This window comes from Triturus cristatus, chromosome 3_2, assembly GCF_964204655.1.
Source record: "Triturus cristatus chromosome 3_2, aTriCri1.1, whole genome shotgun sequence".
Classification (NCBI taxonomy): domain Eukaryota; kingdom Metazoa; phylum Chordata; class Amphibia; order Caudata; family Salamandridae; genus Triturus; species Triturus cristatus.
The window spans coordinates 422371326-422515504 of NC_140584.1; positions in this window are offsets into that span (position 1 = coordinate 422371326).

The window sequence follows — 144179 nt, forward strand, 5'->3', positions numbered from 1 at the left end:
TAAGTTTTATCATTGTTTTAAATATCGATTTTTGTGTAGTTTAGAAATATCGATTTTGTAAATATCGAGGTAAAAAATATCATTATCAATAATATCGACTTTTTTGTTTTTGTTTAATGTTTAATTTTTTTACATATATATTACTTTATTAAGTTAAAATTTATATTTTTTATGTATTTTCACTTATTGTTAGGAGCAGGATGTTGGGTTTATAGGAGATAAGGGTGGGGAGTAATTTAAAAATATTTATTTACAGTATTCATTCATTTTTACATGTTATGTAGAATTTTAGGAGCGGGATGTTGGGTTTATAGGCGATAAGGGTGGGGAGCAGTGTTCCCTCTAATTGTTTACCTATGTGTGCGGCAGTGTAAGGTCTTTGTGTGCTGCAGCATGGCTATGTGTGCCAGGAACCAGACCTCGCGTGTGTGCAGCGCCAAATATCGCTCCAAACTTTTGCTTAAAAAACTGAAAAGATGGTGCATTTCCACACATACAGTGCCACGTTAAGGGGCTTAAGGCAGATTTGCAATTTGGATACACACGCCATGACATGAATTGGTTACACAGGCAAGTACACTCAGGTTTAGAAAAGCACAAGAGTCCAACTATGGTACCATCATAAGATTTTACTTAAGATTCTTAACTGGAGCACTGTTCATTGGGTGGGTAAATGTTGAGAGCCTATTCAAGATTACACATACACAATAAGTTACAAAATTACATAACATATTTACAATTTGATGTGCAAGCTACTGAGTAATGTCGGGCTATCCCGTCAGAGATAGTTTGTGAAATGTGTGACATCCAGACAAACATGGACTGTGGGAGAGGGCCGTTCACACAAATCAAGTGCCATCACTAGATGGGTGACATGGTTGCTTCTCATCTTTTGATACTTGCAGTTTATAAGTTTAAATCCTAATATAGAACAGTGAGCTATTAACTATCAAAGAGCTGCATGCAAACTGTAAGGTATAGATTAGTACATTATACATTTACCCCCCAGTCTTTCATTATTCTTATGTTGCAAAAAGGTTTCACTTAGGTAGAAATCAGATCTTATCAGTAAAGCCATGGTGTTACGTTTTAAATTCTCAGTGTGTGCTTCTTCAGACCAAGAACTTTTAAACTATACTGTCTACCAGTATGGATGACTTGTGCATACTACAAATTGTATTCCTCTGTCTGATGTAACATTTCCTATACATTGAGTTATGCACTATGGGGGATATTCTCAAGAACGTGTGATAACCATCGCAATAGTTTAATAAAGCAACTTTGCATATCGCAGTCTATCGCTGGAAAATAACGCTGTGATAACGTACTATTCTCAACACGGGGATACCATGCGATAGTCTCACGATAACGTGTCAAATGACCGCGTTAAAATTAACTCGATGGCTAAAAAATGAGACACACGAAAGCCAAAAAAGCGGCGATGTACCAAATAGCGATACAAACGACAGCGATAACCAGCAACAGGCCTGCAATTCCCACACGTCATGTGGGAAAATGCACTATAAAATCAGAGAAAAAAAAATCATTAAAAAGTTTAACTGCGAAGCACAATGGAGGTAGCTGGGGCAAGTACAGAGGACAACCAGAACCCCACAAGCCCCACGGAGGATCATCCTGGGACCTCGGGGTCAGGGAAGGGCAAGGAGAAGAAGAAGAGCAAGACGCGCTTCAGTCCGCAGTAAAACAGGATCCTGGTAACGGAGGTGATAGAACACCATCAACTACTGTTCGTCACCTCCACTGTGTCATTCGCAACTAAAAATGGAATATGGCAGGCCATCGTGGACAAGGTGAATGCAGTCAGAGTGCTGAAGAGGACAATGGAACAGGTCAAGGGGCGTTGGAATGATATCAAGCGCAAAACCAAGGAGAAACTCGCCAAGAACCAGAAGGCAGCAATGCAGACTGGAAGTGGGAGTCCAGCGCCACAGGAGGAGCTCGATGAGATGGAGGAAATGGTGTTCACAGTCATCAGTGAGGAGACGGTGGCAGGAGTTGGGGGACCGGACACTTCTCAACATGACCTCACACAAAAGCAACAGGGACAGGGTAATGACCAGGGACTAGGGGGACGGGGGAGATGGGCACAATGGCACACATGCACAATTAAGTAGAGCACACTGCACACACACAATGACTCTGGATCATGTCCCTGATCCCCTTGGCACACTGCAGCACACATTCAAACAGCAAGTAGGCCTCAGTCGACTATGTACCCAGAAGAAGCCCTTCCCACACAACGCCAATCTCACAACCATGTGCCAAACAAAGCAAAGTGGCGTGTCTGTGGGCCACACTGACAATGCAAGTGACACTGCATGACAAATAGCATGGCTGCAGTCAATATATCATGACATGTTGCACGCCACCAAACTGAGGTGGATGAGCATAAACCACATCCATAAAGGAGCAGGTCACACTCTGACGCATCCACATGCACAAACAACCCCTGACGTCAACCACATATCTGCGAACAAACCATGCCCCAGAGTCCCAACTCAGACCAAGAGCCCAATTTACCCAAGTACGCCACATCTTAGCACTGTATAAGCACAGAATTTAAAGGCACACCGCCTGCAAGGGACAAGGGGCAGCAAAATCAGAGCTGCAGGGGCGACTCTCCCACAATGCAGCACACACACATAAGAAGCAGAGCACATCAACATTGACAACAATGTGCTACAAACTGCAACACATTCACAACAGAACACAGGACACAACTGGTGCTGCTTGTGTGTAGAAGCTGGCTAATCATATTTTTCATAGCAGGGAAATGTGAGATGATAATGTACAAGTACAAACACAAAATCGACACTGTCCCGCATCAATTAGGCAGCAGCTCCTCCCAAACAGTCACAATGTATATTGTCATGCCATCTGTCTATAAACTTGTACAATGTGTCAACATACATGTGAACACAATGTCAAACTGCATCTCCCCTTCACATTGCAGAGGGAAATACAACACCTCCTGCAGAGCAGACCCAACATCTCTCCACTGATGACGAAGAGGACCAGGACACCTTCAACCCCGATGCCCTCCAAGAGCTCATTGACATCCTCCGCACCCCATATCCAGGAGCAGGGTAACCCAGCTGCATCCAGGAGACCCCACCCCCTGCACAGACCACACAGCAGGAAGCACCTACCACCACGGCTGCCTCCCATGACCCCCACAAACAACCCACGGCATTCCAACGCCATGTGATGGGGTGCCAGGAGAAGATGGCTGAACAGGTGCGGGTGATGTTCGACCTCATGGCAGCAAAACTAGATGACATACGTGGGTGTCAAAGTTACATCAGGGACCCCTTACACTGCCTAACGGACACCTAAAGTCCGCTCCATGCTCTCCAATGATTCGTGGCTGACATCGCTGGAGTCCTGACTCGGAGACAAGAACAACTGTCTAGTCAGAGTGGCTCCAGCGATGTCATCCGGGAGTTGGGACTAATGCGGAGGATAATGGAGAACAATGAGCGGATGCAGGCGAAAAGAATGGCTGCCATGGATGCACACCAGCGAGATGTAGCTGGGTTCTTCCGTGCCCTACAGACCCTCATCATGGCATTGCTGCCACAAGGCCAGGCGCAGATGAATGCTGCTGCTACCACTCCATCCACATCTTCGCCTCCTGATGTGTCAGTGCCTCACAGTGCGACAGACATTCCACCTCCGGCCACTGATGTGTCAGTGCCTCACAGTGTGGCAGACATTCCACCCACGGTCCCCTGATGTGTCAGTGCCACACAGTACGTCCGACAAAACACCACCACCCACATGTGAGGCACATCACACATTAGAGGACGAAGATGTGGATGAATCTGCCTCAGTGGTGAGAAGGACGCAGTAGCATTCATCTCCGCCATATGGCCTGTTTCTGCTTGGTTCTGCCCTCTGCATCTTCACCTTCCACTGTCCCCTGATACACTCTGCGACACTCACCATGGACCTCGACATGGACTGCCATATTCTGTTTGGTTACCAATGACACAGCAATCAGACTGCGGACTGAACTCTTCCTCTTCCGATGAACTTGTCATTCCCTAAAGGACTCTGCCTGGCCCTCCACGGGGCGACAATGTAAATTGGGGTTTGCATGTCCCTGTACTGCTCCAGCTACAACACTCCACTGAATGTGCATTAAACATTCAAATTCACACATGGATGAATGTAGGGTCAGTGATTCACCCTTACGTCCATGTTGATCATGTTGTATGACTTGCATCACAGGGTGCAACATTACCGATTGTGGTCCGGGTGGTGCCGACACTACAACAGATATATGTTTCAAGGAACAAGGGAACCCCAATATTGAGACCAGGGGTGACTAAGTATTTTGAAAAGACACAGGTGTGGTGGAGGCCACTGAGGTCCTTGTGTAGCCTAGGCTACTAAAGTATTTTAAGAACAGCGTTTAGTCAAGTAAAAACAATTTAAGGAAGTCCAGGTGGGACTTGGTATACAATATATGCTGAGACACAAGGTTGGGTATGACATCACATTTATTAACAGCATAAATGGAGTATTATAGTATATTTCTAGTAATAGTTCCGGTGCTCACACAAAAAGTAAAAGTGCGTGACGTGAGGGGTGCTTGTGACAGTAAAATTTACTTCGCATTGACAACAACAGTATAAAAAACTCCAAATTATTTAATTGCAGTAGTGAGTTTTTGATCCCGCTTCCTTCTCCTGTGGCCCCCCGCGTCATCCTCAGGATTAATTCCCGTGACCGCCTATCGACCCAATAAATACGAGTCTCCTGTGATTGTACTCTTGCTCCAGAGTGAATAAGATGTTCTATTCCAGCTCCCATGCTCACTTGGATTCTACCTGCTCACACTTGTACCGTCCTGATGATGATCTCACATTCATGAGATCAAAACGCCGTCGACCTTACAACCAAAAACTCCACTTCTGCAATTAAAAAATCTGGAGTTTTTTTATTTTTTTTTTAAATGATTTTTATTAACGATTTTCACAAAATTATATAATATTTACATAAACCCCCCCACCCTCCCCTTGCACCAAGGTGTTACTTCACAACATACCCATCCACAAGAGCGAAGAAAAACAATTCGGTATATCTGCCAGATAATACATCATATTTCATCAAAATCTGTCAAATTACAATGAATATTCTCCCAAATAAGACCATATTGAAGACCAAGCATTTTAGGTGTGCTCTAATTGCCAATGCAAGAGTGGACCCCAGATCTGCATCCCTATTCTCATTTTTCTCCTCCCTTTAGTTTTATATATGGCTACTTCCAGGGTACAAATTGCTAGGAATCTAGTTCTCCATTGTGCAAAAGCCGGTGAAGTAGCATCCAGCCACGCTGAAGCTATACAGAGTCGGAGGACAGCCATGGCTACAAAAATAAGGCCCTGCATATGATTAGGTCTTTGATTATTAGAAACTCCTAACACAATTTCCTCCCGAGTAATAAATATATTACCTTGGAGAATTTATGAAAGAAAGTCAGAAATTTCTTTAATCAAACCTGATAGTTTGTCGCATGAGGCAAACATATGAATCATGTCGGCAGCTCCCATCGAGCAACGTGGACAGGTTGTTCCCTTACCTACTGTCCATTTAGCAATCTTATATGGTGTATAATAAAGGGAAAAAAAAGTTTTATAGAGATTTATAGACATTAAACACATTTGTGATAATTCATATGCTCGCAAAGGAATATTCGGTTGGATTGCAAGAGAGGTCTGCCACTGCATTAGATGTTTTTCCAAGTCATCAGGGAGCTTATCCCTAAGAAGTTCATAAATTATCCTTATTTTAGGGGTATCTGGTCTACATATAGTATCTAATACGATATTATTTTGAAATTTGTCACATCCCCCTGTTTTTTTTGGCAAAAAATCCCTGATCTGTAGATATTTAAAAAACTCCCTATGGTTCATGGAATATTCAGACTGGAGGTCGGAAAAAGATTTTAGGCCTGTAGAGTTATAAAAACAACCTAATTGGTGGATGTCATTCTCGATCCATCTCGACATACAAGTGTCGTGGAATAGTGCGGGTAGCTCACAATTAAGTTTAATTGGGGTATAGCATGAAAAACGGCCCAGTCCTAGCAGTTTTCTTACATTAATCCAAACTTTATATATATTGGAGATGGTCTTGAGTTTTACTTTCTTAAAATAGTTGTCGTTCATGTGTCGCCAAAGACAACCCTCACAGCCTGCCCCTAGGATCAATTCTTGTGGAGTAATCCTATCGGAGTTATGGCCCTCTTCTAATGATAAAAGCACGATACTATATCTTATTACCGTAGCCCAATAGTATAACTTAAAATTTGGCATTCCCAGTCCGCCTCTTTCTTTTGGCAGCATAAGCCATTTAAGAGCTCGGCGAGATCTCTTATAAACCCAAATAAATCTGGAAAAGATGTTCTCTATGTTTTTAAACTGTTGGGGAGTGAACTACAGGCATATTGTGCGAAAGAGATACAGGAATCTAGGTAAAAATAGCATTTTGATAACGTTGCATCTCCCACCAATAGTAAGATGTAGGTTGTCAAGTCGAGTTAGTTCTTTCTTGGTATGTTTAATTAGTGGGTCTAAGTTTAAGCTCACTATATTATCTATGTTTGCAGTTATATCAACTCCTAGATAGATAGCATGTTCCGTTACTCTATAGTCATCCATCTTGAGCTTGTCATTAATCACTATCTGTGTTTTAGTTGAGTTCAACTTATATCCAGAGATCTTACCAAAGCTATTCGCTTCCTCCTCAATCGCTGCCATTGCTTGGATAGGATTACAGGTGACTATGGCTATATCGTCGGCGTACGCTAGAATTTTTGTACCAATATTAAATGCCTTTATCGGAGTCACTAATGGATGATTTTCTAATTTCCGTATGAATGCATCTATATAAACTGCAACTAGCAGGGGAGAACATGGGCACCCCTGTCTCGTTCCCCTAGTAATCTTAAATCTCTCTGAGAGTGTCCCATTGATCATGACACTGGCTCCTGGGTCTACATATAGTCCTTGCATGGCTTTAATAAATTGTGATGTAAGTCCACACCTAGCCATCATTTCCCAGAGGAACCTCCAGGAGACCCTATCAAAGGCTTTTTCTGCATCTAATAGTATTAAAGCCATAGGGTCTCCTGTTTTCCCTGCGAAGTCAAAAAGCGATATCACCCGTTGAACATGGTCCGATATTGATCTCCCTGGGATAAACCCGTGTTGACGAGAAGACACTATATTATGGATAATAGGGGCTAATCGGGCGGCCAGTACTTTTGAGTAAATTTTCGAGTCGCCGTTTATTAGTGTGTTCGGTCTATAGGAACCCATTTCCATGGGGTCTTTATTTTTTTGGGGAAAAACCATAATTTTCGCTGTAGACCATGAGGGAGGTGACTTACCGCCACTAAAAATGGAACTAAACAATTCAAGCATAATTATTCTGAGCTGTATTGCAAATTTTGCATAAAATTCTGAAGGGATTCCATCCATCCCAGCGGCTTTTCCATTAGCTAATGATTTCAGTGCCATCTGAATTTCCTCCCACGTAGGGGATCTATTTAGATTAGCCTGTTCCTCCTCTTTAAGGCAAAATCCTTCATATTGCTCCAAATATTCATCCATGTTCTCCAGTGCTCTATTAGGCTCTTTATATAAATCTTCATAGAATCTCTCAAACGCTCTTCTAATCTCAGAGGCTTCCGTTCTTACCCCTCCATCTAAGTCTTTAATACTCTTTACTGTATAATTATCTGTTCTTCTCTTGTGTGAACAGCTAGGTGGTGTCCGACTTGTTCGCTAAGTTCATAATTTTTTTTTTTATAGATCGTAGCTTTACTAATAGCTTTCTCAACAAACACTTCCAATATCCGATTTCTTGCCACAGCCACCCGTTCTAATTCATCAGTTACCTGGCCATTTAGTGCTGCTTTAGCTAATTCCGCCTCTGTCATACTCAGGTTCTGTTGTAATCTATTCAGTTGAGCCTTTCCTTCTCGGTTGGACCTAAGAGAGAACTGGAGAATTTCTCCTCTAATCCCAGCTTTCAATGCGTCCCACACTATCTCTATCGGAGCACTACCGATATTTACTTCCAAGAAAGCCAAGATCCAATCCCTCATATGGTTATTATAGCCCTCGTTCTTTAGAAAAGCCCTTTCAAACGTCCAACTACTCCGTGTGGGGGTGCTTCTATTACATACCAGATTAAGTGCTAACGGGTTGTGATCAGAGAGTATCCTAGGTAGTTTATTGATTGTGCACCTATTCTGCAGGGAATTAGAGATGAGGAAATAGTCAAGGCGTGCATGGCGTGAGTGGGGGAAGGAATAAAAGGTATATCCATGATCACCTGGGTGATTCATATGCCAAGTATCAATCAACCCATGCAGTGAACACAACTCCTTTAATGCCCTGAAGACCCTAGGTTTTCTCCCTTGATAGATAAATGTCGGATTTGTTGACCATTGCTCCGGAAGGTTTAAATTAAAATCACCACAAATAATTAAGGGCAATGGCCAATGTACCAATTCGTTAGTAATGTAGTTCAGGGCTTCAGGGTCATCACCTACATTGCCATATACAGTACAGATAGTCATCTTATTTTCCCCATTATTATATAAACATTCCACAATGGCCCATCTACCATATTTGTCGGAAATTGTCTTTGTAAATTGAAGATCTCCCCCTTTAGCTAAAATTGCAACCCCTTTAGTTCTAGTAGGTTGTGTAGAAGCGATTATCAGTTTATATCCTAGCGTTTTTAAGATATATAGTTGTCCACCTTCAATGTGGGTTTCTTGTAGGCATATAATATTTGGTTCCATTGTTTGTAAGCCGATAGCAACTTTTTGTCTTTTTTTTAGATCGTTTAGGCCGCATATATTCAACGAAATAATTCTTATCCTATTCATTAAAGATATATTTCCGTAATCCTGTAGATATGCCCTCTTGTTTACCATATAGCTTGGTCTCTATTTTTTCCCCTGGTTGTGGAGCATTACATTCTACTCTTGGTTCGGCCTTGGTCCACATACCCCCCTCCCCAAAACCCCTCGTCTCCCATGGTCCCCACCCTCCTCCCCCCCCTTACCACCCAATGAGGCGTCCTGGGTCAGCATGTACCCAAGTGTGTGCGTCAGCTAGCTCAGCGCGCATCAACACCCTCTGTGTGCCGGCCCGGTGAGATTGGTATAAGCCTTATAGTCAAGTTTCCAGGTTTTGACTGTAGTTTTCTTTGTTGATAAAAAAAAAAAAAGAAAAAAAAAAGGTTTGAGACTATATGTCTTTATTTCCTTTTCCTGTTTTAGTTACTTCTTTTAAGTAGACCTCTGCTTGAATTTCGCTTATGAAGCTTCTCGTTATGCCATTATAAATTATTTTCAGCCGTGCCGGATTTTGCAGAAAAGCAGTTGCCCCAGATTGTTCAAAAGGGGTGATTAATTGTCACAGCCTCAATCTTCGCTCGACGGTCGCGTGAGCATAGTCTGGTCTAGTAAAGAATGAGAAGCCCTTGTATTCTCTTTTTTTTGTAGGTCTTGCCGTAAAAGAAAATTGGAGTTTTTTTATACTGTTGTTGTCAATGCGATGTAAGTTTTACTGTCACGAGCACCCCTCACTTCACGCACTTTCACTTTTTGTGTGAGCACCGGAACTATTACTAGAAATATACTATGATACTCCATTTATGCTGTTAATAAATGTGATGTCATACCCAACTTTGTGTCCCAACATATATTGCATAACAAGTCCCGCCTGGACTTCCTCAAATTGTTTTTACTTGACTAAACGCTGTTCCTAAAATACTTTAGTAGCCTACGCTACATAAGGACCTCAGTGGTCTCCACCAGACCTGTGTCTTTTCAAATGACACTACAACAGAGACATATGCATTAGTTACTTCCTTGTCCAAGCCAGAACAGAACAATGCCCTGAGCCCCGGGGTCATTGTTCACACCCCTACACTGGACTGGCATTCACCTGGCCAGACCACTCCGCTTACGTTTACAGGGGGGGACGACAACGCTACATGCCCCAGGTCTTCCCTGGATTGATCTGCTGATCACAGGTCTAGTTGTCAGCATGCCACAGCCACTCCCTCACGGCTGGTTTACACCCACACCACACCCATCCAGCACAAGCATCACAGGACATGAGACCCTGCCAATAAAAAGTGCTGGGCGCACGTGCTCGACGCCATTTCCACTCTCTATCTGGGTGTATCCGTGTGGTCATTATTAATGCATGAGGGCCTAGGGCCCTACCACATCACATTCCCCACTGCCGGAGGTAACATGATGGCGTCCGCACCACGATACTCAATCATAAAGGGTCCATGACTTGCGTTGCACAGAGTTGTTGGCACCGGATACACTGCGTCCGGCACGGGCCTCCCACCACGGGACGGTGACTTTCGGTGCACTGAGGTAGGGGCACCTTAAGTGCTGAGCGGGTGTGCAGCCTGCGATGATGTGCCGTCCTGCCGGTCCGGTCTGGTAACGATTTGTGTGAGCCCTGCTGGACTGCAGTGTAGGCCTAAGCCAGAGGGCAGCACGGGCCTACCACCATGTGGCGTTACCTCGCGGTTCACAGAATTAGTGGCACATAAAGAGCTGAGAGGGTGTGCAGCCTGCACTGATGCCGTGTGCACTGATATGATCTCTGTCATTGCGAAATCAAGACCCAGAATCAAGTGTGTGACCTGGTGGACCGCGGTGCAGGGCTGCATGATGTGGAGGCTGGCAAGGTCGCAGGCCCCGGGCTTGGAGCTTGCACCGGCATGTGGTGGGCCCTCTTGGAAACACGCCGGTGGCGGAAGGTGAGCAGTGAGGCCTGTGTGCACAGGGGCGGGCAAACACCGCAGGGCGGCGGGAGGGGCTGGGGTCCAGCATCCCGTGTGCGCAGGGGTGGGCAAGCAAAGATGCGTGTATTCAATGATATAAACTCTGCCATTCATTAATCTGGACTCTGTTTTAGATATGGGACCTTGTGGACTGTAGTGTATACTGGCATGTGGTTGGAGACACACCGGTGGCAGCAGGTGAGCAGTGAGACCTGGGTCTGCAGTGTTGGCACTCTCTCGCTCTCTCTCTCTCTCTTCCTTTCACTGTCTCTCCCTTTCCCTCTCTCTCTCTTCCTTTCACTGTCTCTCTGTCTTTCTGTCTCTCTCTCTCTCTCTCTCTCTCTTTCTCTTTCTTTCTCACTCCCTCTCTTTCTCTCTCTCTCTCTCTCTCTCTCTCTGTCCTTTGATGAGCGCATAACACACCTTCTTATCTTGAAATTTGTCTTGCAGGCTGTGACTTACAGATTGTCCAGAGAAGATCCGCCATGACTGTTCCATATAGTTGTTCTGAGTTTAATTTGAATAAAATAATTTGTTTGGAAAATCAAAGATGAATGAATGATTCTCCGTTTTCTGACCACACATGAATGTTAATTGTTGTAAATGTGCGAGGTCAGGCGAATTGTTTGGTTCATGATTTCGTGAAGTTGATCTAAAATATCTTTGTCGGGGGGGGGGGTTGCGCACGGGGTTTTGTGGCCCTCTTAGGTCTCCAGGCTGCATGATCAGTTTCTCCATGGCATCTGTTGGCCTTCAGATGCGGCTGTGGGCTGGGCTCCCTTTCATACTGCTTAACACCAGTAAAAGGCAGGTGTTAAATCCCTGCAGTTAACGCGCCTTATCGTATGTTTTGTGACCTTATCGCCAATCTGGCTGGTCGTTGAGAATGTTGGGAAGTGGTGTTGTTGCAGCATTTTGCACAGGAACGCCTTCTCTGCATCTCATTAGCGTTAGTTGCTGGTGTAATCTGTGGTGATGTTTTGTGCAGATGCTACCGCAGGATAAGTGGTGATATCGGCTGTTAGCATCGGATTGTGAATGGTGCGAAAAATATATCGCTACTTTTTGCTGGGCTAAAGTTGCGATAACTCGCCGATAAGTCCTTGAGAATATGCCCCTATGATTCATTGTCTCTGTCTAATGTGTATGTGATGTAAAGTGCTTAACACCTTACACTGTATGATTGGCGCTATTAAACAAAATAAATATGAAAGAGAGGGGTTATGGACTTGAGGGGCACTGTTAAAGGTTGGTAATAAGAGTATCCGTGGCGGAGGTGGTCATTGGTCATTGCCCTGTTATATAAATTGCTATGTGCTATACTAACCTATGATTGTTTTGTGCATTTCTTTAGTCCTAAAACCTGCTGGGACAAACAAGCGGTTTGTGGTGAGGGCTTTGGAACTCTCATTTTTGCTGAGAGTGAAGGCACTCTTCACTCCAGCTGTTTTTGGTGGGTGGTAAGTCAGGTTGCAGAGGACAAACGGGCCTTGAGTTGGTTTCTGAAAGCTTGCAGACTAGATTGGTTACGGATCTCTTTGGGTAGGTGAGTAACACATGCCTCAACAGCCCACTGCCTCAGTGGACCTCACTCAGTAGTACTTCCACAAGGAACCAACTTCTGGTTAGAATATATTGTCATTAAAAGTGAGGGCCTGGACACTGGAAATAAACCAGAAATACACTGCAATTAAAAAGTCAGAACCCAGACCCTAGAAATAAGCCAGAAATCCACGGCCATTAAAAGAGAGGGCCACTGGAAATAAGCCGGAAATACACTTCCATTAAAAAGTCAGAACCCAGACACTGGAAATAAGCTGAAATCCAGTGTCATTAATGGTGAGGACCCAGAAACTGGAAATAATCTAGAAATGATTTGCCAGTAAAAGTGAGGGCCTCATACCCTGGAAATAAGCCAGTAATACACTGTCATTAAAAATTAGGACCCAGAAACTGGAAACAAGCTAGTAACCCAATGTCTTGCTTCACCTATCAGATAATACAGCTCCCAAACGATGGCTCAATGCTCGGCGAAGCAAAATACTTAAACACAAAACAAACAACACCTTTAGAAAAGGGTTTTATTTTAGAAAATGCAAGGACTCTCTCTCTCTTTTAGAATAAGGCTTGGGGTTTTATTTTACACAATGGTCTCTAACAAAAAGGCTTTCCCAGATGCCAAATGCAGAACATTCAAATGTATATATATATGGAGATATATATGTTTATATGCAAGCAATAATAACCCACTTGATAGATGCAGCAGTTAAATGCATGAATAATACCATGAATAAACAAGCAGCAAATAATATGAGATAATACTCAAGCAAATATACTAGGACTTCCTGCAAGAGATCAGAAAGATATATATACATCAAATGATTACATTGGATGTGCACCTTGACTCACTCACACATCACAAAGAAAAAACTTCAAATGATCAAAGCCACTGGCCAAACATCACAATGGCAATCATCAAAGCTAAAGCACCTCAAATGACCACAGCCACTGGAACCACGCATCACAATTGCACTAATCAAAGCACAATACTTCACCTGGTGCAAACACTGTATCTTAGCCCACTCTGAGGGAATTAAACAGCCGTGGTTAAGAGCCTCAGCAACCAGGGTCCCGCTCCGATGTAGATGCGTCCGTCCCAGTTCGGATTCCAAAATCCCGGTTTCTAAGTCAACAACCCTCAGCTTTATAATCTCAAAAACACACTAGAAGATTCGAGAGAAACCTCCCCCCCTGAGCCAAAGGAATCTTACCAGAACTGGCCTGCCTCCAAGCAAGCATTCCAATGGGAGGAAGGAGTTCTCACGTTCACCTCTCCAATCTCCCGTGTTCCAGCCTTTATCTTGACGAAGCTCACAAAGCCTTTCAGAGTACATTCAACAATCTCTCCCAAAAACAATCCTTGAACGAGATTAACCCAAACAACTTGCAAGCACTGCTGTGCACACAGAAAAGTTGAAGCAGGGCAGAGTCAGAAAGCAGGGTGACATGAGGCCATGTCAAAACCAATAGTAGGAACTTCATTATACTCATCAATGTATAACACAATGCACATTTGTGCACTGCTGCTTATAGATTCACATTCTTCATCTCTCAATGTCCTATAGCATCACATACCTTATCTCTCAATGTACAACACCGAGCACATTTGTGCATCACTGCACTTTGAGACCAAAAAGTACATTCCACACCTCTCTCTCCCACTCATGCTTTCAAATGCACATCCCACACGTTCTGTTCTTGGCAAGGCTATCCATCTCCTTGACAGCTCCCACTGAAAGATTGCAAGAGTACAAAAAGAAACTTTTATGAGAAACAAAGCATATGTAGGACATCGTACATTCAGGCTAGGATAAAATAACACATTAAAGTCAATTAAAATAATTGTAGTCAAAGGTCATCACAGGGTGTCAGAACACAAGAGTGCCTCTAGCACTACACCCAGTGCCATTAACAGTGAGGGCCACTGGAAATAAGCCAGAAATACACTGCTAGAAATGGCGAGGAGGCAGAAACTGGAAATAAGCAAGATATACACCGCCATTAAAAGTGAGGATCTGTTACACTGGAAACAAGCCAGAGGTACAAGCTCAATATAAGTGAGGACTCAGGCACTGGAATTGAGCCAGAAATCCACTGCCATTAACAGTGAGGATCCAGACACTTGAAATAAGCCGGAAATATACTGCCATTAAAAGTGAGGGCCCAGATACTGGAACCGCCATTAAATGTGAGGACCCAGACACAGGAACTGCCATTAAAAGTGAGGGCCCGAAACCATGGGCCTAAGCCAGATATTCACTGCCATCAAAAGTGAAGTTTCCATATATAGAAATTAATCATAAATACACTTACATTAACACAGAGGGGGCTTATTTGCACCTATGTTAATGGCGGAGCAAATATGATGCAGCTTCTGGGAACCTCATGGGCCAATCAACATATTTCTGCCTTGAAAGTGTCTCCCATGTTGAATGTGGCAGGGTTCCCGAGAGACCGCGCCAGGGCAGTTCATCTGGAGAGGAGGCTCGTGAAGATGGCTATAAGGTTGGAGCAACGGTTGACTTTTCAGCCGCGGCAGGAATTTCTAGCCCTAGCGCATCGAATGCCTGAGTTCTGAGAGTGTTCATGTGCTTAATGTAAACAACACTTTAAAAAAGAAAAATACCTACCCCACCGCTACAGCTGTTTGGCTTGGATTTAGCAGGCCCTCTGATTCATGGAAATATATTAATGTGTTCCAGAGCCCCCAACTTTTCTACCATTCTCCATTTTTCCGAAAATAAAAATAATGTTATGTTCTGTTTAATACAGCAATTTCTGCCTTAAATACTGCCATTTTAAAAATCAGGTGCGATTATAAGTGATGAAATACGGTATAGTCACTGTGTTGCCAACTGTAGATCCAGACGACCTGGATTCCAATCAAGCATTTCTCAATCAATCACACTGTGTGATCTTGAGCCTCTTTTCCACTGTCTCGGTCCTTATATAAAGTGTGAAACACATAGAAGGAGGTTAAATAACGGTATGAGCACTGCTTAATTTGTGCCGGTGTTTTCAGGTGATGGGTATCGGCATTCACTTTTGGGGACCGGCACTTATTTTTCTACATCAGACCCTGACCCAGATCAAGAGAAAGAAAGCTAGAAAAGTGGGAATTAATGAGGAAGAGAGAGACAGAGAAAGAGTGAGAAAGCAGGGACAAAAAAGAATGTGGGAAAATGAAGTAAGGAGGAAGGAGTGTATGGTAGTGGAGGAAAGAAGCATGATATGGAGTGGAAGCTGGACTAGACAGCCCTACTTCTGCAGCACATTGGCAGGCTCACAATGAACACTTTTATTTTACAAATTGCCCACTAATGTATGATGCAATATATAAACAGCTGGATATTACAAGTCAGCAGTGTTCAGTTACTTGACCTTGGAAGGATGACAGGTGGCATTGGGTGTTGTTCGCACGGCAGCGTGCACGTCACGGACCCCGGAGTCCGCCACGATTGTTTGACTCGTACTTTCCTTGCTTTTAATGCGGACGAGTCGCACACCTAGGTACGAAGCCTATTTTTGTATTTTAAGCCTTTTTACAAGAACATTGAACTTGAAAATAATACTGTGGTCATTTCTAATCGTTATTCTGGTCTTGTGCTAAGCCTTATATGAAGAAACCTATTTTTGATATAACCTTGACTGGTGTCCATTTGTGGTGTGTCATTGTATTACTGTATATGTTCTCAAATGCTTAACCTATGACGTCCTGAGAATAGTCTTGACTGCTTGCGCCACGCTACCTAAAGGGTGAGCTGGGGTTATTTGAAAGGGTGATCCCCTTATCCTGACTTAGAAGTAAGAGTCCCTGCTTGTCACAAGTGCATTCCTGTGCCAACCAGAGATTCCCAATTCTAACATTGGTGGCAGCGGTGGGATTTGAATTTGCATTTGTGATTCATGTACAGTGATTGTGTGAACACCACGTAGTGAGTTCAGACCGATAACGCAGCCACACAGTATTCATTTTTGTTTTTGCTGAAGAATCTCCACTTTAAGAAACCATGCCTAGCTCAGTCAATGGAGGCAGACCGGCGTCTATATTCTCTGGGGTTGATGACATCTATTGGGAGGAGAGGGCACTGCTGGGGTGCACAAGTAAAGTTTTGAAAGGATACCTCTCCAAGTACAGAATTAACCAAACTGGATTGAAAACAAGGATCAGTATACAAAGGCGCTGAGGGCCTGGTACGAATCCAAGTTCCCAGAGAATGTGCTGGAGGTGATCCCCCCAGAAGGTGCTCCTGAGCCTGGCAGAGGCCTGTCGCCAGAGGAGATGGCCGACAGGATTGCTGCAAGAGCACATGAAGTGGGGATGGCAAAGCTTCGAATGGAACTGGAAAGACAAAGGCTGGCCATGGAGCGTGAAGTAAGAATGAGGGAGTTGGATCTCGAGGCCAAGAGTTTAGACAACTCTCCCTCTGGTGGCAGCAGTATTGAATTTTCTAGTGCTGAGAGAGTAGTACGCACACCCAGAGATGTTGCGCCTGACTTGAAGGAGGGGGTTAACATACACCAGGAGGTTCAAGTGCATGAGGTAGCGTCAGTAGTGCGCAGTATCCCTGACCCTGAAGGGAATAGGGTAACTGGCATAGGGGTTCATGATCCTAGTAGTGGGAGGGACACTCTACTGACTCTAGATGAGGGGTGCAGGGAGAGGGGTTCCCCCAAAGTTGAAGTCCTGGTAGGTGAGTGTGAAGACCGCCCAGAAGAGTGTGGGTTGTGTGATAGAGACAGTCAGATACTGTCTTGCCAGTCTCAAGAGATTGGTGTGGAGTATGTGTGCGAGGCACTGGATGGTCAGGTGAAGGATAGTTTGGTTAACCCTGCTAGGGGGCTATGTGATCCAATTGTGGGAGAGCATATTTTAAGTCCCTGTTTTCCAGAGCTATGCCAACACCTGTTGGAGAGTGAGTTCTCTGACCGCAGGGAGCTCACATTGGAGGCAGACCTTTTGATGGATTCCAGAGGGTCTGGAGAGGCATTGGGGAGTGACCCCGTGGGGAGTGGCTCAGGTATCTTCCAACCCAGAGTGGTAGAAGTCATGCAGAGTAACCCAGCTAGGTCCCATGGTAAGGGTGTAGGGGCTCACGTCCGGTCTCAGTGGAGAAGGAGTGAGTGTGGGGCTGCGTGCCCCCAGGTGCCCGAAACCCAGTCTCCGAGCTTGGATGGTTCTTTAAGGGAACACCAGGCGGCGAGCCTAGGCTGTCCTGATGGGCCACCCGTTGAGGGGGATCCCCTAGTGTCTGAGGAGCTGAGAGTGTCTGTAATCGGACCTCCGTCAGTTCTGGTGTCTGGCAGTACCGCTCCAGTTGGGAGGGTGCAGAAGTCCAGATTGAGGGGTGAGAGGGGGAAAGAGTCCCCAGTGGAAAAACCAGTGGGTCAGGGGCCAGCCAGAAGGGCTGCGTCCCCAGTGAATGACCAGGGTGACACCACTTCTGTCCTGGGGGATCTTCGCGCACTGTCAGGTGGACAGGGGTCGGGAGATCAGCGCCAGGCAGACTGTCACAGGACACTTGAGTTATGTGTCACCCTCAGGGGGGGCATGCGTGCTCCCTGGGAAGTCCTGGTGCACCAGGCAAGCGTTCAACTGCATGGGTTGGTCCCAGGGTTGGGAAGCCAGGTTCAGGTGTTATCTGACCTGGAGGGTGGGACAACTGTAATCAGTGTCCTGACCCAGGTTGCTTCTAGGGGTACCACTCCAGTTGGGAGTGTGCGGTACTCTGTAAGGGGGTGCAGAGGGAGGGAGTCCTCGCCTCTGACCCCGGCTCAACTAAGGGGTTTAGACCCTAGGTTGGAGGGCCAGGTTCAGGGTGTTCCCCCTGACCTGGACGCCCAGTTGCAGGATAGAACCCCTGAACTGGTGGGCGAATTGCGCAGGACACCCGCCCCAGGTGCCCTGGCAATTCTGGAAGGGGGTACCACTCCAGGTGGGAGGGTATAGAGCCCCAAGAGGGAGGACCGGGTGTGGGAGAGGCCACCCCAGTCTTTAGTCCAGCCGCCGGGTACAGTCCTGGGGCTGGTGGGGCAGTGCCAGGATGTCATACCTGACCTGACAGGGGGGAGAATGGACAAAGGGTGCCAAGCACCTGGGGCTACTGCCCCCCGCTCCCTGGCGCCATAGAGGTTTGAGAGCCCTGAGAGGCGTACGGCCTGGGTCTCATCCCTGACTACTGTCAGTGGCCACAGTAGCATTTTGCTGTCTGTCTGTTGGGACACACCTGTGGGCAAGTTAAGGTTAGGTGCTGCACAGGTGGTGTCCACAGGTGAGGAGAAGGGTTCCCCAGGGATTGGCTTGGTGGGCACTGAGAGTATGGACAGAGGGATTCCAATAGGTTCAGATTGGCGTAGAACTGGAGTCTGCCCCTGCAGTTGCAGGCCAGGTCCTTGTTCTATCGCCCCAAGCAGGGTAGACCATCACGGTGGTGATTGGTCTACCCTGCGTTTTGGCTGGAAGGGGGTTTTGTTGGACTTGGCCCTTCTTGCAGGGTCATCCGTAAACTTTTTGACTTCCTCCTGTATTTTTTCTGACCTGGTGTTCGCTGTTTTATAACTCTGGGCACCTTACCACTGCTGACCAGTGCTAAGGTGCATATGCTCTCACTATGGTAAAATGTATTATGTGAATTGACTTCCATGTTTGGCTTATTTGGTTTACTATCAGTCCCTAGTAGAGTGCACCAGGGGTGCCAAGGGCTTGTATATCCAAATGCTGCTAGTGGGCTTGCAGCACTGGTTGTGCCACCCACCGAAGCAGCCTGGTAAAATGTGCCTAAGGTCTGCCATTGCAGGACCTGCATGCAGTCCGGTACTGTCATGCTGACTGGGCAAGTGTCCCCACTTGCCAGTCCCTAAACCTTCCCTTGCCTTCATATTAGTCACCCCTATGGTAGGCCCTAGGGCAGGGTGCATTGTAAGGATAAGGTAGGACATGCCCTGAGGTGTGTGGCATGTCCTAATAGTGAATTACAGCCATTTTCGTTTTTCACTATTGTAAGGCTACCTGCTCTCCATAGGCCAGAATGGGCTGCTGGAATTACTACACGCTGTAATCCCAGTGTACTCAGAGAGCATGGTAGAAAGTCAAGTTTAGTATGCCTGAACTCAGAATAATAAAATACTTCTTTTAGTAAAGTTTATTTTAATATCCTGTGTTTGTAAATACTACTTTTAGAAAGTTAGTATTTACTGACCTAGCCATTTCAGTCCGCCTCTGCTGTGTGTGTGTGTTCTGCCTAGTAACAGTAAAGGAGCAGGGCTGGGGAATTCCAGGAGACAGGCTGGCTGCCAGGTGGTGGGTAGAGAGATTACACCAGGATGGGTGGGAGGAGTACACCTTTGACTCTGAATAGACCTGTGCTCTGCCACCACAATGCCAGCTCCGCCCCCTGTGGTGCGGCTGATGTCTGTGCCCTGCTGCTGAAAGGAAAGAGCAGAGTCACCACAACAAAGTGCTCCAAAACTGGACTGAGCCAGGCCCAGGCCCCTTGGCGACAAAAAACAAAAGAATTGCTGTATAAAAGAAGGAGCCCTGCTCCTAAGAAATCAGATCCTGATTGAACCACAAAGAAACTCTGCCTGACTAGAAGGACCTAGAAGAAGCTGAAGGAGGAGTAACTTTCCCTGACCTGGGGGATTGGCCTGCAGTGGGTGCCTTGCTGAGAAAGGAGAGGAAAAGACTAAGAGAGAATTTGCACTTTGTTTCAACAATCTCCAAGGGCTTGGAAGAAGAGCTTGCCCCCTGAACTGAGTCCCAGGACCATTGGACTCATCTGCCTTCCAAAACTGAGTTGCCTGGACAATTCTTGCTTGTGTCCCGCTGGATTTGGCCCCAGTACGACTCGTACTCCATCCGCCGCGAAGCCGTGTCTTTGCCGCCCGGCACCGTGCGTCTACGCTGATCCAAAAGCGTTAGTACGCGCCGTATCCCTCCCGGCCGCATCGCACCTAACCTTCCCTGCCGGTTCGAGTCGTACAGCCCTGGCTGCCGAACCCTGTACGCTGAACACAAGCTTCGCTGTCCCGCAGGTACGGTCCGCACGCTGCTAACATACTGCACTGTGCCGTGCTCAGAGCCGAGACGCCGCATCGCACCGATCCTCCCCGTATGCTGTACAGCGCCGAGAAGTGTCGCCGCCTATCTGCACCGAAGGTACGGCTCAAACGCCGAACTCCACGGACTTTGCAAGCTGATCCGGGCCATCCGCACGTATCCCTGAAGGTCCCGTACCAACGCCGCGTCCCAACGCCGCGACCCGACCAGCGTCTAAATACGCTGCCGAACTACGACCCGGACCCATCAACTTGTCCCGCACTGTCCGTCGCGGACCCCACGAACTTAAGGTACTTTGTTCTGTTCGCACCGCAGCGTGCACGTCACGGACCCCGGAGTCCGCCACGATTGTTTGACTCGTACTTTCCTTGTTTTTAATGCGGACGAGTCGCACACCCAGGTATGAACCGTACAAAGCCTGAAAAGAAGCAGAATTGACTAATAGAAGCCTATTTTTGTATTTTAAGCCTTTTTACAAGAACATTGAACTTTAAAATAATACTGTGGTCATTTCTAATCGTTATTCTGGTCTTGTGCTAAGCCTTACATAAATAAACCTATTTTTGATATAACCTTGACTGGTGTCCATTTGTGGTGTGTCATTGTATTTCTGTATGTGTTCACAAATGCTTAACCTATGACGCCCTGAGAATAGTCTTGACTGCTTGCGCCACGCTACCTAAAGGGTGAGCAGGGGTTATTTGAAAGGGTGATCTCCTTATCCTGACTTAGAAGTAAGAGTCCCTGCTTGTCACAAGTGCATACCTGTGCCAACCAGAGATTCCCAATTCTAACAGGTGTATTGGAATAAAATCCTGTGAGTAGTAGGGAAGCCACAGACCTCAGCAGGCACACTCAGCAGAATATTTGTGAGAGCCCCCTTACCCAGGGTACATATCCAGGAAGTGACGCTGCCTTGTAAGCTGATAAGAGTCTAACATGCACCTCAAGGATAAAGGGTAGCAGTGCCCTAACGTGACTAGAAGCAACAGTGGAGGTGGATTGTTATGTGGTTAAAAGCCATCAGCTCTGTCGAGTATGAACCGTCAATTAGTAATTCTTTGACCACAGCATTTTCCGCATCATTTTAGATTTACCGAAGACTATTCTACCAGAGCCCCACGAGATATGTTGTGGTAGGCTTCATGCCTGTTCCAGATCCTTCCAGGTGATCCAAGGTATAGATGTGTGCAAAGTGGATACAGTAGGCAAGAACCTGCGGTGGTGTAATGGTTTGACCCACCACCCCATCGCCCCACCCCCTTCCCATGCTTCCTAGTTTCCTATCTGCCAAAGTACCGAGCTCTAGAAACTGGCAAAACTCCAGTTGTAAAGCCCATAGACTGAGGCAGGTATCAAAGACCTTTCTCACCGGTTACCAGGAAGAAGACAAGCAGGGCACCGTGCCTCTGGACACAACAACATCTTACAAGAACATATTGAAGACACAAGCCTGTAAAGTGAACCACTGAAGCGACGAGGGGGCAGTGGGCACTGTTTCTCAATGCCAAGTGCAGAGTGCCAGCTATCTTCTGATGAGTGCTAGTGGAGGAAAGTAAGACTTGGTAATTCACCTGAGTGACCCCTCTCGCAGGCTGCTGCTGCCTCCCCTCCCCCGGAGCTGTGTTTATTTTCAGAGCATGCGGTGCCCAGATAGCGGCCTTATCCCCCAGGCCAGCCTTCCGTGATGTCAGCGGGAACTTCCAAGTAGCACCTGGACAGGCCGGGGTGATCGTGTGCGCCTTGAGGCCTTCGCACAGCCGCAAGGTGCACCGCATGTCTGTCAGAAAAGCTCTTCCCAACACTGCGAGTCCCCTCAGTGTGCTGCAGCAGGATGTGGGTTTTCATCCCTCCTCCCCCTCGCAGTCTGGCAGGGGGATTGGGGAAATGAGGCAAATTGAAAGGACATGCTGGGCTGTCTTCACTTGGCTGTCGGCAGATTGTGTGCTTTTGTTTCGTGTATTCATGTTAATCGCAGCTCCTAAAGGCGCTGCAATTAACATGAATACTTAAACAAAAGCACACAGTCTGTCTCGCAGCCGTGCTCTACATTCAAAAGAAGAAAGCTAGTGCCCTCCATAATCCCACAGGCTGCCGCTAGACTTACCTTTCGCTCCCCGCAACCAGGAAACACCCGTTTTTTTGCCGCTTAATTTTTTAAAAGCAGCAGAGCGAATGCTGTGGCGGGATGTGCTGTGTGTGTACATGCGTTCATCTTTTTGAGAACAGTGGTGGGGAGTGATTTAAAAATGTTGTTTGAAGTAATTGTCTTATATATATATATATTTTTGAAAAGTAATTTTTTTAAATAAACTATAAATGTAATTTAAAAAAAATTCAAAATGATTTTTATTTTTTACGGTTTAATTATATATTTTTATGAAAGATATAAAATTATTTAAATTATTTTTTATTAAAAAGAAATACTTGATTAAAAATAGAAATTTAAAAATATATGTTTATTTTTATGTATATTTTATTTGTTATGTTTTTTTAGTCAAATATTTAAAATATTAATAACGTTTTTAACACATTCATTTTATTAAAATTATACATATTTAAATATTTCAAAAAACATTTGGGAAATTTGGAATTAAATATTTATAATTTCTTTGGATAGAAATTAAAAAAAAGAAATTTATTAAAACTTTTGAAAGATTTTGATTTATAATATGTAGTTCCTTTATATTTTTTTTGTTATTTTTTTAATGTTTTTACCAATATTTTAAAAGTGATTGTATTAAATTTTACATTTTACAAAATGTTGTATATATTTTTATAAATGTATGATTTTAACATAGTTTTGGAAATTGGTAATTTTAATAAATAATTTTTACTTTACCTAGCACTTTTCTTGAGTTTATTTGTGTTGGAGATTGTATAGTAATTTAAATTTATTTATTACCCAGCACTTTCTCTGAGTTTAGTTGTTTTGACATTGGAATAGTACATTTTTATGGTTTATTATCCAGCACATTACCTGGGTTTAGTTGGTTTGGATTTGGAATAGTATAGTTGTATGGTTTATTATCCAGCACTTTCCCTGAGTTTAGTTGTTTTGGAGTTGGAATAGCTTTTTTATGGTTTATTATCCAGCACTTTCCCTGCGTTTAGTTTGTTTGGAGTTGGAATAGTAATTTTCTATGGTTTATTAGTCAGCACTTTCCCTGAATTTAGTTCAATTCAATTCAATATCAACTTTATTCGGTAGTTTTTGAAAAAACACCATAAAAGTTCAAATAGTATAAAAACACAGTTACAATTATATAAAAGAAGAAGTTAAAAAGATTATTAAAATGTACATTTTTGGGCACCGCCAGCAATACATGGAAGTGCATCACAATTTCATTAGGGCAAATTTTTCCAACATGTGCAAAGACGTACAGTTTTTCTGTTATCTCGGTCCCTTCGTTAATATGTATAAGCGATGTTGTTCGAAGTTATAAATTTGTGCGGTGGCGTATACAAAATTTAAGGTAAGATACAATCGCTTTCGCATAGTTTTCGTTTTCCAGAAATTGTAGTGCCAAATACGCTGGGCGACATTGACGGAAACCCCAGAACTTCAAGATGGGAAGTATCCAGCGCTTCCGGGGCTCGCTATAGAATTTGCAGAATAACATTGTGTGTATCGTTGATTGTGGCGATACCAAATCACAAGGGCACGTAGAGATGGTAGAAGTCCTGACATTTTGCTCAGGAAATAGAACTAGTAGATGGAACAAATCAAGTCTGAAGCGGGTAAGCAGCATTCTTTCAAACTGTGTTATTTTAAAATTTAGATAAGGTTCAGCAGAAAACGCAGTCTGGACTAGCAGGGAATGTTGGACTGATGGCTTGTGGACCTCGGATAATAAACGTAGCTGACGAAAATGAGTTAAACACTCCCTTTTTAAGGTCTTTTTAGGGATTTCCTCTATCAGCGATGGATGGTCAAAGTATTTCCTATATCCAAGATCTGTCAATAACGCTTTGACGTACGACAGCCATTTGATTTTCTTAGCGTGGTCTAGCGTTAAAATATCTTGTATAATTGTCCTTGTCAAGTGGCATTGCTCGGTAACCCATATTCTGCGCCACAGCATTATTGGTTGTAGTTTTATAATGTCAGTGATGTAATCAATGCCCAGCTCAGAGTGGCAGGCATAGGTGGAGCAGGTTTTGGGCACCGCCAGCAAATATCTAAGGAAAGAGTTCTCTATTGTTTGTATTGAGTCCACGTTTTTAAAACCCCAAATCCCCGCCCCATATGTTGCAGTGCTTACACATTTTGCGTTATATATTTGGACTAGTTCTTTAATTTGTCTCTGCCCCAATCTCTGCGAGAAGGTTTTTAATGATGATGTCTCTCGGAGGAAAATCAATTTTCTTGTATTAATGGCTGGAGTCCATTTGAATTTTTCGTCAATGACAATCCCTAAATAGGGATAGGTTTTAGTCCTATCCAGGTGTTCGCCCTGTGCCGTTAACTTCCTATGTTTTGCGTTTCTTTGCTCCCCTGAGTGCATTGTGTACGTTTTTTTTGCGTTTAGTTTCAGGTTTAAACTTGCCATAAAATCACAGTATCTGTTCAGGGCCATTTGTAATTCGTTTGATGTTCTTGCTAGGATAACAGCATCGTCGGCATATAGAAGTGCTGGTATCTGCCGACGAACTGTTGCCGGGAGGTCCTTACTGCCTTGTAGCATAGCAGCCTCTAGGCCATTCGTGTATAGGGTGAATAAGAAGGGGGCCAATACGCACCCCTGCCTGACCCCCTTTTCCACTCTGAAGAAGTTAGTGAGCTCGCCCTTTGTCCCAAATCTTACCCTGCCAGTGGTGCCTGTATATAGTTCGCGTAAGAAATCCACAATTGGCGTAGGAACGCCCATTTTCAAGATTGTATTCCACAGCATTGAGTGTGACACGCAGTCAAATGCTGCGGAAAGATCGACATAGGCCATGTGGAATGAGGACCCTTTGGCGTCCAGGTATTTGCTCGCCAGTAAGGACAGATTTAGTGCCTGGTCAGTTGTTCCTAGTCCCTCCCGAAAGCCATATTGTAGATCAGAAATAATTTTGTGTTCTAGGGCCCACTCCTGGAGGCGGTCAAGTAATATTCGTCCTGCCATTTTGCCTAGGGAGTCCAGGAGGGAGATCGGCCTATAGCATGTTGGACTATTTCGATCTCCTTTTTTGAAGATAGGTACCAAGGTTGATGTTTTCCAGGATTCCAGGATACCTACTTCAGTGGTGGCATTCAAGACGTTAGTTAGTAGCGGGGTCCAAAGATCTGGAAGGTGTTTAAAAACGTCAACCGGAACGCCGTCCGGGCCTGGTGCTTTGGCTGCTTTTGAAGATTTTAAAGCTTTTTGGACCTCTTCATGGGAGAAGTGAAGATTTAACGGGTACACAACTTGTGGCAGAGGTTCAGGCTGATCTGTGTCTTCGGTCGGGTCTATGGCAAAGACTTTAGTAAAATGGTTCACCCATTCGTGTTGGCTTATAGATACATCAATTGATGGAAGGTTGGATTTCTCTGTTAGGAGTGGGGAACGAACTATCTGCCAGAACAAAGCACTATCGTTAAGTTCCGAGCTTTGGATCAGTTTTGACCATAGTTCAGCTTTTACTTCCTTTTTCCTGTTTTTTAGGGCGGCTGTATACTCTTTTCTAAGCCTGATGATTTCGACTCTGTCCTTATGTTTACTGTTCAGAGCTTCCTTTAGGCGTGTAGATGCTTTAGTACATGCTGTATCAAACCACCCTTTCTTCAGTTGGGGCCTTTGTTTGTGCTTTTTAATCAATTCTTTTTGTATGGCTGTTGTAATTGATAGAAATCTTACTATAATTTCACTAGGGTGGGTGGTGGAATCCAAGCAGTTAATAATATCCGTTTGGTTATTTGTGACAATTTTTTTTGTTGTGGCTTCTTTATCAATATTACCCCACTTCAATGTAAAGCCATTCAAAGAGCCTAGCTCTAGATCGCTTTGATTTAGAGCGGTCAGAATGTCATGTGGCTTATTCTTTGTTCTTTCAGCGAGGACCATGATAATGGGGAAATGGTCACTTAAGGGGTTGTTAAAAACCTTAAAATCTTCTACGATGGATCCTATGGGTGATGAGATCAGTATAAAATCAATTATACTTGTTAAACCTCTTCCGTTGAATGTGGGCTGAAATTGAACAGGTGGATTCTTTGTTTCATTAGCAAAGTTTAGTTCTAGTTCAGCCATAAGTTCATTCATTTTTTCCCCCCCATTAGAGTGTGTAAAATGCGTGAGGATTGTATCGGACTCATCACTAATACCGCATTTATTATTGTCACTATTACTGCATAGATGTAGGTTGAAATCTCCGCCCCAAATTGTTGTGCATGCCTTTTTAATGTGAATAGTTCGTTGCTTTTGTATTATAGCGGAGATCTCTGGAAGTAGCGTGTTCATAGCAGAGTTGGAGAGGTTATTATAAAAGTTTATAATAAGGTAAAGTCTTTGTTTGGTGACCTTAACTGCTATGATCTGAAAATTTGTATCTAATCTTATGGGAATTATCTCATCCACGGAAAGGGTGTTTTTGAAATATATAACTAAGCCTCCGCTATTTCTGCCAGAAGTTGATTTCGTCGCAGGTGACCAAAAAGTTTTAAAGCCTAGTATATGTATAGGTCTTATGGCCCACGTCTCCTGAAGACAGATACAACCGCTCAAATTGATCTGGCTTAGGAAGGCGGGGTCGATTTTCTTTGCGGAGAGACCTGCGATATTCCAGTAGGTAAAATGAAACTGCAAAGTATCTAAGATAGAGTCAACTGGATTGCCTGCTTTAGCCCTCCGTTCGATGATTTCCTGATTAGTTTGGGTCGGTGTTGCAATTGTAACAACTTCATAATTGATTTTTATGCACTCAGGTTTAATGAGTGGAAGAGGCAAATGCGTAGGCATTATTGCAGAGGTGGGATATGAGTTAGATGATGAGGTTGGGTTCGTTATGGATGATTGTGAGAATTCCCCGATATTGTAAGGGTTGAAAAGTCAATCGTTAAAATCTAAACCAGAAAAGGCATTAAATCTGTTATATATTGGGATGTTAAAGGAAGTAGCTAGCGGGGGAACTGGTTGCCTCCATCGATTATCTCCATTCTCTTGATGGGTAGTATCAGAGAGATAAGGATGGATAGGTGGGGGTATGGACGTTTGGCTCTGATGCCACTGGACCGAGCCTGTTGGGTATAGAAACTTAGAGTTCTGATGAGGGATGGAAGGGTAAGAGGTAATAGGATAAGGTCTTTCTAAAAAAGAATTAGTAGGGGCAGACGAGATGTTGGTGGTTGTATTTAGTAAATGCCTGTAGAAATAACCTAATGGGAGAAGGGTTGTGTTGAATTCCCAAGTAGAGGGTGGTGGTGCTTTGGCTAGTGTCTTTTCGGCCCACTGGGGGTTTCTGAAAGTAATAACTACACAATCCCCCTCGAATTTTTTCCGTAAGGGGCCTATCCAACCTACTCTTTGCGTGTGAGAAATTTCCCCTACACATTCTATTGGGAAGTTACAATTCAGGCTTAACCAATGAAGTATCTTATTTTTCAGGGATGTTGTTGTTTCACTCTGTTCTTGCTTAAGTGTTGGAACATTTACCAATACAAGGTCGTAGGCTCCGCATTCAGGTGGAAGGGTAATGCGTGCCGGTATCTGTCTAGATTTATATGGTTGTTCGTATGGTATCTTTGGTTGCTGGGATTTTGCATTAAGCTGATTTAATTGTGTAGGTTTCTGCGCTGGTTTCTGTGAACCTTTCTGAGATGGTATAGAGGTGCTTACCGTTTGTAAGTTGGCTGTTTGAGTGTTTAAATTGGTGATAGATGATGTTATATTGGGCGTGGGAGATTTGCTTTCAGCAATTATACTGTTACTGTGAGAATTTTGTTTCGGGAGGGTTATTAACGTCGATATGGGTTTCTTGACTGTGACTGTCTTAGAATGGGTGGAAGTCATGGGTGGCAGAGGAGCTAAGGTGGTAATGGGTGGCATAAGGTGACTAGTATTGCTGATTAATCTTGCCATCTGTTTTTCGATATTATTTAAAGTTTGCTCTATTGGTGTTAGTTGAGTTTTTATAAGGTCCTTAATGACATCTAGTACTTGTGAGTTAAGCTCAAGATAGTTCGAGTTGGTAGCGCCATACCCCCTGTGATCGTCAGGCGGTACGGTTGCAACAGAGGGGTCGTCCGCATTTCCCGATGGTGAATGGCTTGTGTTATTCCGGTTATTATTACGGGTCGTCTTTTTGGACCTCAGGCGCCTTGGTGTATTTTTTTGCTTGATCTTGTTCTTGACTACTAGTCTTGTGCTATCTTCATTAGGAAAAGGACCCTCCCTTATCTCCTTATCAGTTGTTGATGGAGGAGGTACTATTAGAAGTGAGGGCTGGGTTAAGAATTGTGTCCCTATCGCAGTTGGTAGTTGACTTTGGGTGATTTGGGTGGGGCTAATCATCAAAGTTGGTGTTTTTTCGAGATCGTCCAAGATATCTTCTTCAAGTGATAAATGGGTGACAGATAGATCAACGCTTGTTGGTATGGTATGAAGTTCAGCACGGATTTCGCGCAGTAATGGGACAATTATTTCCTGCTGAGTGGGTGTTTTAGCTAGGGCCAAAAGGCCCATTGAAGATCTACGTGCTGCTGCGAGGTCCTGGGAGACGCGTCTCTCTAAGAGGACTATCCCCTGATTGATCGCGTCATTAGCTTTACTAATGAATTGATCGATCGGCCCGATTACGGGACCCGCTCCTTGTGCTGTTTTATTCCTCATTGCCCTGGTTGTCATGGTGGCAGCTATAAATATAGTTATTATAATGTTACCGGGGCCACGCTGCTGGATGAAAAAAGATGGATTTAGTGGGGATGACAATGGATTAGCCCAGACCAGACTTGCCCAGGCTTGAACAGGCCCGCCCTTGGCCCTGGCGTCGACCCGCGATGCACGTTGGCAGCCTTGCTTAAAACAGTAAGTGGTGAAAGGGGGCAGGGCACTGGGAGGGGGCGCGGCCCACACGGGAAGAGAAAACAGCTGATGGTACTTTCGCTGTGGCTCGCAGTCCCGGGGCCGCGCCTCGCGCCTCCTCTGCGGCCGCGCTGCTTGAACTCCTTCCTCCTTGGGCAGGTAAACAGTTTTGTTGGTAGGCTACTCCTGTAGCGAGTTGTGGGCAAAGTCCTGAACAAATACACAGACCTCTATGCAACAGCAGTCAAAGATTGCACGAATGACAATAGACTGGGAACTGTAACAGCAACAACTTACTTTTGGAACGTAGTATCAAGGGGGGAGCCCAGCCCGGCCTGGTCGGCCCCGGACGGCCACAGACGGCCCGCCCTCTGCCCGGGCTCAGCCCGGCGACGTCCGCGCGCGTCCCGCGACACGAAGGAAGCGGCGGATTTTGAAGCGCCTCCTGGCGCGGGAAAGGTTGTGGGCGGGTCTCTGGGTGCACAGGCTGCTGGGCAACGTAGTTTGACCCCACTCGGCGGCCGCTGTTGTTACTGGCGGCGGCGGGGGCCAAGGGGTGCAGCAGGACAGGATCCACGAAGCACAGGGCACACAATGCGGCCAATGTCGGTGATACGCCCACGGATTAACAACAAACAACCCTGAATTTAGTTGTTTTGGAGCTGGAATAGTACATTTTTATGGTTTATTATCCAGCACTTTGTCTGAGTTTAGTTGGTTTGGAGTTGGAATAGTAATTTTTTATGTTTTATTATATAGCATTTTTTCTGAGTTTCTGTGTAAATTTCAAATAAAATAGGAGACGTATGTGAGATTTTATTGATAATGTTTTTATTCACAAAATTATATTTATTTCAGTTGTTCACAATTAAATTTTTATTTATATTTATTTTACAATTTTTTAAAATAATAAAAAACAAGATTAACACATTTTGATTTTAACCAGAATGCATTGTAAAGAATATAACATTTTAACATACATTTTTAATGTACATTTACAACATTTGCAATTTATTTTTAAATACATATTTTTTTATAAACAGTTTTGAAGTATGGTACATTTTTATGGAAGCATAGTTATACAGTAGTAAAGTGAGTATATTTTTAGTAGTTTCATTACAGACTTTTTGATTTTTCTTATTTTTTATTTATTTCCAAGAAAAGTAAACATTTTAGTACATTTTTAAATATTTTTTCAATCCAGTTATATAATTTTATTTTTGTAATGAAATTATGTAATATGTATTTTACATTGTTCTACTTTGTACTTTTTGTAATTATTTAGGGCCCGATTCAGTTCTGGGCCGGGAAGCATCCCGACCGAATCGGATTGGGAATGCTATCCGTGCGACTCAACCGTGAGCCCTCCAAGCGACGGAGTACGATGCATCCCATGTTGAACACAACCGACTCGTACAGAACGCTATAATTCCTAACGAAGCATCCGTAAACCGCACCAATGCGACTGACTCATTTGCAAACGCTCAAGAATAGCATGCCGGTCACAAATCCGCCTCCTATCAACACGCTAGCAGATAATGTTGCATGAGACTCGGTTACGGAACCGTGTCGGTCTGTGTATTAAATGTCAAGGGGGGATAAGTCAAAAACAGTCAAAACAACCATTAGCTACTGCAAAAAAAAAAAACACCCCCACAAATCCACTTATACACACAACTGCTAATAGGTCCAAGGAGCTACCACCACACATTCCCTGTTCTCTGACTCGCTGCCTCACACACTCACACACCACACACCTTACACAGATTTCATTTCATACAAAACCTCATAAACACACACCTTTTTTCTTATTCACACCCACACTCACACTCACCCTCACCTTCACATTCACGCTCACCATGGCCAAAAGGAAGCAGCTGCGTTTTACAGATAAGGAGTTGGAAGTGCTTGTAGATGAGATTGTTAGAGTAGAGCCACAGTTATTTGGGAACCTAGTTCAACAGATCCCCCCTTTCCCAGAGAAATCAGTTGTCAGAGAGGATAGTTAACAAGGTGAATGCTCAAGCACCTTGCCTGAGCACAATGGATGATATCAGGACCAGGTACTATGATGTACCTAAAAGGGTCAAGAAGCTGATGGCCAGGGAACAATCAAAAGCCAGCAGACTGGCGGTGGCCCTCCTGCACAACCTGACCACTTCACCTCCTGGGAGGAGAAGGTGCGTGACATCCTTCCGCCGGAGGGCATCTATGGAATACCAGGATCACAAGAGTCTGGTGAGTACACAATCCACATTTCAATAAAGTCATTAATCACACCCCTAGATACATCACTGTAAAAGATACAGTTAAACAAAGGACAGTATAAATATATAAAATGTCCTAGATTTTAAGACCATGTGATGTGTATGTCAGATTGTTAACAAAAATACCTCAAATTATATTGAAAGTGCACTAACCTATAACCATGTACATACTTCTCACAAACTCACAGCAAGGCCTTCTGCTCAAAACAACTTGCACCAGCGTCAGACATCTTGGCCTGGTACTTTTCCACTCCAGTGGCGGTGCATCCATTGGGGCGTTGCCCCCCCTCCCACGCCCACAGCTCCCTCGGCATCTCTGAACTTAAGTAAACTCAGTTTACTTAAGTTAAGAGACGCCGAGGGAGAACTGACAGTCATGTCAGTCAGCATGACGTCAGACCGGCAACCCCCATCAGGGTCTGAAGGGGTGGGCGGTCCGGCGTCATGTTGACTGACATGCATTGTCAGACCAGGGGCAGCAGGCAGCAGCACAAGTGCGCATCACTGGTGAAGGTTGGCAAATTTTTCCGCTGTGCCCAGTCATGCGCACTAGTGTCTGCTCTGGATGGCGCATGCCCATTAGGAGAGCGAGGGTTGAGCAAAGGCTTAAACCTCAGTCTCCTAATGGGCAGGCGGGCAGCTAGCAACCCTGCTAAGCCAATCCTGGCGCTGCTGGAGCAGCACCAGTATTGGCTGAGAGGGGTTGTGACGTGGCTGTTCCTGTTCAGACTGAAGACAGAGCGCCAACGTGGGACCCCGGCCAGGTAAGTTTTATTTAAAACTCCCCCGGCCCCCACCCGACCCCCCCGCGAGTATTGCTGCCGCGACTGCTAATCTGGCTAAACTCCCTGGCATCAGGGTTCATCAGCAATACACATCATGCTGGATTGCAGAAGACACTATCGCTAAGGGCCAGGCAGATTCCCTTTTATGATACAGGTTGCCCAAAGTAACTAAATTCATGCAGGAGATGTATTTTTTGTTTAACTTCCTCATTAAGAGCTCTTGCGTCTCTCAGCGCGAGCAAGGAAGAGACCCGTGTGATGGCCCTTGAATGTAACCGGTAATGCGCCTCTTTGCCGGTCCCAGAAACACTGCCCAGAAGCACAAAGTATCCAATAAGTAGCACCGATGAATGTGATTCTGCAAAGATAAATGGTTAGTCCACTTGGAAAATCATGTGACGATTTCCAATGTCTGAATCACATTAAGCATCCCACCCCCCACTTTGTGTGTGTCCAGGTGGGAAGTGCATGCACTGCACAGCATATGTAAACCCGCAGTGGTTCTTATTTGCATGAGGTGTAAGAGGGGCCAGGTGTAGGGTTGGCTGTATTGATTCACAGAATTTAGAGCCAAGACTGCACAAAAAACACACTAAAAAGCTTATTTTTTGTCTTTCACTTTTTTTGGTGCCATCTACCATTATCTGCCCAGCTTTAAGCGCGCAAATCCTAGTTGAGTATGATGGAGCCCCCCACCCGACCCCGTCCACAGCACCCATCTCGGCAGGGACATGCACACTGAGACAATGTGATGGCTTTAGCAGGCCAGTGAAGAGATGCTGAATCTTAAAGTGGGCGCTAAAACGCCTGCATACGGAACCTATTAATAAACTGCCGATGTCTGAATGTGTTAAAAAACCGCCCTTTTCGCGTCTATTTGAAGGCGCCACATTTATTCCGTATTACAAAGGTAGCCATCATCAAGATCCCCTCCACCGTCCCTGCTTAAATTGGTGGAGGGGCCGTGATTTCTACGCTCAGCTCTCCCAGGCCCACCCAACTAAGAGAGCTTTGTTTTAGCCCCAGGATCGCTGTTCATTTCTACCTTTAAGCAAACACGCTCCTGATCACGTTGGTCGAGATGTCTTATAAACCAAGTGTTTGCTCTATTCTGGATATTTGTGCTGCATTTTGTGCATATTCAGGGGCCGATTCCGATTCCGGCAGCAAAACGAACCGACCGCCTCGGACTCGGACCGGATACCGACCGACACGGACCAGCGCCATACGACCCATGCAGTACGATGCAACGCATGTGAATTACAACCGACACGTACGGAACACAAGCCGTACAACCGAGCCGTAGGAAAAATAGTGAACCGGCCGGAAAACCGACACGATTTTCACCGACCGACACGAACCCGGAATTAACCCGACGACCCGTACCAGCGATGCCCGATCCGCGCAGTACGATTCAATGCGTGTAAAACCAGACCGACTCGCACGGAGACTAAGCCGCACAACTGACAAGCACAGACAACCGGGCCCACAAGGAATAGAGATGCGTATGAAACACAGAAGAAAGGCAGCGTGAATGAGGCGGAGAAGCCCGCACGAGACAACATCAACGTCCGTATCCGTCAGATGAACATCTCCTTCATGCCTACAAAACCCAAAGGAAAAAAAAGACAAAAAAAGGACCAAACAAGCAATGACAAAGCCAATAAATATCAAATAAAAAAACCTGGGACAAACACACACCCACAACTCCAACTATATAAAGCACTACAATCACTACCATCATCCCTTGCAAACAGGAGACACAGCCAGCAGCAAACACCAGTACATAGCAACCACAGACACGCTCACAACTCACCCATCACACAATTCACACACCATCAGCACCTCATCCAAAAGCACACACATACAGCCAGCAAAACTGATACCAACCCACCCTCACTTGCACCCTCACACACACATCCCTCACCACCACCACCCATCACCATGCCCCCAAAGAAGAATCCAAAGTTCACAGATAGTGAGTTAGAAGTGCTGGTAGATGAGATCATCAGAGTAGAGCCACATTTGTTTGGTACATTGGTCCAAAGGACCCCATGTCACAGAAAACCAAGATGTGGGCGGGGATTGTGGACAAGGTGAACGCTCAAGCACCAGCAAGGCGCACAAAGGACGATATTCAGAACAGGTGGTATGACGTGCGCAGGAGAGTCAACAAACTCATCGAAAAAGATCACGCCGAGTCAGTGCACCGGCGGAGGCCCTCCTGCCAAACCAGTCTACTTCAGGACCTGGGAGGAGAAGGTGCGGGACATCCTACCACCAGAGAGCATCCATGGGCTAACAGACATACCAGAGCCTGGTGAGTACACAAACAACATACCCAAGATTGTGTGGCAAGGGGACAGTGAAACCATGCACCGCAAGCAAAGCTACAGTAACCACTAGAGAATCAGCCCAAGATGTGTATGCCAGTCAGACAAACACAATACCTGCCATCTCATAGTGACTTGGAACTGTGTCATGACATGCACCAACCTACAAACAAATAGAGAAAGGCAGTGGCACAAAGCCAAATAAACACTGCCAGACAGTTTGCCACCACAAACACACTACCTCACAGTGCAGCTGAATGACAGGAAGGAATAGTGGGGATCCAGGTGAAGTGAGTGTATCCAAAAGCATGATGGGGCCTGTAGTCACAGATAATGCTCCCCCTCCTGATTGGCCCATCAAGACCTCTCTGAAACATGCCCACATCACAGGGAGTGGAAAATGACTGACAAGATGGCTGACACTTGGTCCTGTTGTGGGGAGCACTAGGCCCTACTAGGGCATGTGCGCACATCAGAAGCAGGCCACCACTGACTGACATCCTGAAAGACAACTTGCACGCCCTACAATGGAAGCACGTTTCATGGTGGGATGTCTGGCCGGGTGGGAAGGAGGACTGACAGCTCTGACCATACTTACCAGCATGTGGAGACACCCCCCCCCCCCTCAACACAAACTCCACACAACTCACCGGGTAGAATGCATTGACCCACACCTCTGTGAAATATCAGCAAAAGATACCCTGTACTGGGTGCTGCTGTGTGAAGCACAGGGGCTCTCTTTGGACTTGTAGCCAAACAAACACCAGAATTTCACAGTCAGCCATCTTGCCATTGCCGTCACACCCCCTCACAGGGAAGCAGAGTCAAGAGGGAGGAAGTATGGGCATGCTGGGAAGGGGGGTATAGCCAAGAGTATGATGGGAGTCACAGTCACAGACAATCTACACCCACCCACATGGCCCAGTAAGCATACACTGAACCATGCTCGCCTCACAGGGAGTGGGAAGGGACTGACAAAATGTCTGACACTGGGCTCTGTTGTGGGGAGCACAAGGCCCTGCTGGGAAATGGGCACCAACAAACACCAGGACTTCACAGTCAGCCATATTGCCATTGCTGTCACACCCCCTCACAGGGAAGCAGAGTCAAGAGGGAGGAAGTATGGGCATGCTGGGAAGGGGGGTGTAGCCAAGAGTATGATGGGAGTCGCAGTCTCAGACAATCTACACCCACCCACATGGCCCAGTAAGCATACACTGAACCATGCTTGCCTCACAGGGAGTGGGAAGGGACTGTCAAGATGTCTGACACTGGGCTCTGTTGTGGGGAGCACAAGGCCATGCTGGGACATGGGCAACAACAATATCAAACTCTGTCCGTTACAAGCTGGGAAAAAGCAGTGTACAGGAAGGCATCTGTTTTTGCAGTAGAAAATGTCATGTTTGTGAACCATCGATGCATGTAGAAACATAACTCACATCATGTGTATCTTCCAAACATAGGTGGTGCTGGGGACCCAGCACCAAATGAAGAGGATCCCCCTGCCCAGACTCTGGTGGACACTGAGCTCTCTGGTTTGACTCTGTCTCTGTCCGCTTCGGATGACGACGCCCAACCTGGCCCCTCCGGTGTGAGTCATCATGCAGCACCAGCAGCATTAACATTTGCACCCCCTGTACCCACGCCTCCAGCATCTGGAAACCGACAGGGCACCCCCGCCAACACGGATAGACCAAGGCCACTGAACACCCACAGCACAGGGACACAGGACCCCCCCGAAGCTACAGGCAACACCACCAGCAACACCACCCAAGGGGTCCCAGTGTCACCTGTGTGTCCCGTCGCTGGTCCTGACCGTGTGGATGAGGTGCTGGGAGGGGTGGGAGGCAGAGGGCGCGCCTTGCAGAGGGGTCTGGACTGCATGATGACCCCCAACTGGCACGCATCATAGATGCATACCAGGATAACACCGGAGGATGTGAGCAGGTAGTGGGGATCCTCAAGGACATGCAACAGGAGCAGGCTGCCCACCATGACCGCATGGAGGCCAAGTGGGATGCCCTTACTGCGGTGCATCGGGACATACTCCAATCCCTCCGCCAGAGCAACACCAACCTGTCCACACCTCCCTGTGTGGTCACAACATCTGTTGCAACACCATCTGCCAGCACCACAGGGAGGGAGGAGGACTCTGGCGGAGAGTCGCCTGCAACGCAGAGGCCTGCACCTGAGGATCCCCCCCAGGAATAAGAGGGGCCTCTAAACCTGTTCTGGACAATGTTCTTTGTGTGCAACTGTTCACCTTGTCCAATCGCACACAACTCGCCCACGTGACTTGGGGGGTTCATGTTGGGCCAATGTAGCCGATGACTGTGGACTTTACTCTGGACATTTCATCTACCAGCACTTCCAACTCTAATGTGAACTTTGGATTACAAAACCAATGTACAGCACCCACCACCTTGTGCACTTTCCTCACACATGTTCGAAAATAAACTCACCAGTACACCATACTTGACACTGTTGTGATTCCAAATTGTCATGTCATGGAGATGTCGATCTGCTACACAACGTAGTGCATGCCAAATACTGCAACAATGTGACCAACGTTAGGTGAGTCATGGTGATGTGACACATGTGAGGGAGACACACCACTATGGCACCACAACACGTACTCACCATGGCCATGTCACTCATCACACACAATGATGTTGACTTGAAACACATAGGCATGCACAACCACAACACCTATCCACAGTCAGTGGTAACAAGTCCACAGGTGAGGTAAGCAAATGTCAGTCAGATGTGGGAAGACTGACAACGCACCTAAAAAGGCATAGCACAGGTTCATTACACATCAGCAACATGTTTATTTAAAAATAGTTGTAAGGCAATTGTACGTTACGGTGGACACACGGTCACAGAGTGTCTGAGAATTGTAGTCCAGGGGTGTGTGGCACATCACTTGATGTCAATTGACTACTCCCTCACTGGTGTTGGATTCTGGGTGTTGGGGGTCAGTGTTGAACATCCAACAGGCAAATTAGCCTGTGAAGAACAGACACAAGACACAGTCAAAAGCACAGCAGAACAGGAGAGAAATGCAAGACACATGCACAAAACATGTCGCAAGAAACCTACACAAAAACAAGTTAGCAGTACTACCCTATTGTGGAGTACACACCACCTGAATGGACACATCACTGCACGCATTCAGTCAAGTGGCACACAGACACACTCAGACAGCAACAGAGCAGCCACAACACATTCCAGGCTAACTCCATACATTGACATAACAACTCTGGAAACTCATATTCAGGTGAAGAAGTTGTTGATGAGCTGTGAGCGGACGTCACACTCATCCAAATCATCACTGGCATCTTGGCCCAGGCCGGGATCCTCCACAGGTTCCAGAGGTTGGTCATCGTCATCCTGGATGAGAGGCACCTTCTTCCGCACTGCCATGTTGTGTAGCATGCAGCATACAAGGATTATTTTGCACACCTTTGCAGGCTCATATGGGAGGGCCCCTCCAGTATTGTCCAGGCAGCGAAAGCGGCTTTTCAGGAGGCCGAATGTCCGCTCAATCACCCTCCTGCTCCGACCATATGCCTCATTGTAGCGCATCTCGGCTGGTGTCACAGGGTTCCGGAGGGGTGTCAGCAACCATGGCATGTTGGGGTATCCGGAGTCACCTAAACACACAAAAATGAGCAAGTAGCTGAGTTTTGTAGGAGTACGGAATACAAAATTGACAAACAAACACAATGAGAAACAGTCAGTAGACACCGACAAGCCAGGCATGCTGAGCTGGCATCTGTGACATCAGCGTTGCAATGCGACTACTCCTCATTATGTAGGCATCGTGCGCAGAACTAGGGAACCATGCACACACATGTGTGATAGACATGTCAGCAAGACATACCACCAGATCATTGATGGAATGGTAGTGCTTCCTGTTCCGGTATGCCTGCTCATGTGCCTGTGGTGGTATCAGGGCCACATGTGTCCCATCAATTGATCCGATGACGTTCAGCATCCTCCCCAGTGTATAAAAGGCATCCTTTATTTCAGGGAGTTCAGCTGGGCTCGGGAACTTGATGTACAGGTCTAGGAAATGCAACATCCCCTTCAAGACATTGCGTAGTTTGCGACATACCACCAGCAGTAGCCAGTGTACTGGAAGGTACCAGTAGCAAAGAAGTGCAGGGCTGCCATCACCTTCACCTCTGGGGTCAGTGCTGTAGGGTATGTCCGGCCAGGTAGCATATGTAGCGCCAACCGCTCCGCCAACTCCACAATCAGTGGCCTGGTGAGGTGGTACCGTCGGATGCAGTCGCATTCCTGCATGGTTGCAAGGTCTGGGAACGGTCGATGGACAGCTGGTGCCCTGCAGAACAAAGATTGAACAAAGGAAGATTGTCAGTTGATCCACCCATGTGGCCATGACCAGCCTCAATATCACATGATAGATCATGACATTACACAATGTACTGAGGTGGGTGCTGTTGGGCATGGACACATATGTCACCTACATGACCATCACCTCACATCTCAATTCCACATGTCCACATGAGTCCCATGTAGTGCAATGGCCAATTATCTGGCTGTGTCACCCGACCTATGTACTGCTGTGACGTTACAAACACACACCACAGTGACAAGTGAGGCCTGATGTCTCCCAGGCGTCACAGATCTTTGCCATGCAGAAACCCAGGGTCCCTGTATTGCCACATCGACACTGGCATGGACATAGCGTATCACGTACACACCACAAGGCAAGCGTGAGTGCCACAGGTAGTGGCCACTGTTGTTCCTGCAGGCCCTACATGTACGTCTCTTAGACACACACACCCCATCAAGGTTGATGCATATACCACATGGATGTGGAGACTGTCACCCATTGGGCACATTTGATCAGACACATCTGAGACACAACATGCACACAGACTGTGGGTGCACATCAGTATTGTGGCTACAGGTCTCACTGTGACGTACATGCCATCACCCCCAGGATTCAGGGTGTATGTGACATGGCCCAAACATATCCAACATGAAACTGTGTCTGTGACTCATGCCCATTACTGTACAATTGCACATCACAGTGGTAATGTGCACGTCACACAAAGGATTCTGCCCCCATGTACACATGCACAGCCTGGGAGTGGCTGCACAAAATTGCCACCCAACAAACCAAATGTGCCCCCCCCCAAAACCCAGGGAATGCAGCCTTACATGCCATGGGACATTGTGTGGCCAATGCTGTAGTGTGGTAGGTGTGCACAGGTGTCCCTGGCAAGTAATTGTGTATTGAATCCGTCGAATAGTCATACCAATGAGGTCCGACACGGGTGACAATGCGTACGCATTGCACGGTTCATGACCGAGCCGTGCGTATGCTTTGTCATTGACTGCAATGAGGTCCGACGCGTGTGACAATGCGTACGCATTGCACAGTTCATGACCGAGCCGTGCGTACGCTTTGTCATTAACTGCAATGAGATCCGACGCGGGTGACAATGCGTACGCATTGCACGGTTCATGACCGAGCCGTACATACGCTTTGTCATTGACTGCAATGAGGTCCGCGCGGGTGACAATGCGTACACATTGCACGGTTCATGACCGAGCCGTGCGTACGCTTTGTCATTGACTGCAATGAGGTCAGAGGTGGGTGACAATGCGTACTAATTGCACGGTTCATGACTGAGCCGTGCGTATGCTTTGTCATTGACTGCAATGAGGTCCAACGCGGGTGACTATCATGCATACGCGTCGGGCAGGCATGGTCCGAGACAGGCGTATGCCTTGGCCATTGAATTGTATAGAGACGGGTGTATTTATTTTTTTCAAAATACGCGTTGTACAGTCAGTTGACCGAGCCGGGTGCAACCATTGGCTCTGGACTGTCATGGAGATGGATGCGGATTCAAAACTTGTACGAGTTGTGCACTGGAAATTCAGTTGGATGCCTACAACAATGTTGCAATTTCAAGTGTTTCATGAAGGTGAAGATTTGAACGATGCGGAAGACGTGTACTAGTCGTGCATTTCCATGGATTGGCCAGATTCATAGAATCCAACAGTGTTGGACCTATCACTTGGGACACATGGCACAGATTCTGCCTCTGCAGCACAGATATAAGGCTGGCTGGCCCCCAGGGAGCTCACTTGCATGCACTACATGCTACTAGACCACATCCCTGCTACCACTGCTGCTGTCTCTGCATCCTCTGGCTCCTGCTATGGCACGTACTCTGGAGAGGGCCCCAGCCTTCACTGAGGAGGAGAACCAGGCCCTGCTGGATGGGCTCCTTCCACAGTACAGCAAGCTCTATGGGAAACCAGGGGAGCAAATGAGTGTGCAGTCCACTGCCTTCCTAATTATGCATGTTGTATGACTAGCAGTACTAGCAGTGTGTACACCAGTGGCAAGCATTCTCACTGACTACTTTCATCACCCAAAGTGTGTAGGTACATGTAATGAACAGGTGTCCTGCTGCTAAAGTTCATTAGTGCAAGCTTAAACTATCCAGGCATTGTTAACATGTCAGACATGCAGGTGATTTGTCCTTCCCCATGGTTGCACTACCTGTGTAACTCATTTCCCTTTGTGATGATGACATGTATATCAAAATGTGTGCAGCACAAATCTGGGGCATGTGTGTTAATGGACTTTTAACTTTGTCATCCTCACAGGTTGATGCCCACCAGAAGCAGGAGTTATGGCTGACCATCGCCCGGGCAGTTCGTTCAGTGGGGGTCTACAAGCGCCGGATCCGCAACTGTTAGTAGAGGTGGCAGGACCTTCGGGGCTGGACCCGGAGGACAGCTAGAGTCCAGCTGAAGCTGTCACCTCCATGCAGGAGGGGCGGACACTGGACCCTGACCCCCCACATGCTCCGGATCCTGGCGGTGGTCTTCCTGGACCTGGATAGGCAGCTGAAGGCCAGACAGCAGCAGGAAGGGGGTAAGTCCATCCCTAATCTGTGTACTATGTCTGACACGCTAATTGCAGTCTTTTGGCCTGGTCACACTTCCACATTACGTAGGTCTTGCAGTCCAATACTCAGGTCCCTCAATTGTGTGATGCACCCTCCTCATCTGTTCCACAGGTGTGGCCCCTACAGTCTGTTGCTTGTGTCACTAGGGCACTGTGTCCCTGCAGTCAGCTATGCTTCATCTACCGGACAGCATCTGTTCCCGTGACTCTGTTGTGTGTTTCATGGGTGGTTCAATTGTTTGCCCAATGCCTGAGATCTGACATGTGATCTGTGTGTGCCCTTGAGATGTGTTCCAATTGCTTGTCTGACTCGCCACATGTGGCTGGGGTATCCCAAACAAAAGCATATGAAATGGGGCTAGATTCCGCCCCAACCAAACGCACTGCGTGAAAGCGCCTTGTTAGCGATCATATATAAAGTTAATCCAATCTTAATCATAAACTTTTCTCTCAGTGTTCTCAGTTTGTCCTCTATTTTCTCCAATTTTGTCCCCACACGGAATCCAATACGCCGTTTTCCAAATTTCTTAATGTTTAAACTGTGCTCCTCCGGCCTCTTGTAAAAACATGAACAGATGCGAGGTTCGTCAGACAGTGTTTATTCGATAAAAACCCAATGCATATCCCAAACAAATCCATGCAGCAGGGGACTCCAATTTTGGGGCCTCAGGAGTATGTATATCAAGTATGTCACACTTGCTTAGCCACCTGACTACTGTCCAGGGCCAAACACTGTTTCATGTAGACCTGGGCAGTCATGCCTCCTCAAGGGCATTTAGAAACACTCTGTAATCCCACTCCTGTGTATTAAATTACAGGTTGTGCTTAGTGACATGTGCCTTCAGGTGTCTGCCTCTGTGTCATTGTGGTGTGGCTTGTTGTTATGTACAACTGGGGTGTCCATAATTCAGAGGGTCAGCAGGACATCTGAGATGTGACTATGAGAGACAAGACCTGTGTGACATATAGGTGTGTGATCATCTGACAGCGCGCAATGGTGTATGCAACTGTGTCCTTCATGCAGCTGGGTTACATGCATGGCAGACTGTGATGTGTTAATGTACAGGGAGTTGTGTTTGCAGAGACTCGTATGTCTGATTTGCATGATGTGGGGTCTTCTGGGTTCTGGATATGTTGTTTGCAGGGGATGGGCAAGTGTGCCAGTCATCTGCAGAGTTTTCTTTACCCCTGAGCTAGGATTGTGAGTCAGTGCATACTGTTGTTGTCTGGATGCCCTGCCCCTGTGACAGGAGACAGTGTTGACTGACTTTCCAGGCATCCCAGTGCCATGGCATTTAACTTGGTATGTATGATCCTGCATTGTTTTCAGGTGTGCACCATGCACCCCATTGTGGCATTGCCCATCAGGACATGAGAACATCATAGTGTGTGTTGCTGGCATGCATCACGTACATGTGGAATGAGTCTCTGCCCATCCCTTCATCCGGACACCTGTACTGAGTCAGTAGCAAGAGATGTGCTGTGTGTATAGTGACATACTCCTACATGTTCACTTGCATGTGCAACTGATGTGTGGGTGGTGCATGTCGGGCCATTGGGGTATTAGCATCCAACATGCAACAGACATATGTGTGCAAGTCAATGAGGGATATGTGTGCCATGGTTGATGTTGAGAATGACAATTGGCTTATTCTAAACAGTGTTGGCACTTTGAGCTGTGTTCAGCTGATGATGCCAGGGCTTGCCCTGTGATGTGATGTACTCACTGTGGTGTGTGCAGTCAGTGCAGGTGACTGATGTTGTTCTCTTACTTCCTATTCCTATCCAGATACATCCACGGCCACAGGAGGGGACAGCTCCACAGCCAGGTGGAGCCAGAGAGCATGACAGGGACAGAAGGAGAGGAGTCGGGGGGACCGATTGGCACGGAGGGCGAGTGGAGCCAAACAGAGGAGTCGTCAGGCCCATCAACCCCAGCTGAGGGCCACAGCAGCTCTGAGGATGACTCCCTTGTGGAGGCAGGTGTCAGCAGCCACCAAACCCCAGCTAGTGAGGCTGACCCCGCCACCACCACCACCATCACCACCCTCCCATCAGCTCCCATCCCAGAGGTCCCTGTAGGCTCCCGTGTTCGTGAGCAAGTCTCCTTTGTGCCAGGCACCGCACCCCCTGCCCCTGTGTCCCCTGCTGCCCTGAGTGAAGAGTCTGTGGACTTACTTAGACAGATCCATGTAGGGCAGACGTCGATGCTGAAGGTCCTCCATGCAACACACAAGTCTGTTGACGCAACTGGTGTCGTTCATGGAGGGCATTTCATCGGGCATGTCTGCCCTACAGAGGACCAATCAGTCCATGGCCTCCTCCCTGATGGCAGCAGTGTCCCTCCTCCAACAGTCCCGCACCCCTCCTATCCCTGCACCACCCACAATTCCTAGCAGCCTGCCTGTCCCAAGCACACAAACACCTGCACATTCTCACAGAGCCACAGACACGGGCAGCACACAAACAACCAAACCAAGGTCTAGACGTGCACACAAGCAAGCGCAGGGAACTAATACCACACTCACCGGGGCTGGTTTGCAGACACACACACAGTCATCCACAACCACTCCGCAGACCTCCGAAACCTCTCCCTCCCAGCCCCCTTCCCTTGCCTCACCTGCAACCCCATCTCCACAGAAGCTCTTCCCCTGTGACCTTGGCCTCTTCCCCACCGACCCAGCAGATCCTGATTACAAGGGGAAGAGGAAGTCCCCACACACAGAGGGGACTGCCCCTTACACCCGGGTACCCTCCCCCAGGTGCAGTCAGACTGAGACCTCCACCCGCAAGTCCCCCCGGAGCCGGAAGAGCAAGACCCCCCACCACCACACAGCTCCAAGGCAAAGTCTCCGTTCTCCATCCCCCAGGCCACCACTCCAGAGGTTCCCCCACCACTCCCTGCCCCAGGTTCCCCCACCCACAGAGGCACCATCCCCAAAATGCTAAGGCCCTCCCCCCCACCACTTGCTCCTCCACACCTGGTCAGACGGTTAGTGCCACTGATGTGGGGACCGTGTCCCCCCCTGTCCTGCCAAACTCACCTGCACCCCATTCCGCTCCCATGGATGTAGGCACTGCAGTGGAGTTCACGACCACCCTGTCTGACTTGGGCACTGCAGTGGGGACCCAATCGACTCCATCTGACCTGCCCACTGGAGTTGTGCGGGCACCCACCCCATCTGTCTTGTGCCCCACAGTTGTGACTGCACCCAGCACTTCAGTCAGCTCCACTGCAGTTGCAAGTGTCTCGCCTGCATCACCACCTCTTCACTGCCTCCTTCTGCTGCACCCTGATCCTGTCCCTGCGGTGCCTGGCCTGCCCCCATGTATGGCCCTCCGAGGGGATGACCCTGGTCCTTAGCAGTACAGGCAAGCAACGTGTGACAGTTGCCACTCCAGTTCACTCCTTGGCATTTGGACATGGACTGGCCATTGGCCTTTTGTTTGAACGGACATTCAACTTTTCATATGCTGAATAAATCTTTTTTCTTTATCTCTGTGAACTTGATTTAGCTGTACATTATGTTGATGATGTTTAACATGCGCTTGCACCTGTAATGCTTGGTTTCCAATGTTGAACACTGAGGTGTTGATGTGAGGTACTCCATGCGGTCCATGAGATATGTATCCTATTCTGGTGGGTATCCATGTCATCCTTTGCAGCTACCTGGGTGTGTCATGATCAACTATTTGTGGACATGTCTGTGAACATTTCATTTGCATGGTCACATCTCTGGCTTGCACCCATGCACATATGATGTGCTTCCCATTGTCCAATTTGTCAATTTCACAGACTTTGTGCGCATCACCACTGGACCTACAGGTGTGGGCATCATTGGTATAGGAGCAACTGGGTCCTCTGTGCAACTTGCTAGACATATGTTTTGAGTATGTGCAGATGACTTAGGGGAGACTCACGTACCCAGGCTGTTGTGACCAGAGCCTTCATTGTGTGGTAACTGATGGCTGACTGACCAAGTGTTCTGCTGACATGAGTGAGACGTGCTGTGAATATGTTTGGCACAGCTGGGCTTCCACAGGAGTTGGGTCCCCTCAAGTAAGTGTGTTGTCCCGTGACATAGCCTGGGCCCATGGTGTGTGTTGTATGAGCATGTGTGTGTGTCCACATCCCTTTTCATACACAGGCAGTGTTCCCTTGATATGTTCCTGTTGTTGATGCTTGCTGAGTGGTACTGTGTTCATCCCACTACTTTGCCATGGGCTACCGGATGTGTGGGTGCATGACACACTACTGTTAATTGTTGTATCGTCATTGGATTTGTAAGTCCTGAGTGGTGATGATGTTGTTAGACGCAGATGGGACACAGTCAGGGTTCCCCCCAAGGCACTTGTTTATTCACAATATCATGCAGTTGTCCCTAGGTGGTACCTTTCAGTGATTGAGACATGTGTATGTGTGTGTGATTGCTCCCACTTGTCAGGTTCGGGGCTGCAATGTTGGCAGGTGTCAGCATGTGTGCCTTGTGGTGCTCCTTGGCTTCTGTATTGTCCTGGGATTGTGCCAGGTATTCTGAAGGTTACGTGAGCTTTGACGCCATGGCCATGTACCGCATACTGCGCAATAGGTCTGTCATTCACCAGGGTATGTCATGGGTGCATGTGCAATGTCACCTGTCCATGTGGGCTTCACAGATGCACATTGTTGCAGTTCAGGGTGTGTGGTGTTAAGGGTGGACTGATGTAAATGTTTGCATGGATGGTCCCCTAGCTCCCGTTTGTCCATGGATGAGGGGACATGCTGAGTGATTTGTGTAGGTGTAGGTGTGATGTACATTTGTGGAACAGGACACATGTCTGGGTTTCCCAGTTTTTACAACATCTGCCTTTGTCATCACAGTGGAGGTGTCATGCATGCCTGTGTCACCCCAATGTCTGGTCACTGGGGGTAGTGCTGTTGTGGTCAGTCTCTTGCTGTGTTAGTTGGTGTTCATTCCAGCTTGTTTCACATGTGTCTGTTGTGCTCCCTCTCATCTCACAATGCCTCATTGCCCACTAAGGATGTCCCAATAATGTTTTACTTTTGTATGGCACTGTGTCCACATCTGTGTCACTGTGGTTCAGCCCTTCTCATGTGTTGTGTAGTTGCCTGGGGATACTGACACACACACACATGTCGTGTCAGATGTGCAGTGTGCGGTTGCCTGTTTGTGTTTGTGCATCTGCATCAGTGCATTGGTATTGCTGTTGTGGGCCTTTGTCTGGATGCTGTTTCTGTGATTTTCCCTGCTGTCCCTGTGAGTCATATCACATCATTGTGCACATTCATCCTGGTTGTTAGGTGCCATTGCTGGCATGAAATGTGAGTTTGTGAGCTGACACCTACAGTCTCCACAGGTTGTTTTGATTAGTGTGTCTATTTTCGAGATGTGTGTATGCTTTGTGATGGTCACTTCTGCTTTTGTGTCATTGTACAGTGTATGCATTGTCAGCCCCCATCGGTGGTGCTTGTCTGCACATGGCCGAGAGTGTGTTAGGTTTTCACAGCACTGCTAGCCTCACCACATCTCTGTGGGTATTGGACACAACCACTACTTCGCCCCAGAAGTGTTTAATGTGTTGGGAGCAGGGATCATACATGCTGTTTGTTATTTTCAGCTTTGACCATGATGATACTTACTTTTGGTTACTGTGATGAGGGGGGGTTTAGACCCCCATCACCACAATGCTCAACATCTGCTGCAGTTTGGAAGCCCTCACTTAACTTTTGTTCTACACAGTGAGGGGGTGTTCTTTTTACATTGACACAGTGCCATAGTGATGCTTGCCTTGTGTAGGGCACAGTCATTTGTTGGTCACACATGTGCTGTTAGTTACATTGTATGTTCGAAGTCATAATCACTGTTGTGGGCATTTGTCACTGTTGTCATGATGTTAGGGGGGATGTATTTTGCTGACATACCTAATGTTGGAGTATGATGGATGTGTGGCGCATCACCCATCCTATGGCTGGGGGTGGCAGGGGTGATGGGCAACATATGCCTTATGAGTGGGGGCGGCAGGAGTGCTGGATAACATAAGCCCTATGAGTGGGGGTTGCAGTGGTGATGGGCAACAGGTCCCCTATGAGTGGGGTTGGCAGTAGTGATGGGCAACATTAGCCCTATGGCTGGGGGTGGCAGTAGTGATGGGCAACATAAGCCCTATGTCTGGGGGTGGCAGGGGTGATGGGCACAAGGTCCCCTATGGATGGGGGTGGCAGGAGTGCTGGGCAACATAAGCCCTGTGAGTGGGGGTGGTAGTGGTGCTGGCCATGCAACCCCTATGTTGGGCTGTTGTTAGTGGCCAGGATGTGGATCTCCTGTGTGTGTGTGCCATTTTGTGGGTACATGTCGTTTGTTTGTGTGGTAGGTGTCTGACTTACCGCCGGAGCCGTTGGCGTCGGTTCCTGATCCGGTCATAGATGTAGAGTCCTGGTATGACCTGCGCGATGGGATTCATGATGTGTTTGTCTCGTACCCGCTGCAAGCTGGTCCGTCTCGTAGCCGTGGATTGAGTTGTGGCGTGAATCATAGCTGATATGCTTGTTTTCCAGGTGCTGTGACGTGCCGTACGTGGCCACCCGCCCGTCGTGTAAGAAGTACGCATCATACTTGTCAGGGTGGAAACTGCTGTGGATACTGCTTCCGGGTGACTCAGTTCGGCGTTCGAAGTTACGGCTCGGACGGAGAATGAAGCTTGAATCACAGCCTACGTGTCGGTCGTGTTTTTGGCAGTTATGCGCATCGTACTTCATCTACAGGACGGACCGGCTACGGGTACATGTCGGTCACACGGTAAGGCTACGGACAGCTCCCGGAGAGCTGTCCGACCCGGATCGACCCCTCAGTGTTTGGTCTCGCTGTGATGTATAACTCACTCCTGCCCTGTATGAGTGGGTGTTTGTTCTGTGTGGCATTGGAGTAGTACTGGAGTATGTGTGTATTTTAAAACTGTTAATTCAAGCAATTGATCAACTCAATTTAATCGATGAGCGATTAAAATTCACTTTTAACATCCACAAAACGGAATTCAACTATTTGGATGTATTATTATACATCAAGAATGATCGGATCGAAACAAATTTGTACAGGAAAGAAACTGACAGGAACAATTTGTTACATTTCTCTAGCTTCCATCAACCAGCTCTCAAGAATCATCTTCCATACTCGCAACTTTTAAGAATTAAGAGAATTATTTCAGAACCCATCCAACTTACACAACACATTTCGATCATGGAAAACCGTTTTGTTGATCTTGGATATCCCAAAGAGATACTCTCCAAGTCTATCAAACGAGCATCCACCAAAACCAGATCGCAATTGTTGGACACAAAAAGCAGCACTAAATCATCATCTAGATCAGTAATGGTCTCTAAATTTTCTACCGAAAGCTTTAACATCAAGAAAGCCATTTTAAAACATTGGCCTATGCTAAAAGTGGAACCTGACTTTAAGAACATTTTTGAGGACAGACCCCTTTTTGCGTATGAAAGAAGCAAGAATTTGTTGGAACTATTGAATTCCAAACCTGTTTTTGATGCGGTTTTGTCATACAAAGGCACTGTACCTTGCCATAACTGTGGTAATTGTAACAATATCATCAAGGGGAACTGTACTCAACATCCCACACGTGAGTTCAACGTCAAACTGCATGTCACAGCCACCTGTGATTCAAAGAATCTCATATACATGCTCAAGTGTCCCTGTGGCCTCGCCTACATAGGCAAAACAGAGAGAAAAATCAAAGTTCGATTAAATGAACATAAGAGCAACATTCGCAACAAAAATATGAAATCCACAGTGGCTGCACATTTTCAAGCTCAGAATCACAATATCAGCCCGTTGAGATTCTTGGTATGTGAAGTTGTACCCATTAAAGCTGGCAGAGACAACCGAAAATTTTTACTCCAAAGGGAGTCTGCTTGGATTTACAAAATGAACTCATTGGTGCCGCATGGACTCAATGACCGCGTCGAATTTAGTTGTTTCTTGTAAACAACCAATGTTCTTTGTGCAACGTTCCTGTTTTCTTCAATCTCTTTTTTCACTTCTTTAATTTAATAATTTTTTATTATTACCGTGAACTTCAGTAACTTTTCGTTTTCAATCCATCACTTTTCTTCACCCTGTTGTCTGCACCCTTTTGTCTTCAATTTTTCATTCTTATACCGTCCATTTTTCTTTCATCCCCTTCGTAATAATGTCTGTTTGAGCCCATTTCATAACTGTTCTATATCACACCCATCCACATCTTCCTTTCATCTTTCATATTTATACCTCTTTATGTTTCTCATACCGTCCATTTTTCTTTCATCCCCTTCGTAATAATGTCTGTTTGAGCCCATTTCATAACTGTTCTATATCACACCCATCCACATCTTCCTTTCATCTTTCACATTTATACCTCTTTATGTTTCTTCTTCTTAATTTTCATATCACATTTATTCACATCATTTTTTTCCCTTCACCTTATGTCTATACTTCCTCATGTTTTTTCTTCCTATCTGCTTCAACTTCATTCATCACCTGGTCTTGTAAACCGTCACTTCTCGTTTGCTTATCAGCTGTATTACCTTTTGTTCAACTTTCAGGTTATCGTTTGACATAAAATTTCAATATACACCGTTTACCCATGGTTAATGTTTTTTTACACATATTTGCAATGTTATTGCTTACAAAGTGTCACTACTATAACACTCACTTTACAGGTTTTTTTCACAATGTTCCAGCCGTTAACTTTATTAACACGGTTTTCCCTATCCAACATGGCCGACACGCCGACCACTTTCATTTAATAGATCCTTTTTCACTGTTTACGATTACAACCTGTTACGCTTTCCAATGTGCCTGCTTCACGGACACACGTCTTTTCGTTTGTTTTTGAGTAATTTATACTGGTCTACGCATACTATCTATTTAATCACAGGGTGTTAAGCTTTATTGCTAATGAGCATATTTTTAACGTGGATACACCGCGTTACTTTTGGAATCACTTGTATCACTTTCTTTAACTCACTTAAACCGCTTCTTGATACGGACAGCTTATCATAGCTTCATTGTTCGTTTAATCACTTTTTTGAAATATCGCTAACACACAATGTTTCTCGTCGTTTGTTTTATTTTTTGGAACATCACTAACTCACAATGGGGCATATTAACAAGCCAGGCGATAAAATTATCGCCGCTTTAGCGCCAGAAAACAGCCGCTAAAACGGTGATAATGGGCTTGATAAAATGCTCTATGGAATTCCAATTGAAGCCCATGTTAGATGTGAAGGACATCTAACATGGGCTTCAATTGGAATTCCATAGAGCATATTATCAAGCCCATTATCGCCGTTTTAGTGGCAGTTTTCTGCCGCTAAAGCGGCGATAATTTTATCGCCTGGCTTGATAATATGCCCCATTGTGTTTCACTATGTTACTATACGTTCACTTGGACACGTTTTGACTAACCATCATCCCGCTGAATAGGTCGTTACTAATCACTCCTATACAACACATTTTTACAGGACTCCTCCTGATGAAGGGTCATTTCGTACCCGAAATGCATTGAGGACAATATTTTCTCGGGAGCCTTCAACCATTTGAATTTTGAATATTGATAATCTCATGAATACAATGAAGATTACAATTTGGATTGATTATCATCAATAAATTGTTTAGTTTCAAACCACCTTCATCTTGATCTTATCATTGCAACATAGTTGCCTTCACAGGCTGTGCTATAAGAGGGACACCACTCATGTTTGACTGGTGCAACTGACATCTGTATTTTAAAACTGACATTCTCCCACCTTACTGCGTTATTTGTGAAAGTGTATTTTCATTTGCATTACACTCCGTGGCCTGTCTCTGATTCTCTCCTTGCCAGTCTCAGGGTTGGGTTATGTCTCCCTGAGCAGTAATAAAAAACTCATACTCTTCACATAAGTAATAATTTCTGATTGTGTAACATTAGGGGTCCATGGTAGTATGTGCAAACATGCGGAGGCATGCGTACATGAAAGCTAATATTTGATGTTTGTTACAGCTGTAATTTGACAGATAAGAATGTCTTCAGGGTGCTTGACTCTGTTTACTCATGTTAATTGGGGGAGTACATTAGGAAGGAGAGACCAGTTCTGTTCAGTGAGGACAGGCTGCATAAGTGGATGCGAGGCCAACTGAGGGGGTCACTCAGTGATTAATGAAATACCATATTTATGTTGCGGTTGATGCTTGTACAGATCACGTTTGCCAGGGCAGCAAAATTGCACCGCTGGCAGCTTCTTGCCTTTTTTTAGCCGAAGGGGGCCTTTGTCCTTTCATCTGTAATTCTGGCGGCTCCCAAATGAGTGCCTTTTAAGGCAGCCTTTGGCGGTAATCAGCCGCTAGCACACTGCAAGGCTCCCTGTTCTGTCAGGAACTAGTTGTGAGCCGTATCTAGGAAGGAGGGGTGGAGGTTCAAACTGAACATAGATTATAGATGCCGCGCTCACTTCTTTTAACTTGACCTCTTTCATTTGACGGCAGGTATTAAGTTAATGTGAAAGGATGAGGCATGTGCCAGGACAGGTGCTTGCAGACGAGCAACCATTTTGTCCAATTGGCTTGCACTGCTCTGATTCCTAAAGGTTCCCTCACATTGATACTTTCGTCATTGCTTCGGTACTTGAAATTAAGGGAGGGCTGTTGGGCGCTTCAAAGGATCCCTTTTATTGTGAAAGGGAATGAGTATAAGTGCTGCTTGGAGAATTGTCTGGCCTTTGCGCATGGTTAAAAGGGTTGGCAGTGCGTGCACCTGCCCTTTTTGTGCCATAAATCACTGGGGCATGTGTCAATGTGTGCATGATAATATTCTTGTTTCAGGCACATACCTTACACCCAATAGTTTATTGGTTTCTTTTTGCGCGCTTAGGATGTCAGCAGAACAAGCGATAGACAGTTTTGCCAGTCATTGTCTTTGTTAGAACAGATTCACAATTGCGTTATTAACCTTCCTGCTTTCTCAAATTTGCTTGAAAATGCACCATTTGCCCACTCTTTTTCGAACTTTTTTGGGGGGTTTGGGCATGCTTGCTATGCTCACTCGCTACAGTGCTGTACAACAGTTGGTTTAGACCTTACCACTTTCAAATGTCACCAGCTGCCACTGTTCCACTCACTCACAGGAAAGCTTAGTCACAGGTAGGCTGTTTGGGATGGCTGGGAAGGAGGGTATGGGCACAGGCCCCATGGCACTTGTAGTCACTGCAAACCCTCCTCCCCACACACAGCCCACACAGACACACTGGGACTATACAAGCCTCACAGTCAGTGCAAAAGTAATAGCAAGATGGCTGACACTGATGCATGGTGTCAGGAGCACAAGGCCTGAGGGGAGTTGCAGTAAAGTCAAACAACAGACACCGGCGCCAGACATCTTGGCCTGGTACTTTTCCACTCACTCAGAGGATATCTCATTCACAGGTAGGCTGTTTGGGATGCCTGGGAAGCTGGGTGTGGGCACAGGCCCCATGGCACATGTAGTCACTGCCTGCCCACACAGACACACTGGGACTTTGCGAGCCTTACAGTCAGTGGAAAAGTACTGGCAAGATGGCTGACACTGCAGCATGGTGTCAGAGTTGACCACAACTCCCATCATGGACTTGTGCTCCTCACACTAGTCCACAGTGTCAATCATCTTGATAGTATATTTCCATTCAGGTTTCAGGTTTTAAAGTCTTTATTTCGATAATAAAATCATAAAAGACAGCAAGATCAACACAGACAGTTTGGACCAATTATCAATCTACTCATACTTTACATACACAATAAACTGTCCAAGTTACGAATATTTTTACACACAATAAGATCAGTACATTAAAACCCTTATTAACATCCTAATAATACAAAGACAGCCCGTCTAAATAATTTTAAGAGTATAAAAACAGTAACTAAAACAGTCTTAATACACTATACAATGTCCAACGTTAGATCAGAACAATAATGTTTTAAATACAATTCAGAGGAGAAATCTTTTCTGCCTGTTTTTTAGCTCTAATAATCCAAACCCAACCAAGAAATTTCGCTATGCTCACCACAATCAACTCTGAGGTATTGGTCTTTAATACCCGAATGGCCTCCGCAGACCTACTGCAGGTAAGGCGGTGGAACAGAGGTTTTATCCATTTTCTACGTGGGTCTTGATACATGGGACAGGCAAATAAAAGATGACCCTCAGTCTCATTATGGCCTGGGCACCATTGACAAAATTCGGTTACTCCAGAAGCCCAATTTTTTGTGAATGAATTCAAAGGCAGGGATCCCACCCGAAACTGGTGATAAAGTTTCTTGTCGAGAGGCCTGGTAATAATATCCCAGTAATTCTCGCGAGAGAGATCCAGCTTATTAATCAGGAACCTTCCTGTTAGACTGGTAGAGCTAGAGGCAATCACTAAGGTTTGTCGAACTGAGGCCCAATACAGCGCTTTAAATTCTTGTTTGGTGGAAAACACATTGGTTCCTGGAGACACCCACAGCTGTTCCATTCCCATTTCGACCAAAATGGTTTTTACCGTACGTAGCCATGGAATTCTCCCGGAGCCCTCAATAGACCTAACTTCAGCAAGTTCATTAGCAAAAAGGACAAGGTCGGGAGAAGTCCAAATCCGCCTCCAGAGGGCTACCAATCTGAACCTTGCCATCTCATTTATTGGGTTACATCCTAAATCCAAACAAAGAGGTATGGATGGAGTGGATTGTGGTAGCCCCACTAAACTCCGCAAGAACTTACACTGTGCTTTAAACAGGCTAGAAAGATCCATGTACACCCAGAGATCCGCACCGTATAAAATAGCGGCATTAATCTTTGTGTCATACATTTTTAGCGCTGGGTGCACACGTTTGGTGATGGATCTCTTTTGCTCCCTAAGAAGACAACCAGTTAAGCGGGCCAGTTTTAGCTGCTGTTCGACCACCTGCTCCTTCCATCGCAAGCGAAAATCTAGTGTCACCCCTAGGTAGGTCATATGCTCAACTTGTTCCAAATTAACCCCACCCATGCTTACCGAACTCCGCACCGAGAGTTTCTTAGTAAGAACCATAAACTTAGTTTTACCTACGTTTACTTTCAGATCGTTGATGACACAGAACGCCTCAAAGCGGTTCAGAGCCCGCTGTAATCCACTTCTGGTCTTAGAGAGGAGCAGGGTGTCATCAGCGAAGATAAGCATGGGGAACCTCGTCCCAGCCAGGGAAGGAGCGTTAGTGGGAAAAGCCTTAAAAAAATTTACTACCTGGTCAATAAATAACAGGAATAGTGTGGGCGCCAAAACACACCCCTGACGGACCCCGCGTGTTACCGGAAAGCTGTTCGTCACTTGTCCTTGACCTCCCCACCGAACCCTTGCAAAGTTGTCATCATGCAGTTTAACAATTAAGTCAAGTAGTTCCATGGGCAAGCCTAAGTCTCTCAAGACACGCCACAGTTTAGCCCTCGGCACCATGTCAAAGGCCGCTTTCAGGTCGATGAACGCGGCGAAGATTGTTCCCCCGCCCAGCAGCACCACCTTCCAGTAAATCAGACAAAATCTAAACACCTGGTCGATGGTGCTGGTACCAGATCTGAAGCCTGCTTGCATCGGAGACAAGATGCCCTCAGAAACCATCCAACCCTGAACTCTACCTAAGACCATCCGTGCAGTGACCTTTTGAAGAGAATCAATGAGGCTAATCGGGCGATAATTGCCCGGATTGGACCGATCTCCTTTTTTGTAAATTGGAAGGATCTCAGCCCCCTTCCATGACTTGGGGATTCTAGCTCCTTTGGCAATTGCATTAGCTAACCTGGTAATATACGGTACCCAAAGTTCAAGGTTAGCTTTAAACAGGTCAGCAGGGATTAGGTCCATCCCCGGTGCTTTCCCCCTCTGAGTCAAACCCAAGGCTAATTCGGTTTCATGTTCTGTGAAGATCAGAGCTCCACCTTGGTCAGACAATGTATACACACTATTTAACAGTTTAAAAGATTCCGAGTTCTCAGACCTAAATTGGGCAGCATAAAAATCCACCCAGGTTTCGGGAGAAACATGATTTGTAGGCATTTGGGAATCTGGGTCTCTGCCCCACTTTACAAGTTCCCAGAACTTAGTCTGGTTATTGGATGTGGATGCATCCAAAAGGTCGGACCAGTGCCTATCTTCCCACTCTCTTTTAGCATCCCACTGGTTTTTTTTATACTGTACCCTTGCTAGCTTGACATCACTCATAACCCGAGACTTGACCGCTTTAACTAGTTGACTATAGGCCTCCCTGCATTTCCCATTATACCACTTCTGACGGGAACCAAGTGTTTTTAACGGGCCTTTTAAACATGGAATGGATAAAAGAGATTTGAGCTGCTCGAAACAACATTCGTGAGACTCAATAACATGATCAAGACCTGCCCCCTCAGACTCAATGGGCATGGGTTCGTTCACCGTATTAGTGACCAAATTTTTAATACTTTCAAGGAGAGTGGCGTCCCCCACTAACCTAGACCATTTCAGCCTTCTTCGGTCATTGGTCAGGGCGACATCTCCTGTCCTAAGAGTATCTGGATCCTTCAATCTATTTTTTCCCGGCAGCCTTAGTCTAAGTGACAACGGATTATGGTCGCTTTCTGGGCGGGATACCACTTCCATGTCTATCATGTATTGCCAGAATTCCAACCTTAACAACATATAATCTATGCGGCTTTTCCTTAGACCATTATCATAAGTATCACAGGCGCATTGGTCTGATGTAGAGCGACCATTAACTGCCCTTAAACCCCTATTCAAACATAAGGCCATCCAGTTCAAAGCAGTCTCGGTCCCTTTAGAAATTTTATCAATTGATAAATCCGGAATATTCCAGACAGCATCCTCTGCAGACCCCCAACTGTCCCCAGCTGCCTGAAGCGGCTCAAAGGTGCAGTTCAGATCACCCGCTAAAACAAGAAAATTATCGCTTCCCAGCCCATCGAAAAACCTATCCACTACGTCAACAATCCCAGGGCAGCGGCCTCCAGGTAGGCCTCGTGCATAGATGTTAATTATAATCAGGTCCCGAGGGACGACCTTACTCAATTTAGTACCCAAAAGGTCTTGATGTTCTACAAGTATTTCAGACAGATAGAATCCCAAAGCCTGCTTCACCCAGATCAGTAACCCCCCCTGAAGCACGCCCTTTGCTACCTCTAATTGCAGGTTTAAAAAAATTCATAAACCCAACCCTGTAGATTGGAACCGTTGCCCAAGTCTCCTGGAGTAATATAATGTCGAAAGTATCTATAAATTCCAACCACTCCTCAGAGTGTAGCCGTCCCTTGATCCCAGCCACATTCCAGGAAGCTACCTTTAGTGTATCATATGGAGTTGTTACATTACTTTTGGAAGATTGGACCATTGGCACAGTAGTAGCTGGGTTCTCCACTTCCCTCACTAGTTCTGCCCTTGTCTCCAGACTGGGAACCATACGTGCGCTATCCACCCCCACGATTGCTTCTATAATATGCTCAGCGGACGCTTCACCCGTCCCCCCTGTAGAGTTTAACATTAAACCCCCCTCTTCAACATTCCCAGGGAAGGATTCCACCCTTTCAGGCCTAGTTACCACGTTCTTACAACTCTCAGCAATACTATTCACCCTAATTGGTGTATGTAGTCAATCGATGGCCTCTAGATCGGAAAGGGGGCCATAGCGATTGAAAAGTAAAGGGTGTTGGGGGAGGTAAGGTGTTCTGACAGTTGGGCGCCTCCTATCTAGTAATCTCATGGGTGGGGGGCCTGGTGGGATTTTAAAGTGTCTTTCGGGATAAAAGTAAGCAAGCCCCAGGGTTTGTACATCCCCCAGTCTTGCAAACCTTGCTTCCCTTCGGATAGACTCTACCACCCAAGGGTCCTTAAACGATACCAAAATACAATCACCCTCTAAATCTTTGATGCCAAAACCCACCCAATCTACTCTCCTCACGAATAGAATTTCAGTTAAAGTTGATGGCGGGAGGGGGCAATTTTTGTTAAGCCAGAATACTACTTTATTGCGTAGGTCCCTGTCAGTCTCTTTAATACCCTCCTTTACAGGTGCTACCTCAGTTAACACAATGGTATATTGATTTGCTTCGGGGGGTAAATCTGTACGAAGGTGAACATTCTTAGTAGAGTTCCCCCCAGTGTGGGTAGTGGAATTGCGAATAATGGCTGGCTTTCCTAAAGAAAGCTGGGATGAGGTACTAGGGGCGACGTTTGCACTGTTGTCCGACCGGCCTGCTTGTGTTCGTTGCGCAATTAACTTGGAGGTGGCCTTTCTTGGTTCCTGCACCAAGGTACCTACATCAGCAGTGCTAGCATTATCCCCAGAACCCCCCAGTGCTGTGTATTTGTTTGCTACAACCCCCGTTGCTTTACCAGAGCTATTATTGTTTATACACTTAGTTTTACCTGCCTGAGAAGTAGAAGTCCCCACCACTGTGGCTACTGTGGAGGGGATGGATAACTTCTGAAGCAGGCGCATATTTGTGTTCACTACAGACTCCAAAGCATCAATTTTAACGGTCATCAACCTGGTTCGCTCCAGAACGGGAAGCAGGAGAGTTTTAATCATAGCCTCCATTTTTAACAACAGGATTTCATCGCTATTAAGACAGGTAGGGCATGAATCTGATGAACCAAGGGGAACTAGAGAGGGGCATAATACATTGGGAGGTACCGGGGGAAGTTGCGGAGCAGTGGGCATCAGCGAACCAACGGCACAAGTGCCGTTAGAAACATTTAACTTATTATTTCCATTCACCTTCAGGGATAGCATAGTCCCAGGTCTGCCGTCTGTGCTGGCTGGGAAGGTGTATGTAGGACAGGGCATGATGGAAGTTGAAGTCGGTGCAAACACTCATCCTCACACACAGCAAGACCACATAGAATTGAGCTTCCCTGACAGTCAATATACTGGCAAGATGACTGGCCCTGCGGACTGCTGTTTAGAGCTGAAGGCACTGTTGGTGAGTTGTGGACAAATCAGATACCAATCACCAGCGTCAGACATCTAGGAAGCACATTGCCACTCCCTGTCAGGAAAGTAGAGTCACAGGTACGATATTTAGACTGGTTAGGAAGGTGTGTGGAGGACAGAGCCTGATGGGAGAAGGAGTCAGGGCAAACACACCTCCTCCCAAACAGCACAAACAGACCACCAAGAACCATGCTTACCTGAGAGTGACTGGAAATCTACTGATGAAATGGCTGACACTGGGGACTTCTGTCTGGACACCTACGACCTGATGGGAGTTGTAGACAAATAGGCACCAGTCATCAGTGTCAGACAACTTGCAATTCAGGCAAGCTGAGTTACAGGTAGGCTTTTGCTGCTGGCTGGGAAGGTGAGTGGGGGACAAGGCCTGATGTGACTTGCAGACATTGCAAATACTCAGTCTCACACCTATCCATGCTAACTACTCTGGGCTTTTGCTTACCTCAAAGTGAGGGGAAGTGAACTAGCAAGGTGGCTGACACGGCTGTGTGGTATCTGGAGCACAATGCCTTGTTTTGCGTTGCGGCCAAAGGCAAACAGACACCAGTGTCAGTTATTTTGGAAGTACATTTACACTCACTGTCAGGAAAGCATGGTTCCTTGTGGGCTGTTTAGGTGGGTGGGAGGAGGAGTGTGAGCCCTGAATACATCTCCCAGCAGGCCCTTTTTTACACATACTCTATCCACCCACAACAGACAGCCCCCCTGTAACTAAGCTTACCTGACAATGAGTAGATATTTACTGCTAAGATAGATGGCACTGGGAACTGCTGTACATGTGGTCAGTTGTCTCTGGGTTGGAAGAGTGTGTGAAGGACAGAGCCTAGCGTGAGCAAGAGTAATGGTAAACATGACTACACCCACCACTAACAACCACTTCATCTGGGCCAATCCCTACCTGACAGTGAATGGAAGTGCAACAGTAAGATGCCTGACACTGGTGCATCGTATATTGGTCACAAGGCCTTGCTGGGATTTGGAATCAAGTTTAACACCAGGCTCCAGTGTCAGCCATCTTTGTCAATACAAATCCACTAATTTGCAGGAAAACATAGTTCCTGCACACACACAGCCATACAAGACCACTAAGAACCATAATTACCTGATAGTGAGTGGACATCCAACTATAAAATGGCAGAGACTGTGGCCTGGTGTATGGAACAGAAGGCCATTAGTAGAGTTGTCTTCAATTCAGACACCAGTACCCAGTGCCGGTCAGCCAAGGCAGGGACATTTTGACACACTGTGATGTAAGCTTATGTACTGTTGGCCTGTTTGAGTTGGGCAGGAAGGGGTATGTAGGACTGGCCCTGATGGGACTTGAAAGAACAGTAAACACTCCTACACACACAGAACAACTATTTAATCGTGGGCTATGTCTCTCTCACAGTGAGTTCATGTGTGCTAGCAAGATGGCAGACACTGGGAAATGTAGTCTGAGCCTATCACAACTGCCACATTTGCCTATGTGCTACAAAGACCAGCCAATATAGACAAATATCTTTCAAATATACTTACAAATATTGTCTGGACAACACTCTTCCTGGTGGCCTGGTGGGGCTGGGTAGGAGGAGGAGTGTAAGTTTCACAAATGGAGAACAAGCACCCAAACAATAGTTTATTATAGTTCATTGCCACAAATTGGCACAAAGCTGAGTTTGTGAAATAATTTGACCATGGAGTCAATGTACAAAGTACTTGGATCTGTGTAGCCACAAAGTTGAACAGTCACACAAGTTTACTACCCACAGCCATTCAAAGGTGTAGAATGACATGATAACAAGAAGCATATCCCTCACTCAATTCCCACAACGTTAACAGAATGTGAGTGTGTCGGCAGACACAATAATGTGACTGCTAAAGACATGCGTTAAGACCAGTAAACAGGTACAATAAAGTACCCACCTAGGGAGAGAAAATGTATGTATCTCACTGTGAAAGTAAAGATGTGGCCAACATAAACTCACTTGTGTCATTCAGAGGGTGCCAGGAACCAGTGAATGTCTTCCAACATGTAATATGAACTAAACACAACAGGCCCATTAATGCACATCACATAGCTGCACATGTCCATCAATCCCCCTCTTGTCACAAAAACATACTCATCCCAAAAAATAGGCCTGCATCATGGACGAATGAGTCCAATCTATCTACAGTAACTCATCATGAGCTTCTGTAGCCTATGTAATGTGTATGTTTTGAGGGGCAGTGGACATTCACAGCAGTCATTGTGTTATGTTTGTACCTATAGGGCCAGCTGAGGACACCACTGGAACCATCCAGGACAGGCAGACCCAGACTCCGGTCGACCAGGAGCCCTCTGGCGTTGATGACTATCATCATTCTTCAGACGACAATGACAGACCTGGCCTTTCAGGTATGGGTCACCCCACAGCACCAGTGGCGACAACATCCAGATCCTCTGTGACCACTCCCGCCCCAGCTGCCAACACCCAGCTGACACCTACCTGCACGGGCACAGCAGCCCAGGACATCATCAACAGCACAGCAACATGGGGCATTCTTGAGTTGCCCAACAACAACCCCAATGCCAACAATGAATGAGGCTCTGTGTCGACTGTGCCAGCACCAACTGGTCCTGCTAGGGTGGGTACGGGTGGTAGGAGGGGTCATAGGTGACCAGCACCATCATGAAGCTGGTGCTGCTGATGCTGAGACCAAACACCTCTCTAGAATCCTCCATGCATATGAGGATTCAAAAGGAGAGATGGGTCAGGTCATATGGATTCTCAGGACCATGCAACAGCAACAGGCAGAGCAAAATGAAAAACTAGACAGGTTTATGGACAAAATGGATGAACAGACTGCGGTGTACAAGGACATTGTCACCTGACTGTGCCAGATTGCCACCAACATCTCCACACCTCCCTGTGTGTCTACCACATCCAGTGCACCAATATCTGCACCAGCCACAGGGAGGGATGTGGACTCTGGTGGAGAGCATCATGCACTGTTGCTGCCTGCACCTGGGGGTTCCTATGGAAAAACGTGGAGTATGTCGTCCAAAGAAGAATGGGTGAGAGACAGATGGCCAGGTATTACCCCCAGGAAGTGACTACCTGCTCCTGATATCCTCCATTGTGTTCCAAGCATTCACCTAGTTGACTGTCACTGAACTCTTCCACATAGGCTGGAGGGTCTAAGTTGGACTATGGACTCAAATAACTGTGGATCTACTTTGGACTACCTTATCTACAAACCCAACCAACTCCTATCTGCACTTATCTAAATATTTTTTTGTTGAGTACACCACCATGATGTGGACTGATATCATAACATTATGCAGAAAAATAAATCACTCTGCACCAAAAATGTGGTGATGTTGTTGCTGTTAATAACAAATGTAATAACTGTAATGATGTTGAAAAAGTAAAAGAAGAAAGTGTCCACAACTTTGAAGAAGTACATTACTGGCTTGCGAGTATATGAACATTGTCACAGTATGATAGATAGACACAACGAGGTCATGGCACAAACCATGGGACATGTTACAGATGCAATGCTTGTCTATTGCTTACAATACTAGCACCATTTGCAAGCACACTAAACAAAAATATGTATTAAAACAGTGCATAATGGAGCATGTTTAGCTTAAAAAAATATTTGAATGTGTGAAAACAGACAAACCACAAATCATTGTGTAGCCTAGGTTTATTTTCCTCATACAACCTGGTGCATTAACCACACATTAACAAAGTGCTCTAAAGTGAAAAAAAATGTCCATCAGTCCAAAAGGAAGTGCATGCCAAGAATTAAAGAAAAAGTCCAGTGTTGGACTAGGTCACAGAATCAGGGCCTGGTGGGGTCACAACTTGCATGGTTGACACGACAAATTACCCTGGTAAGGAGAAACATAGAACAGAGTTAGGCACACAGGACTAAGCCTGTTCAATTTAGAAAACAATGTCATCTGAAGCACAAGATTTTCAGTGTGGACACTAGCGATGATTCACAGTAACACTGTACATTTCAACTTTTCCATCTCACAACAACTTATCATACAACTAACATCAGGGCAATTTTCATACACTCACAAACATACATACACATTGTGCACCAGCAACACAACAACAAACACTTGGTGCTAGTCCCCTACTTTAATTCAATACCTACACTCATGTGAAGAAGTTGATGAGCTGTTGTCTCAAATCCACGCCATCATCATCCTCCCCAGTGTCGTCATGTCCCAGTCCAGAATCCTCCCTCACTGGCGGCTGCTGGTCTCCATCGTCCTGCATAAGTGGAATTTTCCTCCGTATAGCCAGGTTGTGGAGCATGCAGCAAGAGGTGATAATGTTGCACACCTTCAATGGTGCATATTGTAGGGCTCCTCCCGTCCGATCAAGACAGCGGCATCTTGTCTTCAGGAGGCCAAAAGTCCGCTCAATGACTCACCAGCTCCTACTATGTGCCTCATTATACCGCATTTCTGCAGGGGTGATTGGGTTACGGAGTGGTGTCAGTAACCAAGGTTGGTTGGGGGACCCAGAGTCTCCTACATTGAAAACAGAAAATATAATCAATTGTTGGTTGACAGAGCATTAACTGACATACAATCTACACACAACATAGCACACACATGCCACATCACCTACCAACAAGCCAGGCACGGTCGGGTTGTAGCTGGGGCATCAAATGGGGGATGACACTGTTCCTCATGATGTATGTGTCATGTGCAGATCAGTGGAAACATGCACAGACGTGGGAGATGGACATGTCAGCCAAATATACCACCTGGGCATTAATCGAGGGGTAATGTTTGCAGTAGTGATACACAACCTCATTAGCCTCTGGTGGCACCCATGCAACATGGGTGCCATCAATGGAGCCTATAATATGGGATACCCCTCCCAATGCATAGAATTGCCCCTTGATGTCTGCCAAACTGAGTGGCTGTGTCTGTGGACATGTGTTTTGTCTGTGCCGATATCCTTTGTGCTTTACTGTACACAGATGCATCACAATGTCATACTTTTGTTAGTACATTGGAGTTATATTGTCCTGTAATGTTTCTGTGTGTGTTGTGGTGGACTTATGCATTCACTTTGTGATATACACATGTGTGTGTTTATTGCAATTCCTGGTCCTTCGTCAAATATGTGATTCCCTTAGTATTTAGCATGCTAACTGTACCTACCTGATGATGACATTCCCTCATTTTACAAACAGGACATGCTATTGACCCATGTTTGGATTGTGATCACAATGATGCTCAGGGCCTCAGAAACACTTTCTGATTGGATGTCAACAACTATGGGGGGTCTATGGGCTTCAGCCCCCCATAATGTGTGTCATCACAGGCTAAGACAGCTTACCCACACACACATGCAGCCCTTGATCTGTGGTAGCTGGTTTGTCTGTCCTGTTTGCATATCAGTCCCCAGTATTTCAGAGGTTTGCAAGAGACCATTTAGTAGATGATGAGTCTTTCTTTGTTTCTTAAGGGTCCCTGGAGCACTTGCATCTCCACTCTACCCATTCCTCAACATTGCCCGTTACTTTTGCTGCAACAGTGTGTGAATGCCTGTCATTGAAAAACACCTTTGTGATTGTTTATGTAGACATTCCTGCAGCATGTACTACACATGTAGTGATTTAGAGACTGGGTTTGATCATAAGTTATATTGTTCTTGTACATATTCCAGGAGGTAATTCCCCCCAACCCCAGATATGTATCTACACATATGGGGTAATCCCCAACCCCAAATATGCATCTACATGTATAGGAGTATTCCCACCCAACCCCAGATATGCATCTACACATATGGGGGTTATTCTACCCAACCCTAGATATGCTTCTACATGTATGGGGGTATTTCCTTCAACCTTAGATATGCATCTACATGTATGGGAGTATTTCTACCCAACCCCAGATATGCATCTACATGTATGGGGGTATTTCTCCCCAACCCTAGATATGCATCTACATGTATAGGGTTATTGCCACCCAACCCCAGATATGCATCTACACGTATGGGGGTATTTCTCCCCAACCCTAGATATGCATCTACATGTATGGGGGTATTTCCTCCAAACCAGATATGCATCTACACATATGGGGGTATTTCCCCCAACCCCAGATATGCATCTACACATATGGGGGTATTTCCCATAAACCCAGAAATGCATCTACATGTATGGGGTATTTCCCCCAACCCCAGATAGGCATCTACACGTATGGTGTATTTCCCTCCAACAGATTTGCTTCTACATTGCTGTGTCCAATTGCCCAACCCACATATTGACTCTACATTGCTGTGGGTATTTGCTATGCCCCTATTGACTCTACATTGCTGTAGGTATTTGCCACACCCTATGTTGAATCTGCATTGCTGTGGATATTTGTCACACCCCCTATTGACTCTACATTGCTGTAGGCATTTGCCATCCCCCTTTTGACTCTACATTGCTGTGGGTATTTGCCACCCCCCTATTCACTCTACATTGCTGTGGGTATTTGCCACACCCTCTATTGACTCTGCATTGCTGTGGGTATTTGCCACACCCCATGTTGACTCTACATTGCTGTGTTTATTTGCCACCCCCTATTGACTCTACATTGCTGAGGGTATTTGGGAACCCACATGTTGACTCTACATTGCTGTGGGTAATTGCCACCCCCTATTGACTCTACATTGCTGTGGGTATTTGCCACACCCCTATTGACTCTACATTGCTGTTGATAGTTGCCACACCCCCTAGTAGTAGTAGTATTCTCCCCCACCCCTTTTGACTGTAGTTGTGCCCCTGCTTTCTGTTGTATTGTCTTTCGTGGGGTACTTACGTTATTCTGTATGTGTAGGTGTAGGACTTACCTTCTGCCACGAACGCATCGGTTGCAGTTGAAGAAGTAGTGCTCAAAGAGGTAGAGTATGGGGATGACATGCATGATCGGAGTAATGGCTGCACCATCTCATTCGTAGGAATCGTGTGGTGGCGCAAGTCAAAGCTGAAATACTCCCATTCCGGCTGCTCTGACATGTTGGTTGTAGCGACAGAGACGGCGCATTGGAAGTACGCATCGTACTTCGGCATTCGGAATCAGACTTGGAAATGCCTCCAGACAACTCCTTTCTGTGTTTCTGGGGGCTTATTGTTTGGACAATGAGGACATAAAGTAAAGGGTTTTGTGCATTGTACTGCGTCGTTTGATTTAACCGGCTCCCAGTATGAGTCAGTTGTACTGTTCGCCTCCGGACGCATCTGGGAGGGCCTTCCACACGACATCGGAATCGGGTCCTTAGTATATTAAATATTAATAGTTTTATAAAAATAATATTATAATATTAAATAATTTTCACATTTTCCCATAAATATATTTGTGTACATATATATAGGGGTCGATTCCGATCCTGTTTTTTTTTTCCCGTACGACTCATATCCGTAATTTTTTAGGTACAAATCGTACAAGTCCCGTACAAACAGCGAAGTACGATTCGTACGTGAAAAATACATACGAATCGCCTCGGGAAAAGTCTACGAGACGTCCCCGGACAGTTTTACATACAAATCGTAAAACTGAAGTCCGAGCGCGCAAGTACGATCTGTACCGCCCGTCCGAAAACACAAGCGCATGGAAAAGGCTCCGTACAGAGCGAACTTTGTACGAGCCCTACCCCAAGTACACTTGTGCCCGGGGTACGAGTCGTACACCCCCCCCAGCCTCCCACCCCTCCCATGTACGGCGCGTACCCCCACCCGCGTATGTTCGCACCGTACCCCAGGCGTACCCCAATCCTTGCGTATGTACGGACCGTACATACGCGAGGATTGGGGTACGCCTGGGGTATGGTGCGAACATACGTGGGTGGGGGGTACACCTGGGGTACGGTGCGAACATACGCGGGTGGGGGGTACGTGCCGTACATACAGGGGGTGGGGGTACGTGCCGTACATACGGGGGTAGGGGGTACGCGCTGTACATACGGGGGGTGGGGGGTACGCACCATACATACGGGGGGGTGGGGGGTATGCACCGTACATATGGGGGTGGGTGGTAGGTGCCATATATACGGGGGTGGGGGTACGTGCCGTACATACGGGGGTGGGTGGTACGCGCCGTACATACGGGGGGTGGGGGGTATGGGCTGTACATATGCAATGTTGGGGTACGCACCGTACATGATGACACGTACAATGTGAGTGATGGCGTGTACGTCGCGTAGCGGGCCCCCTTTTCCTCGTGCATCACGCCGTACTTAGCTTTTCCGGCACTTTTTGGCTCCCGTAAAAATATAGCCGTGCGGAGTGCTGTAGGTACGAATCGTAGTTGCTGGTCCGTAAAACGCTGCCTGACTCGGGGCGGACGTCGCGTATGCGCTGTCCAGGGTTGGAATTGTATGTATTTTTTAGCCGTACGGTGTTTTTTACAATTCATACGGAAATGGTATTTCTGTACGAAACGTACTTGCTGGTTTGTACGGTGGAATTCCCGGGTACGAGTTGAACGGAGAAAACGCTCCGTACGACCATTTGTACCCGGGTTTTACAGGATCGGAATCGACCCCATAGTTTTTAACTTAAACATTGTTATGTTGTTTGCACATTCACAATTATTTTTTATAATTTTATATGTTGAAAGTAAGTACATTAAAGAAATATAAATTTGAATATATATTAAATATTATATTTTATATGTTGTGCTTATATGATATTTAATATATATTTTACACTTTTTGTAAATTTTTTGTATATTTTTATATTTATTTTCTCAAAATATAATAAAAATATATATTTAATTTTTGGATTTCTCCTTTCTTGTCTATGGGGAGGCAGTTTTTTTTCATTTTTATTATGCACCCTGTTTTTCTTTTGCTCACTTTTCTGCCTATCTATTTCGTTTTTAGGTCATTTTGCAAGAGGGGAACCTTGCGGTTGGGACCTGTGTGTTGTTGCTTAAGGTAAGTTTGATTTAATTTACTTTTAAGGTAATTGTAGGGCAGGGGAAAGGTAGTAGTGGTGTAGTTAGACTTGTTATAGTGTTAGATGTTCGTTTTTTGTGTAGTTTGATGTTGTTTTGGTAGTTTAATGTTTGATGTGTTTGAGGTAGTTTTGATGAGTAGTTGAGTTTGATATAGTGTTAGTTATGTCATGTTTAACTATGTTATGTTGTATTTATTGTTGTAATTAATGTGTGTGGGTTTGTATGCCTTTATGTGGGAGGGTGTTTTTGTTTTTTGCAGGTATACCGTTTCGATGAGCTATGGTGCTGAAAATGCATTTTTTGTTTTTCAGGAAAGAAAAATGCATTTTGTTTCTTTGAAACAAGTTACTTTTTAACATTTCCTTTTATTTTTTTAGTTTGTTGGAGTGTTCTTTTTTTAAACAAATTTTTGGGTTTTTGAGGGTTTTGTTATTGAGAGGACTGCGTCTTTGGAGCCTTTTTCTACAGTTGTATTTTTACATTTTTTCGGGGGCTTTCTGTTTTAAATGGATTCGGATTACAAAACCGTAAGTTAATTTTAATTATGTGTGGGAAATATTTTCTTACTAATATTTTGTTTGATTGTTTAGTTTTTTTAATTTAATAACTATATTATGTTATTTTTTTATGAATATTTTTATTTTTTCAATGACATACTTATAATTATTAATTTAAAAAACTGTAAATAAAATGTTGTTCTATTGTTTTGTAATTTTAAAATGCTGCATTGTCTTTTGTATTATATTTAAACTATAGATTTAGCTAATATGTCTAGTCCTTTGGTGTTTGGGTAGTGTCTAACCCTGGGCATAGTTTGAGTAGTCGCGCTACGCATAGCTACGCTTGTCCCACCCATTCGTGATGCGTTATTCTTGCTCGCGAACGCGTATTGCGTGTTCAGGAGTCTGTTTGCGTGCTCAGGGGATAGTATCTCGCGAACTTACCCATGCGGTCGCCTATGGGCGTGGCCATCTTGTTTTTCACTTGTCCCGCTCATTCCCGATGCCTTATTTCCTGTTCCGGGTCGCGTATAGCGTGTTCGCAATGCGCATTTCATGTTCGAGAACGCGTTTTACGTGTTTGCGACACTTTTTGCATGCTCACGGTGAATTTCACGCAAACTTACCCACGCTGTCGCGATGGGCGTGGCCATCTTGTTTTTCACTCTATGCTAAGGTTCTGGGGCATGCTTTTCTATCCTCCCTCTATCTTTGCCATCCTTAGGTTTTTACAATGTGTTTCTGATCTTTTTTATTTATTATCTATCCCTCTCTGTCCCTAAGTCTATATTTTGCATTTTATTTCTACTTTTGCTGCGTTTTTTTCACTTTTCTGCTGTTTTATATTACTTCCTTCTTTAAGCTCCTACTTCTTCCCCTAACTTTATTTTTCCCTTCTAAATTTTCTTTTCCGCCTCCCGCTCACCCCAGAACCATGCCTAAGGGCACTAACGGCTCCAAGGGCAAGGCGCCTGTGCCCAAGAGCTGCCTACCTTGCGGCAGACTGCGCCCTTCAGGGGTGCAGACCCGAGAACTTTTTGGCGAGGCGGAGGTGGCTGCCCTTGTGTTTTTTGGTGCAGCACCATCTCCCCTTGACCTTGGCAGCAGGCGGCAGGCCTGGCTCCGGGTACCAGACCCAGGAGTGTCACCGCCGGTGGGCAAAGGTGCACCGGGCAGTGTTTCGTCAATCAGGGGTCCGGCGCACCCATAACCAGCAGCCCACCGGTGGTCAGACATCTTGGACTGGGAGCAGGACCTGCTGGACCTGCTAGGTGTTGAGGTCGTGGGGCTTGGTGAGTAGCTAATATACGAGTAGTATAAGTACTGTGTATAATTTGTTTCCGAATAGCAAGATTACTGCTGCTTACATTGCAGGCAAATTACGTTTCAAAATCTTCTGTGATTGTAGGACACAGGTGCTCGTCGGCGCTACTCGTACTTGTTTGCAACTTTGCGCTCGCTTGGGCTGATTATGTAAGAGTTTACTTAGAGAACTCAATTTAGGTAATGCTATTGCTAGAGAGACTCTAGTCCTTCGTTTGTCCTCCTCTCACTAAGAAGAGATAATAGCAGGGCGGAACTGGCCGTAGCGGGCACCGGGCAATCCCCTGATGCGCCGCATGGGTGGGGGCCGGTTTTGGGCCCCTGGGGGCCATTTTTGTTACAGGGCCGTCCCTGTAACAAAATCGGCAAAATCGGCAAAGAGCTCGGTGGCACCCCCCCACCCCCCTGGGGGGGGGCCAGCCGAGCACTTTGCCAGGGCCGGTTATGGTTCCCAGTCCGGCCCTGGATAGTGGTGGATGGATTGATAGGTTTAGTTAGTATTAGTTGGTAATTTTTTAGAGGTCTGCATGACTCATCCTCTCCGTCACTGAGTGCTGCTTACCCCAGTCCTTTGTAGAACCTTTTGTAGTTTGTTTAGTGAGTGGAAGGCTTAGCAGTGTCAGTAGCAGAACATCAGACGCAACCAACCAACAATTAGGTGTATGCACAAATTTATGCATGTGCCCTCCATCTATGCCTTTTTGAGGGCTACAATTTAAATGCAGACTTATTGAACAATTGGCCCATCTGGAATAAGTGGGCTACGTCAGGTGGTACATAGGCTTAGTTAGTATTCTGGAATCACAATGGAACACTGGATTAGTGTTCATAAATAATAATAAGTATACGGTCCGTGAATCCCACAATAATACTAGTAGTCGATCTGATGAGATAGATAGGTCAATTTTATTGCAATTGTTGTTTCCTAAAATGTTTTTTGAGCGTTTTTTAAAATATATTATCTGTTTCACAGTACACCAATCATTAATGTTTGTCTCTTTCTTTATTATATCTTACATGATCAGCACCCAGGGGCAAGAAGACTGGGTCACAGCCACAGGCAGCAGGACAAAAAGATCAAGATGCGTCCCAGGGCCAGGGCCGCTCCTCTGCCGAGGGCTCTGCTGCTGGCCTCAGTAAGTCCTCCAGTGGTTAATATTAACAATTATATTTCCCTAACTTTTACCTCACCTTATTGTTTTCGAACTATTATTTCTGTTTCCTAATTCTATTTTTTTCCAAATTTTCTTCGATGTGTACTGTTTCTAAATTCTTGTTCTCCCTGACTCTAACTACCTCTGCTATGACTCTCTGTACTACTACTATTAGTCTGTCTGTAGCTAAGCTTGCCCAGTTGGCCACTCTTTATTTAAAAGGTTTTATATAAAACTCAGATTCACCAATAGCTCTAGCCACGGAGTCCAGTCCTTTGGGTTGTCCTCTTCTGGTCTTCATAATCTTCCTTGAGGCTTTTTGACAATTCCCACCAACAAAATGCCCAACCAGATATTTGACTATTTTTGATAGGATATACTGCTACTGTTGTGGGGATTCTGCACAGCCACATACAGAACTATGCACAAGAAAATAGGATGTTGGTGATGGGAGATTGGACCTTCCTCACACCTCAGTCAGATCCCACAATCCCCTGACTGACTAGCTATACTCTCTCATTAGGTCCACGAATCCCCCCGAAGATACCCAATGATTAGACAACCCAGAACATAATAACATCCTTTCGCTCACTCACTCGTGTAAGTTCACCACACCAAATACCACAGAGTCTATGTGTAAGTTCAAAAGGTTTATTTTCAACTAACTAACAAGCTCTGTACGTTGTTCTACAATTCAATTCAGTACGTATATTATACGAGCCAGCTCCAACAGCAAAATGCATAAGGTTAAGACAATAAACATTGTTACAAGTCCTTCGAAGACAAACGATCTCTGTGCGAATTCTGGGGGACTCCTCACCTTAGAACGTAGAAGTACTGGTTACATCATAGCTCTGCAAAGCTCTGGTTCATAGAAGGGATTCTTCTGCCTGTTATGAGAAAATGGTGCGCGTTAGATAGTATAATGCAAGCATTTCTCAGTCATGCCAAAAAGTGTAGCATGTTATGGCTAAGCAATACAAACTGACCAGAACTCCATAACTAAGTGGCTCGTATGAGCTCATGTGGGCTCAAAGGTGTCACTCTTACACAACAAGCTGCGAGGTAACGTCACGTGCGCTGAAGACATGAAGCTAAAATGGTTGCATTGCATGGCCCAGGCTAACTTTGCAAAGAGTACGGTAGACTAGAATGACCCTAGGGACCATAACACTACTAGTATCTACTCTAGAACACGATTTGGACTAGTGATGTATGATGTATATGATTGTATGTATTAACTTTTTTTCCCTATCTTGCTAGTGAAAAAGTATAAATAGGGGGAGGTTTATATATGGCATCTAAAAATGTGTAATGTTTTTTCTAGGTGTACTACTGACCACCAGTGCCGGGGCCAGTGGCGATGTGGCCATTCCGGAGGGAGCAGGAGATGCGGCAGCGGCACCGGCAGGAGCTACTACAGGGGGTGAGCCAGCAGCAACAGCGGCCGGTGGTAAGTTATATTCCTTACTTTTTGACATTACACTTGCGGGAAGGGTGTACTGTACACTCACTGTACTGCTGAGACTTAGTAAGTATGAAGTTATTGTAGTGAACATTAGACAACAGTTGAAGAAGACACGCTTTACTTATCAATCAATCAATCAATCAATGACATTTATAGAGCGCACTACTCACCCGTAGGGTCTCAAGGCGCTTGGGGGGGGGGGGGGGTGCCGCTACTGCTCGAACAGCCAGGTCTTGAGCTTCTTCCTGAAGGAGAGATGGTCTTGGGTTAAGCGCAGGTCAGTCGGGAGGGAGTTCCAGGTCTTGGCGGCCAGGTAGGAGAAGGACCTTCCTCCTGTAGTCGCTCTTCGGATGCGGGGGACGGCGGTGAGGGCGTGGCTGGCTGATCGGAGGTGGCGTTTGGGAGCGTAGAAGTTGATTCGGTTGTTGAGGTAGCTCGGGCCTTGATCGTGTAGGGCTTTGTGTGCGTGGGTGAGGAGACGGAAGGTGATTCTTTTGTTGACGGGGAGCCAGTGCAGGTTCCTCAGGTGTCCAGAGATGTGGCTGTTTCATGGGATGTCGAGGATGAGTCTGGCTGAGGCGTTCTGGATCCGCTGGAGTCTCTTCTGGAGCTTGGCGGTGGTTCCGGCGTAGAGGGCGTTGCCGTAGTCCAGTCGGCTGGTGACGAGGGCCTGGGTGACTGTCTTCCTGGTCTCCGTGGGGATCCACCAGAAGATCTTCCGTAGCATGCGCAGGATGTTGAAGCATGACGAGGAGACGGCGTTGACTTGTCTGGTCATGGAGAGGGAGGAGTCCAGGATGAAGCCCAGGTTGCGTGCATGGTCCGTCGGTTTGGGTGCGGTGCCCAGGGCGGGGGGCCACCAGGAGTCGGCATTAGCAATAGCATTAGCAACGTGAGTTGAGTAACCAATGGCCTCGTCTATCTGACTCCAACTCAGCTGTGAAAGTTTTATGAAGAAGACTAAAAGTCAGATCCGATGACCTTGATGGATGTGTTGAACAAAAAGGGAAAGAAGGGTGGAAGGAGGAAGGACGGGTGAGATGTAATATGACTGGCAGAGAAGGATACGTTGGAAGCATGCATAGGTGGCCAAAAGGAATCAGATGCATGGGTTGTTAAGGGATGGGTGGAAGGTGAAAGAAAAGATGCCTGCTTGGGTGGGCAACACCATATGGGTGGATAGGATAGCAAGAATCATCAGCGGTGTTTGGGTCAAACTCAAAGCCAAGGCAAGCAAGGAAAGACGCATGGGTGGTTGTTGGTGAAACAAACTAAGGTTTGTTAAGAGATTAAGAAGAATGATAGACGTTTACTTTGACTGGATGGATGCCTGGATGTATTCATCATCATCATAGATAGCATAGGTGGAGACTGTCACTGGATGCAGACCAGAGTCTTAGTTTGAAAATAATATAAAAGAAACCGCGCCACAGTAGCAAAGCCGAGGGGAATATAACTTGTATTTTCGGAATACTCCCTTGACTCACAGTAGTTTGCAAGCCCATAATATATATATATTGTGTATGTATGTAGTTATCAAGCGCCTTCCTCCGACTCCGAGGACCACTCCCTACCTATTTTAATTTATTTTCAAGTGTGTCAGCCAGCCTGCCATGGGGGTGGCCTAGCTATCTGTTGGTTATACAATTAATCAAAGCAAAGTACCTCATGTCATCCCATATGTAAGCAATGCTCATTGGATCAGATATATAATCTGCTTTTTTGTAGTAGTCAGGGCAGGGTGAAAGTGAAATTGAGCAATTGCCCTTGATGTAACAGAGAGAGTATGGCCAGTGCCACCCGTAATTGAAAAATACGAGCTTCCACACCTGCAGACAGTAGTAAATAAAACTAACGTGATTCTGCGTCATCATGACTCAAGTATGTTTATCTTGGGCGCAAGCTGACTGAACTGGCATGCCACCGCTGGCTACAACAGGGTTAAGTAATTTCGCTAAACTAGAGAGAAAAAGAAGACTGATGTACTACTGTAGTCCATAGTGCTAGTATAATGCCTGAAACTCCCACAAATGTTAGAGGCCGAGGAAGTGGGAGGACAGATACATACCACAAATGTTATGTACTGTGCTTGCTAGTGCTACTGCCACTATGCCACTATGTGTTGAATTAATTTTGTGCCACTGTTTTGCTAAGAGTATTGGTAATAGTATTTAATTATTTCTTGATATAGCTCCTCCAAAACCAACCAGGAAGGAGTTGGCTGTTATGGCCCGGCGCTGGAAGCTGGAGGCCATCAGAACAGAGTACCGGCGGCTGGTGGTTCTGGCGGAGGAGGAGGAGGAAGCGGCAGCAGCTGCAGCCTCCTCCAATGCCCCGGGCCCCAGCCAGGCCACTCCAGTGGTACGGCGCCGAGGTCAGGCAGCCGCCCGCCGCCGCACAGCAATAACATCCAGCACTACTGCTGCCGCCCCTGTGGATGCAACTGCAGGGCATATGCATGCCTCATGCTCCTCCGGTATCCGCGACTGGAGGAGGAGGTAGAGGAGCTCAAGAAGAGGGTCAAGGTCCTGGAGATCAACATCCGAAGAGCCCGCCGCTAAAGAAAGACCCTGTTTAATTGCCCCTTTTTTATAGGTTCTTTTGGTGGGTGGGAATTGGGCTTTGGGGTTTACTTTTTATGGACAATTGGACATTGGATTTTTGGGACTTTTTCGTTTTGGACATTCGTTGGGGTTAGGGAGAGGGGTGGGTCAGGTGTTGTGGGATTTTTTACATAGTTTATTGTTAGAGAATTAAATTATATATATTTATACTTTACATACGATGTGGTTAATGTTTTGTGGGTGGGGTTACTGTTTTACGTCACACTGTTTCCTTGCTGCTGCAGGGCCACAGCCAGTGTTTGATTGATTTAAATTATTGGCTGAGTTTGTAAGACACAAACAGATAGACCCGGTGCCCCTCACTGAGTGACTTGTCCTACTAGTACTGTCAGTCCCTCCTCCTAGTCCATTACCTCCCCAAACATCTTTTCTTACCTGAGGTTGATGTTTAACTTAGGCACAGCGATAGCTGCATGACGACGATGCAGGTTGGGTTTCCAAAGAGAATGGAGATGCCATGGTTGTGGTAGTAGTAGTAGACACTGGCAGTAGCGTTTGCAAAAAAAGAAAATGAGACAGTCAGTCACCTGAGAGAGACTCTGGGAGGAGTAGTAGAGCGAAGAAAACAATACATAATGGTGGAGGGGATAGCCTAGTACAACAAGTTACAAACTGTAGTTGTGTCGAGTCATTCAACTAGGCCTACACTCGACACAAGCGTAACCTTTAGTGCTGTGGTTAATAGGATGAATCGATGTTATCAATTAATGATGATGGATTATGTTCCTTGTGGGCAAGCAGAAGATCCTCCCCCTGCCTTGATATTGAATTAGTGTTGCTTTTGCCACATCCGCCCCAGCAAGCGTGTGATCAATTATCGGTGTACATTTAATTTAGTCACACCTCAATAAATCACACAGCCTGGGGGAAGAGGGTTAGGGTTTGGTGAATAGTTGGGAAGGGGGGTTTGAGGAAAGGTTTGACAAAGAAAAAAACAGTACGCATGGACAAACAACAAATGAAAACAAATTTTTGGTACACTACCATATCCATAAATCTGTTAAGGGTGAAAAAGGAAATGCATGCATCATGATGATTGATAACTTGATGGTTAATGATAAGTAAAACTTACTAACTACTACTAGACACTTAGACAGTACAGGGCATCAGTATATCAATATTATGCAATGTTCTGTTGTATCAGGCTTACATTTAAAGATAGCAAATAAAATTTAAAAATAGCTTTAGGGATGAATTATAACTAAGCAAAGAGCAAACATAATTAATAATAACAACAACACACGGTAGTAATGATTGAAGACAAAAAATGAATCAAATTATTTAAAAGATGATGGAAGTTGATACTGTTACTGTGTTATCCTGGTCAAAATGGGAAGTTGCATCTCGGCTTTCCGCTTGGTCCTCAGTCCCTTCCATGGATGCTCCGTCCATCAATCTTGGGTGACGCCACTGCCTGCCTGGCAGATGTAGATTCATTGGTAAGGTAAGCGTGCGATATTGACAAATCAATGAATAAAAAAAGCATCAATTACGGTGGAGTGCAACAAGAGAAGAGAACACTTTCAAGACTGAGGCGGCATGGATACATCATATCTACTCTGTTTACAGCATTTTAAGTTACAACAAAAACAGCACATAGCAGGCCCACGGCACCGGGCCGTGAGTGACCAAACCTCTATTTCGCTTACATTTTGACAGAGCCAGACAAAGCACATATACAGCAACCTAACATTTTCAAAATTAAGTGACTAAATCAATGCACCACTGTCAGTCATACCACTGCACTCAACTCCACCACTACACGGACATGTAGGTCTTTTGTGGTTCTTGTTGACTTATGTTTACCTTTTATGCCACTTCATGAAACGCAGTTATTCCATCAATCATCTCTGATCCTACTGACTGACTGTGAAGATAGTATGGTCATCATCATGGTGTTGTACGTGTGTTGTTGTCCAAGTCTAACTCACTCTGTAGTGTACCAAGTACGACTCCGACTAAGTCCATTTTCCATATTAAAAAATGCAACGTATATTGGCCTGCAGTAGTAGGAGTACAATTTGGTTATTAAACAAGAAGGGAAACATAACATTGACTGTCACTTGACTCACTTTGAGTTGGTAGAATAATTACTAGTACAGTTCGACTTCATGCACAACGTCATCAACACAAAAAACAGCAATCACTCTGAGTCTGCATACAACGCATGCCATCATTACCTGTCTTGCTCTTCTCTTTGGCTGTCAGATGCCTAGTTCTTCTGACCGGTGTGTGTTTTTTTACTGAGGCAGTGGCCTCATTATTACTTCACATACATTTTGAGTCTTAGTCGTTGTTTTGGTTTTCTTATTCATCTGTGGCACTTTGTCGCAGTTGAAGTTGGTTCACATGGTCAGTGCTGTGAGATGGGCCGTGGCCTGGGTAGCGGTCATTGGTCAATTGAGTTTGCAGAAATGTGACATGTCAGGCATCAGCAAGTTTCTTCAAAGAGTCTTGTCTTTCTCTGCCAAGTACCTTCTGTTCGGACATTGATGAGCTTTTGAATACCTGCCAACTGCGAGGCAGTAGTCTTGTTCTCACAGTGATGAGATTCGGCTCGGAAACAAAAGTAGGATAGCTACAGTCACATTCCACTTGTTCTGGAGGGACAGTTAGAGGCAACATTTCTTGTACTGTTATCCATCCAATGTCTGGCTTGAGGGAAAAAAATTATTTAGGGCGAGTAAGGAAGATGGAGCAGGACTCTGAGGAGTGGACAGTGAAATGCACAGAGGTGCAATTCCAAAATGGAAATCAAATAACAAGAGAAGACGGTGGTGATGGGTTTGTTGTGGTTCGAACCAGAAAGACAGGGACACACAGACAAATAAAGTAAGGAAGAAAGTAACAATTTGAAAGCCTAGTTGTCAGGGAAGAGGAGCTCATCCTCAAACTCTGGTGGTTTGACCCGATAGCAGGTCATCTAACATGGTACTTCCATCACTTAAGTCGCTCTCCTCTTCATGCTGTGATTCAGGTATTTGTACTCCGGTGGTATAAAGTGCTGATTCATTTTGATCATGTTTAACCTTTCCAAGCTTTTGGGAGAGAGACTGGTCCTTTTCACAGTTACAATGGCACCAGCAGCACTGAAAACACGCTCAGAAGAGACACTTGCGACAGGGCAAGCCAGATACTTTATCACCAGCCTGCTGAGCACTGACCATTGGCTTCTTTTCCCATACCAATACACCAATGGGCTTTGATCCATAAAGACCTCTGTTGTGTCATCCAGATAGGCCTGAACCATCTTGCCTTTGCATCAGCAATGACTTACCATACCCTTTCCGTAGAAACCAATCAGTTGCTGATTGTGATGTGGCTGATGATCCTGTTTTTGCTGTTGTTGATGTTATTGGTAGTGTTGGTGACTGCTGGGAGCCAAACGCACTGCTCTCAGACTCTGAAGTAGAATTTGACTCTGGATGCCCTGTAGTACTTGTTCTGGCCTGGGGTGGCGGGCCTCTAATTATGAGCCGTTCGTTTTCGAACTCAGTGGCTTCCTCTGCTATCAAAGTTTTGTACTTGGCAACATCCACTTCTGAAAAAGCAATTTCTGCATTAGTGTTCAGAAATACTTTGTACCGTGGATCCAAAATTGTGGCAGTAATGTAATGTGGATGTGATGCAATGTTATTTTGAATCCTTGTATTTTCAGATAAGAGAACGGCTAAGGTGTCTGCCAAATAATATGCATCTACTTTGGAATAATTGTCATCCACACCTCAGACACCTCCTTCAGCTGTTGCTCTAGCATGTGCAACAATGGGATAGCATGGCCCATAGTACAGTCCTCCCTGCTGACTTCACGTGTGAAGACCTCAAAAGGAAGTAGCATCTCTGTCAGGCATTTAACAAGGTCCCATTGGCCCATCTAAACGGCCATGCCTCTCACAGTAGGATCCCCTAATCTTTTTATGACATAAGCATTGAGTGGTATGTACTGCTCAAATAGACGATGAAGCATGTAATAAGTTGAGTTCCAACTTGTTGGCACCTCCTGGATGAGTGCTTTGACTGGCATTTTATGCTCACATTGAATGACCCTCAGCTGCTTCCGGGCTTTAAAAGAATGGTTGAAATGTGTGCATATTCTTCTGCAGGTGGCCAGTAAGTTGCTGACTTTGTATTCATCTTTCAGAAAGTCTTGAACAACAATGTTAATGCAGTGTGCCAAACACGGGACCGTGAAATAGCCACCATCTTTCATGGCCCTAGCTACATTACTGCCGTTGTCTGTGGCAACAAAACCAATGTTAAGCCCTCCTGCGCGCAGCCACTCAAAGACCTTGCTGTTAAACTCATCCAAAATGTTTGCAGCAGTATGAGATTTCTCCATAGGAAACATGGCTACAGTTGCATGTTTGCGAGTGTCATTAAAAATCTCAGCAGTGTCAACACCTGCGGATATCTTTTCTCTAACCCCCAAAAAAGAGATCCAGTGTGCAGTGATGCACATGTAATCAGTGGCTTGGCAACTGGTCCACATGTCTGTTGTCAGGTGGTTACTCTGAACATCACTCTGCTTTAAGGCTTTTCTAAGCAATTCCAGCACATAGTAATGTAGTGCTGGAACAGCAAATCTGGCGAAATAGTAGCGGCTGGGAACCTTCCATTTTGGGCAGATGGTTGTCGCAAATTCCAGAAAATCCACCCCTTCAACAAAAGAAAAAGGGAGAAGGTCCAGTGCTAACATTTTAGCCAGCTTCGCATTGGACAAACGTGCTATTGGGTGGTTGTGTCCGTACTGCCCCTCCAGCCTAGTAAACATGCTAATAATGGTAGGCTGCGTGGTATTCCTTTCTGTTAGGCTCAACGCCGCACTTTTTTTCATTGCAGTACTCCTTGGTGTCTCAGGCTGACTCTTAATCTTGTGCCACTGAGATGTTGCTGCGGATGTGGGCGGTACCACTGCAGTGCTGGGGACAGGGCTACTTTGTGTACCACTACCAGAGAGAATGTCTCCCTCTTCTTCCTGTTCCACCGTGATCGGATCTGCTACTCGTTTATCTCCACCAACAGCAATGGTTCCAGTTTTTATGCGGCAAAGGTGGTCCTCCCAGTTGATCAAGTGGTGTTTTTTCAGATGGGTCATTTGGCCTCCGGTACCACAGTTTGTACCAAGCTTACCCCGAGCAATAGAGGTATTACAAATGGAGCATATAGCAATGTTCTCCTCCTTTTCGCTAACTGTAAAGAAGTCCCACACTGGGGAGCTTAACTTTTGTGTCCTGCTGGAGGTGCCACTTCCAATGCCGGATGAACTGGAGGGTGTGCGTTGAATTTGACTCTGTGCAGTTCCACTACCTACTTCTACTGAGGTGGTGCTTGTGCTGGATGTAGGACACTGCTGGGCCTTTGCTAATGTAAATATGGAAGCAGGAGGTCGTGTTGGTGTTACCTGTGTTGGAGGTATGCGTGCTAGATCCCTCGCAGCCATTTTGAATAAGGTAATAATGTTGGTCTCCATCTCCTCTGGGCCGGGAGTGATGTTCGTGATGACTGGCTCATCATCATCATCCTGCTATTCTACATCGACCTCCATAAGTGTAAGGCTTTCTGGAACCTTCCTTTTCCTTAGCCTTGTCTTGGAGCATGTCTCCCTCTCATGCTCATCAGAAGGGATGCTTGGCAAAGAACTCGATGGACTAACCCTCCTTTTCCTTGCTGGGGATTTGGAAGACAATGGATCTCCTGAATGAGTGGCTTCCTCTTCTTCTTCCTCTGCATGAGGCTCAATTTCCTGAACTGCCCCTACTTCGGGAGGAACAACAACTACTATTGCGGGCGGTGGTTGCTGCTGTTATTGTTGACCACTTATATGCTGTGTTTCCTCCTGTGTTGATTGGGTACTACTTTGAGATAGCGATAAGTTTAGCTCAGGCTCAGCATCACTGGTTTCCACCATTAGGCTGGCTACCTCTTCCACACTCGTCTGCTTGGGCCTGGGTTGGTGGGTTGGGCCCACTGATGTGGAGGTGCTGCTCCCAGCTTGCCCCCCGGACACCACTGCTGGTTGCATCATTTTTGGTTTCCCAAAAAAGGTTTTGGGCGGCACACCAGACTTAAGTGTCACTTCCTTCTTCTGTTCCTTCTTCTCAATAGCAACTTTCTTGGTACTGGAGGACCTGGTACCTGTTTTCTTTGGGGCCATCTTCTTCAGATGTCAGCAGCACTAATTTGCACAAGTTGCAGAGATGTCTGGTCAGGTCACTCACACGTCACGTCGTGTACAGCAGGACGTCTGTCTGGCACCACAACGGGCGATGATGACACACCTCCTTCTCAGTCTTTTGTGCACCTAAAAGCAAAAAAGCCAGAAGAACATCAGTCAAACTGTAGAAATCAAAACCTTCTCAGGGGCTTCACTGATACACCTGGTCCTTTTAAACCAACAAAGAAGAGATTGGCACAGAAGCTGTAATATAAAAGACATCTTTTTATTTAACCTCTGAAGAGGGAAAAAATGCATCACACAGTATTCTCAAATCACTGTTTGAGACATTTTCTAAGGAGCACAGAGAACAGGGGCATTATATACCCACACAGGGGCTGAAAAAAGGCGGTACAAGTACACATGAGAAGAGTTATGCACATAGATGGTCATACAGAAACTGCAAAGTCAACAAGTAGGAGGAGTAATAAGTTGCTGACATCTGTTAGAACAGACTGACAGTTCTATATTAGGAACAGGTGCATTCTACTAACTAGGCCCATCTGAGCATGTGCAAGACTCTGGGAGAGGGAAACAGCAAATGGCCAGCACATAGCTAACTAAAATGGCTGCCAAGTACAAAATGGCTTTCAGCTCATGCTAAGAGATTAATGCAATCTTCAACAAAACGATAGTACAATCAAACTAATATAATCTATAACTTCTTAGTGTGTGGTGGTCACAATTATTAAATTTTAGTAACTCAGTGAACAACAACAGTGTAGCCATTTATGAGACTTTGACAACAAGGCCAGGGCGTTCCTGCTATACTGTACTGTGTACACTCAGGAAGAATAAGAATAGTAAAGAACAAAAACATAAATGTAGTGGAGCCTGTTTGGCCTAAATTTGTGCATCACGTGGGATGGATGCAGCATCAGGAAGCAACAACAAGACATACACATGCAAAAAAGGCATTTATTTAACACACCCAAAAAGTGAAATACACCCCAGAAAAAAAACACATTTTGCAATTCAATCCAATGCCATCCATGCCATAAATGATGTTAAAATTCAACAGACAACACAAAAACAGTTGGTTAACTTTCATGCACCCATGATGATTGATGAGTACCTCTGGGCCTACTGGCAGACTAGGCCACAAGCACAGTGGCTGGTCCCACAAAATGGCCGCCACCACATGGCCAGGCCACCCACAAAAACAAGAAAAGGAAGACAAGACAGACAATGCAGGCATATGGCAAAATCACAATGCCTGGCTTCACAAAATGTCCGCCACCCACATGGTCAGCCCACCCACAATAACAAGCAAGTGAATACAAAGGACAGGACTAGGAAGTTGGAGTCTCTGGGGAACTTCCTTCCTCTTTTAAAAAATTATAAAAAAAGAAAAATGACTCCTTGCTCCAAAAACTACAGCCAAATGACAACCTGAGGAGTTTCTTTAGCAAAATGAACAAAATCATCATTTTCAAGAAGGTTTGATGCTGCTCGAGAGATATTCTTCCCCAGATTGCAAATTCTGCGTGTTCGGCATTGCGATCTTTACAAAAAGTCGTTATTGCGTGTGCAAACACACATATTGAGTATGCGAAGAAGACAAAAAGTGTAAGTCCGCGTTGTCGCGCTGTGCAGAGTTGCCAAAACTACGCAAGCTGAACGCCTAGGGTTACCTACTGGCTGAAAAGCCCTATTTATTTAACACACACCCAAAAACTGAAATTCCACTCCAAAAACCACATTTTGCAATTCAATCCAATGCCATCCATGCCATAAATGATGTTAAAATTCAACAGACAACACAAAAACAGTTGGTTAACTTTCATGCACCCATGATGATTGATGAGTACCTCTGGGCCTACTGGCAGACTAGGCCACAAGCACAGTGGCTGGTCCCACAAACTGGCCACCACCACATGGCCAGGCCACCCACAAAAACAAGAAAAGGAAGACAAGACAGACAATGCAGGCATATGGCAAAATCACAATGCCTGGCTTCTCAAAATGTCCGCAACCCACATGGTCAGCCCACCCACAATAACAAGAAAGTGAATACAAAGGACAGGACTAGGAAGTTGGAGTGTCTGGGGAACTTCCTTCCTCTTTTAAAAAATTATAAAAAAAGAAAAATGACTCCTTGCTCCAAAAACTACAGCCAAATGACAACCTGAGGAGTTTCTTTAGCAAAATGAACAAAATCATCATTTTCGAGGTTTGATGCTGCTCGAGAGATATTCTTCCCCAGATTGCAAATTCTGCGTGTTCGGCATTGCGATCTTTACAAAAAGTTGTTATTGCGTGTGCAAACACACATATTGAGTATGCGAAGAAGACAAAAAGTGTAAGTCCGCGTTGTCGCGCTGTGCAGAGTTGCCAAAACTACGCAAGCTGAACGCCTAGGGTTACCTACTGGCTGAAAAGCCCAATTTATTTAACACACACCCGAAAACTGAAATTCCACTCCAAAAACCACATTTTGCAATTCAATCCAATGCCATCCATGCCATAAATGATGTTAAAATTCAACAGACAACACAAAAACAGTTGCTTAACTTTCATGCACCCATGATGATTGATGAGTACCTCTGGGCCTACTGGCAGACTAGGCCACAAGCTTGGAGGCCTATGGCAAAAGCACAGTGGCTGGTCCCACAAAATGGCCGCCACCACATGGCCAGGCCACCACAAAAACAAGAAAAGGAAGACAAGACAGACAATGCAGGCCTATTGCAAAAGCACAATGCCTGGCTTCACAAAATGGCCGCCACCCACATGGTAATGCCACCCACAATAAGAAGAAAGTGAATACAAAGGACAGGACCAGGAAGTTGGAGTCCCTGGGGAACTTCCTTCATCTTTTAAAAAATTGTAAAAAAAGAAAAATGACTCCTTGCTCCAAAAACTACAGCCAAATGACAACCTGAGGAGTTTTTTTTAGCAAAATGAACAAAATCATCATTTTCGAGAAGGTTTTATGCTGCTCGAGAGATATTCTTCGCCACATTGCAAATTCTGCGTGTTCGGCATCGCAATCTTTACAAAAAGTCGTTGTCGCATGCGCGAACACGCATATTGAGTGTGCAAAGAAGACAAAAAGTGTAAGTCAGCATTGTCGCGCAGTGCAGAGTTGCCAAAACTACACAAGCTGAATGCCTAGGGTTACCTACTGGCTGAAAAGCCTTATTTATTTAACACACACCCAAAAACTGAAATTCCACCCCAAAAAACACATTTTGCAATTCAATCCAATACCATCCGTGCCATAAATGATGTTAAAATTCAACAGACAACACAGAAACAGTTTTTATGCACCCATGATGATGACTACCTCTGGGCCGACTGACAGACTAGGCCACAAGCTTGGAACTGAAGCCTATGGCAAGAGCAAGCACACTGGATGGCTCCACAAAATGGCCGCTATCCACCCACAACAAAAAGAAATGGAAGACAGACAATGCAAGCCTATGGCAAAAGCACACTGCCTGCCTTCACAAAATGTCGGCCACCTACATAGCCAGGCCACAACAACAACAAGCATAATCCAAGTGGAAGAAAGAAAAGACATGTAGGCCTATATGGAAAAAGCAGCACACTACTAAACTATCACCACAAAATGGCCCCAAGCCACATGGTCACTCACAGTCACAAGAGGCCAAGGAAAACAATGAACTCAAGCAGGCCCATCTAAACAACACAGCTTTAATACAAAAATGCAAAAACGAAAATCAACAGGGCTACGAAAGGTTGGAAAGTTACACATCACGCACACACACACATCCAACAAAGGTATTTATTTATGAACACACACACCCAAAAAGTTAAATACACCACAACCACATTTAGCAATTCAATCCAATGCCATCCATGCCCTACATGATGTTTAAATTAGGCCTTGGCGGTAAATTCCGTTCCGCTCGCAGAATTTGCGGAATTTGGGTAATTTCGCGTTCCGCGGAGACTGCGAAATTGCCCCAAATTCTTCTTTCCGCGATTTCGCCAAATTTTTTGCTTGTTCGCGTTCTCAAAATGCGTGTTCGCGAGATATTTCTCCCCGAGCACGCAAACAGCAATTGTGAACAGGAAAAAAGCATCGCGAACAAGCAATTCCACGTGTTCGCGGAATTTCTGCGTGTTCGCGAAGATTTTTTACCGTTTCTCGGAGATTTGCGTAACGCGATTACGCAAGTTCCACCCACCCCTAGTTTAAATTCAACAGACACCACAGAAACATGCACCCATGGGTACCTCTGGGCCTACTGGCTGAAAGTTCAAAGAAAAACTATTAGGCCCCTACTGAAACTACAGGCGACCCACAACAATACATTTTAAAAACGATAAAAATCCCAAATAAATGTAGGTACAAACAAGCCTCAATCAAACAAACATGTACACCAATTCTCCAATTTACTTGTAAAATCTCAAATCCAAAAGTCCTCAAATCCAATCTAATGATATGATGCAGCAGACAGACACAAAAAGTGATCCTTCCAGCTCCAAATCCAAATGAAAGTGAACAGCACATGAACAAAGCACTGGAAGGAGCCTGCTGGACAGGAACAGGAAGTTGGAGACTTAGGGGCACTTCATTCCTCTTGAAAAAAAAGTTTTTTAAAAAAGGACTCCTTGCTCACAAAACTACAGCCAAATCACAATTGGAGGAGTTTTTTTTAGCAAATTGATCATTTTCGAGAAGGTTTTATGATGCTCAAGAGATATTCTTCGCCAGATTTGTAGTTTCTGCGTGTTCGAGATCGCGATCTTACCAACACTGCCGCCGGAAGGCAGGTCACGTGTCCGAATGACGTGTTCACGTTCGCACAGACTCGCGTAATCTTTTCGCCGGATTCCAAATCTCGTGGCGCACACGAACGGATAGAAAATCGAGTTGCCGAACGCAGAATCACGGTAAGTCGTTACCGCGCCCACGAGAACGCATATTGAGCGCGCGAAGAAGAAAAACAGCTACATTACATTGCAGATTACGTAGTATTTGGTAACTACGTGTTCTACGCGAACCGCGAAGTTACCAAAACTCCGCAAATTCCGCGAGCGGAGCATAGTTCACCGCCCAGGGTTAGTAGTGTCTAGTTTTGTGTTTTAGGTGTTCGTACATTGTTTTTGTTTTCTTACTAAGTTTATGGCCTATTTTAGTGAGGGATTGTTCTAGCCTTAGTTCTTGATAACTTTGGGGCTGATTATAATGGCGGTTGTAGACACCTGCGCGGTGCTGGCAGTAAACGTCATTTTGGTTACTCCTTCAGCGGTCCTCGCAACCGCCATATAACAATAGGCAATGATAGCCCTTTTTCTGTCCGTCGCGGTGTTTCCGGATCTGCCTGAAATTTTGTTCGGCAACAGTGCCGGAGGGAGCCAACAGAGAAATCCCGTCATGCGGAATGAGGTTCCATCCGCCGGACAAATCACGATGCGTCAACTAGCCCATCAGAACGCGGCAGAGAAACCAGCTCTTCTGAGATGGCGGAAGCACAATTGCAGAGATAGAAACTCAAGACAGAGACACCTCCACACGTTCCTGGCCATCATGGATCGTGCTCTACAAGCCCTTCTGCTGCTGTACTTTATCCACTACCAGCAGATAAGAGGCCTTCGCGTTCAACACCGCAGGTAAGTCAACAACATATCCCCGCATACAACCCCTTTACAACAACAACACACAACTGTTGCGCTGAAATACGTGTGCTGTCTACATCAGACACCCTGGTGGAGACAGGAACATATACCATAGTCTAAGTACACATGTCTTGCACGTAGGTAAATTGTCACCTCAGCATCGGGGGCACCTATCTCCATGCATCCAGCCCGGTCGTGGCTGTCACATCACCATAGCAGTGAAGCCCCGGTAAAACTTGCCCACAATGTTCTAGGAGTCCAGCACATTGCCCCAGGCAAGCAATATCATCATTACAACCTCCACACCACATATTAATAAGAGAGGCACCACTCTGCACAACATATCTGCAGAAGGAAGTCATGTGCAGGGACACTGTCTATAGTGACATCTCATTAGGATCATCAGCAATTGTACAGCAACATGAGTGAGGGATGAGGCTAGAGTCCTTTCAAAAGGACAATAGTCATCATTGCATCTAAATAAGGGTTAGTCCACATATAATGTGGAGCAGAGGAGGGCAGAGCAACCAGGGTGTGTATGTGTATTTCACAGTAGTCCAACAAGGTGCTGGATGAGTCAGTGAGCCAAGGTAGATGACATATGATTTGAGACCCCACTGCCACATAATCACAGATCAGCCAAAACCCCAAGCAGACATTGGTAGGCTCATCACATACAATGGTAGACCATACCACATAATGACAGCCCATACCATGCAACACAGTACACAACTTCTGACTCAAACATTAAACTCAAAGTAAGCACCACTGTGCATTTGACTCACTTGTGTACTGCTGCGCCAAATGACACAATGTGAGTATGTCCTGTACATCAACAACACTGACTACACTGCCACTTCACAGAACACCACACCATTACTCCACCTCAACAAAGGTAGCACCAACTATAAAGTATTGAATGAATGCCAAAGTATAAGGAAGAGTCCATCTTGACAGCAGGAAACTCTGACCTAGGACTCATGACAACCCCCTCCTCACACCTGCCTTTTACTGTGCCCCCACAGCCGGTCGCTCCTCTCCACTGCTCTGCCTGCCTGTCGCTGCCTGGCACCTGCCCACCCTGTGACTACCGCCTGACGCCACTTCCCTGGTTTCACGCCGCCGCCGCCGCCTCCTGCCTGCTGCCTGCTGCCTGCTGCTTCTCAGGTACCGCCTGTCGCTTTCCTGCCGCTGCTGCCCCTCCTCGCCCGCTGACCGCCGCCGCTGCCCCGGTCACTTCACCTCCGTTTTCCCGCCGTTTCCGCCGCCGCTGCCCTGCTCTCCTCCTTCCTGCTCCCGCCTCCGCCTGCAGTCCCGCCTCCCCTCACTGCCCATTGGCCAACCCGCTCCCGCCTCCCAGCTGACCCTCCCTCCCGGCTCCTTATTTAAGGGGACCGTAGCGGGCTGGTCAGTGTGACCCCTGTGCCCCCACAGCCGGTCGCTCCTCTCCACTGCTCTGCCTGCCTGTCGCTGCCTGGCACCTGCCCACCCTGTGACTACCGCCTGACGCCACTTACCTGGTTTCACGCCGCTGCCGCCTCCTGCCTGCTGCCTGCTGCTTCTCAGGTACCGCCTGTCGCTTTCCTGCCGCTGCTGCCCCTCCTCGCCCGCTGACCGCTGCCCCGCTCTCCTCCTCCATGCTCCCGCCTCCGCCTGCAGTCCCGCCTCCCCTCACTGCCCAATGGCCAACCCGCTCCCGCCTCCCAGCTGACCCTCCCTCCCGGCTCCTTATTTATGACGCCCCCTGAGCGACCGCGCAGCGGACGCGCGCAGCGGGAGCGCCGATTGAGCGCCGAAGGTGCGCCAAAGGTAAGCCCGTCTGCGCCCGTCCACGCCTGGACCGCGCCCAGCGCCAGACCCCCTGGTCCCCGCGCCCGCCAGCCCCCCCGCAGGACCTACGACTTCGCTACGCTCAGCGCACTCAACACCGCCCGAGCCCCCGGATGCTACCGAGCGTCCCCACGACGCACCCATGGACCCTTCGTCTGCCGATCCTGCAACTTCTCCTGCCTCCGAACAGGCACCACGCCCACCAAGACAGACAACAGCAACCACCTCAAGTGCATCCTGATCAACACCCGCTCCGTCCACAGACACGCCGTGGAACTCTGGAACCTCCTCGACACCGCATCTCCAGACGTCGCATTCCTCACGGAAACCTGGATGAACACCTCCTCAGCCCCCGACATCGCCATAGCCATCCCGGACGGCTACAAGATCATCAGGAAGGATCGCAACAACCAGACCGGAGGGGGCATCGCCATCGCTCACAAAAGCACCATTCGCATCTCGACTGACTCCATCGACGCATTCAACACCGCCGAATACCTGCACTTCCAGATCCACACCGACCCCAAGACTACCCTCAGAGGCACCCTCATCTACAGACCCCCGGGACCACGCGCACAGTTCTGCGAAGACATCACGGACTTCATCAGCCCTCACGCCCTCCCCTCCGCCGACTACATCCTCCTCGGGGACCTCAACTTCCACCTGGAGAACAACAACGACCGCAACACCACCGCCCTGCTGGACAACCTCGCCAACCTCGGACTCAAGCAACTGGTCAACTCCCCCACCCACTACACCGGCCACACGCTCGACCCCCTCTTCTCATCCAGCAAGCACGTCACCTTCAGCCACTGCACCAGACTCCACTGGACTGACCACAGCTGCATCCACTTCAGCTTCAAAAAGAACACGGTCCACCACCACCCGAAGCAGGTTCCCCACAGAAACTGGAGCAAGATCACCGTCGACCAGCTCACCACCTCCCTCAGCCAGAACCCACCGGTCAGGACAACGGACCCTAACACAGCAGCCCTCGACCTCACGCAATGGCTGACCTCCTGTGCCGACGACCTCGCCCCACTGAAGAACCCACTCACCAGGCCCAGAAGCAAGAAGGCCCCCTGGTTCACCGACGAACTCAAGGACTCCAAGAAGGCCTGCCGCACCCTCGAGAAGGCCTGGCTCCTCGACAAGACCACCGACAATATGACCGCCCTCAAACTCGCCACCCGGAGACATCACCAGCTCATCCGCACCACCAAGAAGAAATCTTTGAAGGAACGACTGGACAAGAACGCCCATGACAACAAGGAGCTCTTCAACATCGTCAAGGAGTTCTCCAACCCAAGCACCGGCAACAACGACATCACTCCCTCGCAGGACCTCTGCGACTCCCTCGCCTCGTACTTCCACCGCAAGATCGCCATCATCCACAACAGCTTCGGCGTTCCCCCCCCCGCACCCATCGACCGAACCTACGCACCCCGCCGCTAGCCTCCAGACATGGACCGAAGTGACCCCCGAAGACACGACACGCATGATGAACACCATCCACTCCGGATCTCCGACCGACCCATGCCCCCACCATGTCTTCAACAAGACCGCCTCTACCATCGCACCCCACCTCCGAGACATCATCAACGCCTCCTTCGACACAGCCACCTTCCCGGAGAGCTGGAAGCACGCCGAGCTCAGCGCACTACTGAAGAAACCAACAGCAGACCCGACCGACCTCAAGAACTTCCGCCCCATCTCGCTCCTTCCCTTCCCTGCCAAAGTCATCAAGAAGGTCGTCAACAAGCAGCTGGCCACCTTCCTCGAGATGCACGGATCCCTCAACCCATCGCAATCCGGATTCAGAGCCAACCACAGCACCGAGACTGCCCTCATCGCAGCCACCGACGACATCCGAGCCCTGCTCGACAAAGGTGAAACAGCGGCACTCATCCTCCTTGACCTCTCCGCAGCATTTGACACTGTCTGCCACCGCACCCTAGTCCAACGCCTCAACGACACCGGCATCCAGGGGAATGCTCTGGAATGGATCATCTCATACCTCTCCGGCAGAACACAGAGCGTACGCCTCCCTCCGTTCCGCTCTGAGGCCACCGAAGTCATCTGCGGCGTCCCGCAAGGATCGTCGCTCAGCCCTACTCTCTTCAACATCTACATGAAACCCCTCGCTGCCATCGCACGCCAACACAACCTCAACATCATTTCCTACGCCGATGACACCCAGCTGATTCTCTCCCTCACCAGAGACACCGACACCGCCAAAGCCGGCCTACACGAAGGGATGAAAGACGTCGCCGAATGGATGAACATCAGCTGCCTGAAGTTGAACACGGACAAGACAGAAGTCCTCATCCTGGGACCGTCGCCCTCCGCATGGGACGACTCCTGGTGGCCCCCGGCTCTGGGCACCGCACCCAAGCCAACGGACCACGCACGCAACTTGGGCGTCATCCTGGACTCCTCCCTATCGATGACCAGACAAGTCAACGCCGTCTCCTCATCTTGCTTCCACAACCTCCGCATGCTCCGCAAGATCTTCCGATGGATCCCGACCGAGACCAGGAAGACTGTCACCCAGGCCCTCGTCACCAGCAGACTAGACTACGGAAACACCCTCTACGCCGGTACAACAGCCAAGCTTCAGAAAAGATTTCAGCGTATCCAGAACGCCTCCGCCCGTCTCATCCTGGACGCCCCCCGACGCAGCCACATCTCGAGCCACCTGAGAGACCTGCACTGGCTCCCTGTCAACAAGAGGATCACGTTCAGACTCCTCACCCATGCACACAAATCCCTCCACGACCTGGGCCCAAGGTACCTCAACGACCGCCTGACCTTTTACACGCCCACCCGACAGCTACGATCCGCGAACCTCGCCCTCGCCGTCATCCCTCGTATCCAGAGAGCCACCGCTGGAGGAAGATCCTTCTCCTACCTGGCGGCTAAGACATGGAACTCCCTGCCCGTCCACCTGCGGCTGACCCAGGACCACCTCGCCTTCAGGAAACAGCTCAAGACCTGGCTATTCGAGCAGTAGCAAACCCCCTCCCCCAAGCGCCTTGAGACCCTTCCGGGTGAGTAGTGCGCGATATAAATTCCATGATTGATTGATTGATTGATTGATTGATTGATTACTCATGTGACTAATTCACTAAGTCACTGTGCAGATTAACTACCTTGGAAATGTTCAGTCTGCATGTTAAGTCTTTGATACAGCTCACACACTTTAATTCTGCCTCATACACAAACCATAAGTCAGCAGCACTGAAAGATAACAAGTAAACTATTCTAAAGTGCAGTACACAGTGCAGGAAAAGCATGGAGAAATGACTGGTACCATATGTACATGGCATTCAAGAGGTATCACATATGACACTACACTTAGGACATCAAATAATACATGGGTGGCACAGAGATGATTAAAATTGTATGAAAGTAACATCTGTGCAGTATCCCGGTGATACAGCATTGCAAGTAATGCATTGGACCAGAATGAGATGAACTGTTATAAGCCATACAGTGACCAGCCCCTCATCTCAACTATCTTGGCATATGTATGCCACCAGCACAACACTCATGGCTCACTGTGACATTCCCTGACTGTCAAACCCAACTATGACCTTCACACATACCCCTCATCTACCCATCTTCCACCTTCACTGGGCTACACCTGGGAGAAGCTCTGATAAAAGTGAAAATAAGGTCCTATGAGTTCCCTGATACCCAATGCTACACCCTAGTGTGTATCTACAAATGTCTGAGTTCCATTCTGTTAGAATTGGGGATCTCTGTTTGGCACAGGTAGGTACTTGTGACAAGCAGGGACCCTTTCCTCTAGTCAGGGTAAAGGGTTACACTCCTAAAATAACCCCTGCTCACCCTCTAGGTAGCTTGGCGCGAGCAGACAAGGCTTATCTCAGAGCGTTATAGGTTAAGCATTTGTGACCACATACAGTAACCCAGTAACAACACCACAAATATGACATACACAGTTCAAGAATATGCTTTCAGAAAGAGTTCTTAGGTTAGCGACAAAATCATTCACCTTAGCGTCCGTTTTAACCCACAGTACCTTATGATGCGATAAAAAGTTCCTAGCGGCACTCCAGCGTTGAAAATCAAGGTGTAGCTTATCCGGTAGAAATTTACTCGTTAAGGCACAATGCGACAAAATTCGGCCCGCTAACGAGCGGGGCGACAATTTCACCAACGATTATCTTGGTTGGGTCTGCGACGATTTTCGCAGCGATAAAATTACTCACGCTAACGAGCGGTGCGATGATCTTGGCTTGTTCTGCGACTACTTCACACAGCAGCGGCAGGCTCTGCGGCGAAGTTCGCAGCGATAGAATTCTTCCCGCTAACAGGCAGAGCGTGGATCTTGGTTGGCTCTGCGGCGATGTCTGCAGCGATCGAATTTGGCCCGCTAACGAGCGGGGCAACAATTTTTTCCAACGCTGATTAGGCTTAGCGGCAGCAGGCTCTGCGACGATGTTCTCAGCGATAGAATTCTGCCCGCTAACAGGCGGAGCGGGGATCTGGGCTGGTAGAGATCAAATTCAGTCCACTAACGAGCGGGGCGACGATTTTCCCAGCGCTGATCGGGCTCAGCGGCAGCAGGCTCTGCGACGATGTCCTCAGCGGTAAAATTCTGCACGATAACGAGCGGTGCGACGGAAATTTTCTCACTAAGCCGGCTGTGCGTGAAAAAGTGGAGATCTTTGATTTCTTTCTCCTTGGCCAGCTTCCCAACCGCAGGCACAACTCCCAGAGGTCCCAAAACTGGTTCCAGCACTCTAGGAGGGGCAGAACTCACACAGAAGAGTTCAGGGGGAAGCTGGGGGTGAAGTCCTTTTGTTCCTGGGACTTCTTAACAGGAGGCCAGCTCTACTCAGGCCCTTGGAGATCTCTTTAAGCACAAGTTGAAATAAAGTCTTTGTAGTCTTTCTCCTCTCCTTCAGCAGCAAGGCAACCACTGCAGGCCAATCCCCCAGGTCAGGGACAGTACTCCTCCTTACAGCTTTCCCAGTTCCTTCACCTCCGGCAGAGGTTCTTCTTGTCAAGCAGGATCTAATTTCTTGGGAGCAGGGTCCCAATACTTATACCCCTAATTCCTTTGTTCCTCTGGGGTAGAGGGGCCTTTGCCCAGTCCAAACTAGTTCCTGAGCACTTTGTTGACATGCCTCTGACTTTCTATTCAGGGTGCAGGGCAGAGACATCAGCCGCTCCACAGGAGGTGGAGCCAGCATTGTGGTGGCAGAACACAGCCCTATTCAGAGTCCAGGTGTACTCCTCCCACCCATCTGGATGTAGATCTCTCTATTCACCACCGGGCTGCCCCAGCCTGTCTACTGGAATTCCCCAGCCCTGTCACTCACAGAGACCAGACAGCAGATACACATCCTAGCAGAGGCGGGCTGAAATGGTTAGGCAAGCAAATACCAGCTTTCTAAAAGTGACATTTGCAAACACAGAATAGAACTTACACCGAGGGGCATAATTTGAAAGACAATCTTACCGCAGGGTCGGGTGCAGCAGAAGGTCTCTCCCCGCCGACGCAACCCCCCACATCAGCGCGGCCGCAGTGAGGCAGGGACCACAAGTCCCACGAGCCTTCGCGGCAGGAAGCCGCCACTGCCAGCGCTCATTTCCCGCCAGGAGGCCTTTAAATTCCGAGGACAGTACCGGCAGAGCGGGCGCAGAATAGAACTTACACCGAGGGGCATAATTTGAAAGACAATCTTACCGCAGGGTCGGGTGCAGCAGAAGGTCTCTCCCCGCCGCCGCAACCCCCCACATCAGCGCGGCCGCAGTGAGGGAGGGACCACAAGTCCCACGAGCCTTCGCGGCAGGAAGCCGCCACCGCCAGCGCTCATTTCCCGCCAGGAGGCCTTTAAATTCCGAGGACAGTACCCGCGTCGCGGGATCGCGCGCGGGTGGCGCCGGGTTAAGCCCGGAACAAGGGCGGGCCGTCTGTGGTCGTCCGGGGCTGGTAGAGGCCGGGCTGGGCCCTCCCTTTCGTAAGTCAGGTTTCGTGCTTAAGTGTGCTTGCCCATATTATGATGTTGCATTCTGTCTATTCGCCCAAATAGCATACTATATATTACTGCCGTACTACCCTATTCGTACTGTGATCTGTGTTATCTTGGTGGCTAACTCCCGAGGGCCTTGGAAGACGGTGTTCTCTCTTATGCTCCTGTGCACTAACACACATCTGAGTGACTAGCTCCCCATAAACATTGTGGCCTTGTTCATCCCCTTTTCTGCCTTATATAGACTTTGGGCCGAAAGTCCTGGGTGATATCCTGTGAGCTGAGCCATTTACTTTACGCTAGATAGGAGAGGGTTGGGGTTGCTTGTTGCTATTTCTCCTGAGATATTTAAGTCTGATTTGTTGTGTTTTCTAATTGTGCTTGGTTGCATAAATAATATTTTGTTTTTGTATCGTATCCACAACAATAGGGTGATTAATTAACAAGTATTAGTTTTTGTGAAGTTGTTTCCAGCTGGTCGTACTACAACCTAGAGTTAAAACGTGTTTCATAAGTTCATCCATGGCCAAAAATAAGTCAACTATGGATAACTACCTTGTGAGGGTAGTAAGTAAAATTAATAACGATAGAAGAAAATCATTGGGCCGTGACAGCAGCACGGAATTAATTTCCCTGACTAACGACGCCAACACCATCCCAAACGTTGCTGCACCTATTGCTATTGACTGTTTATTAACTGAGTCCCCTATACTACCAGAGTCTCCTACACTAATGATTGCAGACCAAGATATACTAGCTCTGAATCCACTGGACGAATCCAGGGTCGCTCCAATAGTCCGCTCTCCTGCAAAGAGAGCGGTAAGGAAGTGCAGGAAAACGCTATTTAAGCGGGGGGGGGGGTGTACAGCATAAGTTACCACCTGAATCAGCTCATAAAAGTTCTATTGGCCATAAGGGAACTATGACCAGTAATTGTGGTATTAATATGGATATGAGCACAGAAATTGTGACTCATATTATTAAGGCATTAGAGGATAAATTGGAAGCTGTTGTCAAACCACTTGTTGAAAAAATAGATCTACTATCAGCAGAAGTACTCAGATTGGGTGGTGCTCTACCTAAAATAACTGATGGCCAGAATGGCCAGAATAATTCACAGGGTGGGATAGTGGAACAACAAGGAAATACTGTACGGCTTCCACCGATAGAGAGCGCTCCCTCACTTAACCCTAGGGTAGGTAGCTGGATGGCGGATGAAATCATTCCGTCTATAACGGCTTTAACTAGTCCAGCATGGACGTCGGCCCGAGCAAGGAAAACGCGCTCTATTAACCTACCCCCAGAGTGTGAGCCATATGTTGTTGTCCTTTCTAATGTTCCACCCATAGACTCCTCACAGCCTAGTGCACGAAATGAATCACACGACTCTCTTAAACGGAAAACAGTGTCCTGGTTGAACAAAAACTGTGGGTTCCCCGTTAACTATTCAGACCAGATACTGTCGACTAGACAGGTTCCCTGGATTGGGAGTGCCAGGAAAGCCTGTAGAGGCGATTGTATAATCATAAACTTTAAACATCCCCAACACGTTGCGACTGTGTTACTTAGAGCAGCATTGTTGGTACTGGGAGAGAATAGTGTGGGTGTGCATCCCTTGGGATACTTCTATAGTCATTTAGCCAGGGTTTCTCAGGTCAATATTCCAAGTAGGTCTCAAAATCCCAACCAATGCTTAACATTTCAGATCAATACAAATAATAGGTATTTGGCATTAAGTACCCTGGACCAGAATGATTGACTACTGCCGGTCAATGACTCTGATGCAGAGGCTATGGAAGCCACTCAGGTTGGGGATGTGATTTTGAGCACCGTAGAACTTACTACAGAGCCCGAACAAACAAAGATGGAGACTACTATATTGTCCTATGGTAACTCGACTTTTAAAGCTGTGGCAATTGCTGAGCTCCAAAATAATATGGGAGCTACTAATGCCAGTTTGGGTGAGGTCGGACAGTGTGACACTGGGAATACTGAGAAAGTGGGGATAAATATTGTAAAACTCCCAGCTGATGGAACTAACATCCCAAGCAGCCCTGAGGATGGTGTAGCAAGATTTTCACCTGTTAGACTAACATCATGGAACATAGCAGGGCTAGCCAGGAATCTACGGGATGAAGCCTGGTGCTCCTATATTGAGGAGTATGATATTGTTCTCCTTCAGGAGACCTGGGCTATAGAAATGCCGCATAGACTGGGATATAAAACATTTTGTTGCGGCGCAATTCCGTCAGTTAGAGGAAGAGCGTCTGGGGGTTTGGTGATATGGGTAAGGGTTACTTTGGAACTAGATATTACCCAATTGACGACTTCTTCCCCTGATTTATTGGGTCTAAAAATAGTGACAAGGGGTAAAGAAATTATATATCTGTTAAATATATATAGTAGACCACACCCTCTTAATAAAGAATCGAAGGTGGTAGAGCTCTTGGATTCTTTTTTAGACACACTAAGTCCAAATGAACAGATAATTGTCGGAGGAGATTTTAACTGCAAATATGAACCAGTGTTGGGCTTGGATATCCTATTTGATGACCAGGATACTGCTAACAATGTCCTGCCTTTGGAGTCCACTGGCTCAGTTAAAAACTCCATAGCTGCTATGCAGATTTTACAAATGTCAGTGACTCATGAATTAAGGGCGTGTAATGGCCGTTTCCAGTCCGATAGACCAGCGGCTCCAACATTCTGTAAAGGAAATTATAGGTCACATATAGACTTTATATTGGTTTCCATGAGCCTTTGGTATATAATAATTGATTTTAAAATAGACCATAGGATAGAGAGCGATCATTTTCCCCTTCAATTATGGTTACATTCAGAGCCTTTTATATCCAATATAAGTATAGAAGCTATGTCAAGTAGCCCCATTGGGGAACTCCAGGTAACAAATAATAGGCGTGCTATAAAATGGCCCTATATTCTGGCTAAGGAAGAGACGATGTCAAATATTTATAACTCCTTTGCTGATACCCTTGAAGCATGCCAGATGCCCCTTTTAGGCACTCAGGAGGTTTTAGACTTACATCTTAAATTAGTAGATGCACTCACTCCTCATTTAAGTAAAATCTATAAAAAGGATTTGAGTCAGAAAGACAACCACCTAGAGATAGTAAATCAATGGTATAGCAAGGATTGTCGTACAGCCAAGACTAATCTGATTCAGGCTGTCAAATTAAAGAACCCCAGGGTATTAAAGATAGTAGACAGGTATACAACAAAACACTGACCCAAGCAAAAAAAGCATGGGATGATGCCCTATGGGATGATCTTTTAAACGCGGCCAATCGGAAAGATCAGGGCACATTCTGGAATTTAATATCTAAAGGAAATAAAAAAGGTAGATCATCCAGGGATATCTACCTCGATGAAAAAACTTGGTGTGACCATTTTTCCAAATTATACTCTAATATCAACGAGGGGTTGACCATGGGGGACCAGGAGATTAATATAACATCGGACAATCCCCCCTTGTGCTTTAGTCTAAAAGAAACTATCGAGGCGTTACAGGCCATTAAAATGGGTAAAGCCCCTGGCGCTGATAAAATCCCTGGTGATTTACTAAAGCACGATGTGGAAGTCTGGGGGCCCTATATTAATTTTCTTTGTAATTCTATAGTGGCCGGAACACCTATACCTGAATCCTGGAAAGGGGCTGAAATTGTAACAATTTTTAAGAAAGGGGATCGTTATGATCCGGCCAATTACCGCCCTATAAGTTTAATAGATCTTTTACAAAAAGTTTTTGCCAGACATATTTTAAACAGACTTTTAATATGGATAGAGGGGACTCAGATTTTATCTAAATACCAGGCAGGGTTTAGGCTAAGAACCAGCACGGTTGATCAAGTTTTTAGATTCACGTGCATCTGCTGGAAATATATCAACATAAGGAAGGGCAGTTTGTACGTAGCATTTATTGACTTGAGGGCCGCTTTCGACCTTGTACCACGCAAACTGCTGTGGTCCACTCTTGAGAATATGGCGGTCCCTAGTGAGTTACTCAAGGAACTCATCAGACTACACACAGGGAATTACGCTAAAGTTAGATGGGGTAAGGGAGGTGAAATCTCAAAAGCTATCCCAGTAGGTCGGGGTGTACGTCAAGGCTGCGTGCTGGCGCCTACACTCTTTTCATTATATGTCAACGATATACCTACCTATCTAAGAGATTGCAAACATGACTCCCCGAAACTAGGAGATGAGGTGATCACGGCACTACTCTTTGCCGATGATACGATTCTCATCTCACAAACCCCACGGGGTCTACAAAACCTAGTAAATACCTTTAACAACTACTGTGTCGGGAAGGGGCTAGAAATAAATTCATCTAAAACAAAATATATGTCCATAAATCCCCAGAAGTCCTTTAGAAAGAATCTGGCCTTAAACAATCAAACATTGGAGTATGTGGAGAGTTTTAACTATCTGGGAATTACGCTGGATAATACGCCTTTTTGGAAGGGGCAGTTGGAAAAAAGTAAATTAATCCTAAAACAAAATTCAATGCCTATCCTAAAGGTGCATGGCAGTAGTCAATCTAAAGCGATTACGCCGGCACTTGAATTATTTAAAGCAAAGGCTCAATCAGCGGCATTATATGGCGCTGAAATATGGGGACATTCTTGTAAAAGTAACTTCAAGAAGGAAGAAAATCACTTCATATGTAGGTTGGTCAAAATACCTACAAGAACACCGATAATTCCAGTGTTTATGGATATTAACCTCAAAAGGACAGACCATCAAGCCATACTAAGGCCACTATTGTACTGGGTTAGATTATGGACAACCCCTGAGCTGAGCGACTATAAGAGCGGACTGACAGAAATAATTCGAATTGATGGGTTCAAAAAGATTGCGTGGTTGAAGCACATCTCCCAGTGGTTTACCAGGTTAGGGCTCTCCCACTTTTGGGAAGAACCCCAGAACATGACATCATTCTCTAAAAAACTTGTGAAGTCTGCTTTCTGGACATATATTAAGGACGAACCACTTTCTAGCTCCTTATTAGGTGCATTGACCCAGAGATTTTTGATTATAAAGGATACTCCTGTACTCGAACAATTTATGGACGAGATAACACCACCCCTAGCAAAAACATTATATTTACAATTTAGATATGGGGTCCTACAGACTTCCGCAAATACTAGTAGCTGAGGGGGTAAGGAGGTTAGTGGGTTGTGTACCCTTTGATCCCAAAAAGCAAAAGAAGGTGATGTCCATTTATTGTTTTTTTAACCAGTTTACAAAAAATCAAGGGATCGTTGGATTAAACCCTTATGCAAAAACATGGGGATTGGGTCTTACAAAGAGGCAGAACGCATACTCAAGTCAAACACCTCGCAACCAGTAGTGTTTAGTATAAGTAGATTTTTATTTAATGTGTATCTTATAAGGAAACAGGCAGGTTGCAAGTTGTAATGTATATATGCTGGTTGCACCATTCCCCGCCTGGCTAGCTATTATGAATTGTACTGATTCCCCCATTTTTATTATGTTTTTAGGAAAAGTTTTAAAACAAAATCTGGCTTTTTAATTAATTTATAATGTATGTCTTTGTTTTTAAAAACAAAAAGCATAATTGAGATGTGATTAATTGTGGTTTGACCTCCGTATGTATTATCTTGAAGATTTGGACTGTGTATATGTATCAGTTTATTGGAAATGTTTTATGTATGTTTGCTTTTATGGCAATATAAGCCAAAATAAAGCTTAAATGATGATGATGAAACACAGAATATTAAAATTAACTTTACTAAAAGATGTATTTTATTATTCTGAGTTCAGGCATACTAAACTCGAATTTCAACCATTTTCCCTGGGTCTGTTAGGATCATAGAATGTAACAATTCTAACAGCCCATTCTGACCTATGGAGAACAGGTAGCCTTACAATAGTGAAAAACGAAAATGGCTGTAATTCACTATTAGGACATGCCACACACATCAGGGCTTGTCCTACCTTATGCTTACAATGCACCCTGCCCATGGGCCTACCATAGGGGTGACTAATATGAAGTTAAGGGAAGGTTTAGGGACTGGCAAGTGGGTGCACTTGCCCAGTCAGCATGACAGTACCAGACTGCATGCAGGTTCTGCAATGGCAGACCTCAGACACATTTTACTAGGCCTCTTCTGTGAGTGGCACAACGAGTGCTGCAAGCCCACCAGCAGCATTTGTATTTACAAGCCCTGTGCACTCCTGGTGCACTTCACTGGGGTCTGACAGTAAACCAAATAAGCCAATCATGGAGTCCAACCAACATATACATTTTCCAATAGGGAGAGCATGTGCACTTTAGCACTGATCAGCAGTGGTAAAGTGCCCAGAGTCATAGAACAGCCAATAACAGGTCAGAAAAAATACAGGAGGAAGGCAAAAATTTCAGGGATGACCCTGCAAAAAGGGCCAAGTCCAACACTTTCAGGGATGTCTGATCCAATGCTGATCTCAAACCAATTGCCAAATACATGTATCACAAACCACACCAACAGAAGTCCAACAAGCATGGCCATGTGCCGCAAAAGAGTGGATAGACAATGTGATCCTAGACCTCCCTGGGATAGATAACATTCCTCCTCTGGCCAACTGCACAGACAGCATCATCAAAAATAATCCAAAAATACATGAAAAAATGTCAAATATAACCACAAACTGTGTGCAACCAGACAAATCTGCAAAGACAGACATAGACACTCCACTGGTTACAAAGTGAGCATGGTGTCAATGTGTTGCACAAACATTCACATGCACAATCCTGACAAGTGACTGTTCAAATATAGGAGGCCATAGCACAATTGTACACACTAAACAAGCTAATAAACAAGACTCCACATTGCCGCATGTGACATGCACACAATAAATACACAGTACAAATTCAACACACATCTGAATGAATTCAAATACACAAACTCCTCACACACAATGTCATGCTAAAAAAGACATTTACACACACATGGACCTGTCAGTAGAAAGAGCCAACACAGGACAAAGACTGCATTCTTCAACAACAATTTCATAACATATGCACAACCAAACACATCACATAACAATCTCAGCTGTACATCAGAGGGACTCACACCTGGTAAGGACAATGTAACATCCACTGACAGCAGTGCATGCACAGTAAGCAGTGTGTGAACACCACTAAAACCAGAATCACACATATCTGATTTCACCACCATGAACGTTAACATCACAACACACAGATCACTTCACACTCAGGATGGGTAGCAGTACCTCAGGACACAGATACACACTTTAGCTATCACCTAATGCTGCACAACTCAGGCTAACACATATGCATGGAAACTGACTAGAGGACTGTGGTGGAAACTCATCTGTAATGTACATGAGCAACCATGACTGAAGTAGAATAAAATAGCACATAACAAATTGTGAAACAGTGCTGAGGGGCACAATGGTCCTGGACACAGATCATCCTCCAACAGTATATTTTCACACTATGGAGTACTCTCAGGAATGGTGGGAATCAGAAACACCTTTTCGTTATTATTCTCATATCAGTCCACAACAAGAGTAATCAGATGAACGGAAAAGTTTAAAATGTTTATTTTTAACTACGTGCACTAAGGTGCAGTACTTTGGCTAATATAAGCAGGCAAATGATTAAAAAGAAAACCATCAGCATTGTTACAATACCATAGAAAATGAAGGGAGAAATCATATTACAAATGATAGTGGAAAACAAGTCCTATAATAGTTTGTGAACCACCCTCCCTTCGCTAGTAAACTAGTTTTATAAAATAATAGAAGGTCTCTAGGCTTGAATGGGGAACCCCATTCCCTCAAATATCAGCTTAGGTGAATCACATCACAGGATCAACTCTGCTCTCTGTGTCTGGAAAGGTTTTCTCCAAGTGTCTGAATCATGCATGCAAATGCAATATTAAAGGCACCCGAGTTTCAGATTTGTGCAGCTGTGTGCGTGTTGTGTCTAGAGCGTGGTCCGATCAACCTGAATTCAACAGCATACGTTGTTATTTGACCTTGACAGCTTCTGCACACAGTGTTCAGACTAAGGTCGCGGTGCACATCTAGGGATGTGAACAACAGACTGTTCTCATGTGAAGAAAAAGCAAGCAAGCACTTTTACTTGTAAAAACAGCTACCTGCAGTGTTGTGTGCAAAAGCAGCAAAGTGGCAAGATGGCATTTTACATCGAAAGCGCTTATGCTAACATAGCAATGTGTGCACATAGAACCCCGTCCTCACTACTAGGCCTGGGCGGTAAATTCCGTTCCGCTCGTGGAATTTGCGTAATTTCGGTAATTTCGCGTTCCGCGGAGAACGCGAAATTACCCAAAATTCTGCTTTCCGCGACTTCGCGAAATTTTTTCTTGTTCGCGTTCTCAAAATGCGTGTTCGCGAGATATTTCTCCCCGAGCACGCAAACAGCAACTGTGAACAGGAAAAAAGCATCGCGAACAAGCAATTCCGCGTGTTCGCGGAATTTCTGCATGTTCGCGGAGATTTTTTACCGTTTTGCGGAGATTTGCGTAAAGCGATTACGCAAATTCCGCCCACCCCTACTCACTACACACCCTCCCTTGATCGGACCACGAACAAAATAGGGAATCAATGTAGGAACGCAGAGTTCAAGTTCGAGTGAGACAGAACCAAGTTCATATATTGCCAATCCATATAATTGGTAGTGAAGGTGCAAAAAATTTGTTGGGAAAAAGAAAAAAGAAAATATCTCTCAGGGGCGGCATACATCCCAATGTGGAGTAAAAAAGAAAAACTAAAAATCTGAATTAGAACGTGCGGAAGATGGACAACAGCCAATTCAATCCATCAACGTGTAGACACAATAAGTTGCAACTGCTTCCAAGAGGAAGTCATTATAATGTTCAGTAAAAGAGTCAGCCATCCAGTCAAGTAAAGTAAATAAACATACATACATGTTCTTCGATAACCGGAGCCTCTAGCTCAATCAGAGGACAACTTGCTTGTTCTTCAAGATAACTTCTCGCCAAGAAGTCATATCCTGCCGCAAATATATCCCAATTCCCTAGGACTCCATGTGCCGCTCCACAGGCCATAATCCCGATGCCAGAACAGTCCAACTCATGAGCCACTAAGGAACTCATTAGTAACCCTGAGCGGTGAACTACACTCTGTTCGCGGAGTTTGCATAGTTTCGGTAACTTCGCGGTTCGCGTAGAATGCGTGGTTACTGAATACTACGCAATCTGCAACGTAGCATAGCTGTTTTTCTTCTTTGCGTGCTCAATATGTGTTCTCGCGCTCACGGTAACGACTTACCATGATTCTGCGTTCACCGGCTCGATTTTCTATCTGTTCACATGCGCCACGAGATTTGTAATATGGCCGCCCGATCCCGCGAGAGTGTGCGAACGTGAACACGTCATTCGGACTTCCGGCAGCAGTCTTGGTGAGATCACGATCCCACACACGCAGAAACTACAATCTGGCAAAGAATATCTCTCGAGCATCATAAAACCTTCTCGAAAATGATTATTTTGCTCAAAAAAACTCCTCAGATTGTGATTTGGCTGTATTTTTTTGTGCAAGGAGTCCTTTTTCTTTTTTTACTTTTTTTTTCAAGAGGAAGGAAGTGCCCCTGAGTCTCCAACTTCCTGTTCCTGTCCAGCAGGCTCCTCCCAGTGCTTTGTCCATGTGCTGTTCACTTTCATTTGGATGTTGGCGCTGGAAGGATCACTTTTTGTGTCTGTCTGCTGCATCATATATCATTGGATTGGATTTGAGGACTTTTCCAATTGAGAATTTACAAGTAAGTTGGGGAATTGGTGTACTTGTTTGCTTGATTGGGGCATGTACCTACATTTTTTTGTCATTTTCATTGTTTCTAAAATTTCTTGTTGTTTTGGGTGGCCTGTAGTTTCAGTGGGGACCTAGTTGTTTTTCTTTGAAGTTTCAGCCAGTAGGCCCACAGGTACCCATGGGTGCATGTTTCTGTGGTGTCTGTTGAATTTAAACATCATGTAGGGCATGGATGGCATTGGATTGAATTGCTAAATGTTGTTTTTGGGGTGTATTTCACTTTTTGGATGTGTGTGTTAATAAATAAATACCTTTGTTGGATGTGTGTGTGTGGATGCTGTGTAACTTTCCAACCTTTCAAAGCCCTGTTGATTTTCGTTTTTGCATTTTTGTATTAAAGCTGTGTTGTTTAGCAGGCCTCCTTTGTCTGGTCATATATAGGCCTGCTTGAGTTCATTGTTTTTCATGGCCTGTTGTGACTGTGAGTGACCATGTGGCTTGGGGCCATTTTGTGGTGGTAGTTTAGTAGTGTGCTGCTTTTTCCATATAGGCCTGCATGTCTTTTCTTTGTTCCCCTTGGCTTATGCTTGTTGTTGTGGCCTGGCCATGTGGGTGGCGGCCATTTTGTGAAGGCAGTCAGTGTGCTTTTGCCATAGGCTTGTATTGTCTGTCTTCCATTTCTTTTTTTTGTGGGTGGCTAGCGGCCATTTTGTGGAGCCATCCAGGCAGTTTGCTTTTGCCATAGGCCTGTATTCATTGTCTGTTTTCACTTTCTTGTTATTGTGAGTGGCCTGGCCATGTGGGTGGCTGCCATTTTGTGGAGCAAGGCAGTGTGCTTGCTTTTGCCATAGGCTTCCAAACTTGTGGCCTAGTCTGCCAGTAGGCCAAGAGGCAGTCATCATGGGTGCATAAAAACTGTTTCTGTGTTGTCTGTTGAATTTTAACATAATTTATGGCATGGATGGCATTGGATTGAATTGCAAAATGTGTTTTTTGGGGTGGTATTTCAGTTTTTTGGTGTGTGTTAAATAAATAGGCCCTTTCAGCCAGTAGGTAACCCTAGTTGTTAATCTCGTGCAGTTTTGGCAGCTCCACACAGCGCCACTGCGCGGACTTACACTTTTTGTCTTCTTCGCGCGCACAATATGCATGTTCGCGAACGCAATAATGACTTTTTGTAAAGATCACGATGCCGAACACGCAGAATTTGTAATCTGGCAAAGAATATCTCGCGAGCAGCATAAAACGTTCTCGAAAACGATGATTTTGTTCATTTTGCTAAAAAAAACTCCTCAGCTTGTCATTTGACTGTAGTTTTTGGAGCAAGGAGTCATTTCATTTTTCTTTTTTTAACAATTTTTTAAAAGAGGAAGGAAGTTCCCCAGAGTCTGTAACTTCCTGGTCCTGTCCTTTGTCTTAATTTTATTGTTATTGTGGGTGGCCTGACCATGTGGGTGGCGGCCATTTTGTGAAGGGAGGCAGTGTGCTTTTGCCATAGGATTGCATTGTCTCTCTTCAATTTCTTTTTGTTGTAGGTGGCTAGCGGCCATTTTGTGGAGCCATCCAGGCTGTGTCCACTGCTTTTGCCATATACCTGCATTCATTGTCTAGTGTCTTCACTTTCTGTGGGTGGCCTGGCCATGTGGGTGGCAGCCATTTTGTGGAGTTAGGCAGTGTGCTTGCTTTTGCCATAGGCTTCAGTCCCAAGCTTGTGGCCTACTCTGCCAGTAGGCGCAGAGGTAGTTATCTCATCATAGGTGCCTAAAAACTGTTTGTGTTGTCAGTTGAATTTTAACACCATTTATGGCATTGGATTGAATTGCAAAATGTGGTTTTTGGGGTGGAATTTCAGTTTTGTGGTGTGTGTTAAATAAATAGGCCTTCTCAGCCAGTAAGTAACCCTAGGTGTTCATCTCATGTAGTTTTGGCAACTCCACACAGCGCGACAACGCAGACTTACACTTTTTGTCTTCTTCGTGTGCTCAATATATGCGTGTTCGCGAATGCGATAACGACTTTTTGTAAAGATCGCGATGCCGAACACACAGAATTTGCAATCTGGCAAAGAATATCTCGCGAGCAGCATAAAACCTTCTTGAAAACGATGATTTTGTTCATTTTGCTAAAAATAACTCCTCAGGTTGTCATTTGGCTGTAGTTTTTGGAGCAAGGAGTCATTTTTCTTTACAAAGTTTTTTAGAAGAGGAAGGAAGTTCCCCAGAGTCTCCAACTTCCTGGTCCTGTCCTTTGTCTTCACTTTCTTGTTATTGTGGCTGGCCTGACCATTTGGCTGGGGGCCATTTTGTGGTGGTAGTTAGTAGTGTGCTGTTTTTGCCACATAGGCCTGCGTGTCTTTCCATTGTTCCTCTTGTCTGCTTCCAAATCCATCCCCATTGCCAGCTGCAGCTCCCTGATGCTGCATCCATTCCACGTGATGCACAAATGTAGGACAAACACAGGCTCCACTACATTTTTGTTTCTGTTCTTTGCTATTCTTATTCTTCCTGAGTGTGCACAGTACAGTACACCAGGAAAGCCCTTGCCTTGTTGTCAAAGTCTCATACATTTCTACACTGTTGTTCACTGAGTTACTAAAATTTAATAATTGTGACCACCACTATACAATAAGAAGGTATATATTATATTAGTTTGATTGTACTATCTTTTGACTGATGTTCTTCTGGCTTTTTTGCTTTTAGGTGCACAATAGACCGAGGAGGTGGTGTGTCATCATCGCCCGTTGTGCTGCCAGACAGATATCCTGCTGCTGTACACAACGTGACGTGTGAGTGACCTGACCAGACACCTCTGCAACTTGTGCAACTGAGTGCTGCTGACATCAGAATAGGATGGGCCCAAAGAAAGCAGGTAGCAGTTCCTCCAGTACCAAGAAAGTTGCTATTGAGAAGAAGGAAACGAAGAAGGAAGTGACACTTAAGTCTGGTGTGCCGCCCAAAACGTTTTTTGGGAAACCGAAAATGGCGCCTGCTGCAGCGGTGTCCGGGGGCCAAACTGGGGCCAGCACCTCCGCATCAGTGGCACCAACCCACCAACCCAGGCCCAAGCACATGAGTGTGGAAGAGGTAGCCAGCCTAATGGTGGAAAGCAGTGATGCTGAGCCTGAGCTAAACTTATCGCTATCTCAAAGTAGTACCCAATCAACGCAGGAGGAAGCACAGAAGATAAGTGCTCAACAACAACAGCCACAACCACCACCCGCAATTGTAGTTGTTGTTCCTCCCGAAGTAGGGGCAGTTCAGGAAATTGAGCCTCATGTAGAGGAAGAAGAGGAAGTCACTCATTCAGAAGTTCCATTGTCTTCCAAATCCCCACCAAGGAAAAGGAGGGTTAGTCCAAGTTCTTCGCCTAGCCCCCCTTCTGATGATCTAGATGCCACTTGGAAGCCACAAACTGAGTCTGAGAGGGAGACACGTCCCAAGACCAGGCTAGGGAAAAGGAAGGTTCCAGAAAGCCTTACACTTATGGAGGTTGATGTAGAACAGCAGGATGATGATGATTATGAGCCAGTCGTCACGAACATCACTCCCGGCCCGAGGAGATGGAGACCAACATTATTACCTTATCCAAAATCGCTGCGAGGGATGTAGCACGCATACCTCCAACACAGGGAACACCAACACGACCTACAGCTTCCATATTTGCATTAGCAAAGGTCCGTCAGTGACCTACATACAGCACAACCACCACCTCAGTAGAAGTATGTAGTGGTACAGCACAGAGTCAAATTCAACGCACACTCTCCAGTTCATCCGGCATTGGAAGTGGCACCTCCAGCAGGAGGCAAAAGATAAGCTCCCCAGTTTGGGACTTCTTTACAGTTAGTGAAAAGGAGGAGAACATTGCTATATGCTTCATTTGTAATACCTCTGTTAGTCGGGGTAAGCTTGGTACAAACTATGGTACCGGAGGCCGAATAACCCATCTGAAAAAACACCACTTGATCAACTGGGAGGACCACCTTTGCCACATAAAAACTGCAACCATTGGTGTTGGTGGGGATAAACGAGTAGAAGAAGATCTGATCACGGTGGGAGAGGAAGGACAGGGAGACATTCTGTCTGGTAGTGCTACACAAAGTAGCCCTGTCCCCAGCAGTGCAGTGTTATTGTCGACCACCTCTTCAGCAACATCTCAGTGGCACAAGAGTAAGAGTCAGCCTGGGACAGCAACAAGTACCGCAATGAAAAAAGAGGAAGGAAAACCATGCAGCCCACCATTATCAGCATGCTTAGGCCGGTGGAGGGGCAGTACGAATGCAACCACCCAATAGCACGTTTGTACAATGCAAAGCTGGCTAAAATTTTAGCACTGGACCTTCTCCCTTTCTATTTTGTTGAAGGGGTGGGTTTTCTGGAATTTGTGACAGCCATCTGCCCAAAATGGCAGGTTCCCAGCCGCTACTATTTTGCCAGAGTTGCTGTTCCAGCACTACATCACGACGTGCTGGAATTGCTTGGAAATGCCTTGAAGCTGAGTGCTGTTCATAGTATCCACCTGACAACAGACATGTGGACCAGTTGCCAAGCCACTGACTACATGTGCATAACTGCACACTGGATCTCTTTCGTGGGGGTTAAAGAACAGATATCTGCTGGTGTTGACGCTGCTGAGATTTTTGATGCCACTCGTAAACATGCAACTGTAGCCATGTTTGCCATGGAGAAATCTCATACTGCTGCAAACATTTTGGATGAGTTTAACAGCAAGGTCTTTGAGTGGCTGCGCCCAAGAGGGCTTAACATTGGCTTTGTTGCCACGGACAATGCCAGTAATGTAGTTAGGGCCATGAGAGATGGTGGCTATTTCAGGGTACCCTGTTTGGCACACTGCATTAACATTGTTGTTCAAGACTTTCTGAAAAATGAAGACAAAGTCAGCAACTTACTGGTCACCTGCAGAAGAATATGTACACATTTAAATTCAACGTGAGCATAAAATGCCAGTCAAAGCACTCATCCAGGAGGTGCCAACACGTTGGAATTCAACTTATTACATGCTTGATCGTCTGTTTGAGCAGTACATACCACTCAATGCTTATGTCATGCGAAGATTAGGGGATCCTACTGTGAGAGGCATGACCGTTGAGATGGGTCAATGGGACCTCGTTAAATGCCTGACAGAGATGCGACTTCCTTTTGAGGTCTTCACACGTGAAGTCAGCAGGGAGGACTGTACTATGGGCCAAGCTATCCTATTCTTGCACATGCTAGAGCAACAGCTGAAGGAGGTGTCTGAAATGTACGCAGGTGTGGATGACAAACAAGACGCACAATATTTGGCAGAATACTTAGCCGTTCGCTTATCTGAAAATACAAGGATTCAAAATAACATAGTGTCACATCCACTTTACATTACTGCCGTAATTTTGGATCCACGGTACAAAGCATTTCTGAACAGTAAGGTAGTAATTCCTTTTTCAGATGTGGATGTTGCCAAGTACAAAACTTTGATAGCTGAGCAAGCCATTGACTTTGAAAACGAACGGCTGGTAATTAGAGGTCCCTCGCCCCAGCCCAGAACAAGTACTCCAGGGCAGATTCCAGAATCAAGTTCTACTTCAGACCCTGAGGGCAGTGCGTTTGCCTCCCAGCAGTCACCGACACCAACACTACCAATAACATCAACAGCAAGAACAGGATCATCCACACTACAATCGTCACATGATTGGTTTCTACGGCAGGGGTATGGTAAATCCAGAGCTGATGCAAAGGCAAAAGAGGCCGAGCACATCGGAACACCCCTGAGCATTGAGTGGATGGTCCAGGCGTATCTGGATGACCCAACAGAGGTCTTCATGGATGGAAATCCATTGGTGTATTGGTATGGGGAAAGAGGCCAATGGACAGTGCTCAGCAGGCTGGTGATAAAGTATCTGGCTTCCCCTGTTGCAAGTGTCTCTTCTGAGCGTGTTTTCAGTGCTGCTGGTGCCATTGTAATGGTGAAAAGGACCAGTCTCTCTGCCAAAGCATGGAGAGGTTAACCATGATCAAAATGAATCAGCACTTTATACCACCGGATTACAAAATACGTGAATCACAGCAGGGAGAGGAGAGCAACTTTGATGACATAAGTAGTGGGTTACATGACATTTTTCTGTCCGAACCACCAGAGTTAGAGGGCGAGCTCCTCTTCCCTGACAACTAGGCTTTCAAATTGTTACTTTCTACCTTACTTTATTTGTGTGTGTATCTGTCTTTTTCTGCTTCAAATCAAATCAAAACAAATGAATCCATCACCACCGTCTTCTCTCTTTATTCCCCTATTGGAGTTGCACCTCTGTGCATTTTACTGCTCACTTCTCAGAGTCCTGCTCCATCTTCCTGACTCGCCCTAAGTACATTTCGCTCAAGCCAGACATTGGATGGAGAATAGTACAGGAAAAATTGTTGCCTCTAACGGTCCCTCCAGAAGAAGTGGAACGTGACTATAGGTATCCTCCTTTTGTTTACGAGCCAAAACTCATCCCTGTCAGAAATAGGCTACCACCTCGGCAGGCATAAAAAAGCTCATCAATGTCAGAATAGAGGGTACTTGGCAGAGAAAGACAAGAGACTCTTTGAAGAAACTTGCTGACATGTCACATTTCTGCAAACACAATTCAAATGAACAATGACCGCTACCCAGGCCGCGGCCCATCTCACAGCACTCACCATGATGATGTGAACCAACTTCAACTGCAACAAAGAAGTGCCACAGATGAGTAAGAAAACTGAAACAGCGACTAACACTCAATGAATGTGGAGTAATAATGAGGCCACTGGCTCGGTAAAATAACACACACCTATCAGAAAGACCTAGGCATCTGACAGCAAAAGAGAAGAGCAAGACAGGTAATGTACTAATGTTGGCAATGCATGCATTGTATGCAGACTCAGAGTGATTGCTGTTTTTTGTGTTGATGTTGATGACGTTGTGCATGCAGTCGAACTGTACTAGTAATTAATCTACCAACCAAAAGTGACTCAAGTGACAGTCAATGTTTCCCTTCCTGTTGTTAAATAACCAAATTGTACTCCTACTACTGCAGGCCAATATCCATTGCAATTTATAGAATGGAACACTACAGACAGAGATGGAGTTGGCCAACACGTACAACACCATGATAATGACCATATCTTCGCAGTCAGTCAGTTGGATCGGAGATGATTGATGGAATAACTCTGGGCATTTCAATTCAAGTGGCATAAAAGGTAAATAAGCCAACAACCACAACAGACCTACATGTCTGTGTGGTGGTGGAGTCGAGTAGTCACGAGTGTACTAGTGGAGGTATGACTGACAGCCGTGTGTTGATTTAGTTACTTACTTTGGGAAATGCTATGTTGCTGTATATAATGTGTCCTCCTGTAACTGTTTCTGGTTAATGGCGCTGTAAACAGACTTGTTGTTTAATAAAAATTGTACATCTACTGCAGGGCTATCATTTGGACATCATGATCATGATGACCACATACACTCTTCGCAGTCAGTCAGTACTTAGGATCGGATATGATTGATGGAATAACTGTGTTTCATGAAGTGCCATAGAAGGCAAACACAAGTCAACAAGAACCACAGCAGACCTACATGTCCGTATAGTGGTGGAGTCGAGTGCAGTGGTATGACTGACAGCGGTACATTGATTTTTTCACTTAATTTTGGAAATGTTAGATTGCTGTATATGTGCTTTGTCGGGCTTTGTCTAAATTACAGCTAAATGGAGGTTTGGTTACGGCCCGGTGCCGTGGGCATGCTCTGTCCTGTTGGTGTAGCTTAAAAATGCTGTAAACAGAGTAGACAGACATGATGTATCTATCCATGCCACCTAGTCTAAAAGTGTTTTCTTCTCTGTCTTGTTGCAATCCACCGTAATTGATGCATTTATTTTATTCATTGATTTTTCAATATCCCATTTGTTTTTCCATTTACACTTACAGGCCGGATTTTACCCTGTGCTATACTTGGAAAAACAACGCACACTTACCTTCCCAATGAATCTACATATGCCAGGCAGGCAGTGGCATCACCCAAATTTGATGGACGGAGCATCCATGGAAGGGACTGAGGACCAAGAGAAATGCCGGGATGCAACTCCCCATTTGACCAGGATAACACAGTAACAGTATCAACGTTCTTAATCTTTGAAACAATTTGATTCATTTTTTGTCTTCAATCATTAATACCTTGTGTTGTTGTTATTATTATTAATTATTTTTGCTCTCTGATTATAAGTTATAATTCATACCTACAGCTATTTTTTTATTTTCTTTGCTATCTTTAAAAGTAAGCCCTGTACAACAGAACAGAACACACACTGTATGTAATCTGTTCTCTGTGTCTCTCTCTATGAGGGCAGACAGGCAAGTCAAAGTGCCTAATGTTAATATTCTGATTTCTGATGACCTGCACTGTCTAATTGTCTAGTAGTAGTAGTTAGTTAGTTTTACTTATCATTAACCATCAAGTTATCACCATCATGCATGCATTTCCTTTTTCACCCTTAACACATTTATGGATATGGTAGTCTACAAAGATTGTGCTTTCTTTTGTTGTTTGTCCATGCGTACTGTTTTTCTTTGTCAAACCTTTCCCAAAACTCCCCTTCCCAACCATTCATCAAACCCTGACCCTCTTCCCCCGGGCTATGTGATTTATTGAGGTGACTACATTAAATGTACACCAATAATTGATCACACGCTTGCTGGGGCGGACTTGGCGAAAGCAACACTAATTCAATTTCGAGTCGGGGAAGGATCTTCTTCTGCTTGCCCACCCATGAGTATGTTTGCGAGTTAACTTTTTTAACAAAGGAACCTAATCAATCATCATTAATTGCTGGCATCGATTGTCATCCTTCCTGCTATTACAAACAGCACTAAAGGTTACGCTTGTGTATAGTGTAGGCCTAGTTGAGTGACTCGAAAACAACAATTTTGTAACTTGTACTACGCTATCCCCTCACCCATTATGTTTTATTTACTTCGCTCTACTACTCCTCCCAGAGTCTCTCTCAGGCGACTGACTGACTCTTTTTCTGTGTGCTGTTTGTCCTCAGCTGGCTGTTTGGTGTTTCCTGCTCTACCGGGGCTGGGCTTTGCTCCACCGGACCACAACCCCCAGCATTCCTAGGGGCAGGACGCCTCACAATCCCGCGCCAGGAGGCGCTTAAAGGCGGGCTCGGTGCTGAGTCCCTCGGTGTGCTGTTTGTCCTCAGCTGGCTGTTTGGTGTTTCCTGCTCTACCGGGGCTGGGCTTTGCTCCACCGGACCACAAACCCCAGCATTCCTAGGGGCAGGACGCCTCACAATCCCGCGCCAGGAGGCGCTTAAAGGCGGGCTTGGTGCTGAGTCCCTCTGTGTGCTGTTTGTCCTCAGCTGGCTGTTTGGTGTTTCCTGCTCTACCGGGGCTGGGCTTTGCTCCACCGGACCACAACCCCCAGCATTCCTAGGGGCAGGACGCCTCACAATCCCGCGCCAGGAGGCGCTTAAAGCGGGCTTGGTCCCTCGTCCCGCGAGGACGCGCGCGGGCGGCGCCGGGCTAAGCCCGGGCAAAGGGCGGGCCCTCTGTGGCCCTCAGAGGACCGATTGAGGCCGGGCTGGGCCATCCTCTTTGGTCGCTCCCAGAATCCAGTAAGCTCTTTGTGATTGTTTGATAGTTCCTGTGAGCTGTGTGTGCCTCCAGTTTCAGGGGATTGGCGAATATCAGTTTAACAGCCCTGCAACACATAGCCTGTTGTTGCGCAGTAGTTGTGTAATTCAATTAATGCCACTATGACCAAACAAAAGTCAACCATGGATAACTATCTGGTCAAAGTTGTAAGCAAGATAAACAGTGACCGCAGAAAATCCTTAGGGCGAGATAATTTTCCTGCTCTTCCCCTGTCCTTGGGACCCCGCGAAGAAGAAATAACTGACACTGTTGAGTCCGTGGTCACCCATTGTGATTCCGAAGTTCTACCTGTAGTAGTTTCTGATCCCCCAGCGGTTTCTGCCTTGATTGAAGATCTCTTGGTAGTACCGGAGCTTGTCCGACAGCAATGTCCGTTGGCCCCGCGTGCAGTGAGGGCATGCAGAAAAGTAACTAACAAACGGGGAGGAAATTCTACTAGAAGAAAAGCCGAACCTTCATCCAAGAACTTTGTTTGTGAAAAAGGGACCTTGGCTAAGGACAATTCAGTTACCATTAATACCGAGCAATTTAATCTACTAGTTGGTAATATCGAGAGTAAATTTGAGCTGATTGTTAAGCCATTAACCACCAAAATAGACAAACTTACAGCCGAAGTGTCGAGATTGGGGAGTGCCCTAGATAGGCTTATGACTAAGATGGAACACCATGGGCCTTCACTGAAGGATGGTAGTAGAGCTGAACCTGCCATAAAACCGACTAACAAAAGCGCCTGTTCTGTGCAAGTAGCCACACTAGGTACACGAGCAGGTGGTCGGACAAAGCAGGTCCAAGTAGTACCTGCACCGGCAAGTCGGAGTGAACTACAGGCTTGTAATACAAGCACTACTGTGCAGGAGCCTATTATGACTGCTATACCAGTTAGGGAAGCTGCACCCAACAACAACCGATCTGTAGACCTCCCACCTGAGTGTGCACCTTATGTTGCTGTCCTATCCAATGTCCCCTGCTTAGATCTTGGCCGGACTAGAACCTCTTTAGAGTCGCAGGACTCACTAAAAAATAAAACAACCTTCTGGCTAAATAAGCATTGTGGGTTCCCGGTAAAGTTCTTTGATCAAATTATAACTACAAGAAGGGTTAGCTGGATAGGAAACACAAGGAAGTCATGTAGGGGGGATTGTGTTATTGTTAATTTTCAACACCCTCAGCATGTTGCGACGGTCCTGCTAAGAGCAGCCTCTATATCACAGAATGAGACTGACATAACTGTACGACCTTTGGGTTATTTTTACAACCATCTTAGTAAGCCGCCCCATGCTAGTAACAGGGATAGAGTCCCCCCTCCTAATCATACCATAAAGAGAAATAGATTATTATCCCCCAATTACGGGTTAGTTTTTGAAATCCCTGTTCAGAATAGATACCAATCCCTGAGCTCCTTAGATCAGAATGACTGACATCAGAAGACATTCAGGTCTCAGGCGACCGTTATTCTTAGCGGTCTGTCTAAACACTCTGATGGGTTTAAGTTAGCTCATGAGGATCCCCAGTTTAATGATAACCTGGGAACTATTAACAGTGGATCAGTAGTAGCAAATGTTATTGGGGGTAATTTGGAATCGATTAATGATGTAGCTAGCAGCTTGGGTGTGCCTGTGATTGATCTATGCTGCGATGGAGACATCCCCAATACTGTTCAAGATGAGCTTAATAACTGCTCACTTAGGGGTATCTCTATTGCTAGCTGGAATATAGCCGGTTGGGCCTCTAAGGAAAACAATCCGGGATGGGAGGTCCTGATTAGATCACATGATATTCTTTGTCTTCAAGAATCCTGGTGTACTGCTCAACCTTGCTTTGATGGTTATATATGTTATAGCTTGGATGCTACTGAGTCTAGACATGGAAGAGCAAAGGGGGGACTGCTTTTTCTTATATCAGTAGACCTTAAGTTGACGGTTGTTAAACATCTAACAGTTGGTACCCATTCCCAAATTCTCTGGGTGCGACTAACAGAAGGTTCTGAAGTGCTTTTAATAAATTTCTATAATAATATTTTTAACAATTCCCGGCACAAAGTAATAGATGAGCTTGATAGTGCCCTCATGAAGCTTGTAGCAGAAGCAAAATGCATTCTTACTCTTATTTGGTTAGGTAATTTTAATTCTACAATATGCAGTTTGTCCTCCTCTAGGGCTTGTGGGGTACAAAACAATAGTGGCGAAAATACGCCTCATTTCCCACATAACACCTATGGGGAGGCTATTAATATTATAATGGCAACCTATGATTTAGAGCTGGTGAGGCCTGATGTAGAGGCTAGTGGTTATTTTATCCCTACATTTACTGGGAGGAACGCTAGTTCTAGCATTGATCATATTCTGGTTTCATCTAGTCTAATGCCCCAGTGTTCGATCATGATAAAGGATGTTTCCAGCATGAGTGATCACAATTGCATTACCATGCGAATTGAGTAATGGAATTGCAGAGACCAGAAAGCGCCAAGAACCATAGCTAATATTGAACCGCATAGAGCTAACGGAACTAGGCTTAGGTGGAAAGGGGAAAAATCTGCAGTAGTAGTGCCTATAATCATATCTAAAAGTTTGGAAGATATTAATACCATTCTAACACCAGGGTGTTCAGCTATCTCCGTTGTGACTAATTTTATTAATATCGATTTGATTATTAATAATATATTTACGGGAAATAAGCCGGGTATGAGAGGTAAGGGTAAGGGTTGGTTTGATCATGCTTGTACAGCCCTTTTTTCCCAACTTAAAAAAGCGCTAGCCCTTACCCCAGGGGACAAGAATCTAGTCACACTCTTACGATATGATTACAAAATGGCACTAACTAGAAGGAAAAAAGAACTACAGCAGGAAGCCTGGGATAACTTAACTCAGGCGGCAGAAACTTTGGACAGCCGCTTATTCTGGTCTACTATTAATTCCCCCTTCCTACATGATGATACAATTCCCCAACTCTCTTCTCATGTGGGAAGTGAGGCCTGGGTGTCACATTTCTCATCTATTTTTCAAGATAGTGTCTCGATTGATAATGAGCAAAGGCATTGCCCCATGCTTCCACTAGACATCTCCCTCAGTGAGGTGGAATGCAGTATTAAGGCTAGCAAGGGGGGAAAGGCCCAGGGGCCCGACGGAGTCCCTATTGATGTCTATAAGGCCGAACCGCGGATTTGGGGACCGATACTTACTTTGGTCCTCAATGCAGCGGTAACCACTTTGATTCCGCCCACATGGGGAGACTCAATTATTGTCCCTATCTATAAAAAGGGGGATAAGGCTTTAGCTTGTAATTATCGACCGATTAGCCTGTTGGATTCATCGGTGAAGATTATGAGCAGGGTGTTGCTGTTTAGATTGGAAGCGTGGGCAGAGGAGAATGGGATTCTTGCCAACTCTCAATATGGTTTTAGAAAGGGCCGTGGGACCTTGGACCAGTGCCTCAACTTAGAACTATTAATCGGCAAGTATACCAAGGCTATGCGTGGCAATTTGTATCTTTGCTTTGCTGATTTAAGTAGCGCTTTTGATCTAGTTAATCATCCGCTTCTCTGGTCAGTCTTGTTAGAATTAGGCGCCCCTAAGGAAATTATTTTCTTCCTTGCTAGATTATATAACAAGATGCAAGCAAGCGTTCGATATGGGGTCAATGGGGAGTGTACCCCGAATTTTAGTGTGAAACGGGGAATTAGACAGGGCTGTGTCCTTGCCCCTTTGTTGTTTATTTTATTTATTAATGGGGTGGAAACCATCCTGAAAACAGTTAAGGCTGATGCTCCTCAGGTTACCGGGATAGGTGTGCCAGTTCTGCTTTATGCGGATGATGCTGTGCTCCTATCTCGGACACCTATTGGTTTGCAGCGCCTGATGGATCGGTTTTCCGAATTTATAGGGGAGAGGAAGCTATTGATAAATAAAAGTAAAACTCATATTATAATTTGCGGCCCAAGCCCAGTAAGAACCACGCCTTTTTTATAGAAGGAGTGAAAGTGCAGCAAGTAAGAAATTTCTGCTATTTGGGTGTCACTTTCTCGGACGATGGTAGTTGGGCCCAGGATTTAATAAACGTAAGAACTAAAATGGCCGAAAGTTCCTACGGCATATTTAAATTTGCCGCAAAAATAGGGGATAGACGAATAAGAGACATGATGGAGATATATAAGGCCAAAAGTGTCTCCATTGCCCTATATGGGGCAGGGTTGTGGGGTTATTCTAACGTTGGTTGTCTTCAGAGGGAAGAAAACACCTTCCTCAAGAAAACTAATGTGTCTTCCAGCTTCTGCCTCAACAGAGCTAATTCATAAAGAGGTCGGGGCTGCCTATTTGAGTGAACTTGTTTCCCTTAGACCCCTGTCACTTTACAAAGCAATTTGGCTTAAGGAAGAGACTGAGTTCAACCAACTTGTTATCAAAGACTGTCTTAAATTAGATAACTGTATGAAAATCCCTTGGCTTAAGTATGTTGTCGAGAGCTATCAGGCTATTTTTGGGTTGAACTTGTTATTAGATTGTTATTCCCCACGAGTTCTAGTCAAACATGATATGAAAAAATCCTTTTTGTTGTCTAGAACCCAAAAACGTTTAGTTGAGTCTGGTCCCTCTATTACTGTTGAACTATATAATAAATTCACTGAAAATGAGGGTTTTCAGCAGTACCTGAACATGGTAACCCGCCCAGCGCATAGATTTGTCCTAACCAGATTAAGGCTAGGAATGGTGCATGTCTTGGTGGCCTTCCCCCAACAGAAAGGATACCCTGTTGGCCCTTGCCCGTGCGACGGACACTCCAAACAAAGCAGTATGCACTTTATGCTTATTTGCACTCTGTTCTCGAATGTAAGGATTACATTTTTAAAACCCATGTTTTTAAAATATGGTATTTTTAATACGGAAGATGCAATGAGGTTGCTTTTTAATATGAATTCCCCTGATATATGTTTTTATACTGCAAGTTTTATTTGTAAAGCTATTTATTATAGGAAAAGTATGATTTTTTAAACGTGTTTCTTTTTAGTCTGTATCTTTGTAGCTCTGTGTTTTGCTGTGTGCTTTTATGGTCATCATATGTTATGAACCGAATAAAGCTCCATGAATTGAATTGAATTGACTCTTTTTCTTTTTTTGTAAATGCTACTGCCAGTGTCTACTACTACTACCACCACAACCATGGCATCTGATTCTGCATTCTCTTCGGAAACCCAATCTGCATCGTCATGCAGCCATCGCTGTGCCTAACTTAAACATCAATCACAGGTAAGAAAAGAAAAGATGTTTGGGTGAGATATAATAATGGACTAGGAGGAGAGACTGACCGTACTAGTAGGACCAGTCACTTAGTGCGGGGTACCGCATCTATCTGTGTGTGTCTTACAAATTTAGCCAATTATTTAAATCAAACACTGGCTATGGCCCTGCAGCAGCAAGGAAACAGTGTGACGTAAAACAGTAACCCCACCCACAAAACATTAACCACATCATATGTAAAGTATAAATATATATAATTTAATCCCCTAACAAAAATAAACTATGTAAAAATCCCGCAACAACACCTAACCCACCCCTCTCCCTAACCCCAACCAAAGTCCAAAACTTAAAAGTTCTAAAAATCCAATGTCCAATTGTGAAAAACCCCAACGCCCGATTCCCACCCACCAAAAGAAGCTATAAAAAAGGGGCAATTTAACAGGGTCTTTAGCGGTGGGATAGTCTTCTAATGTCCTTCTCCATGGCCTTGAACTTTTTCTTCAACTCCTCTACCTCCTCCTCCAGTTGCTCATTCCGGAGGAGCATGTGGTGCTCATAGGCCCTGCAGTTACATCCACAGGGGGCAGCAGTAGTGCTGGATGTTGTAGGCGGGCGGCGATTGGTGGCTGCCTGACTGCAGCGCCATACAACTGGAGGGGCCTGGCGGGGCCTGGGGCATTGGAGGAGGCTGCAGCTGCTGCCGCCTTCTCCTCCTCCTCCGCCAGAGCCACCAGCCGTCAGTATTCCACGCAGATGGCCGGCGCCGGGCCATGACAGCCTACTCCTTCCTCGTTGGCTTTTGAGGAGCTATATCAAGAAAGAAAAAAATATTTTACCAAAACTCTTAGCAAAACAGTAACACAAAATTAATTCAACACATAGTGGCATAGTAGCTGTAGCACTAGCAAGCACAGTACATAACATTTGTGGTATGTATCTGTCCTCCCACTTCCACAGTCTCTAACATTTGTGGGAGTTTCAGGCATTATACTAGCACTATGGCTCAGTACACCAGTCTTCCTTTTTCTCTTTAATTTAGCAAAATTACATAACCTTGTTGTAGCCGGCATGCCAGCTCAGTCAGCTTGCGCCCAAGACAAACATACTCGAGTCTGACTCATGACGCAGACTCACGTTAGTTCTATTTACTACTGTCTGCAGGTGGGGAAGCTCGTAATTTTCTATTACGGGTGGCACTAGACACAGTCTCTCTGTTACATCAAGGGCAATTGCTCAATTTCACTTTCGCCCTTCCCAGACTACTACTTAAAGGCAGATTATTTATCTGATCAAATGACCATTGCTTATATATGGGTCAACATGAGGTACTTTATTGTGATTGATTGTGTAACCAACAGATAGGCCACCCCCCAAAGCAGGCTGGCTGACAGTAAAATTTACATAGGTAGGGAGTGGTCCTCTGAGTCGGAGGAAGGCGCTGATAACTACATACATACACAATATATATATATGAGGTGCTTGCAAAATACTGTGATTCAAGGGAGAATTCTGAAAATACAACTTATATTCCCCTCGGCTTTGCTACTGTGGCACGGTTTCTTTTACATTCTCTTCAAAGACTCTGGTCTGCATACAGTGACAGTCGCCAGCCATGCTATCTATGATGAATACATCCAGGCATCCATCCATTCAAAGTAAACGTCTAACATTCTTCTTAATCTCTCAACAAACCTTGGTTTGTTTCACCAACAACCACCCATGCGTCCTTGCTGCCTTGGCTTTGAGTTTGACTCAAACGCCGCTGACGATTCTTGCTATCCTATCCACCCATACGGTTTGGGCACCCATGCAGGCATCTTTTCTTTGACCTTCCACCCATCCTTCAACTACCCATGCATCTGATTCCTATCAGCCACCTATGCATGCTTCCAAAGTATCCTTCACTGCCAGTCATATTACATCTCGCCCGTCGTTCCTCCTTTCACCCTTCTTTCCCTTTTTGTTCAACACATCCATCAAGGTCATCGGATCTGACTTTTAGTCTTCTTCATAAAACTTTCACAGCTGAGTTGGAGTCAGATAGACGAGGCCATTGGTTACTCAACTCATGTTGCTAATGCTATTGCTAATGCCATTGCTAAGTAAAGCGTGTCTTCTTCAACTGTTGTCTAATGTTCACTACAATAACTTCATACTTACTAAGTCTCAGCAGTACAGTGAGTGTACAGTACACCCTTCCCGCAAGTGTAATGTTCAACACATTCATCAAGGTCATCTGATCTGACTTTTAGTCTTCTCCATTTTACTTTCACAGCTGAGATGGAGTCAGATAGAAGAGGCCATTGGTTTCTCAACTCACGCTGCTAATGCTATTGCTGCTAATGTCATTGCTAGTGAAAGGGTGTTCTCTTCTTCAACCGCTGTCTAATGTTCACTGCAACTTCATACTTACTAAGTCTCAACAGTACAGTGAGTGTACAGTACACCCTTACCGCTAGTGTAATGTCAATAAGTAAGGAACATATTATCTTACCACCGCCCGCCGCTGCTGCTGGCTCACTCCCTGTACTAGCACCTGCAGGTTACGCAGCCAAATCTCCTGCTTCCTTCGAAATGGATGCATCGCCGCTGGCCCCAGCACTGGTGGTGGTTGGTAGTAAGCCTAGAAAAAACATTACACATTTTTAGATGCCATATACACCTCCCCCTATTCATTCTTTTTCACTAGCAATATTGGAAAAAAAGTTAATACATACATATACAACACACATCACTAGTCCAAATCGGGTACTAGAGTAGAGTAGACACTAGTAGTGTTATTATGGTCCCTAGGGTCATTCTAGTCTACTCTACTCTCTGCAAAGTTAGCCTGAGCCATGCACCATTTTAGTTTCATGTCTTTTGCACACGTTACCTCACAGCTTGTTGAGTAAGACGCCTTTGAGCCCACATGAGCTCATACAGCTAGTACTGTCTGAGCATTGCATACAAGAGGTCGAAAAAAAAGCCACTTTCTGGTCAATCCGTATTGCTTAGCCAATACCGCAACATGCTACACTTTATGACATGACTGAGAAATGCTTGCATTATACTATCAAACGTGCACTATTTTTATCATAACAGGCGAAAGATTCCCTTCTACGAACATACAAGAGCTTTGCAGAGCTTATGATGTAACCAGTACTTCTATGTTCTAAGGTGAGGGGTCCCCCAGAATTCGCACAGAGATCGTTTGACTCTTTGGTGGACTTGTAACAATGTTTATTGTTTTAATCTTATGCATTTTGCTTTTTTAACTAGCTCGTATAGTATAATGATTTAAATTGTAGAACAACGTACAGAGCTTGTTATTTTAAAATAAACCTTTTGAACTTCAACTTACACAAAGACTCTGTGGTATTTGGTGGGGTGGACTTACACGAGTGAGTGAGCGAAAGGTTGTTATTATGTTCTGGGTTGTCTAATCATTGGGTATCTTTGGAGGGGGTTTGGGGACCCAATGAGAGAGTACAGCTAGTCGGTCAGGGGATTGGGTGTTCTGACTGAGGTGTGAGGAAAGTGCAACCTCCCATCACCAACATCCTATTTTCTTGTGCATAGTTATGTATGTGGCTGTGCAGAATCCCCACAACAGTAGCAGTATATCCTATCAAAAATAGTCAAATATCTAGTTGGGCATTTTGTTGGTGGGAATTGTCAAAGCCTCAAGAAAGATTAAGACCAGAAGAGGACTACACAAAGGACTGGACTCCGTGGTTAGAGCTATCGGTGAATCTGAGTTTTATTTAAAACCTTTTAAATAAAGAGTGGCCAACTGGGCAAGCTTAGCTACAGACAGACTAATAGTAGTAGTACAGAGAGTCATAGCATAGGCTCATATCAGAGGCAGTTGGAGGCAGGGATAACAACAAGAATTTAGAAACAGTCGAGATCGAAGAAGATTTGAAAAAAAAATTGAATTAGGAAACAGAAATAATAGTTCTGAAAAAATAAGGTGCAGTAAAAGTTAGGGAAATATAATTATTAATATAACCACTGGAGGACTTACTGGGGCCAGCAGCAGAGCCCTCGGTAGAGGAGTGCTCCTGGCCATGGGAGGCATCTTCATCTTGTCCCGCCGCCTGTGTCCCCGTCTTCTTGCCCCTGGGTGCTGATAATGTAAGATATAACAACGAAAGAGACACACATTAACGATTGGTGTACTGTGAAACAAATAAAATATTTTAAAAAACACTCAAAAAACATTTTAGGAAACAACACTTAAATAAAATTGACCTATCTCATCAGATCGACTAGTAGCATTATTGTGGGATTCACGGACCGTCTACTTATTATTTAGGAACACTAATCCAGTGTTCCATTCTGATTCCAGAATACTAACTATGTACCACCTGACCTAGCCCACATATTCCAGACTGGCCAATTGTTCAATAAGTCTGCATTTAAATTTTAGCCATCAGGAATGCATAGGTGTAGGACATATGCATAAATTTGTGCATACACCAAATTGTTGGTTGCGTCTGATGTTCGGCTCGTGACACTGCTAAGCCTTACCACTCATTAAACAAACTACAAAAGGTTCTACTATGGACTGGGGTAAGCAGCACTCAGTGACAGAGAGGATGCGTCACGCAGACCTCTAAAAAATGACCAACTAATACTAACTAAACCTATATCAATCCATCCACCACACTCTCTTCTTAGTGACAGGAGGACAAAGGAAGGACTAGAGTCTCTCTAGCAATAGCATTACCTAACTTAAGTTATCTAAGTAAACTCTTACATAATCAGCCCAAGAGAGCGCAAAGTTGCAAACAAGTAAGAGCAGCGCCGAGCACCTGTGTCCTACAATCACAGAAGATTTTAAAACATAATTTACCTGCAATGTAAGCAGCAGTATTCTTGCTATTTGGTAAAAAAATTATACACAATACTTATACTACTAGTATATTAGCTACTCACCAAGCCCCACAACCTCGACACCTAGCAGGTCCAGCAGGTCCTGCTCCCGGTCCAAGATGTCAGACCACCGGTGGGACAGCTGGTGATCGGTGCTCCTGACCCCGGACTGGCGAAACACAGCACTGCGCACCGTTGGTACTAGAACTACCCTTAGGGGTGGTTCTGGGGTGAGCGGGAGGCACAAAAGAAAATAAGGGAAACATAAAGTTAGGGGAAGGAGTAAAAGAAAGTCATATAAAACAGTAGAAAAGTGAGAAAAAAGTTAGTAAAAGTAGAAATAAAATGCAAAATATAGACTTAGGGACAGAGAGGGATAGATAATAAATAAAATAGATCAGAAAAACAGTGTAAAAAGCTAAGGATGGCAAAGATTGAGGGAGGATAGAAAAGCATGCCCCAGAACCATAGCATAGAGTGAAAAACAAGATGGCCGCGCCCGTCGCGACCGCTTGGGTAAGTTCGTGTGATATTTCCCCGCGAGCACGCACAAAACGTTGTGAACATGTCAATCGTGTTACCGAACATGACATGCGCATCGCGAACACGCTATACGCGACCCGGAACAGGAAATAAGGCATCGCAAGCGGGCGGGACAAGTCAAAAACAAGATGGCCGCGCCCATAGGCGACCGCATGGGTAAGTTCGTGGGATACTATACCCCGAGCACGCAAACAGACTCCCAAACACGCAATACGTGTTCGCAAGAAAGAAAAACGCATCGCGAATGGACGGGGCAAGCAAATACGCGCGCTCGCGTAGCTACGTGTAGCTTGCGAAATGCAAGTACAACTTCTCATAGCTACGCGTAGCGCGACTACGCATACTATGCCCAGGGTTACTCATTAGTTGATCAAATTCCGGAGCAGGAGATGCCGTGTTCGACAGGCACAAATCCAGAGCCCATTCGAATGGACAATCTAGGCAATAGAAAACAGGTTGCACGCAAGTAAAGTAAGAGAACCGGAAGGATAATCCATAGGCTACGCTTAAAGTGGCCAGTGGTAATGTTCCATAGTAATCAAGCATCCGGATGCGCAGTTGTAGCAGCCGGGGCGGGTTGTCGTGTGTTACCGATTGTGCAGCCATTGCAGAGCAAGCAAACCAACATGAGCACACCAGCAGTCAAGGCGAGAATCAACGGAAGCCCGCCGAAGATGCTGGAAAAAATAGAATGAAAAAATGCCGGAATCACACCAAATATTGTTTGGAAGAAGGTCACGAGGCCGGAGCCCACAACTGAATGCACCAAGCCAGTTGTTGACGAGGCATTGAATATAGTATGAATTAGAGCACCGAAATGAAGGGGGAGATCAGTATTCAAAAGAGCATGCACCTCGGTGCGTGTGTTTGCTACATGAAGGACAAATGTTTCACACGAGGAAGTCAGGGCGACTTCTTTTTGAGACAATAGAGCCCTTATTCTGCTCATCTTGTTGAACTCTGCTTTCAAGGTTGGTATGGAAGGCTAGATGGATACATCCAGTCTCCCATGCGGGGGTGGGAAATGGACATTCTTAAAACAGACTGCCCGTTATGAGTAGGCCTGGGCGAAAATTTCGTTCCGTTCGCGGAAATTGCGATAATTTGACATTTTTGCGTTCCGCGGAGAGCGCGAAAATGTCAAAATTTCCGCTTTCCGCAGCTTGGCGATAATTTGTTTCTTGCTCGCGCTGTAAAATAATACATTCTCGTGCGCGTGCGATCGCCTTACCTGAATCCCTGCGTTCGCCGACAAGTTTTCTTGATCCGGTCGCGTTCTCCATGAGATGTTGGATTGTTTTTAGCCATTTGCGCTGTCTCGCGACAGTTCGCGCCCGCAATGACGTCCTGCGTCGCACGATCACGTCTTTCTTCTCGCGATCATGCACCATGAGACAACTCAAAACAAGATGGCCGCGCCCGCGAGCAACCACATGGGTAAGTTAGCGACCCGCAACCATGCAGAAAATCTCGCGAACATGCGGGAAAAAAATGTCCGCATCTTCGCGATATTTCCGCTTGTTTGCGATAATTTTAAACATTTTCGCGATAATTTGCAAAAGTGGATTTCGCAAATTCCGCCCACCCCTAGTTGTGAGATAGTTACAATGTACAGAATCCCCACTAGCATCCCGCAGCATGCCTCATTGTTTAAAAGCAAATAACTACTGTTAGCTAATAACGTAAAAGTTGGTGTAATTGGAGTTCCCTTCAGAATGCAAGCTAAATTCAGTGCCTGAACGTTGCATTCGCCATGCAATTGGATGTTCCTACAGACTACTGAGTGATCAGGTGTGGAAGTGCATTCCTCTCCTTTCAAATAAACTTCTTTACCCTCTCTCAGGTACCTGTATGTAAATGGGAGTGACCAAACTTCATGCAGGAAAGCAGTACCCAATGGTTCGTATCTGCCTAGGGCATAATGTTTCATGCATGATCTGAACTTAAACAATGGAAATGGTAAGGTGATTAAACCATGGATAAGCCACACAGCTGAGTTCGATTTGGCCACAGAGAAAGGTAAGGGTTCCAACTTTTCAATATGCAATAATAAATATGTCACATCTTTCATGGCCATGAACTGTTGTTTAGCAGTCAGATTAAATAGCAGGTATAAAGACGATGTGTTCATGCAGTCCCAGGGAACTTTCCCAGCCTTCAATGTTTGTAAAGTCCATGTAAACTGCATTATAGAACGCAATTGATTTTGACCATGGTATAAAACAGACATATTATCCTGAACAATATCCACAACAGATGAAACAATATTGTCTAACGTGTAAATTCTAGAAGAAAGGGTGTTAATGCTATTATCGATGACAGCTAGCACTTCTTCTAAATTGGCTTTGTCAATAACCTGTAATCTAGAAGCAGCTTCAATTTGAGATCATTTCCAAACTTCGTTGTAAACAGCATACACCCATCTTTTGGACCTGCCACCCACAGGGCCTTTAACAAAATCATTTAAATCTACCTTCTCACTCCATTTTAATAAATGAAGTTTAACCGATGCCAAGGATGAATGTTGCAGCCAGGTTTGACATAACTTTCCTACAGAATAGGTAGTAACAGAATGGGAAGATTCAAACTGGGGGTCCACCCTAACCTGTGTATAGCCGGGGTACAGACCCAGAAAACGATGTTGACAGGAATCTGAGTTTTTCTGCCATATTAACCACCCTTCAGGGTCTAGGTTGAAAATGTTGAAGGATGTATTAGTAATAAATGACTGCAATGCATCAAGGGACAGATCTGTGTGATTATCCCATCTTGGATAAGCGCCCAGATCAGGAATAGTAGGGGAATTCATTTTTTTAGAAGTAGCCAATCCAAAGCAGGTGGTATGAAAAATGGTAGAATTCAAAAACAACATGTGGTTTGGGATAAGGCAAGCACGATGCAGAGCTTCCGTACCTTGTACCTGCATGCTTTAGAACTCCAAACAGATTTAAGATCAATGGTATCTTTCCACAGCTCATAGCCCCCTATAGGTAATTCATCCGTAAAGGACTTGGAATACAATCATTTAGTGTGGGTCAGCCTAACTTTGGAAGCTGACTCAGCAGCCAATTAAAAATAAAAGGTTTCAGGTTCAGATACGCAGAAGTCAGTCAAATATGTAAATTTGTTCACTAGAGTTTTGGAGTTGCCTTCAATTAGCGCTGGACAACGTTCCCATTGTGTAAAATTGACGATATTTCTAAATGTATTTGCTTTATGCAGAAAATGATTGCCGTAGTGTTAGTAGCAAAACAACTCGCCATAATTTGCTGTGTCAAAATACAAATCTTCAGCCTTAAAGGCAGCATAATATTTCAAATCAGAAAAAAGAGCCTCTACGGCTTGGACATCCCAATCATCAGAGCGTATGTTTTGTTTCACAACATCCCCCATAGAAACACGAAGTACATTGGGGACATTTATCACCTCTGTGGGACCATGAATTTGAAATTTGACAGCATCCCATACAATCCCATCCAACACAGGCCAGGCAGTAATATTAACAAAAGTCTGGTCCCTTTTCATGATGTGTGATGAGGAGTGGGGTGCCAAAGTTCAATCAATTAATCTAATTGTAGATCTTTTGGTGAGATAATGTCCATTTACTAGACGAAAAAACACAACCCCAAATCCAATGGACATAAACAAAAAAATTGTTATGAGCACCAGCCAAATGTAAGTCCAAGGGGGAATTAAAAAATGTATTTTAAACCAAGCAGCAAAAATAGAAATTTTCGATGGGGCATTGGAAGTCATAAAGTTAGTTAATGAAAAACGTGACTGGTCAACTGCACTTGATTGTAAACCAGGCAACGACACATCTGTGGGATAAGTATACTCAGTATCTTCAGCTGGACCACCAGCCAGAGGAGGCAATAAAGGATTAACTGTATGCATCTTGATGGCAATGTCAGGCCTGTTGGTAGTCGCCAGAGCCAAAACAGAATTTCTCAGCATTGCTGGACAAGAGACCGCTGGAGTCATACTAAGAAGAATCGGCCACTCGTTGTAGTTTGACATTGTCAATGGAGATGTACCTGTTATCCTTGAGACCAGGAAGTGGAGGTAAAATGACTGTTCTTGTACCCTGCACACCAAGCACTGGAACCGGTGCACGATAAGAGGGGGCGAACTCCTTCTTGTTCTCCACCTTCTCACGGACCAGGTCTCCAACTCGAGGTAGCCAGCTGACTACCGGAATCTGAAGCGCAGCATCAGTTGTGGAGGGCAAGTGTTCCTTTGCAAGACTGTCTCTGGTCTCTTGTAGATTCTGTAATACAGCAAAATGATCATCTACGTCAAAGGGTGCGGACGATGCCGCCATGTCTAGACCATCAAGGTCCGGGACAAACATCTTTATGCCAAAGAGCATTTTGTATGGGGTCTGCCCACCCAGAGACCTTCTAGGGATATTATTAAATGCACGTGGAACACTATACAAATGGGCCAACCAGTTCCTGCCAGTACCTAAAACCCTAGCTGTCAGGGATTGCTTTAAGTCACGGTTCATTCGTTCCACAGCGCTATTACCCTCAGGTCGGTATGGAGACGATGACTTGGACCCCCCAAAGATCTCATGGTATCCTTGTACGCCTTAGAGGCGAACGCTGGACCCTGGTCTCAATGGAGGGTACCGCATGCAAAAATTCCCACAAAGACATGCAAATCCCTGCTGACAGTTCGTGCATCAGCACTCCGTTGTGGCCAAACCCACAGAAAACGTGTACATGAATCCACTGCAACTAAGATGTACTGATACGCAGTATCAGAGGAGAAAGGACCGCAGTGATCCGAATAAACACACCCAAGTGGTTTATTAGATATGTACAACTGTGTTTGAGGTGGATGCGCAGCAGTCGAAGGCTTAATCTGCTGGCAAATGTCACAATTAAGGACATAAGCATGAGTCTGTTTATACAATCCGCGCCACCAGTACCGTTGTTGTAAGATAATAACAGTCACCGAAAGGCAGGCATGGGCAGAAGCCATACCTTCGTGAGCTGCTGTTATTAAAGAAAGTCTGCAGTCCACGTTGGGAATCAATCTGTCACCAATGTCGGTATTTCTCACATATGGAACGTTATCAGGACTTAAATGATAAGAGTTCTTAGAAGGGAAGCCCCGAGGGTAATTATCACCCTTCTCTGTCGCAGCAATAGCTGCCATGATGTCATCACCAATCTTACTTTTGGATCTTGTAACTGCTGCTACTAGATATGTTGCCACTGCTGTTTTCGCTGCTTCGTCAGCTAAGGTGTTTCCGACAGCGTGGACACCTACTCGCTGGTGCCCAAAAGTATGAATTACATTCACGAGTGGCAGACGTTGTTTAAGGTCTGTGACTCGAACCCAAAGCATGTTATGCTTGATTGTGCTACCTTTGGAATCACGATACTCATTTTGAGACCAAAAGAATAAATTGTCGTTGAAAGACTGAACACAGTAAAAAGAGTCACTCACTATAAGAGTAGTAACTCGAGGATCAGCAAACTCCAGTGCAAGCACCAGAGCACGAAGCTCTGCCATCTGGGTGGTACAATCACCCAATGTCTGCGTGTGCACGACATCAGATTTGAATTCACCATTCACAAAAGTACCAGCCACTGTTGCGCAGGCCGCTGAATAAGCATGCTTAGAAACCGTTGCCGGTTGTGCTGACCTGTCAGTGTAAATGATACAATGGTAATCCTCAAGCGGGTGCAAGGACAGAGGACCTGGATGAACAAATTCATACTGCAAGTACTCTTGAGTCTGCAATGAGGCATCAAATATGTAAGTGACATCCGGTGATGTCAAAGAAGTGGCCCATTGTATCCAACGCGGATGCAAAGCTTTAGAATTTGGTACACTGGCTTTCGTTCCTGCCTCTAGAGCAGGATACGGTGTGACAACCAACATGCGTTTCCCTTGCGACAACGCTGTCTCTTACTGAATCTCCATCTGCACTGCAGTCAAAACTTTTTCGACAGTGGAAAAGTGCATTTCAGCCAAAGTGTACAGGTGCGACTTGTAAGCAATGGGGACTGTGTCGCCCTCATTGAGCGTTAAGTACGTGAAACCCACTGCGCCAGGCACAATTCTCATTACCAGGTTTGTGTGGTAATCACGCGTCAGTAAGTTTTTTGAAGCAAGAAGATCAGCCTGCAAAGATTGCAGGATAGCTGAATGTTCTGGCAGCCAGCTCGATTCCGGAAAAGTAGGTTGTACCAAGGCATATAGCAGCTTGAAACGCTGGGCATAATCTGGAATGTAAGTGCGCCCGAAGTTCAAAAATCCCAGCAAGGACTGTAGTTTTTTCAGAGTTGTCAGAGCGCGCAAACATGCGCATTTCTCCAGGAAGTGAGGTGCTAAACCTCGACCTTCGTTGTTGAGTTCATAGCCCAAAAACAACACTGTATACTCTTCAATGTTTGATTTTGCAAAGTTAAATTTGTAACCGAAGTCCTCAAACACGACAATGATGCGGTCAATGCGACACAGATGCGTCCATAATTCGTCGTCTGTGAGATAAATATCATCAACATATGAGTACGCATCAGGGTCAATGCTCTCTAACAGAGAGACTACACGTGCGGCAAAGACACCAGGACTGTTTTTATAACCCATGGCTAATCTTTTAAACTGTTTCTGTTTGCCGCCAGAAGTAAAGGATGTCCATTGACTACTAATAGAGGACAGATTATGGCTGTAAAAGCCATTGGAGATGTCAAGTGTAGTCTTAAACCTTTTTCTCTTAAGACTATCAACGAGGGCAGAACTGTGGGTATTCTGTACCGTGCACATCCGACAATGAGAGTTCAAATGCCGGTAATCCAAAACTAGGCGGTACGACCCATCAGGTTTGGTTACAGTGAAAAGCGGATTATTCATGGGTGAAACACATGTTTCAATTACACCTTGATATTCCAATTGTTCAAGGATTTCTGCGACGTGAGATCTAGCTTCGCGGCGCATGGGATATTGGGATTGTGGCTGGGGTATAGACTGTAATGGAATCTCATGGCTTGGTGACAATTTATCCCACCCAACCTGAGTATGGTACAACGCCGGAGCAAGCACCTGTGCCCACTCTTCTGCAAAATTCTGAACTTGTTCCTTCGGCACAGTGTGTGTGAAAGATGGGAGGATTACCTCCTCCCCTCTAGGAGCGGCCAAAACGAAAGCTGGGGGCCAGTCTGCCTCTGCTAACAGAATGTCATATGTAGAGGTCAGATTTTCACAAAAAAATCCCTTTTATGGTGCGTTGTATGTCACCTTCAATTAAAAGGACTATGTCATATCGTCTGTCAGAGGGAACCACTCAAGTATCAGCAGTTACACTATTGTAACCTCTGCTGCGCTGTCTAGCAGCATTAGTGCCCATGTCAGGTTCTGAAGCTGCGTTCTCACTATCTGCAGCAACTTTCTTCTTCTGAAACGGGGGTCGTTGTCGTGCATATTCGTCCTGCTTGCCTTTACCATCAGCCGGACGGGGTTGTTCACGTCCTTGGGCGGCACCCCGACCTTTGCCACGGTCTCCTCCACCGGACTGTGAGACCGATGTTTCCTGTGAAGAACGAGGAGAACGTTGTTCAGGAACCTAAAATCTATCAGGAGACCTAATTCTAGTGCGATCGCGCAAATCATATGTGCGTTCAATAGTCGCTTGAACCGCTGACGCGGGACAAGACCCCTGTTTCTGTTGCTGCTTCCCCTGTTTCTTAGTTTTTCAATTTTGTTTAGGAAAAGCTGGACGGTTGTCTGTAGAAGACGTCACCGTCTTAGTTTGTGGGTGCATTGTTGTTTGACCAAAAGGCTTAACCCCTAAACTATTGCGGCCAATTGTCTTATAAGCCTCTGCAATAATCTTTGGTAACTGCCGGGGTTTATCGACATTGGCGACGAGGCACAGCTCATTCGACACATTAAAGTTAACCGCATCTCCCTTGACGTTAGCAAGGATGAGCATGGCCACTACGTCGAACACGTGAACAAGCCTCATTCCTAACTCAACCGCCACCTCCGGACCGTGTTGATCCTGAACACGCTTAATCACGGACGGCAGTACAGCCATAGATGGCGTGCTGAAGCACTTTGAGTAGACTGCTGCAAACACTTTACCCCAGTTGTCACAATCAGCTACCTCTGGGACTAAGTCTTTCTGCAAACTAATGGTGAGGATCCTGTGTTTTTCCACAGGAGTAGAATTCAGAAATACCACTTCCAGCTGGTCAAATTTCTCAGCAAGCCAATAAGGCATATCGTCCTTATTCTGGGGGCGCTTGCCCATTACCGAATTAACCATGACGGGACTAATAGTAATCCCGTCCAGGCCAGCTGGCTGCGCCGCAACCCCAGGTGCCCCCACCTGGACATTGCGTGAGACGTATTGCACTAAAGCCCTATGTACTGTAATCAAGGCGGTATGGAGCTGATGTAAGTCATCCACTGGGGCTTGCAAATAACGTGGATGTGGTGTTAACCCGGCCAAGACTGGCCAAGTGGCCCCTGGAATGGACAAGGGACCCAAACAAACCAGTGTAACCATGTGGGGATAGTGGAAAACAAGTCCTATAATACTTTGTGAACCACCCTCCCTTCGCGAGTAAACTAGTTTTATAAACTAATAGAAGGTCTCTAGGCTTGAATGGGGAACCCCATACCTCAAAGATCAGCTTAGGCGAATCACATCACAGGATCAGCTCTGCTCTCTGTGTCTGGAAAGGTTTTCTCCAAGTGTCTGAATCATGCATGCAAATGCAATATTAAAGGCACCTGAGTTTCAGATATTTGCAGCTGTGTGCGTGTTGTGTCTAGAGCGTGGGCCGATCAACCTGAATTCAACAGCATACATTGTTATTTGACCTTGACAGCTTCTGCACACAGTGTTCAGAGTAAGGTCACGGTGCACGTCTAGGGATGTGAACAACAGACCATTCTCATGTGAAGAAAAAGCAAGCAAGTCTGCTGCAGACTGCAGTGTCGTGTGCAAAAGCAGCAAAGTGGCAAGATGGCGTTTTACATCTAAAGCGCTTATGCTAACATAGCAATGCGTGCACATAGAACCCCGTCCTCACTACAACTTCGCTATGCACTGATGCATATTGAAACCCCTCCACAATGCACACATACTGAGCATTGATACTCTGAGTAACATTTGCTTCTTTCAATATAAAATTACAGCCCAATACCTCAGTCACTCACAATTTGCCTTACCCACTGATCACATCCAATAATGTTAAGTTCTAGTGCAAAACCAGTCTCACAATAGCCAGGTTTAGCCACATTGCATTAAAATTCCATAGTCTAACCATCCCAGTCATGTTGCCATGTGCACAATTGGCAAATGCAAATCAGCCAATGCATCACTGCAATCATCACCATTTACCCCATCAGCACCTGTGTGCACTTGCTGTCACTGTGGCAGGAAATTACATCATGTGATGCCATGCTGCTGATATTAGGCTACATTTTTGCAGTGATGCTGTCATTTGTATCATTCAGAAAACACAACCCATGGGAAAGGTGTAACCTCTACCAACTCACTGCACCCTGAGTCCACATTTGAGCATGTCTCTAGCCACTTACACATCATCACATGAGTACACTTTTGTTGTAGCCACACAGCACACACAAGCCTGACAAGCGTACTGGGCTCCACACTTCACACAACGTATTTTCCTGTGTAGGAAGGTCTCAGTTCAGACAATATTCACAAAATGGTAAATGAAAACATGTCGAGATGACTTGCTATGACACCGTTAATGATTTTGCCACATTAGACGTTGTACACATGCTGAACCTCTGCATTCACCACTGAGACAACTTAGAATCGATGACATCACACAAGAGACATCTCAGAGGTCCTGCCTAGCTCTGGTCTTGGATTCATGCAGTCACTCATACCCAAAGTCACACTTTGCACAATACTCACCCCCAACTTGCTGCTGTTGTGCCCTCAAGCGTCCATCCAGCTCTGGATGTGTCACTGCCAGGATGCGGGTCCGGCGTGCCAACCGACCACTTCGAGGGACCAGCCCCAGCGTCATTTTTGCAATGTTTTTGCTGAGGCGGCAGATGTCATCCAACCTCTTGTGGCAGTGTGTATGGCGTCAGTTTGAGACCCCCAGGGACCGCACCTTGTGGACAATGGCCCTCCATATGGACTTACGCTGATGGACCTTGAGCTGTAGGCATGGGAGACAAGAAGAGGAATACTTGTAACACTGTGTTGTGTACCACCGTGTGCCAGTCCAGGAGCATGTAAAAACTTAGCACACAGATACATTAATGGAGAGCAGAGGACATAGACCATGTCACATAGTGCACTTGGAGCAAGCCATCTCATTGCAATGTAAATATCTACGATGATGGACACACTACCTGCCCATCTCATACACATGCAGAATGCCAGCACCGAAATCAAGGTGAAACGGTGCTTCATCTGTGATGCACTATGTGAGTGAGCATGACATACGATACACTGTAAATGCTGTGTAGTGGTCAGACTCACTGTGTCTTACACTACACACCCCTTAATGTCCTTGACCATTGCATAGCTACACGTGTCCTGGAGGTCACAATTAGGTACCTGAACTTACATTCTCACATTCTTGTCACAAAGTGTAGGCCTGTCTTGTGTACTCCTCAGGACTATAATAACTGCTTCACAAATAGGATGGTGGACAACACATATGTTTTTCTAAGTCTTTTTAGTGATGGAGCCTTAAAACATTGTGCATTTACTTGCCAGGCCTGAGAGCTTTTCACTGATGAAAAGCGTGGTCCATCACAAGAATCACATGCATGTACAATGAGAATGGTGGCACAGTGCATACACATGTGAAACTCCACACATAATGAAATCAAAAGAATGATGACATGTCCACTGTACATTTAGCAGATGTGTGAGAGGTGATTTGCAACCAACAGTGATAGAAACAGGCTTTGTACTCCCGTCAATATCAAAGCAGTACACACATTAATCAGTACCCTCTGGCCATTCTACACTTTAAATCTCACAAATGATCATATGCACACTTAATGAACTATGACATGACATGGCACAGGGAATGTGTGTTCAGAGTGAGAGTTCCTCAAATCAGCATTGTAACTGTACAACTGCTAAACCATGTTATGTCCATATCATCATTGCATGCAGTCAGGGATCTGGGGGAAAAAGGCTATACACCACATTGAGGTGAAGTCATTAGGCTAGGCAGTGTCTCACACATTTACATGACCCATTCTCAGAACAAAATGTGTGATGTTTGGCTTCAATAGAGCTGCAGCAGTGTCTATGTTGCCATCCTCCCCACATACTCAAGTGCAAAACGTTCTAAGTCATGTATGGCCCATGCTGTTTGCAAAATCTGAATGCATTAACATTGGCTTGCAGTCACAGGCACATACTAGTGTACAGTAACATAATGTGAGCATTCTGAGCACTCACAAACTTTTACTCATACACTTACCAGTATCTCTGGAGCACCATATAGCCGCCCGTACTGGCCAAGGATCTCATCCACTAGGACCTCCAGCTCCTCGGTGGTGAAGGGACGGGCCCTGATGTTCTCTGTACAAGCCATGACTGGGTCCACAATAGAGGTACAGCAGCAGTTGGTGGTGATGAATGGCAGGCAGCAGTGTCTGAATGCAAGTGACAGGTGTGGCTATCTCACAGACATTTATAGCCCCCTAGGGTTGTTCCAGTGGTACTCTTCTGATGCAATTGGTCTGCCTGGCTTGCATCTTTCAATTGTGGCCAATGCCTGTGACCGCAGTGGCTGAGCACGCCTACCTCGATGTTCAAAACTGAAAGGCACTACCGCGATGGAGGTTCCCATTTGCTGCAATGACATTTGCATATGCGGTGTCACATCACGGGGGCCAGGTGGTCTCTACCACAATCCTGCATCACTCAATTGAGGCCAATGTCTGTCACCGCAGTGTTGGAGCATGCCTACCGCGATGTTCAAAACTGAAAGGGACTACTGCAATGGCGGTTCCCATTGGCTGCAATGACATTCGCTTATGTGGTGTCACACCGCGGGGACCAGATGGTCTCTACCGCAATCTTGCATCATTCAATTGTGGCCAATGCCTGTGAACGCAGTGGTGGAGCATGCCTACAGCGATGTTCAAAACTGAAAGGCACTACCGCAGTGGCGGTTCCCATTGGCTGCAATGACATTCGCATATGCAGTGTCACACTGAGGGGGCCAGGTTGTCCCTACCGCAATCCTGCATCATTCAATTGTGGCCAATGCCTGTCACCGCAGTGGCGGAGCACACCTACCACACCTCTAAACACATTGTGGATTAGCATTCTCGCTTTGCGAATTGCATCACTGATCACAATACATTTACCACAAATAATTTCAGCTTGTTGTAAAGGGAATTAGGAGTATGACATTTAACTTAAGTATGCCCACACATCTCATGTGAGTACACGTGATTAAATGCATTGGTATGTCCTTACTCACATGTCAAATTTCATCCATGTGGGCATGTGTTCAGATTTCTTGTTGAATTGGTTATCATTTTTGTGAACATGCAACTGTGTGAAATGCAAACTCATCCCACAGTCATGATGGACTGACCACATAATATACATATATCTCTGTAGACAGTGCTGTATTTATATTGATAGTTGTCCAGATTACACTCACTGGGCTCATTTTGTAATGATGTTGTGCTTAGTGTGACTAAAGCTTGAGGTTGTGCAGTGACAGCAGCTACATCCAACTCAGCATTGATGCTGTTAGCCACATGTGCTTTGTCAGCTACACACAGGGCTGAAGACACATGATGTATCAGTGTACCATATACCATACACATAGTCTGATTTAGATTTGACAGTACCAATACGCCAAAAACCCAAGTAATACAGCTCCTAGTTCATTATTGTCCAAAAGATAATTCGTATTGGGACCAGTATCCGTCCTCTCTCGTAACCATGTGTGTGATCACCTCATCCTGTCGTTTGGCGTCTTCACGCTAGAAGGTTCCCGCCAGTGTGTGTGAAACGCGAGATAAGTATTTATCTTGCGTTTCACACACACTGGCGGGAACCTTCTAGTGTGAAGACGCCAAACGACAGGATGAGGTGATCACACACATGGTTACGAGAGAGGACGGATACTGGTCCCAATACGAATTATCTTTTGGACAATAATGAACTAGGGGCTGTATTACTTGGGTTTTTGGCGTATTGGCATATGATCACCCGATGGAAATTTTCACATTAGAATCCACGAAATGAGATTCAACACTATCAGGAATCACCTATGGTACAATTTACATTTTGAACTATTCAAGCCTTGAGAAAGCCCTGTGGGCGAAACGCGCGTCGGCTGCGATCTGAACATTGGATATTTACTTGGCTAATAATAAAAAAATTCAACACAACAACCCTATCAAGATTGGACAATGATGTACATCTTTCTATGAACTTTACAATCCATGGATAATACCCAAGGAAATGGTTAATTCAGGGTATTATTAGACTATGGCGGTGTGCTACGTTGCCTTTCTAGTGATTTAAAATCTTTGGATTCTCCATAGTCGCAAAGATATTTAATACTCTTAGTGGATGAGTATTTGGCTTCGTGTCAGCACCCAATACTACTGTTTGAATTCTTACTGTTTGTTGACATTACTTATGTACACTAAATAATGTGCAGATCTCTTCAGCATATCCACTAAGTTTTTCTGTATGCATATTAGATTTGACAGTAGTTAGTAAGTACATCATGGCTACATGAATGACTACAGGAGATCAAGGTGTCTATACATGTCACTTGTGCATTAAGCTGTTTTTACAGTCCTGTCAATGTTGTGGTTGTGTTAGTCATTATGTAAGTTGTTACCCACATCTCCTCTCGGACTCATTTTTACATTTGTCCCCTGCCACAATACATAGGAGACCACCTGTGTATCGGCCATTCCCAGAGCTTGAGACAATGGAGGATACCGACATCATTAAGAAATTCCATCTGAATCGCCTTACCCTACATGAGCCATGTGCTCAGTCGGAGCCCCATTTGAGGCCTCACAGAACATATCCAACAGCTTTGACACCAACAGTAAAGGTAATGGCCACCCTGCATTTCTTGCCACTGGTTTGTTTCAGTACATGGTGGCCATCGCAGGTGGGATGTCTCAACCTATGTTCAGCATTGTGTTGCGTGATGTTCTGTCCGCATTGTTGACCTACAAGGACAGCTACATAAATTTTCCAAGAAGGTATGAATTGGCAGATGTGAAGGGGGAATTTTATGACCTTGGTCACATACCTAATGTTGTTGGAGCCATGCATAACAGCATCATCCCACAATTGATGGAAAATCTGCATTCGGAGCATGCGTGGCTTGTTGGTGAGTGAGCTGTGTCAGTAATGTGCTGTATGTGTGACATGCTGTTCTCCTCAACTATTTCTATTAAACTTGGTCTGTGTTTCTCACAACTAGGTGACTGCGTATCCCAACCGGCCTTGGTTGCTGAGCCCACTAAGGAATCCAAGGACACCGGGGGAAGTCCGCTTCAATGATGGCCATGGGAGGACATATCGTGTAGTTGAGCATGCTTTTGGACTTCTGAAGGCTAGATTTCGGTGTCTGGACAAGAGTGGTGGTGCACTACTCTACTCTCCCCAAAAGGTGTGTCAGATCATAGTTGCATGCTGCATGCTCCACAACCAGGCCTTGCGCAAAGAGATCCCCCTGATTCTGGACGATGATGAGTGCCCCCCACTGCAAATCCACACATGCCCAGTGACGATGATAGTGGAGAAGAGGAAGGTCTTCACCTGCCTCAACAGCTCATTGACAACTACTTCCCCTGAATGTAAGTTACCATTGAGCAACTATGACAGTCTCTGTTTGCTTTGCTGTTAGTGCCGAAGCATAGATGATGTGTTTGGATGCTGGCTGTTGTTGGCATACTGCTAAGGGCTAATGTGTGTGGCACAGTGTTTTGGTTTCCAAATACCTCATGTCTATGTTGATGGTACTGGTCAGTGTTATGTGAGATGTTGACTAGTGATGTGTTGTTGCTGTAATACCATCATATGACAACTCAATGTCATCCTCTTGTGTCTTTCGAGGTTCCTCCGCCCCATCAATTTCTCGTCACAATCAAAGCTTGTGGTACATTGGAATCAGAGTTGACATTGTACATACTGTGATAAACATGGAACTGACACAAAGGCATAGGTGTGTAAATAGTGTTTATTTTCTATTAGATTGTGTTAAATTTAAAGTGAATGAAAAGTTATCTGTACATAGTGAGTGTACGAGTTGTCAGTGATGGTCACAGAGACAAATAGAGTAGTCACCACAATAATGGAATTAACACAGTCCAACAAACTTCTGGCATGACAATGCGGTACTGGGTAATCAACAAAGTCAATGTTCAGTGCAACACTGGTGCCATCATGGCTGGCTCAGCGACTTGGCTTTGGTTGGTGCTTTGCCACGTGATACTCCTGTGTTTTTTTTTCCGGATATCCCCTTTTGCGTTTGGCCTCTGCTGCAGGCTCAGAGGTTTTTGAGGAGTCATTGTCTTGCAGTTCACCCCTCTCTGTGGCCGCAGCTGAGGTGGTGGGAGTATCAGCAGGCTGGCCACTGGAGGGGGGGTGAGCCGTCATTTGAACAGCAAGTATGTCCCTCAGAACACCCACAAGCTGGCCCATGAGATCCACAAGTTGTCCCATTTGTGTGTCCATGGAGCTCTGCAGCAGGCGGAGCTCACGCAGCTCTTCTACAACCTGGCCCAACTGTCCCTGGTTCTGTTGGTAAGCACCAAGGACTCTTGCGACAGTGGCCAGGGCTTCTGTCTCAGTGTCCTCATGTGATTGTCCCCCAGTTGCCCTCAAACCTGCCCTGCTGACACAGACCTGTGGCTTTGGCTGCCTACGCACCCACACGTTGTCGCTGGCATCCTCATCTTGTGTGGTGGTGATGGTAACCACTGAGCTAGGGACAGTGTTGCAGGCAGCGGTGGTGATGGTGGAGGTGGCTGCACCACAGGTCATTGTAGCAGGGGTCAGCGTAGTTGTTGTTGCTGCTGTGTTGATAGTTGTGGTGGGGACAATGAGGCCCTGAGATGGAATGCGCCTTGGCAGCCCTGAGGGGTCAGGTTGTTGCTCCCCATCCAAGAAACATAGAGAATCAGCATCAGAGTTCACGTTCCGGTGGGGGGGAGATTGGCTCTGCTGGTTGGTGATGTTTTCACCAGCTGTTGCTTGTGAATCTCCTGTTGAACAGAGGTTAGATTGTCAGTTAAGTACACTCCACAATCTTGGTGACACAGTTTTGGATGTTTCAGTTGATACGACAAATATTTAATATTTGGTATTGGTAAAAGATTATCAGCATCATGACATGATGTTGAGGTACATACATTAGTGTGACATGTAAATACCAACCATTTGACATGTACAGATAGTGTGTTTACAAGGACATTTCATCATCTACCAACTTGGTGCACATCCACTTTGGTTTATGCTTTGATTTTGTTGACTTTTGTGAGAATCTGTTTTAGCTATGCCAAAACTTTCTAATATCATTAGTTTACATTTATTTTAAATCATGTGGTTTTGTTTGTTTGACAGATTGACCATGCATGTGTTGTGTTCATAAGAGCCTTCATGCTATGAAACAATGGCACTTACACATTGCATTGTGTGCTTTGCATGATTGAGACCTGAATTTATTTAGCATGGGACTCTGAGATTCAAAGTGTAATGTATGTGACATTTACATGTGCTAAGCTTTGTGCGCACTAGATGTGACATTTGGATCTGTACAGAGTTGGCTAACAAGTGAGGGATGTGGTGGTCATATGGCTCCATGCATTTTTAGAAGGATGACAGGGTGCATGCGCTAACTACCTACCTGTTAGGTAGCACAGTGGAGGGAGATGGCTGCCACATGGTTCTGGGTGGGGAGAGTGTTCCATCCTGCTCAGGGGTGATGCAAGTGAGCATGAGAAGGCTACCTACCTGTAAGGTGAAAGAGAGCAATGAAATGACTGCCACATGGTTTTGGGTTTGGGGAGTGTTCCATCCTGCTCACTCAGCTGTGAGACAAGAGTGCCTGATGGGAATTGTAGTGCTGGCAACTTATCCACCCCCCCCCGTTGAGATGGCTACCTGCCTGTAAAGTGAAGGAGAGCAATGAAATTGCTGCCACATGGTTCTGGGTGGGGGGGAGTATTCTATCCTGCTTAGCTGTGAGACTTGAGTGCCTGATGGGAGTTCTAATGCTGGCTACCTATCCACCCCCCCTCCCTGTTGAGATGGCTACCTACCTGTAAGGTGAAATAGAGTAATGAAATGGCTGCCACATGGTTCTGGGTGGGGGAGTGTTCCATCCTGCTCAGCTGTGAGACAAGAGTGCCTGATGGGAGTTGTAGTGCTGGCTACCTATCCACACCCCCTCCCTGTTGAGATGGCTGCCTACCTGTAAGGTGAAGGGGAGCAATTCAATGGCTGCCACATGTTTCTGGGTGGGAGTAGTGTTCCATCCCGCTCAGGGGTGATGCAAGTGAGCATGAAAAGGCTACCTACCTGTAAGGTGAAGGAGAGCAATGAAATGGCTACCACATGGTTCTGGGTGGGGAGAGTGTTCCATCCTGTTCAGCTGTGAGACAAGGGTGCCTAGTGGGAGTTGTAGTGCTGGCTGCCTGTCCACACCTCCCCCTCCCTGTTGAGAAGGATTCTTTCCTGTGAAGTGGAGCAGAGGAAGGTAATAGGTTACACATGGCTCTTGGGTGGGGTGAATGTTCCATCATGCTCAGCTGTGAGTCCTCTGAGTCACCTCATGGTTCCTGTTGGCACGGTATTTCACCCTGGTCTTGTGGTCCTCTTCTTAATGTCACGCTGTGTGTGCAGGGTGGTCCCTACTACATTAACTTTGTTGACTATCCTTTCCCGCATTTGATTTTTTCTGACTAGTGGGGTCTGTTGGACCATGCTTCGAAACAAATGTAGTTCTACTCTAACTATCTTGTCTACCATCACTGACAACTCATTGTCTGTGAATTTGGGTATTTTTTTCTGTGACATAGGGGCCTATTAGGATGGCGGGCGGTGGCACCACCACGGCGCTGGCGGTGCGGAAAAATTCATTTTGCTGTCCGCAGCGATGCGACGTGAACCGCCATCAAATTGCGCCCGCCACTGCGCCGGTGTGAGCCAATAGAGACTCACCGCTGTGCGGAATGACATCCGCCCTGCTCCACAAATTAGGATGCCCAAACAAGCAGTTGCACCGCAGAGGAAAACCGCCCAACCAGAGACGGCAGAAGCTCGACAGAAGAGCACGATACCAGAGTCCCGGTCCCTTCCACCTGGTCCCGACCGCCATGGATCCAGCTCTACATGTTCTTCCGGTGTTGTACCTGATACATCACCAGCAAATCATGGACCGCCACGGACGCCGCCGCAGGTACGCAATAACACAATCACACACACAACTCATGGGCTGATACAGGTTCCAAATCCACATCAGAAACCCTGGTGGGGACAGGAACACATCCACAAGTGACCCACCTGCCACCAAGTCACCCCTCCGCATCCAGGGCACACATTTTCTGTGATCATACAGCAATATCCCGGTCACGCACCGCAGCAGTGAAGACAAGGGAATACATGCTCACAATGCAGAAGGCAAGGCCAGCACCAGGCATGGGCAGGGCACAAAGAGCACAGGGCCACACCTCCACCCTCCACACACTAGCCCCCCATGAAGGCACATGCCATGTGCCCCTCCTGTGCACCCCCATGCACAACAACAAGCCAGGTGAATCCACACCCTGCACCACACACCAAACAACCAGGAAGACAGACACAGCAGGAGTGGCTGCAGAGGAACACACAGCACAGAATCACAGGGCCAGGGAAACACACACACCACAACACCACCATACTCATGCCAATAAATATGAGTACAAGCACCAAATGAACACACACACATACAAGGAACAAACATCCTACTGGCCACACAGCCTGCCAAGTCACACATACATGCCCCATACTGACACACAGACACATACACGCACCACATGCCACCAGCAGTGGAGCACAACAAATAGGAAAGCCAAAGTGGGGTGCACACAAATGGAAGGCCATGGAGACAACCAACAGGCATGTGTATATCAGACATAAACAGCAAAAGGCGCACCACTTCCACAAATATAAATAATATCAAATTAGTCCATGTACATGAGATATTTTCTTTTTCAAATTGATCTTCTTTATTATTCATTTGTTAAAATGACATTTAAGAACAGCCAAAGCAGCCGACGCGTTTCGTCCAACTTGGGACTTCTTCAGGGCTGCAAAGTGTATATATAAAACAATGTATAAATACCACGAATACCCACATCAAATATATACAAATCCAACAGACATAGACATTAATATAAAACAAATTCAAGAACGTATTACAAAAAAAGAAACGACACTATTAACAGTACATAGAAGACATAAACAAGTTAAAAACAGGATTGTTAGTGAATTAACCATTATTGTAAATTCATGTTCATTAATTTTCGATAAGGACAGATTATCAACTTACTGACATGTTTCTGGTTAAATAACAATTTAAGATTGCACATTA